A 118,202-nucleotide genomic window follows, 5' to 3' on the forward strand; every position below is an offset into this window, starting at 1 on the left:
CCCCCCTCGACTCCATTCAAGGTTACCTCCCCCCTCGACTCCATTCAAGGACCCAAGCAGTCATTCCAGGTGCGACAGAGGTTCACCTGCATCTCTCCAACCTCATCTATTGCATCCACTGCTCTAGATGTCAGCTGATCACATCGTTGAGACCAAGTGTAGGCTTGGCGATCGTTTTCCGCCGAACACCTCCGCTCGGTCCGTATAACCAACCTGATACCCTGTGGCTCAGCACATCAACTCCCATTCCGAATCTGACCTTTCTGTCCTGGGCCACCTCCATGGCCAGAGTGAGCACCACCGGAAATTGGAGGAGCAGCACCTCATATTCCGCTTGGACAGTCTGCACCCTAGCGACTTCTCCAATTTCCGGTAGCCCTTGCTGTCTCCTCCCCTTCCCAGCTCTCCCACAGCCCTCGGGTTCCTCCTCTTCCTTTCTCCTTTCTTCTCACCACCCCTCCCCCACCCTACATCAGTCTGAAGAAGTGTTTTGGCCCGAAACGTTGCCTATTTCCTTCGCTCCATAGATGCTGCTATACCCGCTGAGTTTCTCCAGCACTTTAGTCTACCTTCGATTTTCCACCATCTGCAGTTCCTTCTTAAAGACTATAAATGGTGTCAAGTTGGGAAAAGGGGAAGTACAACGGGATCTGGGGGGTCCTTGTTCATCAGTCAACGAAAGTAAGCATGCAGGTACAGCAGGCAGTGAAAAAAGCGAATGGCATGTTGCTCTTTATAACAAGAGGAGTTTAGTATAGGAGCAAAGAGGTCCTTCTGCAGTTGTGTAGGGTCCTAGTGAGACCACACCTCGAGTATTGTGTGCAGTTTTGGTCCCCTAATTTGAGGAAGGACATTCTTGCTATTGAGGGAGTGCAGCGTAGATTTACAAGGTTAATTCCCGAGATGGCATCAATGTCATATGCTGAGAGAATGGAATGGCTGGGCTTGTATATTCTGGAGTTGAGGAGGATGAGAGGAGATCTTATTGAAACATATAAGATTATTAAGGGTTTGGACATGCTAGAGGCAGGAAACATGTTCCCGATGTTGGGGAAGTCCAGAACCAAAGGCCACAGGTTACGAATAAAGGGTAAGCCATTTAGAACGTAGACGAGGAAACACTTTTTCTCACAGAGAGTGGTGAGTCTGTGGAATTCTCTGCCCCTGACGGCGGTGGAAGCAGGTTCTCTAGATACTTTCAAGAGAGAGCTAGATAGGGCTCTTAAAGATAGCGGAGTCAGTGGATATGGGGAGAAGGCAGGAACGGGGTACTGATTGTGGATGATCAGCCATGATCACATTGAATGGCGGTGCTGGCTTGAAGGGCCAAATGGCCTACCCCTGCACCTATTGTCTATTTCTTGGATAGATCCAAGAGAAGGACTGGATAAGTTCGGTGGGATATCAATAATGTTCTTTTGGCATTGGGATCAAGCCAGGAGGAGCATGCTTGCAATGAGAAAACAAGCAAGGACATGTATTTTGAAGATGTTTCGGGTCGGAACCCTTCTTCATACTATCTGAAGAAGGGCTTCAACCCGAAATGTCATCTATTCCTTTTCTCTGGAGATGCTGTCTGGCCCGCTGAGTTGCTCCAGCAATTTTATTCTATCTTTGGTATAAACCAGCATCTACAGTTCTTTCCAACACATGTTTTTAGTTTAGTTTAGAGAAACTAGTGTGAGAACAGGATCTTTGGCCCCCCTAGTCTACGACAACCATAGATCACCCATGCAATAATTATATATCCTACACACTAGGGATAATGTAAAGAAGCCAATTAACTAATGTGGGGGAAAAGAGCATCTGGAGAAAACCCACGAGGTCATAGGGAGATCGTGCAAAATCCGCATAGACAACACCATAGTCATGATCAAACCTGGGTCCTAGCGCTGTGAGGCAGTAGCTCTACCTCTGTGCCACTGTGCCATCCTTTATATAGCGTCTTTCAGGATGTCTCAATTTGTTGCCCATGTAACTATCACACAATAGATTGCAGTGAACAGTACTTTCACACACATCACATTCCCTTTTAACCCTTGAGCTGCTGTGATACTCCGGCTCCTGGTTAGGCACTGTTCTGATTTTAAAATTCTGATTTGTGTTTTAAAATATTCCACCATTCTTATTGTCTTTAAACCTATTCCATCCCGGTAGTTCAACAAAATCTGAATGCCTCTGTGGACCCATTCCCACTTTCATCAATCTAACATTGTCAATTATGTAATTTGCAACCTAGGTCATCAGCTTTGGAATTCCCTTCTAAAGTCTTTCCTCTTTGGACCACTCTTTTGTCATCTTTGTTTGCTACTATTTCACCCTGTGCTGTTAGAAAGAATGGAACATATCTGTGAGAACATGTTAGTTCTAACAAATTAAAGAAAATTATCATTTGCTTATCTGTCTATCTATATAATACTAAAAGTCTCGTCTTGTTTGTGATCTCAGGAGCTAGGCCAAAACGGCACACAATAGCGGGACAATTTTTGCAGCCATCTTACTCAGCTTTTTCTTGTGGTCGTTCGTATTAAGTTTCTTCACATTTGATGTTATATTTCACGTTATTGATATTTAAAGTTTTAAAAAAGCAAATGAGAGTGAGACTTTTCTAGCAGCTTCCAGTGATGATGTCACAATGGCACCTCACACAATTCTCCAATCACAATGGGATCTCACTTACACAAGATGCCGTGAACATTCCGACAACTGAAAATGACATCACATTGTAATCTTTGCTGCCAATACACAAGCTATGAGAGTTGACGGAGTGGGGGATGGGCCCTCCCGTGTGACGCCGCGCCCCCCCCCCCCCCCCCGCATTGGGGGACGGAGCCCAATGGGTCTCACATAGAAACATAGAAACATAGAAATTAGGTGCAGGAGTAGGCCATTCGGCCCTTCGAGCCTGCACCGCCATTCAATATGATCATGGCTGATCATCCAACTCAGTATCCCGTACCTGCCTTCTCTCCATACCCTCTGATCCCCTTAGCCACAAGGGCCACATCTAACTCCCTCTTAAATATAGCCAATGAACTGGCCTCGACTACCCTCTGTGGCAGAGTTCCAGAGATTCACCACTCTCTGTGTGAAAAAAGTTCTTCTCATCTCGGTTTTAAAGGATTTCCCCCTTATCCTTAAACTGTGACCCCTTGTCCTGGACTTCCCCAACATCGGGAGCAATCTTCCTGCATCTAGCCTGTCCAACCCCTTAGAATTTTGTAAGTTTCTATAAGATCCCCTCTCAATCTCCTAAATTCTAGAGAGTATAAACCAAGTCTATCCAGTCTTTCTTCATAAGACAGTCCTGACATCCCAGGAATCAGTCTGGTGAACCTTCTCTGCACTCCCTCTATGGCAATAATGTCCTTCCTCAGATTTGGAGACCAAAACTGTATGCAATACTGCAGGTGTGGTCTCACCAAGACCCTGTACAACTGCAGTAGAACCTCCCTGCTCCTATACTCAAATCCTTTTGGTCTAGTTTATTATAAAAGGCTTAATTAGAATATATTTAATCTGGTATTTTAGGTTTAGGTTTATTTATTATTGTTGCATGTCCCGAGGTACAATGAAAAGTTTTGTATCCAAACTGAATAATATAGTAAGTACAGGAAATCTGGAGAATAAAAATGTAGATTGAGCATTTGAAGGTGGGGTTTTAAATCATATGGACTAGCTTAGAGTATTCTTTATTAACAACGAACCTTTTGTGACTTTTTTACAGAGAAAAACAAGGTGGATTGATACAACCCAGAAATTTCAAACACTTGCAAGTTAATCCAAAGAAAAATGAAATACCTCAATAAAACACCTGAAGTGTCTAAAAGTAGAACGTATCACAGAAAACAAGCAACATCTTTCTTACAATCTTTTACGATAATTTGATAATGCTTAATAAAATACATGTTTTCCAAAGGTGTTTGTTTTTGTACTACTCGCTTAATATTGTGGTTTAAAAGTATTTGTTGGAAAGTATTTCAGGACATTCTGAGGATTTTTTAAAGAAGATAACAATGCAAATATTTGATATTGCCTCCATTTGAGGGATTCCAAAACAAATGACCATAACTGTAAGATAGCCACGGGTAAATGCAGGGAATAAAATTTGGAAGAGACTTCTTTATCCAGAAAATTGTTTGAAATATGCTAGTAGAATGAAATAGTAGAAGTGAGAGGAGATGATGCTTTTAAACAGAACTAAATGTACAAACAAGAGAAAGGAATAGAAGTCTACTGATGGGGTTAACTGAAGTAGAATGGAAAACATTGTGTGCATTGTCCAATTAAGATGAATAGCTTACATTTCCATCGTAAATTCCATGTTAGTCTATTCTTCGACCATATGACTGCTGGTTTGTGTTGAAATTTGAAATTTTGTAAATTGATTTTAAGATGTAATAAAATTAAGTGCACTAAATAAAACATTTACTCCAGTTTCCTTAGGTCATACAACTTTTAAATGATCTTATGCAGTGACTAGTGGGGTGCCGCAAGGCTCAGCGGTGGGACCCCCAGCTATTTACAATATATATTAACAATTTAGAGGGAATTAAACGCAACATCTCCCAAGTTTGCAGATGACACAGAGCTGGGTGGCAGTGTGAGCTGCGAGGAGGATGCTATGAGGCTGCAGGGTGACTTGGATAGGTTGGGTGAATGGGCAGATGCATAGCAGGTGCAGTATAATGCGGATAAATGTGAGGTTTGGTGGCAAGAACAGGAAGGCAGATTATTATCTGAATGGTAGACACAAAATGCTGGAGTAACTCAGCGGGATAGGCAGCATCTCGAGACGTTTCAGGTCGAGACCCTTCAGATCTGAATGGTGTCAGATTAAGAAAAGGGGAGGTGCAACGAGACCTGGGTGTCCTTGTACATCAGTCACTGAAAGTAAGCATGCAGGTACAGCAGGCAGTGAAGAAAGCTAATGGCATGTTGGCCTTTATTGTGAGAGGATTTGAGTTTAGGAGCAAGAGGTCCTACTGCAATTGTACAGGGCCTTTGTGAGATTGCATCTGGAGTATTGTGTGCAGTTGTGGTCTCCTAATTTGAGGAAGGGCTTTATTGCTACTGAGGAAGTACAGCGTAGGTTCACCAGGTTAATTCCCGGGATGGCGGGATTGACATATGATGAAAGAATGGGTCGACTGGGCTTGTATTCACTGGAATTTAGAAGAATGAGAGGGGATATTATAGAAACATATAAAATTCTTAAGGATGCAGGAAAAATGTTCCTGATGTTGGGGGTTGTCCAGAACCAGGGGTCACAGTTTACATATAAGGGGTAGGCCATCTAGGACTGAGATGAGGAAAACCTTTTTCACCCAGAGAGTTGTGAATCTGTGGAATTTTCTGCCACAGAAGGAAGTGGAGGCCAATTCACTGGATGTTTTCAAGAGAGAGTTAGATTTAGCTCTTGGAACTAAAGGAATCAAGGGATATAGGGAAAAAGAGAGAATGGATACTGATTCCTGGGATGTCTTATGAAGAAAGACTGGATAGACTTGGTTTATACTCTCTAGAATTTAGGAGATTGAGAGGGGATCTTATAGAAACTTACAAAATTCTTAAGGGGTTGGACAGGCTAGATGCAGGAAGATTGCTCCCGATGTTGGGGAAGTCCAGGACAAGGGGTCACAGCTTAAGGATAAGGGGGAAATCCTTTAAAACCGAGATGAGAAGAACTTTTTTCACACAGAGAGTGGTGAATCTCTGGAACTCTCTGCCACAGAGGGTAGTCGAGGTCAGTTCATTGGCTATATTTAAGAGGGAGTTAGATGTGGCCCTTGTGGCTAAGGGGATCAGAGGGTATGGAGAGAAGGCAGGTACGGGATACTGAGTTGGATGATCAGCCATGATCATATTGAATGGCAGTGCAGGCTCGAAGGGCTGAATGGCCTACTCCTGCACCTAATTTCTATGTTTCTATGATTGTGCATGATCAGCCATGATCATTTTGAATGGCGATGCTGGTTCGAAGGGCTGAATGGCCTACTCCTGCACCTATTTTCTATGTTTCTATGAGAACAGCTACCTGAACACTGCTTCTGGCCACATATACATTATAACCTTTTATAGAGTTTGATTAGAAGTTTAAAAAAAATCTTTCTTCAGCTCACATATATGAAAACATTTGCATTTTTATGGGTTAGGTTACATATTGTTTTACCTATATCCTCATTCATTCCTTGTAAAATACTGAGGCAATTTAATCTGAAAAAAAATGTACATTTCTTTGACCAATAAATGAAGAAAAAGAGTTGCAATGACCAGTTCTATGCCTGCATGTCCGACAACATGGCAAACATTTTGCACCTTCCAACTTGAAAGGTTCCTTCTACAATTCTCACTGATGGGAACCAGTATTTTCACCACTACCAACAGATGTTTGGTAGTTTTTCCCAAGCAGCAGGGACCACACAACCATCCATGCCTAATGACTTACAGATAACTTCTATGGACATGACAATCCAGCAAGTTTGTGGAAATTCAAGAATGTCTAGGATTTGTTTTCAATCAATGGGGCAGAGTGATTGTATCCTGGAATTGTGCTGCCTTGATGATGTAATGGTATGTTATTACTTCCTCTGGCTTTACAATAATTGTTTCCTAATATCAGCTAAATGCATTCTACTATTAAGCAGTTAATAAAATATTATTCAGCAAATTGTTATTGGTCGATTCACTTTACAAAAAAAAATAAAGTTTTCAAAAAATGAGTGCAATGCATACTAAATATGCATGCTATGTCCCTAGAAGATTTTTAAAATATTTCTGCTTATGATGTGTAAAACCGAATCATAAACTGCCAGGAAGTTTAGTTCCAATTGGGTTCACCCGCTCTGGCGTACAACAAAATATGTCACACTATAATAATGTAATCTTAACATTGGTTTTACAGTGTGCAGTGACATGAGTGAAGATACATCAGTCTGGACCTCTGACTAAAGAAATTCCTCTTCATCTCCTTCCTAAAGGAATGTCCTTTAATTCTGAGGCTAGGACCTCTGGTCCTAGACTCTCCCACTAGTGGAAACATCCTCTCTACATCCACTCTGTCCAGGCCTTTCACCATTCAGTAGGTTTCAATGAGGTCCCCTCATCGTTCTAAACTCCAGTGACTAGAGGCCCAGTGCTGTCAAACGTTCATCTTCTGAGTAAAGAAGCTTTCCATACCTCAGTCTAAATGCCATACCCTTTATTCTGAGACTGATTCATGGGGAAACATCCTCCCTGCTTCCAACCCCTTGAGTCCTGTAAGTATTTTGTAGGTTTTGGTGAGAGGTTTTTCTTCCAAATGTTAGATTACACAGACCTGGTATTTTCAACCTTCCCTCATTTGGCAAACCCAGCATCCTAGGGGTCCAAATGGTGAATCTGATTTTTTTTCTCTGTGATCTGATCTACCAGGAGACTAGAGCGCTGAGAATCTTTCTGCAAAATGTGTTGATCGATGCAGTCACTTGGCTTGAGCAAGGTAAGGACAAGACGATCACTGTGGTGAACATGGCGTACACTCTGAAAGCATATACATTCAAGATATATATGCTTTCAAATGCGAGCTGTTGGATTGGTGGAGTCAGTCTATTTCAGTGTCGGAGCAGCAGATTTCAAAAGTTACCTCTTGGATTGATTGAGTGTTCAAAATTGGCTAATTGAGCAGCCAATGAAAGAAGGCAATGTATAGCAGAGTGGAATGTGGGAAGTGGCTATGTTGAGGTGAAGTGCAGTGTGGAGGTTAGGTTTGTGGCTTTGGCTCAAGACTGTGTGGAGGGAAAGTGAGGTTTGACAAGGAGGCTGAGCAGAGGAGGTAAAGGTACAATCTGTTCTTTGTGATAGTTTTTTTCCCTCTTGGTTTTAGTGCAGTAGCGATGGCAGGTAGAATGGTGCAACGTTCCTCCTGCAGGATGTGGGAAGTCTGGGAAACTGCTGGTATCACTGCTGACTACACCAGTGGGAACTGTGCCCAAGTGCAGCCCCTTACAGACCCAGTTAGGGAACTGGAGGAGCCATGATCACATTGAATGGCAGTGCTGGCTTAAAGGGCCGTATGGCCTACTCCTGCACCTGTTGTCTATTGTCTATCATCCATTGGAGCTGCAGCTGGCCGACCTTGTGATTATCCGGGAGAATAAGAGCTTCATTGATTGTAAGTCTAGCGAGGTGGTAATACCTAAATTACAGGAAGAGAGTAGATGGGTGAGCACAAGGAAAGGGAGTGTAGGTGACCCATGTGGCCATCCCCCTTCAACAAGGTACACCCTTGTGGATACTATTGAGTGGGATGAACAGCTGTAGCAGACAGGTCTGTGGTACCAAGCCTGAAGAATGCACCACGGGAAAGGGTAAATTCAGACATGGCCATAGTGCTAGGAGTCTCATTAGTTAGGGGTTAGACAGGAGATTCTGCGGCAGCAATCAAGACCTCAGGATGGTGTGTTTCCTCCCTGGTGTGTTGCCAAGATCCATATATCTTGGACAAGCATAGAAACAGGCCCTTTGGCCAACCAAGTCCACGCTGGCCATCGATTACCCATTCACACTAGTTCTATGTTATAGAAACATAGAAAATAGGTGCAGGAGTAGGCCATTCGGCCCTTCGAGCCTGCACCGCCATTCAATATGATCATGGCTGATCATCCAACTCAGTATCCTGTACCTGCCTTCTCTCCATACCCCCTGATCCCTTTAGCCACAAGGGCCACATCTAACTCCCTCTTAAATATAGCCAACAAACTGGCCTCAACTACCTTCTGTGGCAGAGAATTCCACAGATTCAACACTGTGAAAAAAAATTCTCATCTCGGTCCTAAAAGACTTCCCCCTTATCCTTAAATTGTGTCCTACTTTCACATCTACCCTATAAATCAGATACTTTTTTTTTCAGAGGCCAACTAACCAACAAGTGTAGCGACACCATACGTGGTGAATAAAGGTGAGATGTCAGGCCGGTTCAAAGAGTCGTTTATTCAGTGGTGACACGTTAGGTTGGTGCGCTATCTATAATACAATGTTGCTGTAGCTGAGCGAGGTTGTTATCTCGGGCTCAGCTACCTGTCGACTCCTCCAGGTCTCGAGGTGAGAGACCTTTAGTACCAGGACACTCCCTCTAGCCCATGACGTCACGTGCCCGCCCTCGTATCTCCTGACGAGGGTTCGAGCATGAGTGGCCCGTGTTTAGACTGACGCCACACAAGCCCACATGTTTTTGGGCTGTGGGAGGAAACCGGAACACCCAGAGGAAACCCACAAGGTCACAGGAGGAAACTGTGTCGAGAAAGCTCCCGAGGTCAGGATCAAACCCAGGTCTCTGGCGCTGTGAGGAGGCAGCTCTACCATCTACACCACTGTACTGCCCATATGTAATTATAATAAATTAAGTGTTAAACTGCAAAAAAAAAAGATGTCATTGTACCTGGGTATATATGACCATTAAGTACCATTGAAGCAATCCCTATGAGCAAGCTAAGATTCATAGGCAATTAGCATCACTCCACCAGTATGCCATATTTCTCAGTTCCCAGACAAAGAAGCTAAGCCGGCAGTGCAGTCCCTAATGAGTGGCCTGCTATTCATATTCTATTTTACTGCTAAATGTGCACAATTAATTTGAACCTAATAGAATTCATAATTCTTTTTTCCTCTCACCATGTGTCCTAGAACCTCTCCCTTGGCAATACTCCAGCAGTTATTTTGATTTTATCAATTATTATTCCACGTTTCAACCCATTGTGTTCCTACTTTTGCTATAAGATTCCATCTACAATTTTTTTTCTTTTTTGTTTGATTCTTATTATACCCTTTTTTTAAAAAAAATTCTTATCTTGATTTTTCTGCATTGGGACTTTCTGTCCCAAAGTCAAAATCATTTATTGCAGACTCGTTAAACACTGAATGAAATAAGGTGGAATATAATCACCATTGTGGACCAATTCAAATGAAAGATTTGTTTTGGTACTGTAAATTGTGTACAAATATATCTAAGTATGCTGTTCCTCTCTACAATGTACCATGATGGTGCTGGACTCTGCAAGTGTGTTTTACAACACTATGGCATTTCTATAAAGTAATATATTTTGGCCCACACATACTGTTGAACAATTCAGACAAATAACTTCAAAAGAAAAGTGAATTACATTTTGCCAGGCTGCCTTCCAAAGAATTTCAGAATAACATAATTTATTGAACTGCAAACTGTTAATGCTGTCTTCCATTGCATTTTCTGTAGTCATTTGTTGTTATGTGACTTAAGTGCTTGATCCTCTTTAAGCTTCTTCTCAGCTGTCTGTCAGCTATAACTGGCCCTTGCCATGATTCAAATGGGAACTCTTCCCAACTAGGGACTCTGGAGCAGAATATTGCAGATGCTAGAAATATGAAATTAAAACATAAAATACAGAAACAAGGGACTGCAGATGCTGGTTTACAAAAAACAAAAGACACAGGGTGCTGGCTTAACTCAGCAGGTCATGCAGCAACCCTGGAGGACACGGATAGGTGATGTTTGGAGTTAGGACCCTCCTTCAGACCCATCTATCCATGTTCTCCATGGATGCTGCCTGACCCGCTCAGTTACTCCAGCTCTTTGTGTCTTTTAACATAAAATATAGGTCAGGCAGCATCTGTGGAGAGAAGAACAGAGTTAACATAGAAACATAGAAAATAAGTGCCGGAGTAGGCCATTCAGCCCTTCGAGCCAGCACCGTCATTCATTATGATCATCCAAAATCAGTACCCCGTTCATGCTTTCTCCCCTTATACCTTGATTCCGTTAGCCCTAAGAGCTATATCTAACTCTCCCCCAACAATTCAGCCTTATTGCCAATAATGGATCCCTTTGCCTATGTATCCAGTGGGAGAGTCTAGGACTAGAGGCCAACGCATCGGAATAAAAGTTCATACCTTTAGAAAGGAGATAAGGGATTTCTTTCGTCAGAGGGTGGTGAATCTGTGGAATTCATTACCACAGAAGGCTGTGGAGGCCAAGTCAATGGATATTGTTAAGATAGAGATTGACAGTGATTGATTAGTGCGGGTGTCAGGGGTTATGGGGAGAAGGCAGGAGAATGGGATTGAGAGGAAAAGACAGATCAGCCATGATTGAATGGTGAAGTAGACTTGATGGGCTGAATGGCCTAATTCTGCTGCTAGAACTTGCAAATTTATGTACCCTCATCGAAGTCCCAATTACCAGTGCATGTGCTGGTCTAAATTGGTGATTGCATTTCCATTCCATCTGCTCCATGGTTTCCAAAGGCAGCACAATCTGTCCCAGAGCCTGTGGCTGGTTAAATATTTCACATGCAAGGCAGTCCAATTCAAGTCCAAGGATGACGTCACCTCCTAGGATAATGGTAAGTAGTTGTGTTTTGATTATTTAACTTAGTTTTAGTCATTTTAATTGATTTTTAGAGTGCAGGTGTGCTTTTGACATGCAAATAATTTTAAAAACAATATTGCTTCTCGTGTCAAGTTTTATTGATTGTGAATGTCAAGGACACCCAGTTCAAAGGATTGACCATAGTTATAGTTGAAGAGCCCATGTGCCTGGGGTGGAGTCTCACCAGCGGTCTAAATGTGTTTCCTTGGCTAAGTCCCCATTTTAGCCTATTAGTATATGGACACACTGATCTGTTTTGTAGTCAATGCCTACTATGTTCTGTTGTGCTGAAGCAAAGCAAGAATTTCATTGTCCTATCAGGGACATATGACAATAAACTCACTTGAACTTGAACTTAAACTTAAAACAATTAAAAACAATTAAAATACTGCCATTCTTATTCAGGATGCACTCAGAACCCTGCAGTATCCCCCTAATAGCAGAAGGCCTCAGGTAAACCAGTGTGCAACCTCTACAAAGACACCCAGCCACAAACGTGCACAGAATGGGGCTAGGCAGTCAGGATGTTGCCTATTGTTTGGGCTTGTGAACTTAGCCAGCCATCATAATCTTGTTATCTTAGCCAGCCATGGAGCAGCATCCTTAGAAGGAGGAGTCCTCAGCACTGGATGCACGATTAGAAGCATAGCAAGTTGGAGCCTCTCTTTGCAAAGGAGGGGCTCCAACTTCTCATCCACAGAACATCAACCACGAATGAATACGTTTATTGGCCAAGTATCCACATACAAGGAATTTGCCTTGGTGCTCCGCCCGCAAGTGACAACATGACGTACAATGACAGTTAGGAATGACTCATAAAACTTTAAACATTAATAATAAAACATTATTGATTAAACGTGAATTAAATAAAATACCAGAGCAAAAGAAGGCTACAGATTTTTGGTTATTGAGTAGAGCAACTACTCATGGAAAAAAGCAGTTTTTATATCTGGCTGTGGCAGCTTCTCCAAGCCATGCAGTCTTCTCACTTCTATCACTGAGCTGGAGGTATAAATGCTGCAGGTCCCACACCACCAGGTTCAGGAACAGCTACTTTAGTGAGGCAGAAGTTCACATCCACGTCTAACCTCATCTCCAGTATTAGGTTCACCCATGATGTGGCCTCCTTTACATAGGTGAGTCCAAGCTAGACTAGGCAACTGTTTAGCTGAGAACTATCACTTGGTTTCCCCAAGATATGCTGAATTTACAGGCTGCTTACACTCAACGGTAAGAACATTGAATTCTCCAATGTTCAGTAACTAACCTATAGACAACCCTCCCCCCTCACCCCTCCACACTCTGTTCTCTGTGTCATTCCTGGATACACACCCATTTTTCCCCGTTTCCATCAATATTCCTTCCGCAGGCTTCACAATTCATGCCTTGTCTATCCTTATCCCACATTTCTTGTGTTCGGCCAATTAAAGTAGTTTTATATCCAGGTCCTATTGTTTAGAACTCCTCCACCCGACATTCACCCGACATCCACCCCCCATCCCCCACCACACCCCCCCCCCCCCCCCCCCCCCCCCCCACACCATCCCATCCCATCCCTTCATAACTTTAAATAACTCTATTCCATTCAATCTCTGCTGCAACAAGCTGATGAATAATTATTTCCTTCAGTTCCTAAAGCAATATTTATGGTGAGTGGTAGTTCTACCTGTATATGTCAAGGGGGACCTGTCTTCAACTCTCTGCAGTGCCATCAATCAAACGATGCCATCTGCTGCATTCTAATTGCACAAAACAGCACAGATGCTGCTGGTTCTTCCCGCGATTCTGAAGGTAACAAATAACATGAAAGCTCCAATACACAGGACTCACCGAGGGCAGCACAGGGACAAGTATCAGTGGAATCCAAGGCAAGTCACCCTCACCGAGTAACTTTGTCTGCTTGTCTCCCGGCTTTCAGAAATAGAAAGGGGGGGGGGGGATTACTACAGTTTCAGGATCTTGTGTGTTATATGTTCAGCATTTCAGATTTTACTCGTGTAGGGCTTGTGGGTCTCATAGATTCTTACAGTGTGGAAACAGGTCCCTTCGGCCCAACTTGCCCACACCGGCCAACATGTCCCATCTACACTAGTCCCACCTGCGTACATTTCGCCCATATCCCTCTAAACCTGTCCTATCCATGTACCTACCTGTCTAAATGTTTCTTAAACGTTGTGATAGTACCTGCCTCATCTACATCCTCCAGCAGTTCATTCCATACACCCACCACCCTTTGTGTGAAAAAGTTATCCCTCTCATTCCTATTCTCTATTCTATTCCTCCCATGAATTTGTACATATTCATTATTTCACCCTTTCAGCCTTGCCTGAATTCAAAGAGTACAGCCTTTCCAGGCAAAACTATTTCAGGGACCAGAGTCCTAGAGCTGTACATCACAGGGCCAGGCCCTTCAGCCCACATTGTCCACACCGACCAAGTTTGTATATTAGGCTCGTACCATTTGCTTGCATTTGGCGGATAGCCTTCAAAACCTTTCCTATCCATTGATCTGTCTAAATGGGTTTTTTTAATTGACTATAGATTTATTTCTTAAAATGTTGATGCCCAGTAGATTCTGTGAGCTACAGAGTGAATATAGTTGGTTATGGGTGAAGCCATTCCAGTGAGTCGAGACCATCAGAGGTACATCACTGGTCATAGATCTCTTCATAATTACACTGTTCTATCACTGTCCACTGTCTTCTATGACCAAGCCTATTTTGTGTCCAGTTTACCAACTTTTACAATGGATCCCATGTGACTTGGTTACCTGGCCCAGTCTACCATAAGGGACTTTATCAAGCGCCTTACATTAATGATCTGGATGAGGGAATTGAAGGCAATATCTCCAAGTTTGCGGATGACACTAAGCTGGGGGGCAGTGTTAGCTGTGAGGAGGATGCTCGGAGACTGCAAGGTGACTTGGATAGGCTGGGTGAGTGGGCAAATGTTTGCCAAATGCAGTATAATGTGGATAAATGTGAGGTTATCCAATTTGGTGGCAAAAACAGGAAAGCAGACTATTATCTAAATGGTGGCCGACTAGGAAAAGGGGAGATGCAGCGAGACCTGGGTGTCATGGTACACCAGTCATTGAAAGTAGGCATGCAGGTGCAGCAGGCAGTGGAGAAAGTGAATGGTATGTTGGCTTTCATAGCAAAAGGATTTGAGTATAGGAGCAGGGAGGTTCTACTGCAGTTGTACAGGGTCTTGGTGAGACCACACCTGGAGTATTGCGTACAGTTTTGGTCTCCAAATTTGAGGAAGGACATTATTGCCATAGAGGGAGTGCAGAGAAGGTTCACCAGACTGATTCCTGGGATATCAGGACTGTCTTATGAAGAAAGACTGGATAGACTTGGTTTATACTCTCTAGAATTTAGGAGATTGAGAGGGGATCTTATAGAAACTTACAAAATTCTTAAGGGGTTGGACAGGATAGATGCAGGAAGATTGCTCCCGATGTTGGGGAAGTCCAGGACAAGGGGTCACAGCTTAAGGATAAGGGGGAAATCCTTTAAAACCGAAATGAGAAGAACTTTTTTCACACAGAGTGGTGAATCTCTGGAACTCTCTGCCACAGAGGGTAGTCGAGGCCAGTTCATTGGCTATATTTAAGAGGGAGTTAGATGTTGCCCTTGTGGCTAAGGGGATCAGAGGGTATGGAGAGAAGGCAGGTACGGGATACTGAGTTGGGTGATCAGCCATGATCAGATTGAATGGCGGTGCAGGCTCGAAAGGCCGAATGGCCTGCTCCTGCACCTAATTTCTATGTTTCTATGTTTCTTACCGATGTCCACGTGGACAATATCCACAGTCCTACCTGGCATGGTGGTGCAGCAGTAGAATTTCTGCCATAGAGCGCTTGCTACAGGAGCTGTCTGTACAGAGTTTGTACGTTCTCCCCGTGATTCGTGGGTTTTCCCCGAAAGCTTTGGTTTCCTCTCGCGCTCCAAATACATACAAGTTTGTAGGTTAATTGGCTTGGTATAAGGGTAAATTATCCCTAATATGTGTCGGATAGTGTTAATATGCGGGGATCTCTGGTCAGTGTGGACATGGTGGGCCAAAGGGCCTGTTTCCACACTATATCTCTAAACTAAACTAAATACACATCTTTGTCATCTCCTCAAAAAACCCAATTGGAATTATGTGAAAGGCATGGCAAATGCAATATAATGTGGATAAATGTGAGGATATCCACTTTGGTAGGAATTACAAGAAGGCAGAATATTATCTGAATGGTGTCAGATTAGGAAAAAGGAAGGTGCAACGAGACCTGGGTGTCCTTGTACATCAGTCATGGAAAGTAAACATGCAGGTACAGCAGGTAGTGAAGAAAGCCAATTGGCTTTCATAGCGAGAGGATTTGAGTATAGGAGCAAGAGGTCCTACTGCAATTGTACAGGGCCCTGGTGAGACCATACCTGAAGTATTGTGTGCAGTTTTAATCTCCTAATTTGAGGAAGGAGGTGGGCAGTTATAATCTAATTTGAGGAAGGATATTCTTGCTATTGAGAGAGGTTAATTCCCGGGATGGCGGGACTGATATATGATGAAAGAATAGATCAACTGGGCTTATATTCACTGGAATTTAGAAGGATGCGAGGGGGTTTTATAGAAACATGTAAAATTCTTAAGGGATTGGATAGGCTAGATGCAGGAAAATGTTCCCCATGTTAGGGGCTGTCCAGAACCAGGGGTCACAGTTTAGGAATAAGGGGTAGGCCATTTAGGACTGAGATGAGGAAAAACCTTTTCAGCCAGAGAGTTGTGAATCTGTGGAATTCGATGCCACAGAAGGCCATGGAGGCCAATTCACTGGATGTTTTCAAGAGAGTTAGATATAGTTCAGGGTTAACGGAATCCAGGAATATTGGGAGAAAGCAGGAACAGGGTACTGATTTTGGATGATCAGCCATGATCAAATGGAATGGTGGTGCTGGCTTGAAGGGCCGAATGGCCTACTCCTGCACCTATTTTCCGTGTTGCTTCTTGGTAATCAGTGCCCCTTTCGGCAAAGTTTGCTTTAATCATGATTATTGAGAAGATAAGAATGAGTAGGAATCAAAATAAATGGTGGATTCTTGAAGGTGACAGACCACATCCTGCTATTTGTCCTCATGCATTCAACACTGATCCATGTTCAAGTGAAGGATTATTGTTTCTGACTACTTCAAAATATTAAATCCACTGTCCCTTTGTGTGTTACATTTATTAGCAAGCACAGGCAAGTTTTGAAAGGACACAAAGTGCTGGACTCAGCAGGTCAGGCAGCTTCTCTGGAGAATATAGATACGTGAGGTTTCTGTAGACTCAACATTTTGAAGATGTGAGAAGCTCTATAAAAGTTCATGTCACAATTGACAATAGACAATAGGTGCAGGAGTAGGCCATTTGGCCCTTCGAGACAGCACCGCCATTCAATGTGATCATGGCTGATCATCCCCAATCAGTACCCTGTTCCTGCCTTCTCCCCATATCCCCTGACTCCGCTATTTTTAAGAGCCCTATCTAGCTCTCTCTTGAAAGCATCCAGAGAACCGACCTCCACTGCCCTCTGAGGCAGAGAATTCCACAGACGCAGGAGAAGAATTAGACCATTCGGCCCATCAAGTCTACTCCTCCATTCAATGATGGCTGATCTATCTCTCCCTCCTAACCCCATTCTCCTGCCTTCTCCCCATAACCCCTGACACCCTTACTAATCAAGAGCCTGTCAATTTCCGCTTTAAAACTACCCAATAACCTCCACAGCCGTGTGTGGCAGTGAACTTCACAGATTCACCCTCCTTTGATTAAAGAAATTCCTCCCCATCTCTTTCCGAAGGTACATCCTTTCATTCTGATTCATTTAGGAATTGGGAAGCAGCCTGGTTTGGGAACAGCTCCATCCATCACCGCACAAAATAGCGAGAATTTACACCTCAGCATCATTATGCCAGCAGCTTAATCAAGGTCAAGTCGCACCCTGGCCACTCCCTCTTCTCTCGTTAGGCAAAGGCTATAGAAGTGTGAAAACGCACACCTCCAGATTCAGGGACAGTTTCTTCCCAGCTGTTAGCAGGCAACTGAACCACCCCACAACAAGTAGAGAGCGGTCCTGAACTACTATCTACCTGATTGGAGACCCTCAGACTACCTTTAATTGAAGAAGGGTTTCGGCCCGAAACGTTACCTATCTCTTTCGCTCCATAGATGCTGCTGCACCCGCTGAGTTTCTCCAGCATTATTGTGTACCTTCGATTTTCCAGCATCTGCAGTTCCTTCTTAAACAAATATCTTTAATTGAACTTTGATTTCAATCCTGTATTGTCTTTCAGCTGACTGGCTAGCACACAACACAAGCTTTTCACTGTACCTCGCTGAACGTGACTATAAACTAAACTCAATTGATTATCTTTGTGCAATGTTTATGACTAACCGTTTACGACTTGGTTAACCGTTTCCAAAAGAGGAGCTAATCAGTTTATGTCCATTGTGAAGGTTCTGACTCGCGTTCACGTTATCTGAAGTCTTAATTAATGTCTATTTTCACTTAATTCTGAATATTAATCCACTGTTGCAGTGTTGTGGTTTTGAGTGCAGTGTACATCATGCAGTCAGTGTGATATGCAGAGTTTGAGAAGCGACTAAAGATAAGGGCCCCAATTGGATTTAACATCACGTGTGTTTAACCGGAGCTAGTTTTTCCCCCTGCGTTACAGGAAATGTTCAATGTCGAATTTATTTCAACAAACCCTGGGGTGTTTTGGGGATTTGTCCGTAGAAAATCATGCGGGAAAAGAGAAGGTCAGTGAATCAGATGGCGTAACATCCAACTCACTTTTGCTTTCTAAACGTTGCAACTTTATTTTTTAACCATTGCAACCACAGGGTGAATGAACACGCGAAAACCTCTGCAAACATGAAAGTTGAAATAATTTATTTCAAGATCGCAAAACAAACGATAAACAGAATCCTCGCCATCCCGCAAAAATTCGCCGTGTACAGAAATGTAAAGCATTTTGTGGGCATCCGATTACACATCTGCCTCTGGCAAGCCTGTCAGATGTAGATTGAGGTCGAGGGCGAGCAGATCACCGCCGATTAACACAACAGCAGCGACAGACTATTTTGGTTTAAATACAAAAACAATCAGCTGATGTTTTTTTTTACTGGAAACAGCAATGTCATAATGTGTCGAAACCCCGAGGAAAGCGAGTAAACAGTATTGTGGGGGTTAGACACAAGTTTGAAATAACACCGGAATTCCCCCCCTCATCATCTTTAATAAAACAACCCACCAAACATTCCAGTGCTGGGTTGTCTGCTTGTGGTGAATACCCATGGGATCTCGGCTGGTGGACGTGGTGTTCTGCCCGGGGTAGAGGGCGAGGCTGATGGGGAGAGACAAATAAAGCTAGGGGTAAGAGGCGGAGTGAAGGGGGTCAAGCTGGCAGGAGGGGGGGTCGATGACAAAGGATAAGGACACACAGCGGGGTAAAGGAGTCGAAGGCAATGGTTGTCGGAAATAAATAAGAAAATGCAGCAGAGATGGCTAACAAATTGTAGGGAAGCTAGCTGCAGAGTGGAAGGGCAAACTATAACGGGGATAGAAGAGGGGCGGATAACAGCAGCAAAGGGTGGAATTCGGTGGATAGGTTACAGAGAAAGTTTTAGCAGCGGGAATGGGAGGGTTTGTCGGGACCAAAAGAGGCAAAGTGTGGAGGAAATAGAATGGGGTGACAGTGGAGTAGATTTAATGGGGAAACGCGGGGGGCGGGGCACAAGTATTAAGGAAGGGGTGGAGGATGGGATGAAAGGTGCAATATTAAATGTAGCTCCGAGGGAAGAGATGGCAATAGTTGAAGGGAGTATGTACTCGTGTTGAGAGACAAGAGACTGTCATATGGGGGGGACCAAAGTGTGGAAGTAGGGTCTCGACCCATTCCCTCTCTCCAGAGATGCTGCCTGTCCCGCTGAGTTACTCCAGCATTTTGTGTGTATCTGTGGAAGAACTCAGCGAGTGAGGGATGGTCAACCCTTCGGGTTTCACACGCTGTATGAGAACTACCACTTACACGGTAACACGGAGGGGGGAAAGATGTCAACGCCGAGGGAGGAGGGAGGAGGGAGTCAATGCCTACTATGTTCTGTTGTGCCGAAGCAAAGCAAGAATTTCATTGTTATATCAGGGACACACGACAATAAACTCACTTGACTTGAATCTTGTCTTGAGTCACATGAATGTGGAGGAGGCGGGGTTGTTGGAGGGGAAGCCCAGGATAGGGAGGGGTGGGAGCTTCAGGCCGGGGTTTCCCCAGCGGTAGAGTGGCCGCCAGTGTATGTGTGTGTGTGTGTGTGTTGTGTGTGTGTGTGTCACTGCTCCCATGTGCTGCTAACTCTGTGCTGCCGGCCACACATATCTGCTGGCCTTTTAAACCCCGTGCCGCAATCTTCTCTGATCGGATTAAAGCGCAGTCTCAGTTTATACCGTGCGGGCTCTGCTCCTCGTCCGTGTGTGGTGCCGGCCGGGGCAATAGTTGACACCGCGGCTGGAGACTGAGTGAGAGACGAGGCAGCGGCTCCGGACTTGCCAGCGGGAGGCGATGGCGATGGGGATGAAGGATGAGCGGTGAGGGGGAGCCGGCCGGCCGGCTGGAGGGACACACGTTGCGGCACAAGGAGCCTCCGTTCCCTGCGATCCAGAGTCACTTCCCCAGATCCCAGATCTCCACCCCCTCCTCCAATGCCCCGGGACCCTGAACCCTGCCCGCCCCTCCCGTCAACATTTGCCCCAACGCTGCACACTCTCCCCCCCGGCTCATCATCTCCTCCCCTGGCCAGGGGTCTGTAGCCCTGTGAGCCCGGCCGCCTCCCCCCACCCCCCGGGACTAGGTCTCCCCCAACCCCCCCCCCCCCCCCCCCCACCCCATCCCCGGGACTAGCTCTCTCTCCCCCACCCCATCCCCGGGACTGTAGACCCCTCTCTCCCCCCCACCGCCACCACCCTCCCTCTCTCCCCCACCCCATCCCCGGGACTAGCTCTCTCTCCCCACCCCATCCCCGGGACTGTAGACCCCTCTCTCCCCCACCGCCACCACCCTCCCTCTCCCCCCGGGCCCAGCCGAGTCCCCGCCCCGCCGATGCGCCCTGGAGCCGGGGCTGGAGCTGGGACTGGGCTCCCGGGTGGGTCTCTCGCTGCCTCTGTCTGTGTCTGTGTCTGTGCCGGGGCGGCGGTGCCGGTTCTCATGCCGCTGATGCGAGGGGTGTCCGGGACTGGGGCCGGGGAAGTGTCCGGCTTCAGCAGCAGCAGCGGTGGAGGAGGAAGAGTCGATGCCCCGCACCCCAGCTGTGACCCCGACCCCCGGCAACTCCAGCTGCCCGAGGAGCCGTGGGAGGAAGATCCCGGCTCCGACAGCCAGGACGAGCACGACACATACAGCGTCCTGTCGGACGATTCATTCTACCCTCCGGATCTGCTCTCCCTGAGCAGCGAGACCAGGGGTGAGAGCGAGGAAGCGCTCACCCTCTACCGGGCTTGTTCCACCAGCAACGCCATCGGACTCAAGGAGCTGCTGTGCAGGGATCTGGGCGAGCAGGAGGTGATGGAGAGGGACAGGAATGGCAGGGTAAGTGAATGAGTGAGTGTGGGCGAGGGCAGGGCAGTGGGTTCAGCGCCAGAATGTTTCACCAACCACATACACACTCTGTGACACACACACACACACACACCTACACACCTACACACCTACACACCTACACACCTACACACCCCCACACACACACACCTACACCCACACACACACACCTACACCCACACCTACACCTACACCTCAAAGTACTCACATTATGCCGGTAGTACACGCACTAATTTTGCTTTGCACATGTTCGCCTTCCAGTCCCACACACACATGCGCTTCCCACAAGTCACATGCAGCACCAGACGCGGTTGACATCCTCACAAGTTGCCGGTCAGAACTCGCAGCTCCTACTCACATGCTCGCCGAAACATTCATTAATCACACACTTTGTTGTAAAAGCTCTATTGATCGTTTCCTCCTTTGCTGGTGAATTCACGCTGTTGACTATTATGTATTGGCCTGCATTGCTAGCATTCAGTAAATCTCTCAGTTTATAGCTACTGATTTCTAACTGATAGAGCCACAGAGCACGGAGGCAAGACCAAACTTGCCCAAGCCGACAAAGATGCCCCATTTACGCTAGTCCCATATGCCCGCGTTTGGTCCATATCCTTCCAAACCTTTCCTAACCATATACATGTCCAAGTGTCTTTTAAATGGACAGTGCCAAGCTTCATGTGTTGTTGGTGCTACACTGGTGCTGGCAAGTGGGAATGATTCCACTCTGCTTCTGTTTTGCCGATGGTGAAATAACTCTAAAGTGTCAGGAGTTGAGTTATACAGACATTTCATTTGTTAAAGGATTACAATAAACTTCAAACATCCCTAGTCTACATTTCTCTTATCTATAAGGTCTGAGGAAAGACATTGTTGCCATAGAGGGAGTACAGAGAAGGTTCACCAGACTGATTCCTGGGATGGCAGGACTTTCATATGAAGAAAGACTGGATAGACTCGGCTTGTACTCGCTAGAATTTAGAAGATTGAGGGCGGATCTTATAGAAACGTACATAATTCTTAAGGGGTTGGGCAGGCTAGATGCAGGAAGATTGTTCCCGATGTTGGGGAAGTCTAGAACAAGGGGTCACAGTTTAAGGATAAGGGGGAAGTCTTTTTGGACCGTGATGAGAATTTCTTTTTTCACACAGAGAGTGGTGAATCTGTGGAATTCTCTGCCACAGAAGGTAGTTGAGGCCAGTTCATTGGCTATATTTAAGAGGGAGTTAGATGTGGCCCTTGTGGCTAAAAGGATCAGGGGGTATGGAGAGAAGGCAGGTACAGGATACTGAGTTGGATGATCAGCCATGATCATATTGAATGGTGGTGCAGGCTCGAAGGGCCGAATGGCCTACTCCTGCACCTATTTTCTATGTTTCTATCACTCATCCCCCTGCTCTCTTTTTTAAAGGCAGGGATAAATAGATTCTGGATTGGTACAGGTGTCATAGGTTACGGGGAGAAGGCAGGAGAATGGGGTTAGGAGGGAGAGATAGATCAGCCATGATTGAATGGCGTAGTAGACTTGATGGGCAGAATGGTCTAATTCGACTCCTATTCCCTATGACCCTATGACCAAGGAATAAAATTCTAGCCTGCTCAACCTTTCCCTGCAGGTCGGGTCCTCAAGACCCTTCTAAATTTTCTCTGCACACTTTCCAGCTTAATGACATCTGTCATTATTCAGAGGGTGTTGAATCTGTGGAATTCATTGCCACAGAAGGCTGTGGAGGCCAAGGCAATGGATATTTTTAAGGTGGAGATTGATAGGTTGTTGATTAGTAAGGGTGTCTAGAGTTATGGGGAGAAGGCAAGAGAATGGTGTTGAGAGGGACAGGAATGGCAGGGTAGGTGAGGGCAAGTCAGCAGACAATGTTTCACCACACACTCTGCCCCAGTGGTAGAGTTGCTGCCTTACAGCGCTTGCAGCACCGGAGGCTCGTGTTCGATCCTGACCACGGTCATTGGTTGTATGGGGTTTGTACGTTCTCCCCGTGACCACGTGGGTTTTCTCCAGGATCTTCGGATTCCCCCCACACTCCAAAGACCTACAGGTTTATAGGTTAATTAGCTTGGTATAAGTGTAAAGTTGTCCCTAGTGTGTGTAGGATAATGTTAATGTGCGGGGTGTGGACTCGTTGGGCCGAAGGCCTGTTTCTGCGCTGTATCACGAACACTACAAACTAAAACTCAGGTGCAGCACGAACAACTCGAAGCTTGGCGCTATCCATTCAGAAGATACTTGGACAGGTGCATGGATATGTGGGATTTGGGCCAAAGTTGGGCCGCAAATGGGACTACCTTAGATGGTAGCCACACATGGTAGCCACGCATGGTAGCCACACATGGTAGCCACACATGGTAGCCACACATGGTAGCCACACATGGTAGCCACACATGGTAGCCACGCCTGGTAGCCACGCCTGGTAGCCACACAAGGGACAGTTTTACACTTGTACCAAGCCAATTAACAATCCAAACCTGTAGGTCTTTGGAGTGTGGGAGGAAACCAAAGACGTGCAGAGTGTGGGCGGTCACAGGGAGAACATGCAAACTCTGTACAGACAGCACCTGAAGTCGGGATTGAAACCGGCTCACTGGCGCTGCGGGCACCATTAGGCAGCACCTCTACCACTGAGTCACCGTGTCGCTCGGGCAAGTGGAGATAATTCCACTCGACTTCCTGACGTGCTTTGTAGATGGACAGCTCTGTAGTGTCAGTAGTTGAGTTCACCAGGCATTTCATTTGTTAGAGTTACCATCAACTTCAAACATCCCCATTTTATTTTAAATAAATATTTTTATTAGAAGCATGTGTACAAATAATAATAAGCGGCAATTTAATTACAGATTTTTTACATAGCTTCAGTTTTTTTTTTAAAGAATAAAGATAAAGGGAGAAAAAGATGAGAGAAAGTAAAAGAAAGATATGAAGAAGAGAGAAAAAGGAAGACGCAGAGATAAACTACCAATAACAAGATTGTGGAGATAGATCTGGGAAACGTTGAGTGTAAATTAAAAATTAAATTTCTTTATTTATATAGCACATTTTTAGTCAACTTGCATTGACCCCAAAGTGCTTCACATAATTACATTCACATACACAGGCAAAGGTGGGTGAAGTGTCTTGCCCAAGGACACACATTCATCTATTCTATTAGTAACTATTCATCCAGTCCCAAACTCAGGATTCAACCCTGATTCTGTGTTAAACCAGTTTACCTTTTCAAATATTCAATAAATGGAGACCATATTCTGACAAAAAGTTCTGGTTTGTCAATTAAGACAAGTCTTATTTTTTCCAAATGCAAGGTCTCAGTCATTTCCGTAATATCCCCATTTTGACCTTGTTCTGGATGGACGGTTATTAATGAGGTAGCTGTAAGGGGACATCCTTAAGAACTGCATGGAGGAACCCCTACAGCAGTGGTTCTTAACCCGGGGGTCGTTTGCGGCTTTTCCGGGGGTCATGAAGGGGTTGTAAATAACATCAATTTGTTGAGCCCATGTTTAGGAACCTAACAAAGGTACATACCACACACAGTGTTTTGTTTGTGTATATGTGTACGTATACACAGGGCCTATGAGGGGGGGGGGGGGGGGGGGGGGGGCAGGGGGTACATTGTACCCAGGCTCGGATTCCAAAAGGGGACCTGGGAGCCGAAGGAGGGGAGCCGGGAATATCCTGAAATCTCAGAAAATGTTTGCAGATGTTTTGTGAAGACTAGCATTCACATTTTGGGTGAGCCGACATAGTTTTATATATCCTGATTCGTAGAGATTGTGATCCATCATAAAGCGGGGAATTTTAACTACCGTGTGTGTGGTCGGGGTAACTTGATTAAAAGAGGGGGAAGTGGAAGACCCATCACTACTGATGGATCTACTCTGTAGGAGTGGGTGGGGGGAGAGGGGGAGACCACTAGGACCCAGCAGAGACAGACCACGTGCTGTCTGCATGGTGGAGGTTGTTGTGGGCCTGGTGCTGAGCCGGGATCTCTGGTGATGTGACGGTTCTAGCCCACTGGTGGCTGGTAGAGAGGCGAGGGAGGGTCGGCGGGCGGAGTCGCTGGTGGAGGGAGGCCCGTGGGGGGGGGGGGGGAGCTGGAGTAGAGATACGGGCAGCAGCATCGGTGGCTTTCTGAAGACAGTGAAGGCCGGCAACAGTGGCTGCAGTGGCCCCACCAGGGGAGGTGGTGAGAGTCGGCAGCTGCGGGCGGCAGTTTCAGTGGTCTGGGTTTGGGTGTGGGTGTGAGTGTGTCAGTGTGTGTGAGTGGGTGGGGGTGGGTGAGTGGGTGCGTGGGGGTGGGTGAGTGGGTGTGTGTGAGTGCATGGGGGGGCTGGGTGGGTGTGTGAGGGTGTGTGTGTGTGTGGGTGTGGGTGTGGGTGTGTGTGTGTGTGTGTGTGTGTGTGTGTGTGTGTGTGTGTGTGTGTGTGTGTGTGTGTGTGTGTGTGTGTGTGTGTGTGTGTGTGTGTGTGTGTGTGTGTGTGTGTGTGTGTGTGTGTGTGTGTGTGTGTTAGTGGGAAGGTGAATTTTGTAAATGAAGTTAAAACCATTAGATCTGTTGAACTTGTTAACAGCGTATAGACTTGGTGACCTGTTTCCAAATGTTTGTGTTGGCTTAAGAATACTATTAACAATTCCAGCAACAGTAGCTACTGCAGAGGTCATTTAGCAAACTCAAGCTGATTAAGAATTATTTACAGTCCACAATGTCTCAGGAAGGTCTTGGGGATTTGGCCAGGCTAAGTATTCAAAGTCAATGTTATTCGTCACATACACCCGAAGGTGCGGTGAAATGAATTTTCCAGCAGCGATACACTTAAAAGAACACACAATCCACAATAAAATTTAACACAAACATCCACCACATTATTCTTCACTGTGGTGGAAGACATAGAAACATAGAAAATAGGTGCAGGAGTAGGCCATTCGGCCCTTCGAGCCTGCACCGCCATTCAATATGATCACGGCTGATCATCCAACTCAGTATCCTGTACCTACTTTCTCTCCATACCCCCTGATCCCTTTAGCCACAAGGGCCACATCTAACTCCCTCTTAAATATAGCCAATGAATGGCCTCAACTACCTTCTGTGGCAGAGAATTCCAGAGATTCACCACTCTCTGTGTAAAATATGTTTTTCTCATCTTAGTCCTGAAGGATTTCCCCCTTATCCTTAAACTGTGACCCCTTGTTCTGGACTTCCCCAACATCGGGAACAATCTTCCTGCATCTAGCCTGTCCAACCCCTTAAGAATTTTGTAAGTTTCTATAAGATCCCCCCTCAATCTTCTAAATTCTAGCGAGTACAAGACAACAAAGTTCAGCTAGTCCTCCTCCTTTGTTCACCCGTGGTCGGGGCCATGAACCCTCTGTAGTCGCCGCTATGTACAGACCCTCTCGTCGGGATGATCCAAACTCCGACGTCGGGATGGACAAACACACTCCGCGGCTTAGAGGTCCCGACTCGGCACTTTCCTTCCTGAGACCGCGGCTTCAGGATATTATAGGCCGCGGGCCGGCGGTCGGAGCTCTTCTCCGGCGATCCCCAGCGAGGGATCCCAGGCTCAGGATGTTAAGTCCACACCACGCCCGCGGCTAGAAGCTCCACAGACCACAGCCCCACAATATCAACGTATTGAATCAATAGTATTGAATCAAACATTGCCAGAACAATTCATTTTTATGCTGCGATTCAAAATCTTTCACAAAAAAAAAGCCAGGAAAGTTCTTTATTTAAAGTAAATACTAAGCCTATCTACCTTCTTTTACTTTTTACTAATAATTATGTTGTAAAAGTTGAGGCATATTTCCCTTTCGAATGACACAGTCAAAAGTCGAATCTCGGATATGAGTAATGATATTCTGCTGCATGTAGTGAGCGCTGTGAAGAGCAGTCCAGTGTATTCACTGCAACTGGATGCGTCAACAGTTGTTGCCCCATGTTCCCAACTGCTAGTCTACGTTTGTTCCTCGATGGAGAAGCTATGAAGGATGAGTACCTGTTCTCGGAGCCATTGGCTACGACCACTCACTCCCGAGTGGAAGGTGGAAGATGTGTTCAGAATGCTGGAAACATGAGCTTGGCTGGGAACGCCTTGTCGGGGTGTGTACAGTTGGGGCACCTTCCATGGTCAGTTGCAGATCCAGCTTCAAAGGATGTCGCTCCCCATGTCTCCTTCACCCACTGCATGATACATCACCATGCTTTAGTGATGAAGACTCTCTCTCCTGGTCTTCGAGAAGTGCTTTCAGATGTGGTGAAGATCGTGAACCACATCCGCGGGAGCACAACAAACTCAAGAATCTTCAAAGCGATATGTGAGGAAATGGACGCCGATTTCACTGTTGCGTTTAAGATGGTGCCATCAGCGATACTGACGTGACTGCTCGCCACGTTTTGGCTGGAAGTGAAGGACTGGCCTGTTCTTTCGAAGAGGGCCCTGACCCTATTGGTCCAGTCCAACTCAACCTATCGCTGTGAGCTTGGGTTGGCAGACATGTTTTAATAAATCGGGCTGTGTTTTTGTTTCGGGGGTCATGGTACTGACCAAGAATGTCTGATGGGGTCGTGGGGCCAAAAAGGTTAAGAAGCACTGCCCTACAGTGGTGTCCTGAGGCTGGGATGTTTGGCCTCTGATAACCAGACATGAATGACATCCTAGGTACACAAAAATGCTGGAGAAACTCAGCGGGTGCAGCAGCATCTATGGAGCGAAGGAAATAGGCAACGTTTCGACCCGAAACGTTGCCTATTTCCTTCGCTCCATAGATGGTGCTGCACCCGCTGAGTTTCTCCAGCATTTTTGTGTACCTTCGATTTTCCAGCATCTGCAGTTCCTTCTTGAACACATGAATGACATCCTGTTCGGCATGGATGAGTTGGGCCGAAGGGTCTGTTTTCATGCTATATCATGCAGTCACATTTTCCTCACCTCAACATTTCAGCTCTCTGGTCCATATTTGGATCAAGGATCTAATGAGGTCTGGACCCAAGTGGTTCTAGGGATATCCCAATGTTGCGTTTGTTAGTAGGTTCGTGATACTTACTTGGTAACATAATGGATGGTAGCGTTTGTCACTGTGCCGATAGAACCTGGAACAGTATAGCATAGGAACAGACCTCCTTGGCCTACAATGTCTGCATCGAACATGATACCAGGATCGACCTTTATCTGCCCGTACACTATGATGATGATGATACTTTATTTTCATTTGATCCTAGGTACAGTGGATTTCTTTGTTTTCTGCATACAAGGTACACAAAAGAGTCGCTGCAAAGTCGCCCCCACAAAGTCAGAAAATGTACTCATCCCGTCTCCCCCCCCCCCCTCTCCCCCACCCCGCTGGGACCCTCTTTGTTCTCGGCAGCCCCCCAACGCTGAGTCCCCCATAATCTGTATCCCCCCCCACCCATTCCTTTCATATCCATGCGCCATTCCAACAATGTACTGAATGCCACCAGTTTATGTGCCTAAACCATCATTCCTAGAAGGGGGTTCCAGGCACTCGGTGTGTGTAAAAAACCCATGCCCCTTTAAACCTTGTCCCTCTCACCTTAAAGCTGTATTCTCTAGTATTTGATATTTTCATCTAGAGAAATAGGTTCTGACTGTCTACCCTATCTATGCAGATTGAGAGCAGGCAGATTAAGAGGTGAATAGTTGGTTTGGATTTACCCTGCTTTTGTGTAAACGTGATACTTCTGCTGTTACTGTTTCGGAACAGCTTGACTGGAGGCAAGCCGGGTTCTGGGGTGCAGGTCTCTTCTGGTTCCATTTTCCGGTCACACCTCAATAGCCTGGTTCATCAAGGTTATTTAGTTTTACAAGTGGGTAGGCTTTAGTTCCGTCTATGCCGCATCTGCACCAAGGATGAGTTGTTCCACTCCAGGGCATCGGAGATGTCCTCATTCTTCAGGGAACGGGGGTTCCCCTCCCCTACTATAGATGAGTCTCCCACCAGGGTACCCCGTGACTCTGCTCTCACTCCCCATCCCCCCCACTTGTAACAAGGGCAGAGTCCCCCTTGTCCTCACCTTCCACCCTACCAGCCGTCGCATACAACAAATAATCCTCCGACATTTTCGCCACCTCCAACGTGATCCCACCACTCGCCACATCTTCCCATCTCCTCCCCGTCTGCTTTCCGCAGAGACCGCTCCCTCCGTAACCCTTTGTTCAATTTGTCCCTTCCCACCCGTACGCCACTCTCTCCGGGCACTTTCCCTTGCAACTGCAGGAAATGCTACACTTGTCGCTTTACCTCCCCCCTTGACTCCATTCAAGGACCCAAACAGTCGTTCCAGGTGTGGCAGAGGTTCACCTGCACCTCCTCCAACCTCATCTATTGCATCCGCTGCTCTAGATGTCAGTTGTTCTACATCGGTGAGGCCAAGCGTAGGCTTGGCGATCGTTTCGCCCAACACCTCCGCTCGGTTCGCAATAACCAAACTGATCTCCCGGTGGCTCAGCACTTCAACTCCCCCTCCCATTCCGAATCCGACCTTTCTGTCCTGGGCCTCCTCCATGGCCAGAGTGAGGACCACCGTAAATTGGAGGAGCAGCTCCTCATATTTAGCTTGGGTAGTCTGCACCCCAGCGGTGTGAACATTGACTTCTCTAATTTCAGGTAGTCCCTACTTTCTCCTCCCCTTCTCAGCTCTCCCTCAACCCACTGGCTCCACCTCTTCCTTTCTTCAACCCGAAACAATTTTTCAGGTTATTCCAACATTTGGATCTTACTAGATATTACCTGAACATTTCTCGTGTTTGTCCATCATTTTACGTTAGTATTTCTGCCCTTTTTGTCTTGGTTAAATCTCGTTGTTGCTCCAGTTAGCTGTGAATGACAAACCCATCATCTGGTTCATCACTCGCTTCTCTTCCTGTCAAACTGTTTTGTTAAATTCTCTCGTATTTTGGTCATTGTTGGCAAGGCAGAACCTTTTTGACTAATTCAGGCACTTTGCACGTGAATAAATCTAAGCCAGCCTGTGCCTTTGTTGGTTGAGGAACATTTTATTTTAGATAGACACAAAATGCTGGAGTAACTCAGCGGGACAGGCAGCATCTCTGGAGAGAAGGAATGGGTGATGTTTCGGGTCGATACGCTTCTTCAGACAGATCTCAGTCGGGGGAGAGGGAGACATGGAGAAATGTAAGGTGTGGAAACACAGATCAAAGGGGACAATGGCACTTTGTAAGCTGAGGGGAAGTTGACAACGAGGTATACAATCAGGAATAATTAGAAAGCCCCAAATATACTCCAACAGTTGCTAGCTTTGATAATTGTGATGTGTCTGTCATAGAAACATAGAAACATAGAAAATAGGTGCAGGAGTAGGCCATTCGGCCCTTCGAGCCTGCACCGCCATTCAATATGATCATGGCTGATCATCCAACTCAGTATCCTGTACCTGCCTTCTCTCCATACCCTCCCCTGATCCCCTTAGCCACAAGGGCCACATCTAACTCCCTCTTAAATATAGCCAATGAACTGGCCTCAACTACCTTCTGTGGCAGAGAGTTCCACAGATTCACCACTCTCTGTGACAAATATTTTTTTCTCATCTCAGTCCTAAAAGACTTCCCCTTTATCCTTAAACTGTGACCCCTTGTTCTGGACTTCCCCAACATCTTCCTGCATCCAGCCTGTCATGGATCATGTGAAAATTGAAGTTTCCACTGTGTATCTACTCTAGTTTTTACAACAAAATGCCGATCTATGTAGTTATGTACACAGCTAATCTATCTTGGCTTTGGTTATGAAAATTAACTGTACTCTCCAAATCCTTGTGCCCTGTTCTGCTCAGTTATATCCATGGGATTTCTGTTACCTTCTCACAGCTACAGGTAATCTGCTTTGCCATTGTTCGCACGGGTTCATGTAGCTGCTACTTGGTTCCAGGGTCCATGTCCTTTAAACTAGAATGTTTATCTTCCAGCTGTAGCAGAGCTGCTTCTTTTGCGGGGGTAGTAGTGAATGCTACCACTCAGAGAGTGGTAGCGGTGTGGAATGAGCTTACAGTGGAAGTGGTGGAGGCAGGTTCGTTGGTATCATTTAAAAATAAATTGGATAGGCATATGGATGAGAAGGGAATGGAGGGTTATGGTATGAGTTCAGGCAGGTGGGACTAAGGGAAAAAAGTTGTTCGGCACGGACTTGTAGGGCCAAAATGGCCTGTTTCCGTGCTGTAATTGTTATATGGTTATATGGTTATTAGTGCGTCTGTGTTCTAGCAGCTCTTTCAGGCCTGCCAATATTTACCCACTGAGTTACTCTAGCACTTTGTGTTCTTTTTTACTTTAGTTTAGAGATCCAGCACGGAAACAGGCTCTTCGGCCCATTGAGTCTGCTCCGACCAGCGATCCCCGCACACTAACACTACCCTACACGCACTAGTGACAATTTACATTTTACCAAACCAATAAACCTACAAACCTGTACGTCTTACGAGTGTGGGAGGAAACCGGAGATCCCAGGGAAAAACCCACGCAGGTCATGGGGATAAAGGTACAAACACTGTAGTCAGGATCAAATCCGGGTCTCTGGCGCATTAAGGCAGCAACTCTACCTCTGCGCCACCGTGCGGCACTTTTTGTAAAGCGACATCTGCAGTTCCTTGTACAACAGCTTCATCAGTGTCTCCAAGTTGTGCCGAGCTTTTAACTTGAATGGTGCATTCAATACTCATCTAAGTTGATTTTATTCTTTGACCCACTTGTTTTATTTCTCATGTACTGTATGTAAATTTGAGCACACAGTTGTTAGACTGACCTGCCCTTTGATGTTTTTACCAATACTTGTTTTGAATCTTGATTATTCGCCTTTAACATTTTAAGTTTAGACACCTTTTTTACTTCTGAGTATTTTTTCAGTCCGAACCTTATCCTCGACTGTAGTCCCAGCCCTGTACTCACTTGTATTCCTTTAATTTTCTTTTCAAATTGTGATGGAGTAACCGTCTGGATTCTCCAGGATGCTGATCATTTTCACCTAGGATAATAAAAATAGGCAAGAATTTTATTTTTTTGTATATTAGTCATAAGAACATATGTGGGAGCAGTGAGTGCTTGCCCTAGAATCTCTGGTGAGTTGACATAGGCATAGACATAGACATAAAAAATAAGTGCAGGAGGAGGCCATTCAGCCCTTCGAGCCAGTACCGCCATTCATTGTGATCATGGCTGATCATCCCCTATCAATAACACGTGCCTGCCTTCTCCCCATATCCCTTGACTCCACTAGCCCCTAGAGCTCGATCTAACTCTCTCTTAAATCCATCCAGTGACTTGGCCTCCACTGCCCTCTGTGGCAGGGAATTCCATAAATTCACAACTCTCTGGGTGAAAACGTATTTTTTCTCACCGCAGTCTTAGATAGATAGATAGATAGATAGATAGATAGATAGATAGATAGATAGATAGATAGATAGATAGATAGATAGATAGATAGATAGATAGATAGATAGATAGATAGATAGATAGATAGATAGATAGATAGATAGATAGATAGATAGATAGATAGATAGATAGATAGATATAATTTAATTGCCACACAACCAAGGTCGGTGGTATTTGGGTTGCCAGCAGCGGTACAGTAATAAAGAACACAACCACAATAAAAATTTTACACAAACATCCACCACAGCATTCATCACTGTGGTGGAAGGCACAGAGCTTGGCCAGTCCTCCTCCATTTTCCCCTTTATTCTAAGACTGTGGCCCCTGCTAGTTTCTGCTCTCTGGGGACTTCAGGGTGAACTCCAGCTCATTACAGGTGAAACGCAAACCACTGCCCTCGCGTGAGGGGATGGAGGGGGAGAAGAACAAAGGACAATGGGGAAGGGGAGGGGAGAATAAAAGGAGGAGCCTGCATGCTTTGTAACTTGGTCAGCGCTGTAGGTGGCCACTATTTGTATACATTAGGTGTACAAGCAAAGAATCTGACTGTGCCTTGTCACATGTGACAATAAACTATTCCGTTCCATGAGCACTCTCTTGGCTGAGAGTAGTGGGACGACCAGACCTTGTAGTTTATTTTGGTGAATGTTTAACTGAATAATTTCAGGGTGTCTGCAAGATAATCTTCCTGTAATTTATGACCTTCAAGTGTGCCCACTGCAGCTTGCAGCCTACAGTAGGGATATTGGGGCAGGCGTTCATGCCTGGATCAGCGGCTTGTACAAACTGGGCTGGTCTGGTATTGTCTGGTTGGTGCTGGTGAATCTGCAAGTTCCAAGATAACATAACTTTCAAAGAGAAACTGTCCTTGAAGATTTTAATTATCTTTTACTGTTCTGATTTAAATTAAACATTCTAAAGTTGACTAAAAAGGTATTGCATCTAACTTTAAAATGTGATTACGTTATTATCAATATTCTGTCGTGGGGTACACTGACTCCCTCCCCCTCCCCTCCCCAATCTTTGCACATCCCCAATCCTTTCCACTCCTCACTTTAATTTCATGTTTCATATATTTTGTGTTTTATGACTGTTAGCGGATCAATTTCCCTCCTGGGATTAATACAATTCTATCGTATCATATCGTATAGTTGCTTACAAGTGTTTGCTTGAAGCCTGCGGTGTCTTGTGTGGGGGGGGGAGAAAGCTATGGTTTCATAGTGGATCTTTACGGTGGGGGATGGGGTGGGGGAGGGAAGAGTTTGTCACGTTAGAGGCTAGTTAGTAGATGTGGATTTTATTGTGGATGACAAGTTTAAGGTCAGTTCCCTTGTATGATTTAGTGCAACTTGGTTTTTTAATTTGTTTGTGCAAATGCTTATCACAGCATCATGACTGAAGTTGGGGTGACCTTGTTTCTGGAGCGAAGGTGACATGGGTTGACTAATTCCTCACTAGTCCAGCAGAAAGGTTGTGAGGAGCAGTGTTCTGGTTAAAATGCTGATGGAAAGAGAGCATTGAAGTGTTGATTCAGCCTTGGGTGGCACTCGGCATTGAGAATGTGGATTCGCTGATAAGGCAGATGGAAATAAACCTTTAAATGAAAATTGATGCCCAAAACAGAGTGGCACAGTGGTGCAGCTGGTGGAGCTACTGCCTCACAATGCCAAAGACCCTGATTCGGTCCTGATCTCGGGTGCTATCTGTGTGGAGTTTGCACGTTCGTCCTGTGACCATTTGTGTTTCCACCAGGTGCTTTAGTTTCCTTCCACATCCCAAAGCCACGCAGCTTCAGAGGTTAATTGGCCTGTGTAAAATTTCCCCTTGTGTGTAGGGAGTTAATGTGAGAATGGGTTAACATAGAACTAATGTGATTGGATGATGGTCGGTAATGGACTCCTTGGGCCAAAGGGCCTGTTCCCATGCTGTAACTTTAAACGTAAGCTGATACCCTTAATATCAGGGTGAGGCCATTCAGGAAATCTGGAGCAGACTGCTGTTTGGGCAGGGGAAGGCAATGGGGGGGGGGGGGCGACAAATGGAATTTCAAGAGAGACAAGATGATGCAGATGCCAGAATATGGAGCAAACTATCTGCTAGAGGAGCACAATGGGTTGAGCAGCATCTGGGAGGTTGGTGTGGAGGGGGGGCGAGGAATTGTCCACCCAAAAATTTCAAGGCACTCTGGAAGAAGAGGCCAGCATCGATCAGCCATATTGAATGGTGAGGGCAGATTTGAAGGGCCAGATGGCTTGCTCGTACTATTTTCTTGTGTCATTGCGTGTTGGCCAGGTCGTGGTGAAATCACCCTAGTTCTTCACATGGATTGTTGGGATCTTTCCCATCTTCTTTAATGGTTCCTTGGTACCTTTGTTTAACACCATTAACACTGTAAAGATTAGATGTATCTGAATGTTCTTACAAATTTTCATTGAAGGTCATTTTAACGGTCATCTGGCTATTGACTTTCCCCTCGGGTAAATTTCAACTCCATCTTTGCAGAACTGCTTTGTGCTTAACCAGAGTGAGTTATTGGCTGAACTTTCTAAAGGGTGGCTTTAAGTCGCCTTCCAACCAAGAGGCATTAAGATAATGTCTATCATTTCACCTGGATATTACTTATGACTCAATTTCAGTCTGAAGCAATTTCCCCCTTTTCACACAAAATCGTTCCTGGGATGTCAGGACTTTCATATGAAGAAAGACTGGATAGACTCGGCTTGTACTCGCTAGAATTTAGAAGATTGAGGGGGGATCTTATAGAAACTTACAAAATTCTTAAGGAGTTGGACAGGCTAGATGCAGGAAGATTGTTCCCGATGTTGGGGAAGTCCAGAACAAGGGGCCACAGTTTAAGGATAAGGGGGAAATCTTTTAGGACCGAGATGAGAAAAACATTTTTTACACAGAGAGTGGTGAATCTGTGGAATTCTCTGCCACAGAAGGTAGTTGAGGCCAGTTCATTGGCTATATTTAAGAGGGAGTTAGATGTGGCCCTTGTGGCTAAAGGGATCAGGTGGTATGGAGAGAAAGCAGGTACAGGATACTGAGTTGGATGATCGGCCATGATCATATTGAATGGTGGTGCTGGCTCGAAGGGCCGAATGGCCTACTCCTGCACCTATTTTCTATGTTTCTATGTTGTGCTTTTCATTGGAAAGAGCAGGTTCATTAGGACTAGTTTTACAATTTTTCACTGGTGTCATATTTATTTTTGGGAGAAAATAGCAGAAATTTAAGGGACATCCAGCTAATTAGATTTATACTGGTGATTTCCGGGAATAAAAAGTCATGGGATCTGGAGTACCCTATTTCCAGTTTGCACTCCTGGCATCTGGAAGTTCTTGTCAGTAGAAATTCCATAGAATTACTCTATTACGCAACAATTGAGGCACACAACTATCATACACTATCCAAGGTACATAAAAATGCTGGAGAAACTCAGCGGGTGCAGCAGCAAAGGAAATAGGCAATGTTTCGGGCCGAAACCAAGGGTTTCGGCCCGAAACGTTGCCTATTTCCTTCGCTCCATAGATGCTGCTGCACCCGCTGAGTTTCTCCAGCATTTTTGTGTATCTTCGATTTTCCAGCATCTGCAGTTCCTTCTTATACACTATACATCATCTTCTTTGTTACTCTTATCAGTTTTGTTTAGAGATACCACATGTAAACAGGCCCTGCGGCCTACCAAGTCCACATCGCCCAGCGATCGGCAGTCAGCGTTCACCCGTGCATTACTTCTAGTCCGGCTCACGAGGGGGCAATTTAAGAAGCCAATTAACCTCCAAACCTGCACATCTTTGGGTTGAGGGAGGGAAACGGAGCACCTGGAGGAAACCCAAGCAGCCACAGAGGGAACATGCGAACAAATGCAGACGGGGCTCGTAGTCGGGATCGAACCCGGGTCTCTGACGCTGTTAGAAGGTCATAAGGAATAGGAGTAGAATTAGAAACATAGAAACAACTACACTGTCATAGAAACATAGAAACATAGAAAATAGGTGCAGGAGTAGGCCATTCGGCCCATCAAGTCTACTCCGCCATTCAATCGTGGCTGATCTATCTCTCCCCCCTAACTACATTCTCCTGCCTTCTCCCCATAACCTCTGACACCTGTACTACCATGAGGCAGTGGTTTTACCTGTGCTACTCTCATAGTTGAGGCTTGCTCGTGCTATTTTCTTGTGTCATTGCGTGTTGGCCAGGTCGTTGCGAAATCCACACAAAAACATAGTTTTTATTTGGGGCTTTGTTGGCTGCTGACATTCATTATTTCCTTGTGGTGTATCTTATTTTGTCCAACTACACTGTCATAGAAACATACAAAATAGGTGCAGGAGTAGGCCATTCGGCCCTTCGAGCCTGCACCGCCATTCAATATGATCATGGCTGATCATCCAACTCAGTATCCTGTACCTGCCTTCTCTCCATACCCCCTGATCCCTTTAGCCACAAGGGCCACATCTAACTCCCTCTTAAATATAGCCAATGAACTGGCCTCAACTACCTTCTGTAGCAGAGAATTCCACAGATTCACCACTCTCTGTGTAAAAAATGATTTTCTCATCTCGGTCCTAAAAGATTTCCCTCTTATCCTTAAACTGTGACCCCTTGTTCTGGACTTCCCCAACATCGGGAACAATCTTCCTGCATCTAGCCTGTCCAACTCCTTAAAAATGTTGTAAGTTTCTATAAGATCCCCCCTCAATCTTCTAAATTCTAGCGAGTACAAGCCGAGTCTATCCAGTCTTTCTTCATATGAAAGACCTGCCATCCCAGGAATCAGTCTGGTGAACCTTCTCTGTACTCCCTCTATGGCAAGAATGTCTTTCCTCAGATTAGGAGACCAAAACTGTACGCAATACTCCAGGTTTCAAAGCCATCTTGTACATGACTGCATTTAACTTGGCTCATTGAGTTGGTTTTCAGAGTTAATTGTATGCAAGATCTCACATGGTAACATTCACCTGGCAAATATTTAACCCATCCATGCTAATGTCACAAGATTTAGTTAGTGCATAGTCTGATTCACACTCAGACCATTCTCAGTCAAAATCCCCATTGTTTCCTGCTTTAAATTATCCTGACTTCCTCACTGCTAATTTGATTCCCTCATTGCTACCGGCTGCTCTAACTGCAAATGTTTTACCCACAAGTGTTTCATCTAACTCTTCTCTAGAGCTTCTACCGCCAATCTCTTCTGTAGATAAGACTATCGCTTTTCATTAAACGATGGACATTGAATCTCCTTGTTTTGTGGATTTTGAAAAATAGCTGTATTTAGCTGATAATTTTTAGTCCCCAGTTCCTTCCTACTCAAGAGGAAAGATTGCCAATGTGTAGCACAAAAGGCAATAACCATCCAAAGCAAATGAAGATTACTTATTTCCTTTTAAATATTTCGTGCAATTTAAAAAAAAAAGTTTAGTTTAGAGATACAGCGTGTAAACAGGCCCTTCGGCCCACCGAATCTGCACGGACCAGCGATCCCCGCACATTAACACTATCCTATCCTAATATGTATCCTATCCTAATATGCGTGCCTTTAATAAACATTGTCCTTCGAAAATCAAATTTAACTCTGAAGAAATTGACTTTTTGTGTCAAGACTATGCAACCGACTGAGAGGAAAGGCCGAACAGAGAACAGCACTACACAATGTCTGAGCTGAACAAGATACCACGATAATCTAAATATTTAGAAAAATAACAAATCTCTTCTGTCTGTACATGATCCATCTCCCTCCATCCCCTGCATATCCATGTATCTCTTCTAAAACCATTTAAAATAACACTATTGCCTCCACCACCACCCCTGGCAGTGCATTCAAGGCACCCACCACCCTTTGTGTTAAAATAAAACTTGTCTCGTACTACTTCGTTAAGCCTTGCTCCACTCACCTCAAAGCTATTAGCTTTTGGCATTTCCACCCTGCGAAAAAGATTCTGACTGTCTACCCACTCTATTCCTCTTGTATCCCACTGGGTGGCGCCGTAAAAGATGGCTCGTCTCGTCCTTTTCTTCTTTTGTTGTTTTTAGTTTGTTGTTCAATGTATGTTTTAGTGTATCTTTAGTTTTGTATTATGTGGGGGTGGGCGAAACTTTTTTCAAACTCTTTCCTCGACGGAGATGCGACTTTTTCCGTATCGTATCTCCGTCCCCGCACTACGGCCTAACATCGTGGAACTGGCGGTCCCTTTGCCAGGGATCAACTTCGGGAGATCCAACCGTGGGAGCCTGTGGACTTAACATTGTGGAGCTCGAGGTCCCTTGGTGAGGGACCGACTTTGGGAGCTCCATCCACAGGAGCTTCGACCGCCCCAACGCAGGAGCTTCGATCGGCAGCTGTGGGAGCTTCAATCGCCCCGACTGTGGATGGTTCAACTGCCCTGACCGTGGGAAAAAGGAAGAAGAAGATAATATGTTATTGCCTTCCATCACAGTGCGCTGTGGTGGATGTTTATGTTAATTTTTATGTAGTCGTGTGTCTTGTAGCTTTTTTTGGTATGACTGTACGGCAAATCAAATTCCTTGTATGTTTTTACATACTTGGCTAATAAATTAATTACAATTACAATTTATAGAGTCTCTCCTCAACCTCTGGTGTTACAGAGAAAACAATCCAACTTTATTTAAACTCTTCTCGCTATTTCCTCCTAATCCAGGTAGAGGAAAGAGTCTGAAGAAGGGACTCGACCAAAAACATCACCATTCATTCTCTCCAGAGATACTGCCTGTCCCGCTGAGTTACTCCAGCATTTTGTGTCTATCTTCCTTCCTACTCAAGAGGAAAGATTGCCAATATGTAGCAATATGAGGGGGTGATGGAATATGGGACATGTGGTGATGGGTGGCATCCATTAGATTCCATCCTTTTTTTAAATTAAATTTTTTTTAAAATTTATTTATTATTTATTATCCAAATACTTTTATTCAAAAATAAATAAATATATATACACAAATTAGCACAATCAAAGACTGCCTATGTTGACAGTCTTACAAACAAATGATCATCAAATTAATATAACGCCAAATTTATCAACAAAACACTCAACATCCAGCGGTGACCAGCGTTCACGGAGGGCCTCCAAAGTCCTCGTAGACACCGCGTGTGTGTTCCCTCTCCAGGGACACGCGGGCACGGACGTAGGCCCGGAAAAGGGGCAGGCGGTCAACCCTAGTGTGGACATCATCTACCTGCTGCCTGGACCCACGAATGGCCATCTTGGCCAGGCCCAGGAGCAGATGCACAGGGAGATCCCCCCCGACCTCCCCTCTGTACCGCACTAGATGCACAGGGAGATCCCCCCCTCTGTACCGGGTGCCCAGATATCTGGAGTGTGGGGCTAAAATGTAGCCAAAACTTGAGGAGCAGCCCCTTCAGATGGTCGAACATATAGATTCCATCCTGGGTTCTGACTGTCGACTCTATTTATGCCCCATCATTTTACATACACTTCTATCAGGTCTCCCGCAACCTCCAGCGTTCTAGAGAAAACAGTCCGAATCTGTTCAACTTCTTTCTCCCTGGAGCCAATATTCCATAATCCAAGCATTGTTCTAGTAAGAATTAATAACCAGCATTTGCAGTTACTTCATACTTAATGCCAGTAAACCTCCTCTGCACTGTTTCAAAGCCACCACTTCCTTCCTGTCATGGGGGACCAAATCTGCATGCAATACTCCAAATGCAGCCTAACCAAAGTCCTATCATGCTTCTTCATAACCTCTTGATTTTTATACTCATAGCCCCAACCTATGAAAGCAGGCATACCATCTGCCTCTTTACCAATCTACTGTGTTGTCACTTTCAGGGTGTTATGGGCTTGGAGCCCAAGATCCCTTCATACCTCAATGATGTTAAATGTCATGTCATTAATTGGGCATTTGTTCATTAGCTGGATTCACTAGCTGGATTTGTGCATTCAATGGCTGGATTGTGCATTCACTGGCTAGATTGTGCATTCACTGGCTAGATTGGGCATTCACTGGCTAGATTGGGCATTCACTGGCTAGATTGGGCATTCACGGGCTAGATTGTGCATTCACTGGCTAGATTGTGCATTCACTGGCTAGATTGGGCATTCACTGGCTAGATTGGGCATTCACTGGCTAGATTGGGCATTCACTGGCTAGATTGTGCATTCACTGGCTAGATTGTGCATTCACTGGCTAGATTGGGCATTCACTGGCTAGATTGTGGATTCACTGGCTAGATTGTGGATTCACTGGCTAGATTGTGCATTCACTGGCTAGATTGTGCATTCACTGGCTAGATTGTGCATTTACTGGCTAGATTGTGCATTCACTGGCTAGATTGGGCATTCACTGGCTAGATTGTGGATTCACTGGCTAGATTGTGCATTCACTGGCTAGATTGTGCAACACAATCCACGTCTGTCCAAGCTCTCCCTCTAGCCAATAACCCCTAATCCAGACATCATTCTGGTAAACTACCTCTGCACCCTTTCCAAAGCCTCCACACGCTCCTGTAAAGAGGCGACCAGAACTGCGTGCAATATTTTTTTTGGAGAGGCATCCTAAATATTTTAATGTTACCGTTCCCAAAGAGCAGCCAGGTAAAGATTATGTTTGTGCAGGAACTACAGAGCAATGTGATCAGGCAACGATTATCAAAGAGGTACGCAAGTGACTTCTGGAAACGTACATGCGTGGTTTACACTACAGACCTCATTTGCTGATGGATTAGCATCTTGACTGCTGAGTGGCACAAGCCTCCCATTCATTAGCAGCTGGCAAACAAAACCATGCACGACCGTGGACCTCTGCACTGCTGTACATTAGCTCTCTGATAGCTTGCTTTAGTCGTATGCTTCTGCAACTATCAGCAGGTCTATCTGGAGAACCTTATTCCTCTCTCCAGCTGAAATTCTTCACTTAAAATCATTGGCATCCCTGCAAATGCTACTTTGTCATTTATACTGATGCCATTGATATTAGTGCATGTTATTTTCCAGACATTTCTCATGAAATAAACATATGTGTTGTCTCGTATTTTTCACTGGTTTGTTATTTGGACAACTGCCTGAAATCCCCATAGTGCAGGAAAGGCTACATTCTGCTGCAGTGTCATTTGAGAGTAAAATAGAACATCATTGAACAGGCTAAAGGCTATTATTGATTTGACCATCTGAGGTCTGAAGAGCTATTTGATTTATAATGCAGTTGGGAAATGTTGAATGAAATCCCAGCCCACTAATGCATGTAGCTCATTTTCACACAAAAGTAATTACAACTGAGTTACTTACTGTGAGACAGCTGGCCTGAGCAGACACAGTCTTTGCATTAACATGTTGGACTTGTATCTCACTTTGTTGCGTGAATGTTAATACTAATAATGAATAGATCATGAAGTGTTCTAGAATAACCTAAGAACATGATTTGCCCGTAAATTCTCTAGATTCCAGGATCTGCAGTCGTTTGTGTCTCCTGAGAATTCTGACACTCGTAAGAACACATACAATTAGTTAGGTAATTATAACATGCAAAGCTAGTTTTAGTATCTAACAAAGGTTATAACACAGCAAAGCTTCTTCATTAACTATCATAGCGATCTAAATATTTAATGTGCTTCTCAGATTGCCAGCCTTTATTGGGGTTTGCAGGATATACTGACCAACTTCCTGGGCAATTCAGTGAGCAACCCAGGTTAACATTTTTCATCGTGAAGATAATACCCATGGTGGTGAACCTCCACCAATACATGTAGCGCATGGACAAAATACAGTGACCCTTCTACAGAAGGTAGACAAAAGTGCTGGAGATACTCAGCGGGTGCAGCAGCATCTAAGGAGCGAAGGAAATAGGCAACGTTTCGGTCCGAAACCCTTCTTCAGACTAATGTAGGGTTCCTTCGTAAACACTTTGTCTTTCCAGCGTCTGCAATTCCTTCTTAAACACTTTGTCTACTCCACTGCAAAATCTCCTCAAGGTATGCCTACTTTAAAGAAGTTCTTCTCCTCCCTCCGAAGCCCCCCCCCCCCACCCTACATCAGTCTGAAGAAGGGTTTTGGCCCGAAATGTTGCCTATTTCCTTCGCTCCTTAGATGCTGCTGCACCCGCTGAGTGTCTACAGCACTTTTGTCTACCTTCGATTTTCCAGCATCTGCAGTTCCTTCTTAGACCCTTCTACAGAACCAGTTGAGAGGCACGAATATTGAACACAAGCTGAACAAGATGCAGTTCCCCAAGCTCAGCTGGACTGCATTGAACTAGTGTAAAAGATTGAAGATGCAGCTCAAGGTGTACGATGGAGAACTTGAGATGAGTGGTTGGAAACCCAGCGTCATGGTTGCTAACTGAAAGGAAGTGTTTTGCACGATGGGCTGTGGCCTCCCCACTACAATGAGGACAGAAGTTGAAAATCCTTGGTTGATAAAAAATGTAATGACGAATCTGAAGCATTAACGTGAAACAGATGCCACTGGGACAGAAAAGCTGAGAACAAATAGCGTCCTTATGGGAAACGGGTGGGAATAGTGTAGCAAAGGTAGCTATAGGCATATAGATGGTATTAGTTGCTGCAAAGATAGAGAGAGGAAAGCCAAGGAAGTAAAGAGAAGATGAGAGAGGAAGATAAGACTGTCCAATGAACCTTTTGTAACTTTGTTGGTGCCTGTAATGTGGTGACTCATTGTGTGAGGTCTGATTTTACTGGATTGTATGCACAACAAAGAATTTCACTGTACCTAGGTTCACGTGACAATACAGTATCATTGATGAAGAGTTGGAGACGAAATTGATGAAGGTGTGGAAATGATAACATGAATTTGTATATTGGAATGGTTTACTATTGTCATGTACACTGAGATAGAATTAATGTTTTGCATTTTGTCCAGGCAAATCGTACCACATGTGTGCAAATTAAAACATAAACAGCGCAGAATACAGTGTTACAGTAACAGAGAAGGTGCAGATAATGAAAAACGCAGGGGCTGCAATGAGGTTGATTGGGGGGGTCTAGAATTCATCCTTAACATATGACAAGTCTGTTCAAGGGACTGATAACAAAGAGGCAATTATTCTTGAAGCAGTTGGTAGATACTTTCAAGCTTTTATTACCTTCTGCCTCCCTGGTGGGAGGCAGAAGAAGTGAGAATGACCTGGGTGTGAATCTGCCTCAGAGGGCGGTGGAGGCGGGTTCTCTGGATGCTTTCAAGAGAGAGCTAGATAGGGCTCTTGAAGATAGCGGACTCAGGGGATATGGGGAGAAGGCAGGAACGGGGTACTGATTGGGGATGATCAGCCATGATCACATTGAATGGCGGTGCTGGATCGAAGGGCCGAATGGCCTACTCCTGCACCTATTGTCTATTATCTATTGTCTATTGAATCCTTGAATATGTAGGTTGCTTTCCCGAGGGCAGTGCGGTCGGCATAAATGGAATTGATGTGGGGTGGGGGGGGGGGGTGATGTGGGGTGGGGGGGGGGGGGGGGGGGGGGGGGGGGGGAGAGGTTTGGAGTGAGGGTACTGGGGGAAGAGATTTGTAGGATGGATTGTACTGTGGTTACAACTCCACAATTTCTTACATCTCAGGCAGAGCCCTTACATCCATACGGTACATATGTTTAAACAGTGTGACCTGTTTTTTTCCAACATGTAGCTGCATAATAAGTTGATTTATGATTTTCATTGATAAATATTATTTGGGGTTTAACTTCTCACTATGTACTGCTAGCTCATTTCTGAACATATTTTTGCTCTTGTCGCCTCTGAGCCTCTCCTGTTCACAGTCACTTGCACCTCAATCAACTCCACCAAAACAAATTAATCAACATACTCCTGCTTGTGGTATCGTGGTGGGTGCTGTACTTGTCTATATTAGTGACATTTTAAAGTTAGATTGTGGCTAGGTACACAACTACTGTTCAACTTCTGAAGAAGAGTCCTGACCCGAAACGTCACCATCTTTTTCTCCAGAGATGCCGCCTAACCTGCTGAGTTACTCCAGCACTCTGTGTCTCTCCAGTTCAACTACACAAGTAACTTTTATAAATCTTGCAAAACTAAAGCTGCTAGAGTGATCCAGCAGATCAGGACTGCACATTAGCTGGAGAGAGGTTGGGTGGTCAGATGGTACAGGTGTCCAAGGTAATGGGGAGAAGGCAGGAGAATGGGGATGGGAGGGATAGATCAGCCATGATTGAATGGCAGAGTAGACTTAATGGGCCGAATGGCCTTATTCTACTTCTATCACTTATGATCTTATGAGATCAAGACTACACATTAGCTGGAGAGAGGATGAGTGGTCAGATCAGGACCAGAGGATTACAGCTCAGGATCATGTTCAAGGCAGTGAGATTCAAGATTCAAGAGAGTTTATGGTCATGTGTCCCTGATAGGACAATGAAATTCTTGCTTTGCTTCAGCACACAGAACATAGTAGGCATGAATACAGAACAGATCAGTGTGTCCATATACCATTGTATAAATATATACACATATGAATAAATAAACTGATAAAGTGCAAATAACAGATAATGGGTTATTAATGTTCAGAGTTTTGTCCGAGCCAGGTTTAATAGCCCGATGGCTGTGGGGAAGTAGCTATTCCTGAACCTGGTTGTTGCAGTCTTCAGGCTCCTGTACCTTCTACCTGAAGGTAGCAGGGAGATGAGTGTGTGGCCAGGATGATGTGGGACTGTGAACAGAGAACAGACAAAAATAATAGCAAGAGCAGGTTCCCCAAGCCTACCCTGCAATTGATGTGATCATGGCTGATCTATTGTTGGTGTCAGCACTTTTGTGCCAGTTCCCCATAATGCTCAAATACTCGATCGTCTAAATATTTGTCTATCACCAACTTAAACAACTAATGATGTAATCATCCAGTCACTTCCACATGATGGTTGAATACGTTCACTCATCACACTTTAAACTCCATGGAAAACTGGAGTTTACTGCTTGGAACTCTTTAGCCTCTCATGATGGGACAACCTAGGAATTAGCTTGGTGAATCTACTATATCATTTATGTAGACGAGGAGACCAAAACTGATGCAATATTCCAAGTGTGTCTTTACCAATACCCTGCCAAACCGTAACAAAATATCCCCAATCTTAATCTGCAAATCCTATGCAATAAAGATATACTTTATTACTTCATAAAATATTACTTTATTTGGCTGCTTGTGATCGGGCAACTCTGTCTTTCTGACAATTATCCTTGTGAATCTCTTTTTGACAGTCTCCAATATCAGTATATTGTCTCTTAGAAAAGTGGAAACTAAACTGCAAGGCACTTCAGGCGTGATCTCACCAGCACCCTGTACAACTGTGACAATACTTCCCCATTTCTAAACTCCATACATCTTGAATCTATGGCCAATTGGCCACATGCCCTTCAAAACACTTGCTGCACCTGCATGCTGGCCTTTTGCAATTTGTGCATGAATCCCATCATCCCTATGTACTTTGCTCATCCGCAAACCACCTCCATTGCGATAATATTCTGCCTTTATTTTCCTCTGACCAAAGTACATGACCTCAGTCTTTTCCACATTAAACTCTATTTGTCAAATTTTCACCCACTCACATGAGCCATCTACATTCCCTTGTAGAAGATGACTTCCCGCTTACTTGGGCATTATTGGGAGAATTAAGGGCCTGTCCCACCAGCATACGATTGCATGCGTCTAGCGCGACCAAACGTGGTGGCTTGAGGCGTACGGCCTCGCGGGGCCGGTCCCACTTCCAACCGCGGAGCCGTCTGGAGTTGTGCGGGGCTGGTCCCGACATCATACTCACCAATCAGCTGGGCAGGAGGCAGGGCCGACTGAATTTGGACGTCACACGGCGTCGGGCGGTTACGTCATCATGCAACGGCACGCCGGGCGGTGACGTCATCGCGCAACGCCACGCGCTAGTCGTACGCCGTCAAGACGCTGCATACGGCGTCGAGACGCTGCGTACGCCCGTCGAGGCGGTGCGTACGGCCTCAATGCGGCTGCGGGTCGACAGGCTGTTTTTCGCGCGGAATCTTTGGACAGTGTCAGTTTTTCGGAGCCCCGTGCGATGTCGGGACCAGCTCCACACAACTCCATACGGCTCTGGCGATCAAAGTGGGACCGGCCCCGCGAGGCCGTACGGCTCAAGCGACCACGTTAGGTCGTGCTTGCCGCATGCTCGTGGGACAGGCCCTTAAGTTACCTTACACTCTGCTCCCTCCTCTGGGTCATTCGTATAAATCATAATTAATTGAGGACCAATAACTGAAACCTGTGACACTCCATTTGCTACATCTTTCCGGTCTGGAAAAAGTATGGTTATTCAAAGCCTGTCTTCTATGAGAACAAATCTTCGTTGCACACACACTTCCCCGGATACCACAGCTATTGAGTTGTTCACAAATCATTTATGTGGCACCATGTCAAATGTTCATAAGTTCTTGGAGCAGAATTAGGCCATTCGGCCCATCAAGTCTACTCCGCCATTCAATCATGGCTGATCTATCTTTCCTTCGCAACCCCATTCTCCTGCCTTCTCCACATAACTCGTGAAATTACAAGTCTACCATTTCTACAGATTCCTCTCGGTTGACAGCTTGTCCTATCCTTGCGAAGGCCTTTTATCACAATCTGAGGGGTTGTATTGTGGAAATAATCAGCTGTGAATTGGTGACTGGGAAATATTTGCTGTTGTACCAGGCACTTGTGAGAATCAAATTGGGAGGATCTGGGACTGAGATCGGAGGAACAAGCTGGTACAGGGACTCCACTGGAGGCTAAGAAAATGTGCAGGGAATATCTGGGTTGCTCACAGGTGTTTGTGGGATAGTAGGGAAAGGCGATCAGTACAGTGGGAAAGGAAAGTGCCTAAGAGGTAAAGGTTAGAGATTAATCAAAGGGAATCTTTGCAAGTCAAATTTTCATTGCCAGCATGGAAATGTCTATGGGAGGATACCTTGCTATAGTTAGCATCAAAAGCTTGTTCTGAAAGTCTCCAATAACAATAGCAACTTGACACGAGGTTTCTCCACGCAACGATCCCAAAGAGCACAACGCCAGAAATGACACCATTGAGAACACATCTGGCACAGAATACTTGCCATTCATGCAGTGACTGGAAATGCCACTTTGAATTGCTGCAACAGCGTGATTTCATCTTGCAATGGTTATTGTCACAGACCAGCCCGGCGGGCGGGGGTGGAGGGGAGTTTTTGTTATCTTTATGCTGAAATAAAAAGTGCTGGGCATCGAAATGTCTATGTCATGAGGTAAGGGATTGGTCAGTGCACATGTGGTTGGCGTATGATCACTGCTCATCACATATGAGCGGGGGGGGGGGGGGGCCTCATTGAAACTTACACAATATACCAATTTATCCCATCAGATAAAGCATAAAAAGAAGTTTAATTTGACACCTAATTCACTTTCATATCTTCAGTATTAAAAAAGTTATGGCCATTTTCATACTCTGAAATTAGCATCTTGTTCCCTATTGCTTTTCCATTAACACAAAAGCTGTGATCAAGGACAGTCAAAAGCTCATAACTTTATTAAAAATTAAGAGAACTGAAAGAATTGTCCAGTTATTATAGATTGAAGCACTGAAACAAATATGAAACAATCTTACTTGGATGATCTGAAATTAAAGCATATAATTAGTTAGTTACCCAATTGAAGCTAATTCCAAAATTCAATTACTAGATCTAAACATCTATCCATTTCTTAAGAAAAGATTTACATTTTTTAAATAGTCTAAATGTCTAAATAACATTCACACAAGAATTCACAATATAACATGATTTTAAAATCTCATTGTCATAAATTTATAGGCCAAATGGAAGGAATTTACTGTTTAATTGCTGTAAATAAATGGCCATTTAAATCATCTTGCGAGTGGGATTTTGTGGAACACGCTGGTTTGGAACGTTGCGGTTGCAATGAATTTGAGCCCCATGTCGGCATGAAAAATACTGCCGGTTCGGATGGGCTCCAAGTCACCTTCTCGCAACTTAAAATTTTGATTAAAGGCATCTTAAGAAGCACTTTTTTAATGTAAAAATAAACAGCATACCTTGCTTTGTCCCGTACGTGAGATCCGTCCCGTTGTCGGCGTTCACGGCTTTAGAAGATGATTTTTAATTTACTCTAACAATTAAATGATCCAGCGCTAATTTTAATAAACTTAATAAAGCGGCAATCAAAGCAATTTTTCTTTAGCAACTAAACAGCCTAACAGAGATCGATTTGAATAAGCTGCAGAAAAATCGCATTTTAAACCGGCCCCCCTCTCAAAGGCGCCAAAGTCGCTCACATGGGCAGCGGCAGAACTGCAGCGCCGCTGAAGGTAAGTTTTGTAACATACCTACACAATAGTGAAAGGCCTGGATAGAGGAGATGTGGTGAGGATGTTTCCAAAAGTGGGAGAGTCTAGGACCAGAGGCTATATTCTTAGAATAAAGGGACGTACCTTCAGAAAGGAGATGAGGAGTGATTTCTTCAGTCAGAGGGTGGTGAATCAGTGGAATTCATTGCCACAGACAGCTGTGGAGGCCATTAATGGATATTTTTGAGGCAGAGATTGACAGATTCTGGATTAGTACGAGGGTTATGGGGAGAAGGCAGGAGAATGGAGTTAGGAGGGAGAGATAGATCAGCCATGATTGAACGGTGGAGTAGACTTGATGGGCTGAATGGCTTCATTCCGACCCTAGAACTTATGAACTAACGAAAGGGTGTGCTTCTCTTCTCAAATATTTTGCATACCTTTGGACTGATGATTGCACAGAAGCGAGTGATGAAACTCGTTTATTGATGCTGTGTTTACTGATTATCTCCTCGTGGTGTTTCCTTTTGATAGGAATAAAACCAAAGCTGAAGGTTGCAACTAATCCAGTTGGCCTTCTGATATCCCAGTGTCAATACATGACAAAGCTGATGGCAGCTTCAGGATTTTCATACACGTGTGGATTAGTTTAGAGACCTCAGCAATTTAATCTTTCTACGCTGTATGTGCAGCTTGCACACTTCTATAGTGGAATTGATTAAATTCATATCAACATAAAATAATTCACAAAATGGTCTCACTTTGAAACACCTATTTTTGCATGATATTGAATTAATTATGCTCAGTCATAGGTACTTACTTCAAAAAAGCGAATTAATCTATGATTAAATATAATGGATTTTAAAGGAATACCTTATATATCACCTTCCTTCCACTGTAAACATAGATGTATTTTCCAATCCAAATGTAGAATTAGAAAAAATATATCAATAGACAATAGGTGCAGGAGTAGGCCATTCGGCCCTTCGAGCCAGCACCACCATTCAATGTGACCATGCCTGATCATCCACAATCAGTACCCCATTCCTGCCTTCTCCCCATATCTCCTGACTCCGCTATCTTTAACTCTATCTAACTCTCTCTTGAAATCATCTAGAGAATTCGCCTCCACAGGCCTCTGAGGCAGAGAATTCCACAGATTCACAATTCTCTAGGTGAAAACGTTTTTTTAATTTAAAAAGTGCATTTTCCTTCCAGATATGAACTCTATTTAGTAATATAATTTCTGTAAAGTTTGTATGCCATAAACTGTGCTGCAGAAAAGGACACACAAACTCATTTTTTAATAATGCCAATGATCTAGGCTCCATGATCTTCTGGGATAGAGAATTCCAGTATGCTTTGGAAGAAGTTCCTACGCATTTCAATTTAAATGACTATTTCCTAATCTTGTAACTAATTCCCCTTGTTCAAGATTCCCAAAAGTGGGTGGTTTTACAGATAGTGAAGATGGTTGTGAAAGATTGCAGCAGGATCTGGATCGATTGGCCAGGTGGGCTGAGGAATGGTTGATGGAATTTAATATAGAGAAATGTGAGGCGTTGCATTTTGGGACGTCTAACAAGGGCAGGACCTACACAGTGAATTGTAGGCTTCTGGGGAGTGTTGTAGAGCAGAGGGATCTAGGTGTACATGTGCATGGTTCCTTGAAGGACGAGTTGCAGGTAGATAAGGTGGTCAAAAAGGCTTTTGGCACTTTGGCATTCGTCAGTCAGAGTATTGTGTATAGAAGTTGGGATGTCATGTTGCAGTTGTATAAGACGTTGGTGAGACCGCATTTAGAATATTGTGTTCAATTCTGGGCACCATGTTATAGGAAAGATATTATCAAGCTTGAAAGAGTTCAGAGAAGATTTATGAGGATGTTACCAGGACTAGAGGGTCGGAGCTATAGGGAGAGGTTGAGTAGGCTGGAGCGCAGGAGGATGAGGGGTGATCTTATAGAGGTGTATAAAATCATGAGAGGAATAGATCGGGCTGATGCACATAGTCTCTTGCCCAGAAGTAGGGGAATCGAGGACCAAAGGACGTAGGTTCAAGGCGAATAGGAATCTGAGGGGTAACCTTTTCACACAAAGGGTGGTGGGTGTATGGAACAAGCTGCCTGAGGAGGTAGTTGAGGCTGGGACTACCCCAATGTTTAAGAAACAGTTAGACAGGCACATGGATACAACAGGTTTGGAGGGATATGGACCAAGCGCAGGCGGGTGGGACTGGTGTAGCTGGGACATGTTGGCCGGTGTGGGCAAGTTTTGCCAAAGGCCCTGTTTCCACACTGTATCAATCTATGACTCTATGACTAAGTTTTTCCCGTCACAACTTGGTTTGGGAACAATTCAACCCAAGACCGCAAGAAATTGTAGAGTTGTGGATGTAAACCAGTCCATTACAGACCAGACGCCTTGCCTCATGACTGCATCTACGCTTCATGCAGCCTCAGGAAAGCACCCAATATAATCAAGGACATTTTCTACCCTGGTCATTCCCTCTTCTGCCATCTCCTGTCAGGAAAAAGAGACAAAAGTTTGGGAGCATGTTCCTCTGTTTTATTAGTCTTCTGAACGGTCAACTCGATTTTCCAACCTATCATATTGTGGGCATTGGAGGTTTTCTTTGGAACAGTTCTGCTACAATACTGAGACACAATATTCTGCACGCTGGGATTTTCTCATCCTTCTGCCTGTTGTACTTGTGTATGGCTCGATGGTATTCTTCTATCGTATAATGAAGAGGAATTTCTTTAGCCGGAGGGTGGTGAATCTGTGGAATTCATTGCCGCAGATGGCTGTGGAGGCCAAGACATTGGTATTTTTAAAGCAGAGATCGATAGTTACTTGATTATTAAGGGCATCAAAGGTTATGGGGAATAGGCAGGAGAATGGGGTTGAGTGGGAAAAATAGATTAAATGGCAGAGCTGATGGCTGAATACATTTCAAAAATATATTATAAAACAAAATTCTTTAGTCACATGTGATAAGACAATCCTTTCATGCAAGGAATCTATAGTCTGCCTTTAAATTCACCTTACTGAAGTACATATGCTCACATTAATCCGCATTTGCCAATGTTTAACCCAATCACTCAACCAATCTATTCTGTTGCAAAGTGTAAATATCTTCATTCCAACTTGTCCTCCCATCTGTTTTCATGTCATCAGCATACCTGGATTCTTTACGCACTCTCATTCCTCCAGCTCATTAATATAATTTGTAAACAATTAAGGGCCAAGAATAGAGTATTGTGACACTCCACTAGATACACCTTTCCAGCCGGGAAGCCATCTCTTTATTCTGACACCTTGTCTTCTATGCTGGAACCAATCTTCAGTCACCAATATCATGAGTTCTTCCTTGTGCACCAGCCTTTTATGTAACACTTTTATAAATGAAAATCCAAATAGACTACATATACAGGTCCCTCTGTTGATTCAGTATTTTGATATCCTCAAAGAATTCAGGCAAATATGTCAAACATCATATACCTTTCAAAAATAAATTAGAGCTAGGCCGTTCAAGAATGCAGTGAAGAAAAACGTCTACATGTCAAGAAGTTTGAAGTTACTTGTGGGTAAACTATTTTCGATACTAGGTCAATTATTATGTCTTCACATTGATTTGTTAACTGACCACATTAATACTGTAGGTATAGGACATAGACATAGTTGTGTCTTAGAATGACCATGGTTTTATTTAGCTTCAAGAACCAAATGGCCTACTCCTGGTCCGATGACATAAAGCCTGCATTCTTGCCTCTCGATGCTCTTCCGAGAATTTGCCTCTCCCCCTGGTCTGCCACTTTGTTATGTGAACTATAACACCAGAACAATTTTTGTTCTCTGAATTAATGTAAGTAAGGCTTAACTGTAACCAGCAGATTTTGATCAGCATTTGAATACGAAAACCCAACGCAAACATCACAAACACTGAAGTGACAACAGGAGCTGTTGGCACAGTAGGCAGCACAGTGATAGAGCTGCTGCCTTACAGTGCCAGGGACCCAGGTTCAATCCTGACTACGGGCGCTGTCTGCACAGAGTTTGTATACTCGCTAGAATTTAGGAGATTGAGGGGGGATCTTATAGAAACGTACAAAATTCTTAAGGGGTTGGACAGGCTAGATGCAGGAAGATTGTTCCCGATGTTGGGGAAGTCCAGAACAAGGGGTCACAGTTTAAGGATAAAGGGGGAAATCCTTTAAGACCGAGATGAAAAAAACATTTTTCACACAGAGAGTGGTGAATCTCTGGAACTCTCTGCCACAGAGGGTAGTTGAGGCCAGTTCATTGTCTATATTCAAGAGGGAGTTAGATGTGGCCCTTGTGGCTAAAGGGATCAGGGGGTATGGAGAGAAGGCAGGTACGGGATACTGAGTCGGATGATCAGCCATGATCATATTGAATGGCGGTGCAGGCTCGAAGGGCCGAATGGCCTACTCCTGCACCTAATTTCTATGTTTCTATGTATCTATGTATGTTCTCCCCGAGACCCATGTGGATTTTCTCCGGGATATCAGGTTTCCTCCCACAATCCAAAGACGTACAGGTTTGGAGGTTAATTGGCTTGGTATAATTGTAAATTGGCCCTAAGTGTGTGTAGAATAGTGTTTGTGTGCGGGGATTGCTGGTCGGCATGGATTACGTGGGCCAAAGGGACTATTTCCATGTTGTAAAATTAAAACGTTAAAAATGAAACTGCAGAAAGTTTGTCCGGTTGGCAATTCCCGCTCGCATGCTGTAGCAAAAGTCCCATTGCATTGTTAACATTGATCAGGCTTGAAATGGGATCTGCGGAGAGGGGACAGAACAGGCAACAGTAACTGTTTAACACAATTATTTAAAGCATTTCCTTCCGTGTTTCTGGCGGTTCCTGTAATGGCATAATCAGCTAATCTGTGATCTTGTGAGAAAAGCATCCCAATCCAGGGCCAGTGCAGCATTCACAGTGTGAATACGGCATGCAATTTAATTTCCTTTGTCACATCAGATGGTGTAAATAGAAGGAAATGAAACAAAGTAAAATGAAGACGATAAAATATCTACCCAAGAGGACAGGAAGTGCTGGAATAACTCATTGGGTCAGGCAGCATTGCTGGAGAACATGGATGTGTGGGATGTTTTGGGACGGGACTCCTCTTCAGACTGATTGTAAGAGGTGGGGAGGGGGGGAGAAAGAACGCTGGAAGAGAACGTACAAACTCTGTACAGCCAGCATCCGTAGTCAGGATTGAACCTGGTTCCCTGGCAGAAAGCTGGCAGGATAAAGCCTGGCAGGTAATAGACCGACACAGATGTGGAAGATTTTTGATGGGAAAATATTTGGAAAAAGGCCTGAGATGAAAAGACAGAAGGTGTGAGACTAAAGGATGGGAAAGTTGTGAATTGTGAAGCTAGATGTAGGAATGTAGATGGGAGGGAAAGAAATAGATGCAAATGCAGGTGGGGCTCAGGGGAGGGGGGGGGGGGTATGAAGGAAGAAGGGAGAGAGGGAGGGTTACATAGTGTTCTAAAAGTGCAGAATTCAGTATTCATATTGGTGTGTTGTAAGCTACCTAAGCAGAATATGAGGTGTTGTTCCTCCAGCTTGTGTGTGACCTCACTACTCAATAAATCTAATTTATCTTTTCTAACTTCTTGGCTTGTAATCTTTCCCCTTGAATTATTTCTGCAATTTCCATTTTAGAGTCCTTTCAAATCCTGCTTGTGTCAACATTTGGGGCAGTGTATTCCAAGGCAGAATTACACGCTGCACAAAATCTAAATTCCACGCCTCATTCTTTTGTCACTGAGCTTAAATCTGTCCCCTCTGGCCGCCGATCCTTTATCTAGTTAATAAAAGTACACGTGTCAGATTCTGAGACCATGACATTTGCCCAAATGTTCCTTCCAACAAGCTCTCAGCAAGGCCATTGTCAAAACTTGGCTTTGCTAATCGTACCAGGGTGGCATGGTGGTGCAGCGGTAGATTTGCCACAGAGACCCAGGTTCGATCATATAACCATATAACAATTACAGCACGGAAACAGGCCATCTCGGCCCTTCTAGTCCGTGCCAAACACTTACTCTCACCTAGTCCCATCTACCTGCGCTCAGACCATAACCCTCCATTCCTTTCCCGTCCATATACCTATCCAATTTATTTTTAAATGATAAAATCGAACCTGCCTCCACCACTTCCACTGGAAGCTCATTCCACACAGCTACCACTCTCTGAGTAAAGAAGTTCCCCCTAATGTTACCCCTAAACTTTTGTCCCTTAATTCTCAACTCATGTCCTCTTGTTTGAATCTTCCCTACTCTCAATGGAAAAAGCTTATCCATGTCAACTCTGTCTATCCCTCTCATCATTTTAAAGACCTGTATCAAGTCCCCCCTTAATCCTGACCACGGGTGCTGTCTGTACGGAGTTTGTACGTTCTCCCCGTGACTCACATGGGTTTTCCCCGGGTGCTTCAGTTTCCTCCCACACTCCAAAGACGTTCACGTTTGTAGGTTAATTGGCTTTGGGGAAAACTGTAAGTTGTCCCTAGTGTGTAGGATAGTGCTAATATGGGGATCGCTGGTCGGCGCGGACTTGGTGGCATGTTTCGACGCTGTATCTCTAAACTAAACTAAAGGATCGAGAGTGGAGGGGACAGGACAGGCCCACTGTGACTTAATATTCAAAGCATTTCCTGTCAAGTCTCTCATGTTTCTTTTAATAATACCATGAACTCCATTTTGGAAGTGGAAACAGTTTCTCCTGATTTATTCCATCCTACAGCCTTTGTATTGTGAATGTCTTTGTTAAATCACTTAATCCCCTCTAAGGAGTACAATCCACAGTTCTTGCGGCATGACTCCAGTCCATGATCCTTGCTATTTTGCCAGCTGTTCTTGGCATTCTGTGATTGTGGTGTTTTGAAGGAAACTGTCTATTGTGGACATAGGAGACTGGCAATGCTTTCAGTGGAGAATTGTTCTCATTCTCTAATGAAACGTCACTTTCAGTTATGCCACGCATACATCTTTGTTGAGTGTAAAATGGAATTATAATAAATTACCTCCAAGTGTCAGCATCTGTCCACCAGGTGGCGCTTCGATGGCAGCCTCGCCTACAGTCTGTCTGTCCTTTTTGTCTTTTTTGTTATTTTTAGTGTGTTTTAAAAGTTTGTGTTAATGTTTTACGGTTTGTTTTATGTGGGGGGTGGGCGGGGAGGGATCGGGGGAAACCTTTTTTCAATCTCTTACCTTGCCGGAGATGCAATTGTTTTCCGGATCGTATCTCTGGTCGCTCTGCGGCCTAACATCATGGAGCTGGAGTGGAGCTGGCGGCCTTGCTCGGGACTGACTTTGAGCCTAAACCGTGGGGCGTAGACTCGCCATCGAAGCCGATTCCTTGCCTGGGATCGAGGCACCAACCGCGGCCTGCGGACTTTAACATCAAGGAGCTCGCAGTCTCGAGAGAGACCAATGTCGGTTAGCTCCGGAAGCCGCATCACGTCGACTAGCCTCGACCCAGGGTAGATCGCCCGGCGCGGGGGAGCTGAGATTCCCCCCCGATGTAGGAGCTTGATCGCCCCGACAAGGAGGCCTGCTTCCGGCTACGGGAGTAAGATCGTCCCGTCAACGGAAGGTTAGAGGCCCCTGACCGCTGGAGGACATTAAAGGAAGGGATTGAACTATTTTTACCTTTCATCACAGTGAGGAATGTGGAGGAGTCACTGTGGTGGATGTTTATGTTAAAATGTATTTTATGTGTCCTGATGCTTTTTATCAGTGTGACTGTATGGCAATTCAAATTCCTCGTATGTGGCAAAACATACTTGGCTAATAAAGTAAGTATGAGTATGTATGAATCATGTGTTCTCTAATGAGAACACTTTACAATAGACAGGCTATAAAGTGTGGAAAGCAAATAAATGGCCAATGACACCTCGTGCCACATTTGCTAAAGCTGTAATTGTAATTAGCTGATGGATTACAGCCACTACCTAAATCTTTACTTTAGATAATGCTCTTGGTGCCCCTTTAATAGAGTCTGCCCTCACGTTAGTCAGTGCAGAATGATGCATGACAGCTCATCTACAAAATGCATGGCAATGCAATCTTCATGATCAATTACTAAAGATTTTTTCAGCAAATGTTATGACAAGAGATCTTTAGGTCGTTGTATAATTGCTGTGTGGTATTAGAATCTATATAGTCTGTTACATGAATAGGCTGAGTGTTTGAACCACTAGCATAGTAAATACCCGCTGTATTATAGCCAAGCAGATGATGTTATCCCACATTAGGTTAGTTTGTCTGGGGATGGAAACAAGACTGGGAATGTCGTCACACTTGAATTTCTTGTAAAATACATTTTCTGAACAAATACCAAGCTAAGCAATTGGGTCTGTGAAACATGCCAAACATGTGCTGCTCCTCTCCAAGTATGAACTTTTGTCTTGCAATGCATCCACCTTTATCTGCACAACAAGTTTACAAACTTGATATAACCAATATTGATATTTTTGCCAATAGTACAGAGATAACCATATAACAATTACAGCACGGAAACAGGCCATCTCGACCCTTCTAGTCCGTGCCGAACACATAATCTCCCCTAGTCCCATATACCTGCGCTCAGACCATAACCCTCCATTCCTTTCCCATCCATATAACTATCCAATTTATTTTTAAATGATAAAAACGAACCTGCCTCCACCACCTTCACTGGAAGCTCATTCCACACAGCTACCACTCTCTGAGTAAAGAAGTTCCCCCTCATGTTACCCCTAAACTTCAGTCCCTTAATTCTCAAGTCATGTCCCTTTGTTTGAATCTTCCCTACTCTCAGTGGGAAAAGCTTTTCCACGTCAACTCTGTCTATCCCTCTCATCATTTTAAAAACCTCTATCAAGTCCCCCCTTAACCTTCTGCGCTCCAAAGAATAAAGCCCTAACTTGTTCAACCTTTCTCTGTAACTTAGTTGCTGAAACCCAGGCAACATTCTAGTAAATCTCCTCTGTACTCTCTCTATTTTGTTGACATCCTTCCTATAATTAGGCGACCAAAATTGTACACCATACTCCAGAATTGGCCTCACCAATGCCTTGTACAATTTTAACATTACATCCCAACTTCTATAATCAATGCTCTGATTTATAAAGACTAGCACACCAAAAGCTTTCTTTACCACCCTATCTACATGAGATTCCACTTTCAGGGAACTGTGCACAGTTATTCCCAGATCCCTCTGTTCACCTACATTCTTCAATTCCCTACCATTTACCATGTACGTCCTATTTTGATTTGTCCTGCCAAGATGTAGCACCTCACACTTATCAGCATTAAACTCCATCTGCCATCTTTCAGCCCACTCTTCCAACTGGCATAAATCTCTCTGTAGACTTTGAAACTCTACTTCATTACCTGCAACCCCACCTATCTTAGTATCATCTGCATACTTACTAATCCAATTTACCACACCATCGTCCAGATCATTGATGTACATGACAAACAACAGTGGACACAACACAGATCCCTGTGGCACCCCACTCGTCACTGGCCTCCAACCTGACAAACAACCATCCACCATTACTCTCTGGCATCTCCCATTCAGCCACTGTTGAATCCAAACATTCAATCAAACATGCATTCAATAAACAGAAAGCACAACTTATTATCCCTCCTGATGCAGGGTTTTGACTCACAACAGCGACCATTACGTTCCCTCCACAGATGCTGCCTGGCCCGCTGAGTCCTTCCAGTAGTATGTTTTTGGGGAATTTGAAGAGATGCTGTAAATGAGTACTCTTTCAGAAAATTTGAAAATCAAGAAATGTCAAAACAAGGAACTGCAGATGCTAGTTTACAAGTTTGCTGGATTAAGTCAGCGGTAAATGACTCGATTGTAATCATGTACAGCTGCTCCTCAACCTACATCCCGATAAACCCATCGTAAACCGAAAATATCACAAGTCGAAAACGTATTTAATACATTTCGATCACGTGACCGGAAGTGACGTACAGCTCGCTGCCGTTGCCGAGCGTTAATGTTTAGTGTTTTCGGAGTCATTCGTAACTGTCACTGTATGTCATGTTGTTACTTGTGGGCGGAGCACCAAGGCAAATTCCTTGTATGTGAATACTTGGCCAATAAACTTACTTAAGGGCCTGTCCCACCAGCATGCGATTGCATGCGTCTAACGCGACCAAACGTGGTCGCTTGAGCCTATGGCCTTGCGGGGCCGGTCCCTCTTCGATCGCCGGAGGCGTATGGTGTTGTGCGGGGCTGGTCCCAAAAATCTTGCACTGTCCGAAAATCCCGGGCACTGGGAGGCCGTATGCAGCGTCTCGACGGGCGTACACAGCGTCTTCATGTCGTACGCAGCGTCTTGACATTGTACGCAGCGTCTTGACGGCGTACGCCTAGCGCGTGCCATTGCACGCTGACGTCACCGCCCAACGCCGTGCGACGCCCAAATTCAGTCGGCCCGTCTCTTGCCCAGCTGATTGGTGAGTATGATGTCGGGACCAGCCCCGCACAACTCCATACGCCTCCGCGGTTCAAATTGGGACGGGCCCCGCGCGGCCGTATGCCTCAAGCGACCACGTTTGGTCGTGCTAAACGCATGCAATCGCATGCTGGTGGGACAGGCCCTTTACTTACTTACTTTTCCGATCAATAAAGTCGAAATATCGCAAATCGAAAGCACCGTAAATCGGGGAGCACCTGTATTGTCTTTGCACTGATTGGATAGCACGCAACAAAAACCTTGGTACACCACATGACAATAAACTAAACTGAATTGACTGAACATCACCTATCCATGTTCTCCAAGGATTCTGCCTGACCTGCTGAGTTACTCCAGCATTTTGTGTCTTGTTTAAACTTGTAAATCGAGCAAGGGCTGGGCAGGGTTTAAGGACAGTGATGCATTCAGGCAGAAAGATTTAGCAGGTGATGAGGAACAAAAAAATCTAAGATTCTTTGTCATGTTGCATTTACTTGAATCGTTGAATTCTGTAATTGGCCAGCCTTTGATTCCTGGTAAGAAGAAGCCCATGTCTGATCTTGTAGACAGGAGTCTCCACTGCTCTACTTGTTGAAGTGTTGCCAAGAGAACTGCTGCATGTGTGTATGTGGTTATTTAGTACCTTGGCTCAGCATCTCATCCAATGTGCAGCAACACAGCACCATAGGAAAGGGCAGCACGCTCAGATAAGTGGTCGTGTGTCAACCCACATTTTGACCTTTAGTCTAAAGATTGTGACTCAGTCTAGTCCCGTCGGATTTATATTGATCATGTTGATCGGAGGTTGATTTAATGTATGTGTAATCCTATTTTTTTTTGTCACCCATAATTTGTAGTTTTTGCTCTTTTAGACTGACTTTTAGACAAACTCTTTGAATCACTTCCCTCTGGAAGGCGACTCCGGACTGTCAAAGCTGCCACAGCCAGACATAAAAACAGTTTTTATCCACGAGTAGTTGCTCTACTCAACAACCAAAAATCTGTAGCCTCCCTTTGATCTGGTATTGTGTTGGTTCACATGCTTGATCAATGGTGTTTTATCATTAATGTTTTATTATTATTAATGTTTAGTGTTTTCTGAGTCATTCGTAACTGTCACTGTATGTCATGTTGTTACTTGTGGGCGGAGCACCAAGGCAAATTCCTTGTATGTGAATACTTGGCCAATAAACTTACTTACTTACTGACTAAGCACTTCAGGTTTTGCTGATGTAGATTTCTTTCGACAATCTCATGTCACCAAATAAAAAATCTGTTTGTTTATAAATGGTTGGGCAGTGGTGGGAAAGTTTGCAAAAGAAACTTGAAACTTTTCTCAGGAAACTTCCAGCAGTACACAATTTACCAACAAGTGTGATTCATGGAAACTAAACATGGCTGGTGCAAAAACTCAATAAACCTGAGCAATGAACCAGAGCAATGAACCAGAGCAGTGAACCAGAGCAATGAATCATCAATTTCAAATAGGGGGCATTTTTTAATATATTCAATTTGTACAAAGTACTGTAAAGGACAGCTATTGATTTACAACTGATTTGGGTAATGACATGCAAGCACAGAAAAGCTACAAGGCCAAAATGAATGACCCAAACAGGATGCTTTTTGACAAACTACTGTGTTAACAAATAGTAAGGAAGCTGCTTAAGTTTACGTTTATAGGTCAGTGGAAAGGACCCATATCTGGGCCTGAAATTTCAGATAATCATTTTTGTCATCTTCAGTGACTCATTGCTACTTTGCTCATTTTGTTTGCATTGTATCACGCAGAAAACAAAGATCTTAATTCTGGATGAGAGCTGTTGTCTGTTTAATTTCTCTCATTATTTGCCCACTTTTTCTCAACTTTCATTTCTTCTGTCATTGTATTAGCCACTATCGTTTTGCTCTCTTTTAACCAACTTCATTTCTCTTTATTAGCTCCCTTAACATAGAAACATAGACAATAGGTGCAGGAGTAGGCTATTCGGCCCTTCGAGCCTGCACCGCCATTCAATATGATCATGGCTGATCATCCAACTCAGTATCCTGTACCTGCCTTCTCTCCATACCCCCTGATCCCTTTAGCCACAAGGGCCACATCTAACTCCCTCTTAAATATAGCCAATGAACTGGCCTCAACTACCTTCTGCGGCACAGAGTTCCAGAGATTCAGCACTCTCTGTGTGAAAAATGTTTTTCTCATCTCGGTCCTAAAGGATTTCCCATTTATCCTTAAACTGTGACCCCTTGTCCTGGACTTCCCCAACATCGGGAACAATGTTCCCGTAGGTGCTGACATGTTCTGCTGGGAACTTCCAGCATGATGTGTTCTTGCATTTAGTTCACATTTTCAGCATTTAGTTGGCTCTTCCTTTGGCTCCTGTCTCTTCGGCTGTCTGAGCCTGTGTGGTAGATTCAAATGCTCCATTGAGCAGCAATATATAACCATATAACCATATACCAATTACAGCACGGAAACAGGCCATCTCGGCCCTTCTAGTCCGTGCCGAACACGTATTCTCCCCTAGTCCCATATACCTGCGCTCAGACCATAACCCTCCATTCCTTTCCCGTCCATATAACTATCCAATTTATTTTTAAATGATAAAAACGAACCTGCCTCCACCACCTTCACTGGAAGCTCATTCCACACAGCCACCACTCTCTGAGTAAAGAAGTTCCCCCTCATGTTACCCCTAAACTTCTGTCCCTTAATTCTCAAGTCATGTCCCCTTGTTTGAATCTTCCCTACTCTCAGTGGGAAAAGCTTATCCACGTCAACTCTGTCTATCCCTCTCATCATTTTAAAGACCTCTACCAAGTCCCCCCTTAACCTTCTGCGCTCAAAAGAATAAAGCCCTAACTTGTTCAACCTTTCTCTGTAACTTAGTTGCTGAAACCCAGGCAACATTCTAGTAAATCTCCTCTGTACTCTCTCTATTTTGTTGACATCCTTCCTATAATTAGGCGACCAAAATTGTACACCATACTCCAGAATTGGCCTCACCAATGCCTTGTACAATTTTAACATTACATCCCAACTTCTATATTCAATGCTCTGATTTATAAAGGCCAGCACACCAAAAGCTTTTTTTACCACCCTATCTACATGAGATTCCACTTTCAGGGAACTGTGCACAGTTATTCCCAGATCCCTCTGTTCACCTGCATTCTTCAATTCCCTACCATTTACCATGTACATCCTATTTTGATTTGTCCTGCCAAGATGTAGCACCTCACACTTATCAGCATTAAACTCCATCTGCCATCTTTCAGCCCACTCTTCCAACTGGCATAAATCTCTCTGTAGACTTTGAAACTCTACTTCATTACCCGCAACCCCACCTATCTTAGTATCATCTGCATACTTACTAATCCAATTTACCACACCATCATCCAGATCATTGATGTACATGACAAACAACAGTGGACCCAACACAGATCCCTGTGGCACCCCACTAGTCACTGGCCTCCAACCTGACAAACAACCACCCACCATTACTCTCTGGCATCTCCCATTCAGCCACTGTTGAATCCATCTTGCTACTCCATCATTAATACCTAACAATTGAACCTTCTTAACCAACCTTCCGTGAGGAACCTTGTCAAAGGCCTTACTGAAGTCCATATATACAACATCCACTGCTTTACCCTCATCAATTTCCCGAGTAACCTCTTCAAAAAATTCAAGAAGATTAGTCAAACATGACCTTCCAGGCACAAATCCATGTTGACTGTTCCTAATCAGACCCTGTTTATCCAGATGCTTATATATATTATCTCCAAGTATCCTTTCCATTAATTTGCCCACCACTGACGTCAAACTAACAGGTGACTACATTATAATGGGTGACTACATTATATAATGGTGCCAGAACTGATGCAAGTGGACAGTGCACGTGATGAAGACGAGGAAATTATGACCATGAAAACTTGATCATTAATTGGATTCTATACTTTGCTCTTTGTCCTTGCTCTTATTCACTTAGTCATAGAATGATACAGTGTGGAAATAGGCCCTTCGGCCCACTCTGGCCAACATGTCCCAGCTATACTAGTTCCACCTGCCTGCGTTTGGTCCATATCCCTCCAAACCTGTCTTATCCATGTATCTGTCTAACTGCTCCTTAAACAGTGGGGTTGTCCCAGCCCTGGCAGCTACCTCCTCTGGCAGCTTGTTCCACACACCTACCACCCTTTGTGTGACAAAGATACCCCTCAGATTCCTATTAAATGTGCACTTAATGGACAAATGACCTTGCTTGAGGATATTGGTGGCCTTTCCAATCTCATTCATATTGTTGGGTCACTTCCCATTTTCTGGTCCACATGAGTTTTATGTGAAGTAATAACCGTTTAATATTGGCTTGTGACTACTGCCTCATTTCCAAAATAGTGTTGTCATTTCATATTTTCTCTCTGCTTAGGCTTTTCTTTGTTCACTTTTATGTTTACCAGCTTAATGATGCCAGATTTCTGCATGGTGTTTTATTTACAGTTTTTGATTTCTGCCAGAATAAGCTCTAACACAGCTGGGTGTTTTCTGATTCTAGACTGGGCTGATGGTGGCTTGTTACCAGGGATTCATGGATATTGTGTTCATCTTGGCCCAGTGCCCACACCTTGATGTCAACTGGCAAGACAAGGAAGGAAACACAGCTCTGACCATCGCTGCACAAGCCGGTAAGAATCAAAATGTCCACTGTATTTAAGATCGACACAAAATGCTGGAGTAACTCTAAGCTCAGGCAGCATCGCTGGAGACCCTTCTTCAGACTCTTTCCTTATCCTGGATTACTGCAGTTGTACAGGGTCTTGGTGAGACCACACCTGGAGTATTGCGTACAGTTTTGGTCTCCTAATCTGAGGAAAGACATTCTTGCCATAGAGGGAGTACAGAGAAGGTTCACCAGACTGATTCCTGGGATGTCAGGACTTTCATATGAAGAGAGACTGGATAGACTCGGCTTGTACTCGCTAGAATTTAGAAGATTGAGGGGGGATCTTATAGAAACTTACAAAATTCTTAAGGGGTTGGACAGGCTAGATGCAGGAAGATTGTTCCCGATGTTGGGGAAGTCCAGAACAAGGGAGCACAGTTTGAGGATAAGGGGGAAGTCTTTGAGGACCGAGATGAGAATTTTATTTTTCACACAGAGTGGTGAATCTGTGGAATTCTCTGCCACAGAAGGTAGTTGAGGCCAGTTCATTGGCTATATTTAAGAGGGAGTTAGATGTGGCCCTTGTGGCTAAAGGGATCAGGGGGTATGGAGAGAAGGCAGGTACAGGATACTCAGTTGGATGATCAGCCATGATCATATTGAATGGCGGTGCAGGCTCGAAGGGCCAAATGACCTACTCCTGCACCTATTTTCTATGTTTCTATTAGGGGGCATTAGCTATAAGAAGAGGTTCAATAAACTTGGATTGATTTCTCTGTATCACCAGAGGTTGAGAGGAGACTTGATAGATGTGACGAATGAGAATAAACTAGATTTCAGTTTGTGCCCTTTGTCACTTCTCTAAGCTGCTTCACCAGTGCCTGCAACATGAACATTGCACATGATCACATTGAGATGATGCATGAGATTAAACATTTGTCACCATAGCCTTGCAGTATATATAAAGGTGACCCACCTGCTAGGGTGCTGGGGGAGTTACCCACATCACAGAAAGCCTCCATTTCCCTGCACTGTCTCAGAGGCTAAATAAAGCTATACACAGTCAACATATAACAATGATGTACTATATGAGTCTGAAGAAGAGCCGCGACCCGAAACGTCACCTATTCCTTCTCCCCGGAGATGCTGCCTGTCCCAGAGTTACTCCAGCATTTTGTGTCTATTTTCGATTTAAACCAGCATCTGCAGTTCCTTCCTACGCATTTTGTCCACTAAATTTGTCAACTCAACGCCATTTTATTGCACATGTCTCTGTCCACCACTCCATTTTAAGTTGTGTAAAGCCCATCTTGCTGTGCTTTTGAGGAGGGAGGAAATTATGTAACAGACCTGCCCGACACTTCCTGTGTACTGTTGGTTGCTTCAGGAGTGAGAGGGGATTTTCAAACCAGTCATTCTTTTCATCTTTCACTTGGTGACTCGCACCCACTTGTACATCATCAACACCACTGCCTCTCGCCCCATAATGATTCACGTGCTCGAACAATTAAATGATCAGTTGGTCGGTTGCAATTGAAGGCCAAAAGAAATGCTAAATAACGCACCTTTCATAGGATTTTTTTTCAAGTAGCGTAGATGGACATTGAAACCCTTTTCACTTTTAGAAACAAGTCATACATTCAGCAATGGTATGGGGCAGTGGGAGATTAAAGCAGGTTCACCAGCATGCTGAAAACAATAGCAAATACATAAATGACTGTTCCTGTACTTCATACTCAAGTTTCAGGCTGTACCAGAGAATGACAAAGACAATTCCTTGAAGTACGCTGAAAAGTAAGGTAGTAATGAATCTGGATTTTAAAAAAATAAAATTATTTAACCTTTATTTAACCAGGAGAAGTCTCATTGGGATTAAAAATCTATTTTACAAGAGAGTCCTGGCCAAGACAGGCAGCAGCACAGTTCCACAGTTACAGACAATAATTTAAAAACAACAGAGAACATATAAATAGAGTCACAGTCAGAACATCATCAAACAAAGCATGTACAGACAGAAGAGCCCGCTTCAACATCATTAAGAAGGGATTTAAATCTGTTTATAGAAACCAGCTCCTTAAGTTTCAGTTCATTCTGCAGCTGGTTCCATGCGAAGGGAGCAGCATAACTAAATGCCATTTTCCCCAGTTCAGTACGGACTTTAGGTACAGTTAGTAAGAACAAGTCCTCAGAGCGGAGCTGATAAGTTCCTGTGCTTTTTCGAATTACATACTTCTGCAGGTATGAAGGAAGAACACCGAGAATAGTCTTATAAATAAGGATATGCCAATGATGGAGTCTGCGGGTGGACAGGGCAAACCATCCAACTTGAGCATACAAAGAGCAGTGGTGCGTGAGGGTTTTAAAATTAGTAACAAATCTCAGTGCTCCGTGGTAGACCGTGTCCAAAGACTGTAGGCATTTTGAAGATGCATTCATATATAAAACATCACCATAGTCCAACACAGACATAAACGTTGCAGCTACAAGTCTGTTTTTGGCTTCAAAAGAAAAACAAGATTTGTTTCTAAAGTAAAAACCTAATTTTATCTTTAGTTTTTTCACAAGTTGCTGGATATGAGGTTTAAAAGAGAGAGAATCGTCAATTATAATTCCCAGATATTTATATTGAGACACAGATTCAACCACAGAGCCCTGCAAAGTGGTGATAGGAGGGAGGTCCGAGGGCTTTGATTTAGCTTTAATGAACAGCATGAGCTTTGTCTTGTCAGCATTTAAAACAAGTTTTAAATCACACAGGTTACGTTGCACAGTTAAAAGCAGTTTGGAGCTGACAGAGAGCCTGATTTGGGGTAGACGCAGAGCAATATATCACTGTGTCGTCAGCATAAATGTGAAAATTTGCGTTCGGAGCTTTATGATCTAGACTATTAATCTAAATAGAAAATAATAAAGGTCCTAGAACCGATCCCTGTGGCACACCCTTGGATACATTAAGAGAGCTAGAAGTAATACCTTCTGCTCGCACACACTGGGATCTGCCTGATAGATAGTTTTTAAACCAACAAACAGCTTGATCAGACAAACCGATGCTGCATAGTCTTTGTAACAATAAGGCATGATCCACAGTATCGAAAGCCTTTGATAGGTCAACGAAAAGGGCTGCACAGTGTTGCTTATTGTCTAAAAATTCAATAAAATCATTTACTACTTTTAAAGCAGCTGTTGACGTACTATATTTTTTCCTAAAACCAGATTGAAATTCAGATAAAATACTGTTAGTTGATAAAAAGTCCTTCAGTTGTTGGTTTACAATGGATTCCAGCACCTTAATTAAAACAGACAGTTTGGAGATGGGCCTATAGTTGTTTAGCACAGTGGGGTCCCCCCCTTTTAACAGTGGGAGAACAAAGGCAGATTTCCAAATAAGGGGAATTTCGTTTGTCTCCAGGGATAGATTAAAAAGATAAGTCAGAGGCAATGCAATAAAATCAGCGGCTAACTTTAGGAAGTAAGGCTCAAGGTTGTCTGGACCTGCCGATTTTTTTGTGTCTAAACATCTCAGGGCCTTATGCACCTCTGAAAGTGTGTAAAACAGCGTCAAAAGTAAAGGCTTGTCCCTCAAAAAAAAAACTACTATCAGAGCAAGCAGAGGAGCCTTGAGCTGTGTTTTGAGAGTTGAAAAGTGAACCAGAGGCAATGAAATACTCATTAAAACAACCAAGCATGTCAGCCTTTTCATAAATTTGGGTAGAGTCTTTGACAATGCATGGAGGTAGCTCAATAACATTTTTATTTCCAGTTATTGATTTAATGGTTTTCCAGAATTTCAACGGATTGTTTAGGTTATTTGAAGTTTCAGTAAGGAAATGATCAGCTTTGGCTTTGGGCCCTACACTGTGGCACGGGTTTAGGTTCAAGCTTATTATTGTCGGGTGGACTGAGATACAGCGAAAAGCTTTACTTTTTGTGCAGCCTAATCAGATTGGACGTCACTATTCATAAATACATTCAAATTAAACTCAAGTACAATAGGTAGAGTAAAAGGGAAGACACAGAGTGCAGAAGATAGTTCTCAGCATTGTAACGCACCAGTTCCAGAGATAAAGTCCAATGTCCTCATTGGGGTAGTGGTGAATCGGACAATACCTTTGCTTATGGAAGGACAGAGGGGGAGGAAGCTGTTCCTGAGTCTGGTGATGCACACTTTCAAGCTTTGGTATCTTCTGCCTGAATGGAGCAGAGAGGAGGAGGAATGACCGGTGTGGGACATGGAAATGCCTTTAGCAATTATGGAGGAGTTTCAGACTTGGTGCACAATCACAAAACCTTTAGTTAGGAACTCTGGGTTAGAACGATTAGTTGGAGCAGCATTGAAGTGTGGAGAGTTCTGTTCTTGTGATATTATGATGGTAGAGGTATTTCATTTTCAGATATCATAAGAGATAGGAGCAGAATTAGGCCATTCGTCCCATCAAGTCTACTCCATTCAATCATGGCTGATCTATCTCTCCCCTAACCCCATTCTCCTGTTTTCTCCATAACGTGTGACATCCAGACTAATCACAAATCTATCTAACTCAGCTTTATATATATCCACTGACTTGGCCTCCATAGAAAACCACAGATTCACCACCCACTGACTAAATCTCCTTCCTAAAAGAACGTCCTTTAGAAACATAGAAAATAGGTGCAGTAGGTCATTCGGCCCTTCGAGCCGATCAATATCATGGCCGATCATCCAAAATCCGTATCCCATTCCTGCTTTCACCCTATATCCCTTGATTCCATTAGCCCTAAGAGCTATATCTAATAACCCTCTCTCTCTTTAATTAATTTTGAGGCTACGACCTCTAATCCTAGGCTCTCCTACTAGTGGAAACATCCTCTCCACATCCACTCTGTACAAGCCTTCCACTATTCTGTACATTTCAATGAGGTCCCCTCCCCGTCATTCTTGTAAACTGCAGCGAGTACAGGCCCAGTGCCGTCAAACGCTCATCATATGTTAACCTGCTCATTCCTGGGATCATTCTTGTAAAGATATTTAATTCAGATGATACTTTCAAGCAGGGTATTTGTTAACAATTAATCCCTTACAGACCGTGCTAGAGAAGATGGAAGTAACACGGTGATGTGTTGAGTGTTGCCTGGTTTATAATGCTGAATAAAGGAGAATTCATACTTCAAGGCTGTGCCCATTGTACCATACATCATCTATATTTTGTGATTTAATTTCTGTCATCTGAAGGTCTTTACTCTACCTTGATAAATCTGAATTTGCTGTCCTACATTTCTCCCATAGGACATAGAATAGTATAACACAGGAACAGGCTATTTGGCCCACGAAGTCTATGCCTGCCATGATGCCAAATTAAACTAACTTGGTTTAACTCCTGTTTGCATGTGATCCAAATCCCCTCAATCCCAGCGGGATCATATACCTGTTTAAATGTCGGTTAAACATCACTATCATATTTGCTGACACCAAGTGTGGCACCTACTACTTTTAACATGAAAAAAATCTTGCTCTGTACATCTTTTTTCAACTCTTCCCCTCTCACCTTAAAACTGTCTTCTCATAGTTGACACCCTGGGAAAAAGACTCTGACTACCCTGTAAATGCCCCTCATGATTCTATACACTTCTATCAGCTCTCCTCTCAACCTCCGATGCTCCAGAGGATTCATTTTAATTAACTGTAGTTCATGTAAATTGTAATTAACTCCAGTTCGTGCACATTTTAAAATTCTCATTCTTGTTTTTTCTTTGAGAAGATACCAAACTCACTTTTATGACTAATGGGATGGGATCCCAAATGGGATAGGTGCAGGGATTATAGGGAGAAAGCAAGAGAATGGGGTTTGGAGGGAGAGATAGATCAGTCATGATTGAATGGCGGAGTAGATTTGATGGGCCGAATGGCCTAACTGCTCCTATCTCTTATGAACCTATGGAAGAGAAGGTTCCCTGTATACTGTCAGAATATGACAGCCTCATCTGATGAAGGCCATCAGTGGAGGGTATAAATGCTGAATGTCCTTCCTCTGAGCAGGTTGACCTTAGAGCATAGTTCACCAATGCACCAATGTGGGGTAGCCGTCCCATGCCAAGTGCCCCTTGTTGTTCAAGATCACATATCTTAAATGCCGAGTACTTTACCTTGATAGAATTTGCTCTTTTAGTGCAATTCAGTTCAGCTGAGTTTATTGTCACATGTACCGAGCTACAGTGAAAAGCCTTTGTTGCGTGCTATCCAGGCAGTGGAAAGACAATACATGATTACAATCGAGGCATTCACAATGTACAGATACATGATAAGTGAATAACGTTTAGTGCAAGATAAAGCCAGTAAAGTTCAATCAATGAGAGTCCGAGGGTCTCCAATAAGACAAATAGTAGCTCAAGACTGCTCTCGAGTTGTGGTAGGATAGTTCAGTTACATAGAAACATAGAAAATAGGTGCAGGAGGAGGCCATTCGGCCCTTCGAGCCAGCACCACCATTCAATGTGATCATGGCTGATCATCCCCTATCAATAACCTGTGCCTGCCTTCTCCCCATATCCCTTGACTCCACTAGCCCCTAGAGCTCTATCTAACTCTCTCTTAAATCCATCCAGTGACTTGGCCTCCACTGCCCTCTGTGGCAGGGAATTCCATAAATTCACAACTCTCTGGGTGAAAAAGTATTTTCTCACCTCAGTCTTAAATGACCTCCCCTTTATACTAAGACTATGGCCCCTGGTTCTGGACTCGCCCAACATTGGGAACATTTTTCCTGCATCTAGCTTGTCCAGTCCTTTTATAATTTTATATGTTTCTGTAAGAAAACCCCTCATCCTTCTAAACTCCAGTGAATACAAACCTAGCCTTTTCAATCTTTCCTCATATGACAGTCCCGCCATCCCAGGGATCAATCTCGTGAACCTACGCTGCACTGCCTCAATCACAAGGATGTCCTTCGTCAAATTAGGAGACCAAAACTGTACACAATACTCCAGATGTGGTCTCACCAGAGCCCTATACAACTGCAGAAGAACCTCTTTACTCCTATACTGAAATCCTCTGAGTTGCCTGTTAACAGGTGGGAAGAAACTGTCCCTGAATCTGGAGGTGGGCGGTGGGCGGTGGGCGGCGCGACTCTTGTCAGCAGCGGCCTCTGCAGTCCGTCTGTGTTTTTTTATTTTTTGTCTCGTTTTTATGTAGTTTTTGTTATTTTTTTTGTTGGGGTATGTGTGTGGGGGGGTGGGGGGGAGGGGGTAACTTTAAAATCTTTCCCGGCACGGGAGACCCGACCTTTTCTTTGTCGGGTCTCCGTTGCCGTTGGGGCTGCAACGTGGAGCGGCCTCCAACAGGAACGACCTGGGGCTCCAGCTGCGGAGCTGCCGACTACTCACCGTCACGGGGCTGGCCGAGTCCGGAGCGGGTGGAGCTGTGGTGGAGCGCTGCTGCCACCTGACCCCCGGAGTTTCGGAGGCTGCAACTGCGGGTCTGGCGGACGGCGACACCGGGAGCCCGCGGGTCCCTGTTGGGAGACCGCTTTTCGGGGCTTCCGCAACGGCGACTTCTCCCGCCCGAGTTGCGGGGTTGAAGAGCTCCTGGAGCGGGGCCTTACACCATCGCCCTGCGCGGCTTGGAATGGCCGCGGGACTTTGCGAGTGCACGCCGGGGGCTCTAACATCAAGAACCCGGTGCGCGACCTTGCATCATCCGGCGTGGCTTTAATGGCCGCGGGACAATCGCCATCGCCAGCCGGGGGCTTTGACTTAGACTCTGACATCGGGGGGGGGGGGGGGGGTGGGGGCAGTGGAGAGATAAGTTTTTTTGCCTTCCATCACAGCGATATGATGGATGTTTGTGTAAACTGTGTTGTGTCTCGGGTCTTTTTGTTTTGTAATGTATGGCTGCAGAAACGTCATTTCGTTTGGACGTCAAGGGGTCCAAATGACAAATAAATTGTATTGTATTGTATTGTATTGTATTGTAGGTGTGCGTTTTTGCACTTCTGCACCTTTTGCCCGACATCGTTCCTTAAACTAGCCTTCTCTTTCTACCTAGATGCTCTTTCTATGTGGTCCACCCTTTCTTCCCAATTCCAGGTGCCCATCCCTAATCGGGTATCCTTGCTGCTTAATAATCAGGTGCCCCTACAGACTAATAATCACCTGGCCATTCCGACTATCATTGGAATTTCTAATAACTGGATAGGCTAGCATCCTTGTAAACCTGCAAATCTCTGTTTTGTGTTATATATGAACCAATTACACTGACGGAACATGGCTGTGACATTGTGAACCACAAATATCAGTTAATGGCAGCCTGGCAACGAGGTTCACAGCAGTAATTCAATCTGGCAGTTGTGCTGAGAGTGGAAACTGCAGAAGCAAAACTCGGGAGGTTTATGTTCATCAGCAAAACCTAAATATTGATTTATACGCTCAGCCTCATTGCTGGGTGTCTGATAGTGTTTCACAAATGCACAATACGACTGCCTGAAAATTGTCAGGCTGGTGCATTCTGGCTTTGCCCTGAGAATGGAATGTTGGAACAGGATTAGAGCATTCAACCAGCATGCCATCCAATTCATTTGTGGCTAATCCATATCCACATTTATCCACCTTCGTTCCATATGAAAGAATGGGTCGACTGGGCTTGTATTCACTGGAATTTAGAAGGATGAGAGGGAGGAAACATATACATTTCTTAAAGGTAGACAAAAATGCTGGAGAAACTCAGCGGGTGCAGCAGCATCTATGGAGCGAAGGAAATAGGCAGGGTTTCGGGATGAAACGTTGCCTATTTCCTTCGCTCCATAGATGCTGCTGCACCCGCTGACTTTCTCCAGCATTTTTGTCTGCCTTCGATTTTCCAGCATCTGCAGTTCCTTCTTAAACACTTATACAGTTTTTAAAGGATTGGATAGGCTAGATGCAGGAAAAATGTTCCCAATGTTGGGGGAGTCCAGAACCAGGGGTCACAGTTTAAGAATAAGGGGTAGGCCATTTAGGAATGAGATGAGGGAAACCTTTTTCACCCAGAATGTTGTGAGACTGGTATTCTCTGCCACAGAAGGCAGTGGAGGCCAATTCACTGGATGTTTTCAAGAGGGAGTTAGATTTAGGTACTGATTTTGGATGATTAGCCATTAGGCAGTGAAGAAAGCAAATGGTATGTTAGCATTCATAGCAAAAGGATTTGAGTATAGGAGCAGGGAGGTTCTACTGCAGTTGTACAGGGTCTTGATGAGACCACACCTGGAGTATTGCGTACAGTTTTGGTCTCCTAATCTGAGGAAAGACATTCTTGCCATAGAGGGAGTACAGAGAAAGTTCACCAGACTGATTCCTGAGATGCCAGGACTTCCATATGAAGAAAGACTGGTTAGACTCGGCTTGTACTCGCTAGACTTTAGAAGATTGAGGGGGGATCTTATAGAAACTTACAAAATTCTTAAGGGGTTGGACAGGCTAGATGCAGGAAGATTGTTCCCGATGTTGGGGAAGTCCAGGACGAGGGGTCACAGTTTAAGGATAAGGGGGAAATCTTTTAGGACCGAGATGAGAAAAACATTTTTCACACAGAGAGTGGTGAATCTCTGGAACTCTCTGCCACAGAAGGTAGTTGAGGCCAGTTCATTGGCTATATTTAAGAGGGAGTTAGATGTGGCCCTTGTGGCTAAAGGGATCAGGGGGTATGGAGAGAGGCAGGTACAGGATACTGAGTTGGATGATCAGCCATGATCATATTGAATGGTGGTGCAGGCTCGAAGGGCCGAATGGCCTACTCCTGCACCTATTGTCTATGTTTCTATCCCTTGCCACTCGTGCCTTGCAAAGATCTGTCAAGATAGACACAAAATGCTGGAGTAACTCAGCGGGACAGGCAGCATCACTGGAGAGAAGGAATGGGTGACATTTCGGGTCGAGACCCTTAATCAGACTCTGTGAAGTCCAGTTTTCAATTTTCCGTTGAAACCCAGGGTCAATTGCAAGGGAGGGTGTTACAGATTTCAATTAGCATTTGCAATGATTTTGCTTCCAAGGAATAACCCTGTAGTTTTGTGTGTATGCTGTTACAATTTTAAACGGAGTAGTTGAGGCAGGGACTATTGCAACATTCAAGAAACAGTTAGATGCGTACATGGATAGGGCAGGTTTAGAGGGATATAGGTCAAACACAGGCAGATGGAACTAGTGTAGATGGGTCATGTTAGTCGGTGTGGGCAAGTTGGGCCGAAGGGCGTGTTTCCTCCCCGTATGACTCTGTGACTGCAAGATTTAAATTTCACATCTTCCTGAATAGTTTGATATTCCCTCCAAACTGACTGGAGTCTCTATTCAGAATGTGTGCTGAGACTATAAAACTCAAACAATGAGTTAGATCATCAGTCAGGTCCGGTGGAAACCTGGTTCTTACGGTTGAGTGAATCTTGGCAGAATCATTGGGATTAGATATCTCTGCTGGATCTGTCCCTTGTGCCAGTAACTCTGATGCTGGAAGGTCAATGAACCAGTTGGGGACCTGCCTTGATATTTGAAGGACTGACAGCTCACGAGAACTTACACCAACTTCATGATGTTGCATGTTCCCCCGTGAAGTTAATGAACGATAGATATTCACAGGTCAGAGTAGTTTTGACACATGAGAAACTGCCTTGTATAGTTGCCAAAGTGGGATTCCAGTGCATAAGGTACATGATGCTTTGTCCATTTTATCATTGGTTGATTTAAATGTACCAAAAAATAAGGTTCAGGTTGCAGTCGAAATGGCATTTTAAATGATTAACTTTAATCATACTGGAATTATCTTCATAAATATTCCAAAGCCTTTGCTTGCACAAACTGCAGAATTAATATTGGTACTGAGAACCTGAACTGAATTTCAAAACTTGGGTTTGGCAGCACTGCGGGAGACATTGCTTAGAGTGCTGCAAGTTTAGTAAGGCACCTTACTGAATGTCCACCTAAATATTTTATGTTCAGAAATGTAAAAATAAGAAAAGATTCAATGATATTTGAACTACCTTGCCCAACCATCCCTACTATTCATGTTACTTATAACTGCACTCAGTCATGGCAGGACATTTTATGAGCTTGATTGATATCATTTTTATCCTTTTGCAGTGGTGATGACATTGATCCAGATTATTAGTATTAATATACCTTGGTTTTATCACCATCGTTACTGTGACTCTTGGTATCAGTCATAGAGTGATACAGCATGGAATCCAGGCCTTTCGGCCCAACTTGCCCACACCGGCCAACATGTCCCAGCTACACTAGTCCCACTGGTCCATATCCTCAAACTTATTTTACTTGAGGTCTGTTTTGTTTCATTTCTTTACCTGCATATCCAGAGATTTGCTGAATTCCCCCGGCATAAAGAAAGGAGAAAACTTGCTGGATGTGGCCCAGAAATTAATAGTATATCAGGGAGAGCATTGCCACAATGACTGTGAGCAATTTTATAGTCATGTGGAAAATACTGATTCTCAGCAGTAGATGTTTTCCTACTGAGGTTCGCAACACTTAAGAACTGTGAAGACAGTATAATTCTGACAATAAGGAATTGCCTTGAGTCAGGAAATTCATTTTTAGGTTGGCAAATTGCGTGCTTAACTTGCAATTTAAGGGTGAGTAGGAAATGAGTATTTATAGACTAGATCAGTAGGCAGGAAATTATTAGCACCTGTAATTAAGGGCAGAATGACAGAACGCCTTGACCATTTTCAGCAGATCCAAGAAATAATGAACCTCACAGATAGTTTTTTGAAAAGACGACTCGGTGGATAAAGGATTGGGGGATATTTGTCGATCCATTTATTAAGTTCCTTATCAAAGACGATTAGACACTGCCCAGCCTATCATCAGCTCTGACCTTCCTTCCATCGAGGGGATTTATCGCAGTCGCTGCCTCAAAAAGGCTGGCAGTATCATCAAAGACCCACACCATCCTGGCCACACACTCATCTCCCTGCTACCTTCAGGTAGAAGGTACAGGAGCCTGAAGACTGCAACAACCAGGTTCAGGAATAGCTACTTCCCCACAGCCATCAGGGTGTTAAACCTGGCTCGGACAAAACTCTGAACATTAATAACTCATTTTCTGTTATTTGCACTTTATCAGTTTATTTATTCATGTGTGTATATATTTATATCATGGTATATGGACACACTGATCTGTTCTGTAGTCAATGCCTACTGTGTTCTGTGTGCTGAAGCAAAGCAAGAATTTAATTGTCCTATCAGGGACACATGACAATAAACTCACTTGAACTTGAACTTAGTTAGTTGAAACTCTCAAAATTGATGGCAAATTGTTGACTTGGTTTGGAAATCGAGATCTACTTCCGACCTTAAAAGAACGCGAAAATGCTGAAACATTTCATCAGGTCAGGCAGTATCTATGGGAAGGGGAGCAGTTAATGGTTCAAGTTGATGACCCTTTGTCAAACCGGCTGAGCAGCAGTACATGGAGACTCGGGATGGTGTATCAAAGTCTCATCTCTTCACAGGGGCCAAGGAAAGAGCGTTCACGTCGCGGCCCTGTTTCAACCAATCTTTCCACCACCACGCACAAGAAGCGCAAGACAGACACCATTGTGCAGATGCCGAGAAATGTGTTCAGCTCTGGCTGAACAACTTCTAATCCTGTGTGTGGACTCGATAAGAAGAAGGATCTCTTCACAGATAAAGACAAAATGTGTAGGAAGCAACTGCAGGTGCTGGTTTACACTGAAGATAGGCACTAAATGCTGGAGTAACTCGGCAGGACAGGCGGCATCTCTGGGGAGAAGGGATGGGTGACGTTTCAGGTCTGAAAAAGGGTCTCGACCCGAAACGTCACTCATTCTTATTTTCCGGAGATGCGGCCTGTCCCGCTGACTTACTCCAGCATTTTACGTCTATCACAGATAGAGTCACATGTCTAAGATTGCTGATGCTAAGATTGCAGATAGAGAACCTGGTGAGCTGGAGCCGTGAGAACAACCTGATCCTCAACGCAAAAAAAACAAAGGAGATGATCCTGGACTTCAGGAGGAGACCGAAGACCTTCGTCCATCAGCCCATCACCATTAACGGCGAGATAGTGGAGGCTGTGCAGAACATCAGGCACCTCGGGGTCAACATCAGCCACGACCTGACCTGGACCGTCAACATCACGGCGACGGCCAAGAAAGGACTTCAAAGGCTTCACTTCCTGAGGTGCTTGAAGAGGGCACGTCTCCCACAACAGCTGCTGGTGAGCTTCTGCAGGTCAGCCATCGAGTCAGTTCTTACATACTGCATCACAGTATGGTACTCTGGCTGTACCGCAGAGAACAGGAAAGCTCTCCAACGCGTCATCAAGACTGCTGAGAGGATCACTGGCACCCAGCTCCCCAGTCTGGAGGACATCTACCAGACCCGCTGCATCCTGAGGGTCAAGGGCATCATTAGAGACAGCACACACCCTGGACACTGTCTCTTCACCCTCCTGCCCTCAGGAAGACGATACAGGACACTGAGCGCCCGCACGACAAGACTGAAAAACAGCTTCTACCATAGAGCTGTGACACTACTGAACTCTATCCCCCTCCCACACTGATCCCCCCCCCTCTCTCTCACACACCCGCCAATACTCCTGTATGTTTATGTTTATAGTCAAATTTTTTAATAGTTCTTTTTTTTTAATTGTATTTTTATACTAATATTCCTGTGCAGCTGGAGGACTGCTCCAACAGAATTTCGTTGTCTTGTACAATGACAATAAAGATTATTATTATTATTATTATTATGTTACAACACTAGGCAGCATCGCAAACAGTACATTTGGAAGTTTAAAATAAAAAAAATAAAGCAAAACTCTTTGTTTTAAATCTTAATTGTTGTTAAATGGTAATGATGTAGATCAATGGTCTCTATAATCCTCTGATATAACAACAGTTTCATTGTGTTTGAATCCCTTTGGACACCATATCTATGTAACCTCTCCTGTTTGACAGACCTAATTGTAGGAAATGGAAGGATATACAGTAGATCACGTTCAAGCAGATGAGATTAGTTTATTTGGGCCTCATATTCAGCACACACATTGGATCAAAGGGCCATTTCCTGTGCTGTTCTATGGTGTATGAGAAAATGGGGAAAATAAAAAAGGAAAAGATTTGTGTAAATACGTGGCTGATGTGTTGAAGAAGGGTCTCGACCTGAAACATTACCTATTCGTTTTCTCCAGAGATGCTGTCAGAACCGCTGAGTTACTCTAGCTTTTTGTGTCTATCTTCAGCGGTTGATGGTCGGGGTGAGACTTGTTTCGTGGTGCGAGTCTCAGCTACTCATGGTACATTCCCAGAGGCCATTAGGACTGTAAACTCCTATCTCTCCAGGGACTAACTTTACTGGACCATTTTACTGTTCTGTTTTGACTTTTTAAAATTGCTGTTTTTTTCCTTTTTCTTCCCTCCCACGAATATGTAATATGTGAATATGTGAATCTGTTCCATTCTCTTTGTAGTTTGTTTGTTTTTTGCACAATTCACGAGCATTGCCACTTTTCATTTCACTGCTCTTCTCGTATGTGTATGTGACGAATCAACTTGACTTGACTGCGGCTCACTCATGATCTCATTGAACAGTAGAATAGATTTTGTAAACAGGAATGGTCTTTTCCTGTTTCCAAGATATCACATGTATTTTCTATGAAAGCAGAACACAAAATGGAATGTGTAGGAAGGAACTGCAGATGCTGGTTTAAACCAAAGACACACACAGAATGCTGGAGAAAACTCAAGCGGGACAGGCAGGACCTCCGGGGAGAAGGAATGGGTCACGTTTCGGGTCTCGACCCAAAACATCACCCAAAAGGAACATCTTGTATTTTTAATCTCCAAACACAGAGAAAGGAGAAAGATGCAGCCAAGGAAGATATTAACCAAACGTCCGAGAGTAACTCAGCAGGTCAGGCAGCATCTCTGGAGAACATGGATAGGTGACGTTTCTAGTCGAGACCCTTCTTCAGAGAATCTAGCAAAAAATAAAAATTAGAACACGATAATGTTGAATTATAGGATTAACTTTATCCTTCAATCTAATGTCACCAGTTTTCTCCAATAGACAATAGACAATAGGTGCCGGAGTAGGCCATTTGGCTCATCGAGCCAGCATCGCCATTCAATGTGATCATGGCTGATCATCCACAATCAGTACCCCATTCCTGCCTTCTCCCCATATCCCCTGACTCCACTATCTTTAAGAGCCCTATCTAGCTCTCTCTTGAAAGCATCCAGAGAACCTGCCTCCACCGCCCTCTGATGCAGAGAATTCCACACTCACCACTCTCTGTGAAAAAAAGTGTTTCCTCGTCTCCGTTCTAAATGGCTTACCACTTATTCTTAAACTGTGGCCCCTGGTTCTGGACTCCCCCAACATCGGGAACATGTTTCCTGCCTCTAGTGTGTCCAAACCCTTAACAATCTTATATGTTTCAATTTCCATTATTAGTTGTGCTCATACCATTGGCACAATTGTCAATTTCCCATCTACATGTGCCAGTGCATCTCATAATGAATGGTTGGTGACCTTTGTTTTGTGGATACAAGGATTTTGTGCATCAGGCTGAACAAGGGTCCCGACCAGAAACACCGCCTACCTACCCATGATCTCCAGACCTGCTGAGTTACTCCAACACTGCCTCTTTATGGTCATTTTTGTTTTTGTTCAGCAGTGTTTCCATGAGTTCTAAGCCCTGTGGCACCGCAGTACTTTCCAGAACACATTCCAGTGTGAAAATATAATTTTTTTTCAATCTCTTCATCTCACTTTAGTTCTTTTAAAGTCAACATATTTCTTCCTATCTACAAGAAACAAATGACATCGATTCACATGAGGGCATCCAAAGTAATTCAGCAGAGCACCAAAAAACACAGACACAAAACATTTTTACTTATCTGTAAAACATATGCGTGGTATTTTGACTAATTTCCATCATATGATAATGGAGCAAACAGTACAATATTTGTCTCACTACATTGAAGCCTAGGGTCAAAGGCGGGATATTGGTAGTGAAGTTAGTCTCAAGTGAGGCGGGTTAGAGGATATCAAAAACACATTTTGATGAGCTGCTGGTTGGGAAACAAATATTTTACCCGATACTGGAATAAAATAATACAAGCAAAGGTCTGTAACATAGAAACATAGAAAATGTGTGCAGGAGGAGGCCATTCGGCCCTTCAAGCCAACACCGCCATTCATTATGATCATGGCTGATCGTCCCCAATCAATAACTCGTGCCTGCCTTCTCCCCATATCCCTTGATTCCACTAACCCCTAGAGCTCTATCTAACTCTGTAGTGCTAGAAATCTGAAATAAAAGGTGAAAATGCCAAAAAAAATGTATCAGGTCAGCCAGCATCTGTGGAGAGAGAGAGTTAACATTTCAGCTTGGTAATGTTGACCATAATGTTCCAATGAAAAATGGAGACACAAAGCACCGCACATGTTGGATTCTAAATCAACAAACAAATTGCTGGGGGAAACATTTATTCATGTGTGTATATATTTATATCATGGTATATGGACACACTGATCTGTTTTGTAGTAAATGCCTACTATGTTCTGTGTGCTGAAGCAAAGCAAGAATTTCATTGTCCTATACAGGGACACATGACAATAAACTCACTTGAACTTGAACTCAGTGGGCAGGCAGCATCTGTGGAGGGAATGGACAATGGTCTGAAGAAGGGTCTCAACCCGAAATATTGTCTGCCCATTCCCCCCCATAGATGCTGCCGGACTCACTGAGTTCCTCCAACACTTTGTATTTTGCTAATGTTCCGATGTGAGTTCTTCAACTTTAAATAATAACTCTGTTTCTCTGATATTGCTTGACGTACTGATTATTTCAAGTCCTCACATTTGCTGCTCATATTTGAAAATAACACAAAGGCTGCAGCAGCAACAAGCAGGTTTTGTAAAGTCAACATCAAAGTTATAGAGCATGGAAATAGGCCCTTTGGCCCAATTCGCCCCTATCAACCAGTTTTGTTGCTGGGCTAGTCCCATTTGTCTCCATTTGGTCCATACCTCTCTAAACCTTTCCAATCCATGTCCTCGTCTAAATATACTTTAATGCTGCCATTGTACCCTCCTCTACTGCTTCCTCCAGCAGCTTGATCCACATATACATATCATCCTCTGGAAGAAGACATTGCCCCTTGGATCTCTTTAAAATGTTTCCCCTCTCACCTAAATTTAGTCCTTCTGAACCCCACCAACCTGGACAAAAGACTGTGGCCGTTCAACTTATTATGCCAGTCATGATTTTGTATATAACCATATACCAATTACAGCACGGAAACAGGCCATCTCGGCCCTTCTAGACCGTGTCAAACACTTACTCTCACCTAGTCCCATCACCTGGACCTCCATTCCTTTCCTGTCCATATACCTATCCAATTTATTTTTAAATGATAAAAACTAACCTGCCCCCACCACTTCCACTGGAAGCTCATTCCACACAGCTACCACTCTCTGAGTAAAGATTATATCTCTATAATCTAATTGCTCCTTCCTCCTGCACTCGCAAGAAGTCTCAGCCTTTTCAGCCAATCTTTATAGTCCAACTATTTACAATATATATTAATGATTTAGATGATGGGATTAAAAGTAACATTAGCAAATTTGCAGATGACACAAAGCTGGGTGGCAGTGTGAACTGTGAAGAGGATGCTAGAAGGTTGCAGGGTGACTTGGACAGGTTGAGTGAGTGGGCAGATACATGGCAGATGCAGTATAATGTCAATAAATGTTAGGTTATGCACTTTGGTGACAAAAACAAGGAGATTATCTCAATGGTGTCAGATTAGGAAAAGGGGAAGTGCAACGAGACCTGGGTGTCCTTGTACACCAGTCACTGAAAGTAAACATGCAGGTACAGCAGGCATTGAAGAAAGCTAATGGCATGTTGGCCTTCATAACGAGAGGATTCGAGTATAGCAGTAAAGAGGTCATTTCTGCAGTTGTACAGGGCCCTGGTGAGACCACATCTGGAGTATTGTGTGCTGTTTTGGTCTCCTAAATAGAGGAAGGACATCCTTGCTATTGAGGGAGTGCAACATAGGTTCACGAGGATAATCCCCGGGATGGCGGGACTGTCATATGAGGAAAGATTGGAAAGACTGGGCTTGTATTCACTGGACTTTAGAAGGATGAGAGGTAAATCTTATAGAAACATATACAATTATAAAAGGACTGGACAAGTTAGATGCAGGAAAAATGTTCCCAAAGTTGGGGGAGCCCAGAACCAGGGGCCACAGTCTTAGAATAAATGGGAGGTAATTTAAAACTGAGATGAGAAGAAACCTTTTCACCCCGAGAGTTGTGAATTTGTGGAATTCTCTGCCGCAGATGGCAGTAAGAGGAATTAAGGGATATGGGGAGAAGGCAGGCATAGGTTATTGATTGTGGATGATCAGCCAAAATCACATTGAATGGCGGTGCTGGCTCGAAGGGCCGAATGGCCTCCTCCTGCACCTATTTTCTATGTTCTATGTTTCTAAGCCCTCAAGTTCTGGTAACATACTGGCAAATCTTGTCTGTACCCATTCCAGTTTAATGGCATCTTTCCTATGGCAGGGTAACCAGAACTGTGCACAGTATTCCAGAAACTCGTTGCAAAGCATTTCTGCTGGGAACATCATTGGCAAAACGTAGTTGCTCTGTGACAAAGTTAGGGCCGGGTTTCCCCACAAATTCCTCAGCATAACTTCGAATATGAATGGACAGGTTTGGAGGGATATGGGCCAAATCAAATGCAAGCAAGTGGGACTCATGTAGATGGGACATGTTCTTCTTTTGTTTTATGTTGGGGGGGGGGGGGGGGGGGTCGGGAGGGGGAAACTTTTCTTTTCAGGTTCTTACCTTCCAGGAGATGTGATCAATTTTCGGATCACATTATCCGGGCTCTGCGGCCTACCATCGCTGGAGCTGGAAGCCGCCTCGGACTGTCGTGAGCCCCACCGCGGGGCGCAAACTTAACATCGGAGCGGATCCCTTGCCTGGGATTACTCCCACCGCGGCCACCGTGGACCTACCATCAAGGGCTCGCAGTCTCGGGAGAGGCTAGTCGGGAGCTGCAACTCCGCAGAAGGTTCGTTCAGCCCCGACGTGAGGTTTGATGGCCCGGCGCGGGTGGAGCTGACAACCCCCTGATGTGGGAGCTGAACGCCTCGACGCGGAGGACCCGAACGTCGCTGGCTACGGGAGTCAAGATCATCCCGTCAACGGGGAGCTCGAGGCCCCCAACCGAGGAAGAACTAAGGGAAGGACTTGAACTTTATTTCGCCTTCCATCACAGCGAGGAATGTGTAGCAGTCACTGTGGTGGATGTTTATGTTAAAATGTGGTTTTTGAGTCTGTTGCTTTTTTTAAATTGTATGACTGACCTGGCCAGTGAATTTCACTCCACCGATCGTGTATGTGACAATAAATGAACCTTATGACATTTTGTATGAATCAAGACGAATGACTGATTATAATCAATTTGTGACGAGTGCATTTCCTGGCAATACAGCAATAAATGGAATTGTTAGGTGATTAGCTGTTCTGATTGCATCCTCTTTACTTGCTTTATATTTAGATTGATTGCTGGTCACTGCCAATGCATTTACTGGGGAGGTAGAGGCCACATCTCAGCTGATGGCAGATCAGGTTGTGATATCGCAAAGGTTAATCAACTGACTCATTTGAAACAAATTTATAGTAATTGGAGAAACAGACCTGTTTCAGCAAATTACTGAAAATAGACACTAAAAGCTGGAGTAACTCAGCAGGACAGGCAGCATCTCTGGAGTGGGTGATGTTTCGGGTCAAGATCCTTCTTCAGACTAGACAGGGGAAAGGGAAAAGGTTCAGTCCCTTGAAAACAACGTACAGTCCCTTGAAAACAAAGTGGAGGACTTAAGGGCAAGACTGCTTTATCAAAGGGAGCTGAGGGAATGCTCTGTGTTCTGTTTCACAGAGACATGGCTCACCCCCAGCTCCCCAGACTCAGCGGTCCAGCCTGAAGGGTTCTCCATCCACCGTATGGACCGTACCCTGGCATCTGGGAAAGGGAGAGGAGGGGGCGTCTGCCTCATGGTCAACTCTGCGTGGTGTTCCGACGTGGCAGTCCTGTCCAACTCCTGCTCTCCACACCTGGAACATCTGGCGGTGAAGTGCCGTCCCTTCTACCTCCCGAGAGAATTCACCTCCATTATCCTGACCGCGGTCTACATCCCACCCCAGGCAGACGTCCGTCTGGCACTGGAGGAGCTGCACGCTGTGGTCAACAAACACCAGACGTCTTACCCCGAGGCATTTACCACCATTGCTGGGGACTTCAATAAGGTCAACCTCAAGAAATCACTCCCCAACTTCCACCAACATGTCTCCTGCTGCACCAGAGGACCTAACACCCTCGACCACTGCTACACCACCATCAAGAATGCCTATCGTTCTATCCCTCGCCCTCACTTCGGTAAATCCGACCATACCGCAGTGCTGCTTCTTCCTGCCTACAGGCAGCAATTAAAGAGCGCACCCCCAGAAGTGAGGACAGTACAGAGCTGGTCGGGGGGGGGGGGGGGGGGGGCAGAGGACCAACTCCAGGACTGTTTGGAGTCTGTAGACTGGGCAATGTACAAGGACTCGGCAACGGACTTGAACGAATATGCCACAGTCGTTACAGACTTTGTGTGGAGGACTGCATCCCTACAAAAACCTTCCGAGTGTTTCCCAATCAGAAACCTTGGATGAACTTTGAGATCCGCACTCTTCTGAAGTCCAGACACCAGGCATTCATGTCAGATGATACAGTGGTCTACATGAAGTCCAGATACGACCTTGGTAAGGCCATTAAAAGGCCAAAAGGGACTTCTGCTCCAAACTGGAGGACGAGACAGATGTTCGGCAGCTGTGGCAGGGTCTGAATGCAATCACCTCCTACAAGGCAAAACCAGGAGGTAGCTCGAATGCCGGTGTAACATCACTCCCTGACGAGCTCAATGCGTTTTACGCACGCTTTGACAGGGAGAATACTGATGTGCCTTCCCGATCCCCCATTCGCTGTGATGGCATTTCAGTCTCAGTCACAGAGGCCGATGTCAGGAAATCCTTCAGAGGGGTGAACCCCCGAAAAAGCACCTGGACCTGATGGTATACCCGGCCGTGTTCTAAAAACCTGTGCGGACCTACTGGCTGGAGTTTTTATGGACATTTTCAACCTCTCACTTCTGAGGTCTGAGGTCCCCACCTGCTTTAAAAGGGCATCAATTATACCAGTGCCCAAGAAGAGTAAGGTGACGTGCCTCAATGACTATCGACCAGTGGCACTAACGCCGGTGGTGATGAAGTGCTTTGAGAGGTTGATCATGGAGCAAATCAACTCCTACCTGGACAAAAACCTGGACCCACTGCAGTTCGCTTACCGCCACAACAGACCAACTGTGGATGCGATCTCGCTGGCCCTCCACTCCGCTCTGGACCACTTGGACAACAAAAACTCATATGTCAGGCTGTTATTCATCGATTACAGCTCGGCATTTAACACAATCATCCCCTCCAAGCTGGTTACCAAACTCGCAGAACTGGGTCTCTGCGCATCCCTCTGCAACTGGATCCTCGACTTCCTCATTCACAGACCAGTTCGTATTGGTGGAAATGTGTCAGCCTCGATAACAATCAGCACGGGAGCACCTCAAGACTGTGTGCTCAGCCCCCTGCTGTACTCACTCTATACTCATGACTGCGTAGCCGGTCACAGTGCGAACTCCATCATCAAGTTCGCTGACGACACGACTATTGTGGGACGTATCACTGGTGGGGATGAGTCAGAGTATAAAAGAGAGATCGAGCAACTGTCCATATGGTGCCAGCGCAATAACCTGGCCCTCAACACCAGCAAAACCAAGGAACTGATTGTGGACTTTGGAAGGAGTAGGATGGGGACCCACAGCCCCGGTAAATATATCAGGCAGCCGGTCCACGCAGGTCCTCAGGATACGGCCAGTTGCTTTCCGTGGATTCAGTCTCAGGAAGGCTGAAGGAAGCACCCAAGACCTGTGGAACGGGCAACATTCCTCCACTGGCCTTTAGTATTTAGTTTTTATAGCCCTGTCCCACTGTATGAGTTCATTCAAGAGCTCTCCCGAGTTTAAAAAAAAAATAAAACTCGTGGTAAGCACGTAGAATGTACGTAGCGGGTACGTCGGAGCTCGGGGACGTCTCTTAGCGGCTCGTAACACTAACGGCAAGTACTCGGGAAATGCGGTAAGCTCGGGAAGACTCGTGAAGATTTTTTAACATGTTGAAAAATGTCCACGAGAGCCCCGAGTACTTACGAGCGGCCATTAGCGTAAATCTCCGAGTTCAGATCAGGGCAAACTCAGAGAACTCTTGAATGAACTCGCCCAGAAGATTGTCAGCTGACCTACACAGTTCCCACTGTCTAAAGAAATCCCAGAACATTATAAAGGACATTTCCCACCCCGGACACTCCCTGTTTGAACTGTTGCCGTCAGGCAGATGGTACAGATCAATGAGGACAAGGACAAACAGACTCAAGAACAGTTTTTATCCCACAGCAATAACTACACTTAATATAGCCACCAAATGAGCGCAGGTGCGCTACATACCAAAGGGATTGTGAAATCGACAGAAGAATGTATGGTTGTGTGTTTATGCTTGTTTTTTCATGTTATTTATTTTAGTTGTTTATTTCAGATATTTCTCTTTTACGTATCGTTAGCTTTTAGATAATGTGTAAATGGTGCAGTGAGTGGTTGGCATTTTTAATTTCGTTGTACATGTTTACATGTTATAATGACAATAAAGAACAATTTCAATTTCAATTTCAACAGTGGGACAGGAGTAAATGATCATTTAGACTTCTGCTGATCTTTGGGGCCAGGATTATCCCATGATAATTATTCAAATGGAAAATATCAATGTTTACAAATGCATGGAATTGAGGAGTAATGATGAGGAAAACTGTGGTCCAGTTCATAATGGTAACTCTTAAAAAGAGATATTGGGTGGACGTTGATGAGGATAATGCCCAGCCAGCTACGGTTTAATCCTCTAGGTTTGCTGCTGCTGTTAAAACTCACCACCTCCAGTAATCTCCCATTCTATTATTGTACTGAAGTGAACTCATGTTCATCTAATCGGGGATGAGCTGCTGTGTTATGGCAGTTATTTTAGAAAGCTGGAGTCGACCAGCTTAGAGTTAGTGTGTTATTCAATATTCCCTTCATCATCTGAGATGTCTTCTCAGTCCATTACCATATAACCATATAACAATTACAGCACGGAAACAGGCCATCTCGACCCCTCTAGTCCGTGCCGAACACATAGTCTCCCCTAGTCCCATATACCTGCGCTCAGACCATAACCCTCCATTCCTTTCCCATCCATATAACTATCCAATTTATTTTTAAATGATAAAAACGAACCTGCCTCCACCACCTTCACTGGAAGCTCATTCCACAGAGCTACCACTCTCTGCGTAAAGAAGTTCCCCCTCATGTTACCCCTAAACTTCAGTCCCTTAATTCTCAAGTCATGTCCCCTTGTTTGAATCTTCCCTACTCTCAGTGGGAAAAGCTTTTCCACGTCAACTCTGTCTATCCCTCTCATCATTTTAAAAACCTCTATCAAGTCCCCCCTTAACCTTCTGCGCTCCAAAGAATAAAGCCCTAACTTGTTCAACCTTTCTCTGTAACTTAGTTGCTGAAACCCAGGCAACATTCTAGTAAATCTCCTCTGTACTCTCTCTATTTTGTTGACATCCTTCCTATAATTAGGCGACCAAAATTGTACACCATACTCCAGAATTGGCCTTGTACAATTTTAACATTACATCCCAACTTCTATACTCATTAACGACATCGGGCAGCCATGATTGTAATTAGTTGTAGCTCTTTTGCTCTGAGCCTGAAAAGTTGTATCTCAGTTGGATATTCTTGTCAAGGGACGGGGCCTGTAGTTCTTTGAACATACAAAAAAAATCAGTGCTTGTAGCCTACAATTTCCCACATACTGTTTCTACTGAATCCTGCTTCTCTGGGGATTGTCCGATCAGATTGCTTCAGAAATGTCAAATACATAGATACATAGAAAATAGGTGCAGGAGTAGGCCATTCGGCCCTTCGAGCCTGCACCGCCATGCAATATGATCATGGCTGATCATCCAACTCAGTATCCCGTACCTGCCTTCTCTCCATACCCCCTGACCCCTTTAGCCACAAGGGCCACATCTAACTCCCTCTTAAATATAGCCAATGAACTGGCCTCAACTACGCTCTGTGGCAGAGAGTTCCAGAGATTCACCACTCTCTGTGTGAAAAAGTTTCTTCTCATCTCGGTCCTAAAGGATTTCCCCCTTATCCTTAAGCTGTGACCCCTTGTCCTGGACTTCCCCAACATCGGGAACAATCTTCCTGCATCTAGCCTGTCCAACCCCATAAGAATTTTGTACGTTTCTATAAGATCCCCTCTCAATCTCCTAAATTCTAGCGAGTATAAGCCAAGTCTATCCAGTCTTTCTTCATATGAAAGTCCTGACATCCCAGGAATCAGTCTTGTGAACCTTCTCTGTACTCCCTCTATGGCAATAATGTCCTTCCTCAGATTTGGAGACCAAAACTGTACGCAATACTAGAGGGCATTGGTTTACAGTGAGAGGGAAATGTTTAAAGCAGGTTTACAAGGCAGGTTTGTTTTATACAGAGGGGTAGGTGCCTGGAATGCATAGCCAGGTAGAAGCAGATCCAATAACAAAGGGAAGGTTACGTGGGCTGGTGAGATTAGTTAGATTGGTGCTCTGGTCAGCACAAACAGAATGGGACATTGTCTTGTTCCTGTGCTGTTCTAATTTGATAGTCAAATCTGACAGAATGTTTTTTGCGAGGTCGTGGCCTTTATTAGTATAATGTGAAGCACCTTAAAAGAAAATTCTTGTGGCATCTGGTTTGTTCACTTGGGCCACTGCCAACAGAAAGGTCTCGACCCGAAACATCACCAATTACTTCTCAAATCAAATACTAACAGAATACGCATGCTATATACTCAGAAATTTGCAGAATCTCAAGAAAGTAGATCTTTGGGAATATTTATAGATAACTTTATGACAGGCCAGGGAATTGAGGGCTATTGGGCACTGGCATAGAAGAGAGGAAGTAGGGCAGGGCAAAGCAGCCATGCTCATGTTGAACGACGGGGCAGGCTTGATGGGCCTACACCTGCTCCTGTTTTCTTGTGTTGTTATGTACGTTTTACCTCCTACTAGTGTAAGATTAGTAGCATTCCACTGAGAGAATTTTGTGGAACGACTGCAAAAACATGTGTGTGTCGTATACTTGGTGGAGATTTGGCAATGAAAGAAAAATATCAACAATAAGCCTCAGCTACACATTTCTTTAATTCACCACACCCAATGTTGCTATGGCTTCTACAATTGAAACCAGTGTTTCAACGTGAATGTGCTTTGACCTACGCCTGCTGGGAATAGAAATCATAATTTTCCTCATTTGGTAATAGTGTTGAAATTTTAATATTGTAAAAGCTGAAACTTTTCCCCTCTATTTTTGACTGCAAATGGAAGAAATTAACATCCTTAAACTGAATCCATCCCTGATGCATCACAATCTAGTCTACATTCTCCTTGATCTCCATTCCCTCTTGTTTTGACACCTTACACTTTCCTATCCATGTATTTCCCTCTCCCCTGACATCAGTCTGAAGAAGGGTCTCGGCCCGAAACTTCACCCATTCCTTCTCTCCAGAGATGCTGCCTGTCCCCCTGAGTTACTCCAGCATTTTGTGTCTATCTTCAGTTTAAACCAGCATCTGCAGTTCCTTTCCTACACCTGATGCATCGCAGTATGGCTTAGGAACCGTTCAGTCCAAGGCCACAAGAAATTGCAGAGTTGTGGATGCAGCCGAGACCATCACACAAACCAGTGTCTCTTCGACTGACTCCATCTACACCACGCTGCCTCGTTAAGGCCACCAGCATAGTCAATGACAAGTCTCACCCTGGCCATTCCCTCTTTTGACGTCCCATCAGGGAAGAGGTATAGAAGTGTGAAAATGCACACCTCCAGGTTCAGGGACAGTTTCTTCCCAGCTGCTATCGAATAATTGAACCATCCCATCACCAACTAGAGAGTGGTCCTGACCTACCATCAGTGGAGACACTTGGACTATCGTTAATCAAACTTCACTGCACTTTATCTTGAACTAAATGTTATTCCCTTTATCCTGTATCTGTACATTGTACACTGGACGGTTTGAATCAGTCTTTCCACTGACTGGATAGCGCACACAACAATGCTTTTCACTGCACCAAGGTACATGTGATAATAAACTAAACTAAACCATCCATCTTTGGTGGATATAAAAGCTCCTGTGGCACAATTTTGAAGAGGCGTATTTTCCTTGGATTCATGGTTTGTAGCTATCCCTCAAACAGCAAACATTTATGACCTGACCATTAACACAATATTGTTATTGCAATGTACAGATGGGCTACAACGGTGCTTCAATGGGTGAAGCCATTGGGTTTCTTAGAATAAAGGGGAGGCCGTTTAAGACTGAGGTGAGAAAAAACTTTTTCACCCAGAGAGTTGTGAATTTATGGAATTCCCTGTCATAGAGGGCAGTGGAGGCCAAATGACTGGATGGATTTAAGAGGGAGTTAGATAGAGCTCTAGGGGCTAGTGATATCAAGGGATATGGGGAGAAGGCAGGCACGGGTTATTGATAGGGGATGATCAGCCATGATCACAATGAAGGGCCGAATGGCCTCCTCCTGCACCTATTTTCTATGTTAGGGGGGACTTGATAGAGGTCTTTAAAATGATGAGAGGGATAGACAGAGTTGACGTGGATAAGCTTTTCCCATTGAGAATAGGGAAGATTCAAACAAGAGGACATGACCTGAGAATTAAGGGACAGAAGTTTAGGGGTAACATGAGGGGGAACTTCTTTACTCAGAGAGTGGTAGCTGTGTGGAATGAGCTTCCAGTGGAAGTGGTGGAGGCAGGTTCGATTTTATCATTTAAAAATAAATTGGATAGGTATATGGACGGGAAAGGAATGGAGGGTTATGGTCTAAGTGCAGGTAGATGGGACTAGGGGAGAGTAAGTGTTCGGCACGGGCTAGAAGGGCCGAGTTGGCCTGTTTCCGTGCTGTGATTGTTATATGGTTATATGGTTTCTATGAAATATTCAAGATCATGAGGTGTGAAAGGCACCATGTAAATGCAGGGACACCAGAGACTGCAGATGATGGAATCATGAGCAGAAAATAAAGTGCTGGAGGAAGTCAGCAGGCCATGCAACATGTCTGGAGGGAAATATAGATACAGCTGTCTTAGATTCATTTTTAGGAGTGGAACTTGCATCCATTTAGGATAGATTCTAAAGTGAAGGAAATGTTCTCAAGGTTTCACTTTTGCCTTGGCAATATATCTGTGCAGGATGGTGGAACACTCCCCGCACGTGGCTAATATCAAGTCAAGTTTATTCGTCACATACACATACGAGATGTGCAGTGAAATGAAAAGTGGCAATGCTCGCGGACTTTGTGCAAACAAACAAACTACAAACAGAATGGAACAGGATCACATATTCACATATTACATATTTGTGGGAGGGAGGAAAAAAAAGGAAAAACAGCAATTTAAAAAAGACACCACACAACAGTAGAGTGGTTCAGTAGAGTTAGTCCCTGGAGAGATAGGAGTTTACAGTCCTAATGGCCTCTGGGAAGAAACTCCTTCTCAACCTCTCCGTTCTCACCGCATGGCAACGGAGGCGTTTGCCTGACCGTAGCAGCTGGAACAGCCCGTTGCAGGGGTGGAAGGGGTCTCCCATGATCTTGTTGGCTCCGGAGTTACACCTCCTGATGTATAGTTCCTGCAGGGGAGCGAGTGAAGTTCCCATAGTGCGTTTTGCACTACTCTCTGCAGAGCCTTCTTGTCCTGGGCAGAGCAGTTCCCAAACTAGATTGTGATGTCTCCGATATGTATCTGATTCTGTGATTTGCAAACATTTGCAGGGCACATCACGATCACAAATTATTTGCTGAACTATTATCCTGGAATTGACATTGAGAGGAGGAATGTCCATGGGTTCACTGCGTTGATGAAAGCAGGAATGCAAGGAAGAACAGGCTGTGTCAGAGCCCTGATGCTGGCAGGTACGTGGCACTGATATCAACTACTGTCATTGATGTTATCTCGGCCCCTTTTCTCAAAACTATATTTTAACAAGGCGTATCGGATATCGGGCACGGGAGCTTAAACTACTTTACATGAGAATATTCCAGGAAATGTCGTAACATGGACATCAAGATCTTGCGGATTACAGTTGCAATATATGATGTTTGCAGGTGCAGAAGTTTCTACAGTAGTTTAGAGATACAGCGCGGAAACAGGCCCTTCAGCCCACCGAGTACGTGCCGATCAGCAATTCCTGTACACTAGCACTATCCTACACACACTAGGGATATTTTACAATTTTACTGAAGCCAATTTATAAGAATAGTACCATGGATGAGATACTTTACTTATGTTGAGAGATTCATGAAGCTGGGATTGTTTTCCTCACAGCAAAGGAGGGCAGAGTTAATGGAGATGCTAACATTCTAAAATAATTTGAAAGAGTACTTAATCGTTCCTTGCTTCCACTGTAGCTTTCACTTATTTTGAGTATGTGTGTGTATATGCACAGTATATTTGCGTGTGTGTTTGTATGCACAGTAAATGTGTGTGTATGGATATATATGACATATATAAGTGTGTGTATATATATACATATATATATATGTGTGTGTGTGTGTGTGTGTGTGTGTATATATATACACACATATATATGTATGTACGTATAGACGCACACACACACAGTACACACAAAATGCTGAAGTAACTCAGCGGGGCAGTCAACATCTCCAGAGAGAAGGAATGGGTGACGTTTCAGGTCGAGATTCTTCAGACTGTTGTCAGGGGATCCAGCATCTGCAGTTCTTTCTTACAGTTTGTCCGCTCCACGGCGAAATCTCCTCAAGGTTTGTCTACTTTAAAGAAGTTCTCCTCTTCTCTCCGACAAGAGTTCAGCAACATCCTCTCTCACTGCTGCCCCTCTGTGATCCATTCCTTCTCTCCAGAGATGCTGCCTGTCCCGCTGAGTTACACCTGCATTTTCTGTCTACCTTCAATTTAATCCAGCATCTGCAGTTCTTTCTTACAAATATATATATACATGTGTGTGTGTGTACGTGTACTTGTAAGTATGTGTATATATACACACTAAACTTTTTTCCTCTCATTTATCATATTGTTTACAGTGTACTCTGTTTACATACTGTGTTGTGCTGCAGCAAGTAAGAATTTCATTGTTCTATCTGGGACACATGACAATAAAATACTCTTGAATCTTGAAAGCATTTTATCGGGATGCAACACAGCATGGTTCGGGAACAGCTCCATCCTAAACTGCGAGAAATCAAAGAGAATTGTGGACACAGCCCAGACCATCACACAAACAAACCAACCTCCCATATACTCAATTTATACCTTAAGCTGCCTCTGCAAGGCCACCAGCATAAGCAAGGATGAGTCTCACCCCAAGCCACTCCCTTTTCTCCCCTCTCCCATCAGGCATAAAGTGTGAAAACACACACTTCCAGATTCAGGGACAGTTTCTTCCCAGCTGTTATCAGGCAACTGAACCATCTACTAACAATTAGAGAGCAGACCTGAGCTACTATCTACCTCATTTGAGACCCTCGGGCTATCTTTGATCAGAGTTTTCTGGACTTTATCTTGCACTAAATGTTTTTCACTTTATTCCCCTTATCATGTATCTGTACACTGTGAATGGCTCGATTGTAATCATGTATTGTCTTTCTGCTGACTGGTTAGCACGCAACAAAAGCTTTCCGCTGTACACGTGACAATAAACTAAACACATTAAAAAAACTCTACTGGTTGGGGTGGTGAACAGAGGCCAGAGAATTAGTGCAACGGCAGATGAAACAGAAACAGTTGAATCGTGCGTAGAATTGATTTGTACAGTGAGATTCATCACATGCAGGCTGAGGAGATGTGTTGAAGTTATTTTCAGCATGGGCCCAAGAGCCTGTTCCTGTACTATGTTCTATATATGGTAAGGTACACGTGGCCTGAAAGGGTGCTTGAAGCAGATTCAATAACTTTCAAAAAATAAATGGATATGCTCTTAAAGGGTGATTCATAGAGATTTTGGAAGGAGCTGGGAAGAGGGCTAATTTTAGAAAAGTGTGATTAGCTCTTTTGTACTCCACGATTCTGAACCTCTGCTCATAAATTGTGAGCTGTGAGTGACAAAGAATGATCTATGGTACATGAGGCTCCCAGCGGACCAGCTCTTAAATCTTCAATCTCAGTTCAATTTTAAGTGGACAATTAAATCAGCTAGATGTTTGACCCGCGAATGGATCCATAGCAGCCACATTTCTGGTGTACAGTAATATGCATTGATTTACTTGTAATGGGCACCTTGGCAGTTTGTCAGGGCAGGTTCCACTATTCCTTTACTTACCTCCAGTTACATCCCCCCTGCTTGCAGTCTGAAGAAGTGGTCCCAACCTGAAACATCACCTATCCATTTTCTCCAGAGATGTTGCCTGACACGCTGAGTTACTCCATCACTTTCTGTCTATCTTTGGTATATTCCAGCATCTGCAGTTCCTTTCTGTACCATTATTCCTTCCTTTCCCATTCAGAGTTCCCCAACCTCTGGTCTGAGCTTTCCCCGTGGAACCATACTGTTGAGGGAGGTGCTTGAAGCCATGGCTTACTATTGGACTTGAGGTAGGCACAGATGTTCAACCATGAAAGTCTCTCTTCAAAATAGCATTCATCTTGATAAATTTTCAAGGGCTTATAAATTTCCAGTAGCCAACTGGGTTCAGAGTTCTGTGGAGGATGGAACTGCAGAACCTGGTTAGACACAAAATGCTGGAGTAACTCAGCGGAACATGCAGCATCTCTGGAGAGAGAGAATGGGCGAGGTTTTGGGTCAAAACCCTTCTGCAGACCTTTGTCTCTGAAGAAGGGTCTTGACCCAAAATGCTACCCATTCCTTCTCTCCAAAGATGCTGAGTTACTCCAGCACTTTGAGTCTATCTTGGGTTCAGAGATCTGTTCAGTCCAGTAAAGTAAAAGATTTGGGGTTTAATGTTGATTTACAGAAAGCCTCAATCATCCACTATTGTCAAAATACATTAATCTTCAAAAGATATTCCGATACTATATGCTTGGCTATTTATCATTAAGTTATACATTCTGTCTAATGGACATCTCTGACCAGACCAGCATTCATTGTCCCTTCCCATTCATTGTTTCAGGGAGGGTTACCAGTGCTTTTCTCGTGAAGGTACGCTCCAGTACCATGTACGGGCACTTTGAAAGCTATATTAATTAATGTACAGCAGCAACAGCATTGCGTGAACTGTTATATATGCATATTGGCACATTATGCACAAAGTAACATTAGCAAATTTGCAGATGACACAATGCTGGGTGGCAGTGTGAACTGTGAGGAGGATGCTATGAGAATGCAGGGTGAGTTGGACAGGTTGGGGGAGTGGGCAGATGCATGGCAGATGAAGTTTAATGCGGATAAATGTGAGGTTATCCACTTTGGTAGCAAAAACAGGAAGGCAGATTACTATCTAAATGGCGTCAAGTTGGGAAAAGGAGAAGTACGACGGGATCTGGGGGTTCTTGTACATCAGTCTATGAAAGTAAGCATGCAGGTACAGCAGGCAGTGAAGAAAGCGAATGGCATGTTGGTCTTTATAACACGAGGAATCGCGAGGTTCTTGGGGTGGAGAGGGGTGATAGCGGTATAAAGGGGAGGGTAGTGTCTTGTGTTCTGTGTCTTGTGTCTACTGTTTGTGGGTAAGTGTGTCTGTTTAGTGTTCAGCCATGAGCGAATGGCGGTGCGGGCTCGACGGACCTGGTGGTCTACTCTCGCACCTACTTTCTATGTTTCTATGAATCGAATATAGGGGCAAAGAGGTCCTTCTTCAGTTGTACAGAGCCCTAGTGAGACCACACCTGGAGTATTGTGTGCAGTTTTGGTCCCCTAATTTGAGGAAGGACATTCTTGTTATTGAGGGAGTGCAGCGTAGGTTTACAAGGTTAATTCCCGGGATGGTGGGACTGTCATATGCTGAGAGAATGGAGCATCTGGGCTTGTACACTCTGGAGTTTAGAAGGATGAGAGGGATTCTCATTGAAACATATCAGATTGTTAAGGGTTTGGACACGCTAGAGGCAGGAAACATGTTCCCGATGTTGGGGGAGTCCAGAACCAGGGGCCACAGTTTAAGAATAAGGAGTAAGCCATTTAGAACGGAGACGAGGAAACACCTTTTACACATAGTGGTGAGTCTGTGTAATTCTCTGCCTCAGAGGGCGGTGGAGGTGGGTTCTCTGGATGCTTTCAAGAGAGACCTAGATAGGGCTCTTAAAAATAGCGGAGTCAGGGGATATGGGGAGAAGGCAGGAACGGGGTACAGATTGTGGATGATCAGCCATGATCACATTGAATGGCGGTGCTGGCTTGAATGGCCAAATGGCCTACTCCTGCACATATTGTCTATTGGCACCTTTTACAAAAAAACCACTGAAGGTAACCGTGGGTTACCTTTAAGTCAAGGATAGACACAAAAATCTGGAGTAACTCAGCGGGACAGGCGGCATTTCTGGAGAGAAGGAATGGGTGATGTTTCGGGTCGAGACCCTACTCCAGATGTCAGGAGAATGGGCGGTACATAGACAAGGAACTCTTTAGATAAGGAAGAGTAAGGTGTGAAAACAGGACAAAGAGAATGCAGATCTAGGAAAATGTAGAAAAGATCATTGTTAGTTGGGAGAAGGTAACAACAAAGCAAACTGAGATAAAGTGTAGTCGGAGCCAGTAAGACTGGTTGGAGAACTGGGAAGGGGGAGCGGCTGGAGAGAGAGAGAGAGAAAGCAAAGGTTACTTAGGGACGTCAATGTTCGTACCCCTGGGTTGTAAGCTGCCCAAGCGAAATATGAGGTGGGGTTCCTCCAATTTGTGCTGGGCCTCACTGACAACGGAGGGGGTCCAGGACAGAAAGGTCAATGTGGAGAAGGGGGTTTAAAGTGTTGAGCAACCGGGCGATCTGGTAGGTTTAGGGCGGACTGAGCGGAGGTGCTCAGGAAAACGATTGCCGAGCCTGCGCTTGGTCTCGCCGATATATAGCAGTCCACACCTGGAACAGCGGATACAGTAGATGAGGTTGGAGGAGTTGCAAGTGAATCTCTGCCTAACCTGAAAAGACTGTCATGGTCCTTGGACGGAGTCGATGGGGGGAGATATAGGTACATGTGTTGCGTCTTCTGTGGTTGCAGGGGGAAGTAACTGGGGAGGGGGTGGTTTGGGTGGGAAAGCACGAGTTGACCAGGGAGTTGAGGGGGGGAACGGTCTCTGAGGAAAGTGGAAAGGGGTGGAGATGGGAATATGTTGCCTTTAAGTCCTTGTGTATGGCTTGATTTCATTCATGTATAGTATGACCTGATTTGATTGCGTGCAAAACGAAATCTTGTAACTCGTGACAATAATAAACCAGTACCTAAACTAAGTATCGAAAAAGCTGATTGAGTATTAATGTTCCCACAACTCTGTTAGGTTGGGAATTTGAGGATTTTGATCAGATCTAATGAGAGATAATATTATTTAAACACTTTGTATAAGCGAGTTCGGTATTCCGACTGCAGATGCCCAGGTCAAAGGTCACTATGCATACACATCCCTGGAAAGCAATGGTACAGTGAAGCAGTGGACCTTCATTTCTTCTGTTTTTTTCCGACTTTGATTCTTCTAGGTAAAAAAATACTGCTTTCAAACTATGAAATTGTTGTATTTATTGTTCCTTTGTTAAAAGCTAAGATTATTTTGTTGTTTTTCTGCTTTATTATACTTTGGTGAGCGAGCGAGATCGTGCTCGTCCGTGGTCGGTGTCGGGAACGGGTCCGTTGAGTTGCTGCTGGGCCGTTCCTGTCCCCTCCCGCGTGCCCGGAGGCGGCCGGAGGTGTCAGGTCGGGCTGGCAGCCGGAGATGGGAGAAAGCTGAGTTGCTGCAGCACTTTGTGTGTATGGCAGGTGCTCAGCTTTCGCAAACCCGTCTCCGCAAAGTCTTCAGCAAACCCGTTCCAGACACCGGCGAAAGCCAAGCACCAGCCATACACACAAAACACTGCAGCAACTCAGTCTCTCCCCGCGCCGGCTGCCAGCCCGGCCCGACACCTCCGGACACTCGGGAGGGGACGGGAACGGCCCAGCAGCAACTCAACAAACCCGTTCCCGACACCAACCACGGACGAGCACGATCTCGCTCACTCACCAAAGCATGATAAAGCAGTAAAAATAACAAAATAATCTTAGCTTTTAACAAAGGAACAATAAATACAACTATTTCATAGTTTGAAAGCAGTACAGGTATTTTCTTACCTAGAAAAATCAAAGCTGGAAGAAATGAAGGTCCACTGCTTCACTGCTCTCCAGGGCTGTTTATGCATAGTAACCTTTGACCTGGGCATGCACAGTCGGAATACCGAACTCACTTATTCTAGCAGAAGGCTGTATCTTTCACACTATCACATGTCTGTCAGCAGAATGTTATAGGTCAACCTCATTGAAGTCTGGTAATTCACTGGGACGCTTCAGGCAAGCATGGTTTCTAACCCGGACCGGATGTCCTCGTTTTGCTGGCTGCCTGCCTCAGGGCTATGATATCATCTAGTCTAACAGTCAGCTTGTCATTGTGAAGTGAGGAAGTTTGGACATTCTGCTCATACTGGTCAAGCACCGGCTCAAACCGATGTTTCTGTTCAGTTTAGTGTGGCATTTTGCTGCAGAGAGTAGCAAGAAAACAAGACTGCATGCAGCTAAAGCCACTGGCCAGAAAAACCAAACAACCCTATTACACAACACACACACAGCTTTGTTTTGTACGGCACCATTCCACAGAATTCCAAGCATGAAGCATTTTGCATGGCTTGGGTTGCTGATTAGTAACCTATATTAATGGCTGCAGTTAAACAAGAGTACTTGTGTATTTGATACTGATTTTGTTCAGGAGCTTGAACCTTTGAGATGAGTTTCCATATATCAAGCGTGACTTAGTGACATTCTACAATTTCAGCATATTCTGCTGTCTGCTGCAGGAATTAAGATCGATTTTACATCCTTCCCCCCTCCTTTCCACTTTATTTCTGATCGCACTTCAGTGAAAATTCAGGACGTTTTATTCTGGCAAGGGTGCAGTGTCTGTGCAGTTGTCATTGATCAGGTCGTGACAGGCAGCTTTGCCCAAAGATTATTGGCAAATGCTTACGTGCAAATGGAATAAATCACACTGAGACTGAAAAATCAGTCTGAAGAAGGGTCTTGACCCGAAATGTCACCCATTCCTTCTCCCCAGAGATGCTGCCTGTCCCGCTGAGTTACTCCAGCATTTTGTGTCTACACTGAGACTGAGATTGGGCTACTACTGTAGAAGCTTCTGCATCTGCAAACATCATATATTGCAACATAACCATTGTGTTCGTGCTCAATCTACAAAAGAAACCAAAGAGAAAGTTTGCATTTTCATAGCACCTTACACAATCTCAGATTTCCCAAATTATATTATGGCCAATTGTGTTTTTTTAGCATGGACTGCATTGAAATACAATCTGTATTCTAAATTGTGCAAAAAAAAATCCAAAGTACACGAGGAAGTCAATGGGTCAGGCAGTTGGTAATGGGCAGATGTTTCGGGTCAGGACCGTTCTTCAGCCTGATGGAATGGGGGGGGGGGGGGGGGATAAGATGGAAAAGAGGGTGAGGGTGGGGCAAGGTCTGGCAAGTGATAGGTGAATACAGGTTTGAGGGGAAAGAGAGTGTGTGACATGTAAGGCCGGAGGGCAGAACATGGGTGGAATGGAGAGGGGGGGGGGGGGGGCGGGATAAAAGGAAATATGCAATAAAATAATAGGAAGTTGATTAGTCTGCATAATATTAGCTAGGTTACAAAACCTGCCTTGGTCTTTGAAATAGAACCACAGCACTCTTGAGATGAGTGATGGGTGCTTCATCCAAAGGACAGCACCCCATTGTACAGAGGTCCTTCAGTCCTGTGAGGGGAAGGTCAGGGCAGCTTCAAGTCACAACTTTATGACATTAAGCGCAGGAGTTTTGTGACCTAACAGCGCCCGAGACCCCGGTTCGATCCTGACTACGGGTGCTGTCTGTACTGTAAGGAGTTTGTACGTTCTCCCCGTGACCTGCGTGGGTTTTCTCCGAGATCTTCGGTTTCCTCCCACACTCCAAAGAAGCACAGGTTTGTCGGCTAATTGGCTTGGTGTAAATGTAAATAGTCGTGTAAAGGATAGTATTAATGTGCGGGGATCACTGGTCGGTGTGGACTCGGTGGGCCGAAGGGCCTGTTTCCGTGCTGTGTCTCTAAACTAAACTATAGATGGTCTCTCTAATCAGATTCATTGAGTTAATTCCGGTTAAGATAATAGCATAAGACTGATGATGTGTGCTTTCTCTCTAGGTGCTGATATGAATGCGACAGATCCAGGGAAGGGGTTCACTCCACAACAATGGGCACAGTTTACGGGGCGGTATGAAACAATCTTTCTCATGCACAAGCTCCTGGCCCAGCCCTGCCCTGTCCAATTCAGTGACAACTATAAACCTGAGTGGCCAAGACTGAAGGAACTTGTAGCCAAAGCCAACGAGCCCAGGAACTGTTTGGAGAAAATCTGCGAAACACTCAGGTCGGCTTTGACCATCAACTTTCCTCGCGATCCAGAGGTGGATGGACCACTTGACCACATGGTGAGGATGACTACGGCCATCACCAGCCCCTTTGTAGCGACTGGTTGCAGGACTGTCTGCCCAGGCAGCCCCCCTTGCGTGGGGAAGAAAAGGTACACAGTCCAGGAGATACTGAAGTTGCAAGAGTCTCAGGGAACTAAACCACCGAACAAGGATTATGTTAAATACCAAAAACTGTTTCAGAACTCTCAACTTGTCGTGGTCCCAAGAAAGGAGGAGAGGAGAGCGAGCCTGCAGCCGCTGAGGTCTCCCTCTGCTCAGTCCACAGTTGTCTCCTTGCGCAGGGGTAGTCTCATGCCCTTGAGCATGCTGCGGTGGAGCAGTGTCCAGCCGGGCATCGTGGTGCCCAAGGTGCGGGTGTACAAAGCTCCCACTCCCACCTACAACCCGGAGAGGGTGCGCAGGAAGAGCAGCGGCAAGAGCAGCAACCTCCTGGAGCTGCCCGTGTGGAGGTACAAGGAGCTGAAGGACGAGCGGAAGAAAGCAGAGGAGGAGGAGAAGAGGAAAGCAAAAGAAGCGGAGAAAGAGAGAACACACAAACTATCACTGAAGCGCAAGTCGTCGGGTTAAGAAAGCAGATTGGTTAAAATGGGATCGGAGCAAAACCATGAAAAAGCTGGAATCTTGCATATTTCTCTGCCAAACGGGAAATATTATGAACCGACAGTCCTGTGAGGTTTGTGTGGGCCTGATCTTACTTGCAGATTCACAGCATTAGCAGTTGAATGCAATGGGTAGTTCAAATGATGGTGCAAGTTGTACCATTTTAGTGCGACGGGACATGGCTGAGCATTCCCTGCTCACTTAGCATGTCTGACCTTTAATTAATGCAATCTACCCTAGTTCAAAATGTCAGAGGCAGAATAACTTGCGACTTTCTCATGAAAATAATTTTGAACCTGCATTTATCTTTGAAGAGCATTTTGTTTCTCTGTTATAGATCATGTGGTTCTGTTTAATAGGACGGGTGCCAAAACATCGGGCATTAGACCATATTTACCTCAAGCACCCAAAAACATTGATCATCACGACTTTAATAGGGCAGAGGTCTGGGCTTTCAATGGAAGTCCAGTCATTATACTATAAGAGCCACGACATGCTCCAAAACATACTGGAATCTGGTGTTTGATTTACCAGTGGGTATTTTACATAAGAACAGTGGATTTGTTTTTTGATGGTGATGCTACTGGAAAGAGAAACCATGGTCACACGATCTTTGAAGGACATATTGAGCTACGCAGCAAACTAGTGAACCACACGCAGACGTTCTTTGTATCTGAAACTGGCAGAATGCGATGGGATAGCTGCATGGAAACCAGCTGCAATTATCTATATTTGACAATTCACACTTTTCTAAAAAAAAAAACACTTCATTGTACATATTGTGAAATCTACCTCTCTTGTCCCAATAGTATCCTATTGTCAGCTGCTGCTGAAGGGCTCATCCTTTTACTGACCCTCTCTGTATTCACTGTGCTCAGTTCACACAATGAAAAGGCAGTTTTGGAGAATTTGGTATCTGCTCGATATCTGCTTCTTCTTCAAAGTTAGGCCCACAACAACTAAAATGACTTCTCTGAAGAGTTGGGGATGTTATGTGTGCCATATTGAGTAAAGTTGCAGTTATTTTTTGGAGATGGAAGTATGGCAACCTTATGTTTAAGAAGGAACTGCAGATGCTGGAAAATCGAAGGTAGACAAAAGGTGCTGGAGAAACTCAGCGGGTGCAGCAGCATCTAAGGAGCGAAGGAAATAGGCAACGTTTCGACCCGAAACGTTGCCTATTTCCTTCTGGGTTTCGGGCCGAAACATTGCCTATTTCCTTCGCTCCTTAGATGCTGATGCACCTGCTGAGTTTCTCCAGCACTTTTGTCTACCTATGGCAACCTTATAATCTTTTACTATCAAGAACTGCATGTGTGAAATGGAAAGAGACTGCACATAAACTGGCTCTGCAGCCCAACATCAACCATGCAATGATACTAACTATACACTAATCTCATTTTCTATTCTTCTCGCATTCTCATCAATTCCTTCACTGATTCTACCACTCACCTACGCAATAGGGACAATTTACCTTCCAACCCGTCAACACATCATTGGGATGTGGGAGGCAATCCACACAGGCAGCACCCGAGGTCAGGATTGAACCCAGATCTCTGGTGCTGTGAGGCAGCATCTCTACCTGTTATGCGACCATAAGACATAAGAGCAGAATTAGGCCATTCAGCCCATCGAGTCTACTTTGCCATTCAATTATGGCTGATCTATTTCTCCCTCTCAGCCCCATTCTCCTGCCTCCTCCCAGCAACTTATGACACCCTTCCGAATCAAGACGTGTAGATTGATGGTGCATGTGAGCCAATCACACACAAGCCAGCACCACTAACTCCACCCCTCCATAACACTTATACTAACGCCCCATTCCCGGCACTTCAGTTCGAGCAGCCAGAATGTATTGATAACCTGTTGTCCTAAGTGCTGCTAACTGCTCATTAAAGATGTGTTTAAATCACACAATCATGTTTACATGGTGTCAGAAGTGGGATTTAAACACACGTTTTTTGTACTGTGCCCTGATTAACCGATAACTCAATTTGAAATAAAAGGCCTTTCAACAAAAAAATATGCAGTTAATTTACAAACTTGGCTAATGTTTCAAGTTTTTTTTTGTACAGTTACAATATCAAACATGGTTCTATGGTCCTAAATGTGCTCTACAAAAGGCGATCTGCCACATCTTGCAATCCACACTTCCATACCTAGTTTCCGCCCCCCTTTCTCTAACTCGCTTCAGAATGGAGGGGTGTGGGAGACTGCCCTGACTCCTATATCTATATCTTGCAGTAGTGAAGCCATGAGGAATGCACTGAGCATTAAGTGGGTCAGAAGTCAAGCAGGGCTTTCATTACGTTTAGCAGGTCTATCTTTCTCTTTGATAATGATGTTACTTGATAGGCAAGGAGTTGCTCATTCCCTTTTCGATCACAGCAGAAAAATCCAAAGGTAAACAAGATACAACATGATGCAATACAAGACCATCAGCAATACAAGGCCCTGAGATTGTTTATAGAATAAGATTTTAAACAGATTTGTCCCCAACTTACATGAAGAGTACTGGATCATATGTACTAAATCACACCTGAAATTAATTCTTCTCAGCCTCAGGTCTATAATTGTCTAAGGTGGAAGTCAGTCTAGGTCTTTTGTATAATTAAGGCTAGTAATGGTCAGGAAAATGTCATCAGCCACTTTGACACTTGAGTGACTTTAAATGTGGATAGTACTGATTCGGTCAGAATGTTTGACAAGTGTGAGTATTTTTGTTGAAGTAACCCTTTATTAGTTGATTTGAGGCAGTGGGGGATAATTCTGAAACAACTTAGGTAGTTTTCACTAGTAGTTCAGTGTACAAGGATATGGGCCAAAGGTAGGCAGGTGGGACCAGTGCGATGGGGCATCTTGGTCAGCATGGACAAGTTGGGCTGAAGGGCCTGTTTCCATGCTGAATTACTATAATCTGACTTTGTAGCATCTTGCAGGATTCTGCAAGGCAAATTTGCACAATGGTCTCTTTTAGGTAGTTGCGAAGATACTTTAACCGATTGTTAATTTTTTTTTTAAATGCCAAAGTTCATTTATGCACTAGGCTGCAAATGTTAGCCATCCAAACACCTGGCTACTTGAAAGCAGAATGAAAAGTACAAAGTCAAATTAAAGTTTTCTCTCCATCAGATCCATCTAGTTTCGATGGGTATGTGACAGAAAACATCTGCCTCACTGTGTTGAACAATATTATGGGGTCTATGTATACTATTTGTTTTATCAAACATCATCTTACTATTACACTACCTATACTTGGCATCAAACCCTAATCTGGTGCCATTTACAGCAACACCAAGTGCTAATAAACACTCAGGATCTTGGTTTTAGAAGGTGCCAGATTTTAATCTACAGATTGCAGTCATTTCATTCTGACAGGAAGCATGATGCATTGTGCGGAATTAAAAACAGAAAATGCTCAAGCCATTCAGCAAGTTAGGTTATAGTTGTGGAGAGAGAAACAATGTTTCACGTTTTAACACTTTTCCCATTCTGAAGGTTAGCGACCTGAAACATTAAAGGGCCTGTCCCACTTAGGCGATTTTTTTAGGCGACTGATGGCAACTAGGCTGTCGCCACACGGTCGCCTGTGTGGTCGTGAGTAGTCTCCTCAGTCGCCCAAAGAGTCATAACGTTTTTCTTGTTGCCGCTGGATTTTGAAAATCTTCGGCTTGTCGTGGCTTGTCTTCTCCTGATGTAAGTGCTGTCGTAGGTTGTCGCCAGGTGACATAGGTTGTCGCTGGTGCTGACTTTGGTGAATTTAATTGTCGTAGTCGCCGGCAGTCGCCTAAGTGGGACAGGCCCATTAGTCCAGTCACCGGTTTTTCGGCGACCTGCTACGACTATGACAGTCGCCTAAAAAATCGCCTAGTGGGACAGGCCCTTGCTTTTCTCTCCGTGGATGCTCCATGACTTGTTAAGATCTGTAGTATCTTCTGTTTTTAAACTTAAAATTGCCAGTAGCTGCAGTTTTTCCGCATGCATTTCGGCTCATATAAGGGGCATTATCATTGGGATTACGCTAACTATATTTCAGGGAAGAAATCATTTGGTACCTACTGTAAATGTGCTTCAAACAAGTGTTTGCAAAAATTAGCCCGTTTCAGATCTAAACAGACCCTTGTCAGCAATCTAATTACACAAACCTGAAATGTTTAAATATTGACCACTTCAAACTACCACTGACATCGATCAGCTTCTAAACATATGGACTTTAGGCAGGTTGTACACATCAGAATTGTGATACAAGTGCATACATGCAGGACATTGTTTAAAAGGTTTGACAAGAGGAACAGTAAAAATAAAACAGGCAAGTGCTTAGAAAAGGTTTACAGCTGGAATCTTGACACTGTTTATTTTTCTTATTATATCCTTAAGGCTAAAATCAAAAAAACTAAAGAGAGCTTTTAGCTCTATCTATTGATTTGATCACAGGATGTGGGCAGCACTGCCAATGCCAGTATTTATTGGCCATCCCTAATTGCCTCCAAAAGGCAGTAAAGAGTTAACTATAGGAGTGTGTCTGCAGTCATTCGAGATCAGACTGGGTAAGGATGGCAGATTTCCTATCTTGAAGGACACTGGTTGATCAATTGGGTTATTAAGACAATCTAGCAGTTTTGCAGTTGCCTCTAACAAAGCCTGATTTCTTACAATTCCATCTATTATCTAATTGCTTGCATTTAAATTCCCCCAACTTGTCCTTGCGGGACTCGAACTCGTGTCTCTTGAGAAAGAATCGAGATTTCTGACTACTAGTTCAGTAACTTAACCACTACTCTGCTACAGACTGCACAGCTCGAACTAGATGTAATCTTATCTGATCCCCTACTCCTCTCAGGAAATGGCCACTAGTCATAAATTAAACTGAACACAATGAACTGGCAATATGCATCTAACAAAATGTATGTCTGTAATTGTGAATCATTTTCTTTGGGTAGATAGTTTCATTGCAGAAGTAAATCTTTAGCACATGCTCTCTAGCTTTCAGTTAGTGATGTAGCATACTTCAGACTAGGGGTAGGTTATATTTACCAGGTAAGGCAGGTTACTCAGGGATGAGACAGTCCGTAGCCTCTCTGGCACACAACATTAATTCTGGTGTCTTCACTGAGTTCACCAGCTAGCAATAATTAAAAATATATATGGTAGAACTTCACCCTACATGTGATTTGTTTTTATTTAGAGAGAAATAAGATAAAATGTCATTATTTAAAAATGTAATGGTCCTACACTGTGTCAGAACAAGATATTTATATGCAATTTTTTAACTGGAATCCAAGCTATTTTTACAAAACAACTACATAGTATTAAAATCTTGTTTGAACATAATTTTAAGGATGTTGAATTGATATGTAAACTGTCATTTTGAATGTTATTAAGGATGATGCTTGCTCGACTATAACGTGTAAATAATGGGTACTTTCAGAAATGCATCCAATCTTGAATGTCTAATGAAAAGTTTAAAGTCACACTATTGATGATTGTGAAAAGATTGTTTTGCAATTAAAAACTGGATGAAAATGCAGACGACTTTGTTACTTTATTTCACTAACACTTTCTGCATCTCAGTGGATTTCCTCAACACAGCAGGTACAGAACAGCTTGCAATTCACGTCACCTTGGCGAACATCTGATGTTTAATTTGCTGTTTCAGCTCATATCTGCACCACACATCTCAACAGTTTACCTACTTCTCATTTGCCTCAAGTACCTTCTGGCAGAGTTGTCGGGAATCATTTATTCAATAGGACCTTCTGCTGTTGTTGTACATAACATTGCTTTTATTTAAAAGTAAAGTGGATGAGCTTGAGGCTCAGTTAGAGTTTGGTAGATATGACATTGTGGGGATTAGAGAGACATGGCTGCAGGAGGATCGGGACTGGATATTCAGGGTTATACATCCTATAGAAAGGACAGGCTAGAGGAGGTGGGGTAGCTCTGGATGAGGGATAAAATTCAGTCCCTTGCGAGGGGTGACATAGGGACTGACAATGTAGAGTCGCTGTGGATAGAATTGAGGAATTGGAAAGGTAGGTAGTCTCTAATGAGAGTTATCTACAGGCCCCCAAACAGTAGCCTGGATATAGGGTGCAAGTTGCAGCAGGAGTTAATATTGGCATGTAATGCCACTGTGGTTATGGGAGATTTCAATATGCAGGTAGACTGGGAAAATCAGGCTGGACCCCAAGGAAGGTAGTTTGTAGAATGCCTCCAAGATGGATTCTTAGAGCAGCTTGTATTGGAACCGACCAGAGAGAAGGCAATTCTGGATTTAGTGTTGTCAAATGAACCAGATTTAATAATGGAACTCAAGGTAAAGGAACCGCTAGGAGGTAGTGACCATAATATGAAAAGTTGTAATCTGCAATTTGAGAGGGAGAAGGTGAAATCAGAAGTGTCAGTGTTGCAGTTGAACAAAGGGGACTATGAAGGCATGAGAGAGGAGCTGGCCAAGGTCGACTGGAAAAGGATCCTAGCAGGAATGACGGTGGAACAGCAATGGCAGGAATTTCTGGGCATAATCCAGAAGATGCAGGATCATTTCATTCCAAAGAGGAAGAAAGATTCTAAGGGGAATAAGAGCAACCGTGGCTGACAAGGGAAGTTAGGGATGGTATAAAACTAAAAGAAATGGTGTATAACATATCAAAGAGTAGCGGGAAATTTCAGAAGGTAACAAAAAGGGCAATATGGGGTGAAAAGATGAAGTACGAAGGTGAGCTCGCCAAGAGTATAAAGAAGGATAGTAAAAGCTTCTTTAGGTATGTTAAGAGAAAAAGATCAGTAAAGACAAATGTGAGTCCCTTGAAGGCAGAAACAGGTGAAATTATTTTGGGGACCCCTGCTGCAAGACACTGCCCCCCGCCACTGGCCCCCGCCTGAAGGTGTTCCCCTCCCCTGGCTGTAGGACACTGCCCCCCCCCCCCCCGCCACCGGCCCCAACAGCCCCTGTCTGAAGCCGTCCCATTCCCTAGACCACAGGATGCCCCCCCCCCATGGGCTCTGAAAGCCCCCGCCTGAAGCCGCCCCCTTCCCCCAGCTTCAGTCCATTCCGCCCACAACACCCTTACTAGCCCAATAAAAGTCAGTTTGGACCGTAATATCCTATTAGCCCTCTGGACACCAGTCCCTTTGGACCACAACACCCGTACTAGCCCTCCAAAAAGACCCCCCTCCCCCAGCTGCAGGACGCTCTCCCCCCCCCTCCCCACCGGCTGTAGGACGCTTCGTTCCCCCCCACCCCCCGGCCCCTGACAGCCCCCTCCTGAAGCAGCCGCCCACACCAGCCCCCGCCTGAAGCCGTCCCGTCTCGTTGCAGGTTGCTCCCCATCGGTCCCCGCCTGAAGCCGGTGGGGAGCGGCAGTGGTCGGACACGACAGCGGTAGGCAGTGGCAGGCCACGACAATGATAGGCAGCGGTAGGCCACGGCAGCAGCAGGGGTAGGCCACATCCTGCAGCTGGGGATGGGGAAGTTGGTCTAGTATATCTTTAAAAGCCAAGCAGTGCAGGACCCATTTGATAAAGTGAATGAAGTCGAAGGAGCAATTGTTCAACGCAAGAACTGGATGAGTATTGTATTGTATTGTATTGTATTCAAATTTATTGTCATTGTCTCAGTTAGAGACAACAAAATGAATTTCCCTTACAGGCAGTACCAATAAAATAAATAAATAATAATAAATAATAAAACATATTAAAAATAAAATAGAATTTAAAAAAAAGCACAAACACTGAAAGTCCACGACACAACATAACACAGTGGCACCAAGGTGAGGAAGGCACCATAGTCCAGCCAGCCTCCCCTCCGTTCTTCCCAGATGTTCACTCGTGGTCGAGGCCTTCCTAGCACCCGCAGTCGCCGCCTCGGGTGGCCCGATGTTCAGGCCCTCACGCCGGGCTGGTGGAACGCCGACGCCGAACCCCGACGGTGAACATCCTCCTCCTCAGCGGCCCGGACCTCCTGATCAGCCGCCTCCCACAGCCGGAGTCCGCAGCTCCCGAGTCCGCAGGCCGAGCCGGGCAGAGTCGCAGGACCCCTCGCTGTCCATCAGCGCTGCCCGCGTTTGGAGCTCCGCAAACCGCAGCTCCATGATGTCGGTGCAGCAGGTCCAGCACTCCGGGTTCCAGACGGCGATCCCCGGTAAGGCATCGCCAGCCCCGCGATGTTTCAGCACTGTCCCGCCGCTGCTGGAGCTCTGGTCGATCCCGGCAGGAAAGGCCACACCAATCCAGTAGGTAGGCCGCTGGGGGCGGGGGGGGGTGGGAGGATGCGACTCGAATAATAGTCGCGTCCTCACCAGGAAGCGGCTGAAGAACGGTATCCCCCGCACCGTGCCCTCTTCCCCCACATAAAAACACAAAAAAACCCACACAAAAAACACACTTTTACATAACTAAACAAACAAAAAAACAAAAAGATACCGGGCTGTAGGTGGAGGCTGCTGGCGCCAGCGCCACCGGAGAGTTACAGAAGGGAGAGTGTTAGATGTGTGTAGGAAGGAACTGCAGATGCCGGCTTAAAATGAAGATAGACACAAAAAGCTGAAGTAACTCAACGGGACAGGCAGCATCTTTGGAGAGAAGGAATGGGTGACGTTTCGGGGTGAAGTAAAAAGTGATGGTTTAGCATCCTGGCCTTGTGAGGAATGGAGATGTGGACGAGGTGTATATCTATGGTAACAATATATGTGATTGAAATGGAGAAGGATTTTGTTTCTGTTCTGCACAATCAGTAACCAAGTATTACAATGCGCATTTGATGTAACTTGAGTAAGCTGAGATGCTGTAAAGCCATCCACGAGGTATAATAAGATCACCCACGCCATCAGAAAACGCTAGTGGGAGTTGTGTACAGGCCACCTAACAGTAGTAGTGAAGTTGGGGATGGCATCAAACAGGAAATTAGAAATGCGTGCAACAAAGGTAAAACAGTTATAATGGGTGACTTCAATCTACATATAGATTGGGTGAATCAAATTGGCAGGGGTGCTGAGGAAGAGGGTTTCTTGGAATGTATGCGGGATAGTTTTCTAAACCAACATGTAGAGGAACCAACGAGAGAGCAGGCTATTCTAGATTGGGTATTGAGTAATGAGGAAGGGTTAGTTAACAGTCTTGTTGTGCATGGCCCCTTGGGCAAGAGTGACCATAATATGGTTGAGTTCTTCATTAGGATGGAGTGACATTGTTAATTCAGAAACAAGGGTCCTGAACTTAAAGAAAGGTAACTTTGAGGGTATGAGACATGAATTGGCCAAGATAGACTGGCAATTGATTCTTAAAGGGTTGACGGTGGATATGCAATGGAAGGCATTTAAAGACTGCATGGATGAACTACAACAATTGTTCATCCCAGTTTGGCAAAATAATATATCAGGGAAGGTAGTGCATCCGTGGATAACAAGGGAAATCAGGGAAGTATCAAAACAAAAGAAGAAGCATACAAATTAGCCAGAAAAAGTAGCCTACCAGAGGACTGGGAGAAATTCAGAGTCCAGCAGAGGAGGACAAAGGGCTTAATTAGGAAAGGGAAAATAGATTATGAAAGAAAACTGGCAGGGAACATAAAAGCTGACTGCAAACGTTTTTTATAGATATGTGAAGAGAAAAAGATTAGTTAAAACAAATGTAGGCCCCTTGCAGTCAGACATAGGTGAATTGATCATGGGGAACAAAGACATGGCAGACCAATTGAATAACTACTTTGGTTCTGTCTTCACTAAGGAAGGCATAGATAATCTGCCGGAAATAGCAGGGGACCGGGGGTCAAATGAGATGGAGGAACTGAGTGAAATCCAGGTTAGCCAGGAAGTGGTGTTAGGTAAATTGAATGGATTAAAGGCCGATAAATCCCCAGGGCCAGATAGGCTGCATCCCAGAGTACTTAAGGAAGTAGCCGCAGAAATAGTGGATGCATTCGTGATAATTTTTCAAAACTCTTTAGATTCTGGAGTAGTTCCTGAGGATTGGAGGGTATCTAATGTAACCCCACTTTTTAAAAAGGGAGGGAGAGAGAAAACGGGGAATTACAAACCAGTTAGTCTAACATTGGTAGTGGGGAAACTGCTAGAGTCAGTTATTAAAGATGGGATAGCAGCACATTTGGAAAGTGGTAAAATCATTGGACAAAGTCAGCATGGATTTACGAAAGGTAAATCATGTCTGACGAATCTTATAGAATTTTTCGAGGATGTAACTAGTAGAGTGGATAAGGGAGAACAAGTGGATGTGTTATATCTGGACTTCCAGAAGGCTTTCGACAAGGTCCCACATAAGAGATTAGTATACAAACTTAAAGCACAAGGTATTGGGGGTTCAGTATTGATGTGGATAGAGAACTGGGTGGCAAACAGGAAGCAAAGAGTAGGAGTAAACGGGTCCTTTTCACAATGGCAGGCAGTGACTAATGGGGTACCGCAAGGCTTAGTGCTGGGACCCCAGCTATTTACAATATATATTAATGATTTGGACGAGGGAATTGAATGCAACATCTCCAAGTTTGCGGATGACACGAAGCTGGGGGGCAGTGTTAGCTGTGTGGAGGATGCTAGGAGGCTGCAAGGTGACTTGGATAGGCTGGGTGAGTGGGCAAATGCATGGCAGATGCAGTATAATGTGGATAAATGTAAGGTTAAACCTTGCAAAAAACAGGAAAGTAGACTGTTATCTGAATGGTGGCCGATTAGGAAAAGGGGAGATGCAACCAGACCTGGGTGTCATGGTACACCAGTCATTGAAAGTAGGCATGCAGGTGCAGCAAGAAAGCGAATGGTATGTTAGCATTCATAGCAAAAGGATTTGAGTATAGGAGCAGGGAGGTTGTACTGCAGTTGTACAGGGTCTTGGTGAGACCACACCTGGAGTATTGCGTACAGTTTTGGTCTCCAAATCTGAGGAAAGACATTCTTGCCATAGAGGGAGTACAGAGAAGGTTCACCAGACTGATTCATGGGATGGCAGGACTTTCATATGAAGAAAGACTGGATAGACTCGGCTAGAAGATTGAGGGAGGATCTTATAGAAACGTACAAAATTCTTAAGGGGTTGGACAGGCTAGATGCAGGAAGATTATTCCCGATGTTGGGGAAGTCCCGAACTAGGGGTCACAGTTTAAGGATAAGAGGACCAAGATGAGAAAATCATTTTTTACACAGAGAGTGGTGAATCTGTGGAATTCTCTGCCACAGAAGGTAGTTGCGGCCAGTTCATTGGCTATATTTAAGAGGGAGTTAGATGTGGCCCTTGTGGCTAAAGGGATCAGGGGATATGGAGAGAAGGCAGGTACAGGATACTGAGTTGGATGATCAGCCATGATCATATTGAATGGCGGTGCAGGCTCGAAGGGTTGAATGGCCGAATGACCTACTCCTGCACCTAATTTCTATGTTTCTATCAGCAGGCATAAGGAGGAGAGAACTCAGATCCTGTCAGAAAGTACTTGTAGCCGTGAAGATGCTCCACAAAATAGTAGCTACTTTGCCATGAGGTCTGGATTTCTTGTTGCCCGTGGCATTGTCATTGGCCAAACTATAGTTACCCACCTGTTGATCTGCTACATGGCCATTCACTACAGACACAAGTACCTGAAGAGTCCGAAGAAGGGTCTCTACCCGAAGCGTCACCCATCACATGATCTATGTCATCTTCTATCCAGAGATACTGCCTGTTCCACTGAGTTACTCCAGCATTTTGTGACTATCTTCGGAGTTCTTAGAATAAAGGGGAGGTCATTTAAAACTGAGGTGAGAAAAAACTTTTTCACCCAGAGAGTTGTGAGTTTATGGAATTCCCTGCCACAGAGGGCAGTGGAGGCCAAGTCACTGGATGGATTTAAGAGCGAGGTAGATAGAGCTCTAGGGGCTAGTGGAGTCAAGGGATATGGGGAGAAGGCAGGCACGGGTTATTGATAGGGGACGATCAGTCATGATCACAATGAATGGTGGTGCTGGCTCATAGGGCTGAATGGCCTCCTCCTGCACCTATTTTCTATGTTTCTAAATCAGGATCTGCCATTCCTTCCTACATGTTACTCACCTGTGGATCTGTTAAATAAGCATTGACTGCAGACACATAAATGCAACCTTCCCATTTGTTTTGGAAGTTGAGAGTACAGATAAAAAAATATTTTATACTTGGAAAATTGCCCATCATTGAATGGTAGCAGTAGCTAAAAGTAGAGAACATAAAACTATTAGAAAATGTAAATTAGTAAATAAACACAGCTGTTTAACGAATAACTTCCCCACATTATTATTGTGGGAATATATACCGTTGGGTGGATTATATTAAGAGTCATTTTCATTTAGTTTCTTGCCACTGTTCCACTATCTCAAGACAATGAGTGGAAAGTGTTGATTGCATTGTCATTATTTTTTAAATAGCTCTTCCAGAATATTCCGGTTTCTTTATTTAACTCCTTCCATTCTCACCCTCTTTTACCCAGCTCCATCATTCTGATGTGAAGAAAGTTCCCGACACAAAATGTAATCTGTCTATTCCCTCCTCAGGTGTGATCGATCCAGCAGCACTTTGTGTTGTGTGTAAGATCTGCAGTTTCTTGTGGCTGTGTAGGTAGGTATGTGAAGAGGAAAAAAAACAGTTAAGACCAAAATTGCACGCTTGAAGACTGCAAATGATGAATTTATTATGGGGAACAAGGAAATGGCAGACGAGTTGAACAGGTACTTTGGATCCGTTTTTGGTTGGCAGACAGGAAACAAAGAGTAGGGATTAACGGGTTCCTTTCAGAATGGCAGGCAGTGACTAGTGGGATACCGATAGGCTCGGAACTGGGACCACAGCTATTTACAATAAACATTAATGATTTAGATTAAGGGATTCAAAGTAACATTAGCAAATTTGCAGATGACACAAAGCTGGGTGGCAGTGTGAACTGTCAGGAGGATGCTATGAGGATGCAGGGTGACTTGAACAGGTTGGGTGAGAGGGCAGATGCATGGCAGTTGCAGTTTAATGTGGATAAATTAGGTCTTCTCCTTGCGGTAAATTCTTCTGGTGGCAAAAACAGGAAGGCAGATTATTATCTAAATGGTGTCAAGTTGGGAAAAGGGGAAGTACAACGGGATCTGGGGGTCCTTGTTCATCAGTCACTGAAGGTAAACATGCAGGTACAGCAGGCAGTGAAGAAAACAAATGGCATGTTGGCCTTCATAACAAGAGGAGGAGTATAGGAGCAAAGAAGTGCTTCTGCATTTGTACAGGGCCCTAGTGAGACCACACCTGAAGTATTGTGAGACCACACCTGGAGTATTGTGTGCAGTTTTGGTCTCCAAATTTGTGGAAGGACATTCTTGCTACTGAAGGAGTGCAGCGTAGGCTACAAGGTTAATTCCCGGGATGGCTGGACTGTCATGTTGCCAGAATGGAGTGCTGGGCTTGTATACTCTGGAATTTAAAAGGATGAGAGGCTATCTTATTGAAACATATAAGATTATTAAGGGTCTGGACACAGGAATTCCCAATTTTGGGGGAGTACAGAATCAGGGGCCACAGATGCCATTTAGAACAGAGATGAGGAAATACTTTTTCCACACAGAGTTGTGAGACTGTGGAATTCTCTGCCTCAGAGGGCTGTGGAGGCTGGTTCTCTGGATGCTTTCAAGAGAGAGCTAGATAGGGCTCTTGAAGATAGCGGAGTCAGGGGATATGGGGAGAAGGCAGGAACGGGGTACTGATTGGGAATGATCAGCCATGATCATATTGAATGGCGGTGCTGGCTCCTAGGGCCAAATAGCCTACTCCTGCACCTATTGTCTATTGTCCGTTACTGCTCCACTGTGAAATCAGTCCATATGCTGACTTTGAAGGGACTTTGAAGAGACTCTCCCACTTCTCTTATGTGATTCCTGCTGCTCTCCCACTGTTTGACCATGTTCTGACCCAGACTTACTACATCAGCCACCCGCGTTTTCTCAGCACTTGCCTTGAACCAATTGTCTTCCAGCTGTTTCCAGGCCTTCAGAATTGAGCACAACCAGGATCTCGGGTATCTCCTCTCCACCCTCGGCTTCTCACAACAGTTCTCCCTCTGTGCATTATGCTCTGCCATAAACAAGTACCTACTGCCTCACTCAGCCGCTTCCACAGCTCCAGGCATTGCTTTCCTAGATATGCCATGAACCTTAACTAGAGCAGTACAGTGGTAGAGTTGCTGCCTCACAGCGCCAGAGACTTTGATCCTGATTCTGGGTGCGGTCTGTACAGATTTTGTACGTTCTCCCTGTGACCATGTGGGTTTTCTCCCGGTGCCTCGGTTTCCTCCCACGCTCCAAAGACGTACAGGTTTGTAGGTTAAATGGCTTCTGGCAATAGTAAGTTACCCGTAGTGTGTAGGATAGTGCTCGTGTACAGGGTGGGGTGGGAGTTTGCAACCTTCACGTGGTCCGCCCTGTTTCGACGAATGCAATCAACCTGGCGTGCACAATCAAATAAGATCAAATAGAACAAGTTGTCCTACAACTTTAGGCTGTGCACGCCATACGCATGAAGAAGTGTACAGGATGATCACTGGTCCGTTTCACCCTAAGCCAGATTGACACCTTCAACCAGTGCTTCTTCACGTTCCTGATGTTTACCAAGGATAACAAGCTCACTCACTCACCTCCAGACCAGGGCCGATCTTGCTTCCGACCACCCCTAGACCAGTGGCCCCATCATTGCATTGTGCTGTTCACCCAACTGACCTGGGGGGCGGCCAGGGTCTCCAGAACCGTTGCTGCTGGATCAAGCAGGGCTTCAGATGCCACCAGCCCCTCTCCCGCTGCCGCCAGGGCTGGGGCCACTTAGTTGGTTCTCATCCCCTCTTACCTCACAGACTGGATCTGATGTCACTCCCACCCCTCTCTGCTACTTCCAGGACATGGGGCATCGTGCTGCCAGCTCCAACAGCTTCCCCTTGCTTGACCTTCCCCTTCCGCCCTTGGACGTATTGCACTCTGAGTTCTGGGAGTCCAGAACCAGGGGCCACAGTTTAAGAATAAGGAGCAAGCCATTTAGAACGGAGACGAGGAAACACTTTTTCTCACAGAGAGTGGTGAGTCTGTGGAATTCTCTGCCTCAGAGGGCGGTGGAGGTAGGTTCTCGGGATGCTTTCAAGAGAGAGCTAGATAGGGCTTTTAAAGCTAGCAGAGTCAGGGGATGTGGGGAGAAAGCAGGAACGGGGTACTGATTGGGGATGATCAGCCATGATCACATTGAATGGCGGTGCTGGCTCGAAGGGCCGAATGGCCTACTCCTGCACCTATTGTCTATTGCCTCCAGGCTGACACTACAAGGTCCTGCTGCCCTTCCCCTACCCCCCACTACCTTGCACGAGCCCCCCTCCCGCCCTCCATAGACCCTGCATCTGACCCTAGTTTCCATCCCCGTTGGATTTTCTCCAACCTCTCCCTCTCTAATGCTGAATGGTCAGTCCTCAGCAGCGGTCTTACCATTAAACCCTTACGCCATCACCTCAACGAGTCCTCATGCTCTTTTTCAGTCATCTCCGCCCCTGGGCTTATTTCTCTGGCAATAATATAATAATAATAATAATATATCTTTTATTGTCATTGCACGTCAGTGCAACGAGATTTAGTGTGCAGCTCCACTGATGTACAATGAGTTCTAACCCCCGGGATGTCCCCTTTGCCCGGGGATCTCCAACATTTTACTCTCTATGGGCCATTTAATTTCCAACTATCACCACAACATCAATCGCCTTGCTTTCTCCACTCCTCTTAGCCAATCCAATCTCACCCCCACTGAACGCACAGCCCTCTGCTCACTCAGTAACAATCCCAATATTGTAATCAAACCTAACAAGAGAAGTGCCGTTGTAGTTTGGCACACGAACCTCTGCCAGGTCAGGCGTCACCTCCTTGTATAGGGCAGTCGGTTCTCGCCATCATAAACAGTAGCTTGTGTTCTGGGGTTGTCCCCGTAAATTTTAAACATGCAGTAGTGCAACCACTACTTAAGAAACCCGGCCTGGACCAAACTGTTCTGGCCAATTTTAGGCCGATCTCCAAGTTGCCATTTATCTCTAAAATCATGGAGAAAGTAGTTTATGCTCAGCTGAAACTCTTCCTGGATGAGCACAATATTCAGGAGGTTTTCCAGTCTGGATTCAAAGCTATGCATAGCACAGAGTCGGCTCTGCTAAGGGTTTTTAACGACATCCTCCTGGCAAACGACTCCGGTAATTATGTGGTTCTTGTCTTGCTGGACCTATCTGCCGCCTTCGATACAGTGGACCATGGAATTTTAATTTCCCGATTACAGCGCCGAGTGGGAATTTGTGGCAGTGCCCTGGGATGGTTCAGGTCCTATCTGGCAGACAGAACCATGCGTGTAAGCCTTGCTGGCTTTGAATCCTCCTCCACTCCCTTGGCATATGGGGTTCCACAGGGCTCAATTTTAGGGCCCCTGCTCTTCTCTCTATACCTACTTCCTCTGGGCTCAATTTTAAGAAGGCATGGCATCTCCTTTCACTTTTACGCAGATGATAGCCAGTTATATATGCCACTCAGGAAAGAAGACGACTATTCTCTAAAATCGCTTCTGTCTTGTCTTGTCTTGTTGCTGCTCCGGCACTCTGGAACACCTTGCCGTTGCACATCAGACAGGCCCCCTCACTGTCCATCTTCAAATCCTCCCTAAAAACTCATTTTGATTCTCTGGCTTTCGACACTGGCTGAGACATTGCTCCTGTTCTTAGTGCTTTTAATGTCTTTTAATTTTTACTGTTTTTTAGTCCTTCGTTTTACGGTTTTTAATGGTTTGTAATAACTTTTTGTCCATGAGTTCTCATGTACAGCACTTTGTGGCAACTGCGGTTGTTTAAAGTG

At 44.6% G+C, this 118,202-nt stretch overlaps 2 protein-coding genes and 1 long non-coding RNA gene across 3 annotated transcripts in view; all 3 read left to right on the top strand.

Moving 5' to 3' along the window:
- Positions 1 to 4,089, top strand: part of ropn1l (rhophilin associated tail protein 1 like) — an 80,083-nt gene extending 75,994 nt beyond the window's left edge. Inside the window, exon 6 of the mRNA XM_033017047.1 lies at positions 3,728 to 4,089. Coding sequence (XP_032872938.1) covers positions 3,728 to 3,809 — 82 coding nt within the window. The 3' untranslated portion in view covers positions 3,810 to 4,089. The remainder of the gene's footprint in view (positions 1 to 3,727) is intronic.
- A 16,612-nt stretch (positions 4,090 to 20,701) lies between these two features.
- Positions 20,702 to 101,730, top strand: ankrd33b (ankyrin repeat domain 33B). The gene is made up of 4 exons (XM_033017057.1): positions 20,702 to 20,997; positions 63,758 to 63,887; positions 91,905 to 92,045; positions 100,463 to 101,730. Exons 1-4 carry the CDS (start codon positions 20,974 to 20,976, stop codon positions 101,317 to 101,319), a joined length of 1,152 nt encoding a protein of 383 aa, XP_032872948.1. The 5' UTR covers positions 20,702 to 20,973; the 3' UTR covers positions 101,320 to 101,730.
- Positions 101,731 to 101,735: 5 nt separating this feature from the next.
- On the top strand, positions 101,736 to 112,964 carry LOC116970411. Its single transcript, XR_004411132.1, has 3 exons — positions 101,736 to 102,332; positions 104,784 to 104,786; positions 112,944 to 112,964. It is a non-coding gene; the product is annotated as an uncharacterized LOC116970411 (long non-coding RNA).
- Positions 112,965 to 118,202: the final 5,238 nt, after the last annotated feature.

Source organism: Amblyraja radiata, chromosome 2 (genome assembly GCF_010909765.2).
Source record: "Amblyraja radiata isolate CabotCenter1 chromosome 2, sAmbRad1.1.pri, whole genome shotgun sequence".
Classification (NCBI taxonomy): domain Eukaryota; kingdom Metazoa; phylum Chordata; class Chondrichthyes; order Rajiformes; family Rajidae; genus Amblyraja; species Amblyraja radiata.

What these genes read in the sequence shown, in the direction of transcription:
- ankrd33b (XM_033017057.1), top strand. Translation starts at nt 20,974, where the DNA reads ATGGAGAGGGACAGGAATGGCAGG. An exon ending in AGAGGGACAGGAATGGCAGG is followed by an intron (nt 20,998 to 63,757) that starts GTAAGTGAATGA and finishes TTCTGATTCTAG; the next exon opens with ACTGGGCTGATGGTGGCTTG. An exon ending in GACCATCGCTGCACAAGCCG is followed by an intron (nt 63,888 to 91,904) that starts GTAAGAATCAAA and finishes AAACATTTGCAG; the next exon opens with GGCACATCACGATCACAAAT.